This window comes from Rutidosis leptorrhynchoides, chromosome 2, assembly GCF_046630445.1.
Source record: "Rutidosis leptorrhynchoides isolate AG116_Rl617_1_P2 chromosome 2, CSIRO_AGI_Rlap_v1, whole genome shotgun sequence".
Taxonomy (NCBI): Eukaryota; Viridiplantae; Streptophyta; class Magnoliopsida; order Asterales; family Asteraceae; genus Rutidosis; species Rutidosis leptorrhynchoides.
In genome coordinates this window covers 234776588-234920766 of record NC_092334.1, presented here as the reverse complement: position 1 = coordinate 234920766, position 144179 = coordinate 234776588, and positions in this window count along the sequence as shown.

Genomic DNA, 144179 nt, shown 5'->3' with positions numbered 1-144179 from the left:
CATTCAAATTTTCTCCCTTTATGCGTTAATGCAGTCAAGGGTTTTGCTATTTTGGAAAATCTTGGATGAATCTCCTGTAATAACCAGCTAGTCCTAAAAATTGGCGTATGTGTTTCGGAGTTTTTGGGGTTTCCCAATTTTCAACGGTTTCAATCTTTGCTGGATCCACCTGAATATCTTCTTTGTTCACTATATGACCGAGGAATTGAACTTCTTCCAACCAAAATGCACACTTTGAAAACTTAGCGTACAGTTTTTCTTTTCTTAGCAACTCTAGCAAGCACTTTTCTCAAATGTTCTTCGTGCTCTTGATCATTCTTCGAGTAAATAAGTATGTCATCGATGAAAACAATAACAAATTTGTCAAGATATGGCCCACACACTCGGTTCATGAGGTCCATGAACACAGCTGGTGCATTAGTCAATCCAAACGGCATAACCATAAACTCGTAATGATCGTAACGCGTCCTAAAAGCAGTCTTCGGAATGTTATCCTCTTTCACCCGCATTTGATGATATCCAGAACGTAAATCGATCTTCGAATAAACCGACGAGCCTTGTAGTTAATCAAATAAGTCATTGATTCTCGGTAATGGGTAACGGTTCTTGATGGTAAGTTTGTTCAACTCTCGGTAGTCGATACACAACCTGAATGTACCATCTTTCTTTTTGACAAACAGAACAGGAGCTCCCCATGGTGATGTACTTGGTTGAATGAAACCACGCTCTAAAAGTTCCTGTAACTGACTTTGTAAAGTTCCTGTAACTGACTTTGTAACTCTTTCATTTCGCTGGGTGCGAGTCTGTATAGAGCACGAGCTATTGGTGCAGCTCCTAGTACAAGGTCTATTTGAAATTCAACGGATCGATGTGGGGGTAATCCCGGTAATTCTTTCAGAAATACATCGAAAAATTCTTTTGCGACGGGAACATCACTGATGTTCTTTTCTTCAGGTTTAACTTCCTCGATGTGTGCTAGAATGACGTAAAAACCTTTTCTTATTAGTTTTTACGCCTTCAAACTACGAATAAGATTTAACTTCGCGTTGTTCTTTTCTCCGTACACCATTAAAGATTTTCCTTTTTCACGCATAATACGAATCGTATTTTTGTAACAAACGACCTATGCTCTTACCTTCTTCAACCAGTCCATGCCAATTATTACATCAAAACTCCCTAACTCGACTGGTATTAAATCAATCTTAAACGTTTCATCACCCAGTTTAATTTCTCTATCCCGACATATATTATCTGCTGAAATTAATTTACCATTTGCTAATTCGAGTAAAAATTTATTATCCAAAGGCGTCAATGGGCAACTTAATTTAGCACAAAATTCTCTACTCATATAGCTTTTATCCGCACCTGAATCAAATAAAACTTAAGCAGATTTATCGTTAATAAGAAACATACCCGTAACAAGATCCGGGTCTTCCTGTGCTTCCGCCGCATTAATATTGAAAACTCTTCCACTGCCCTGCCCATTAGTATTCCCCTGATTCGGGCAATTTCTAATAATGTGGCATGGTTTTCCACATTTATAACAAACAGCGTTGGTATTACTTGCTCCGACACTATTCATTCTGGCATTACTTGTTCGACACTATTTGTTCCTTTAGTTCTGTTAAACTTTGGTCCATAGACATCACACTTTGTCACGCAATGACCATTTGTTTTACACCTGTTGCAAAATGTCGTGCAAAACCCCTGATGATTTTCTTCACACCTATGACATGGCTGTTTTTGGTTTTTGTTGCCGTTGTTGTTATTGAGGTTGTTGTTGGGATTGTTATTGTTTTTGAAAGAGTTGTTGTAGTTGTTGTTGTTGTTGGGATGTTTGTTGTAGTTATTATTAGGATTGCAGTTATTGTTGCGATTGTTGTTGCGGTTGTTGAGATAGTTGTTGCGATTGTGGTTGTAATTGTTATTGTTGCTGTACTGGTGACTCTTGTCACCGTTTTCCTCCCACTTCCTCTTGAGTTGTTTCGTGTTGGCTTCTTCGGCCACCTGCTCTTTAATTCTTCCCTCAATCTGATTTATGAGTTTATGAGCCATTCGACTTGCCTTTTGTATGGAAGCGGGCTCGTGTGAACTCACATCTTCTTGAATCCTTACTGGTAACCCTTTTACAAACGCGTTGATCTTCTCTTCTTCATCTTCGAATGCTCCCGGACACAATAGGCACAACTCTGTGAATCGTCGTTCATAAGTGGTAATGTCGAACCCTTGTGTTCGTAACTCTCTAAGCTCTACCTTGAGCTTATTGACTTCATTTCTAGGACGGTACTGCTCGTTCATCAATTGCTTGAATGCCGACCACGGTAGTGCGTAAGCAGCATTTTGTCCTACCTGTTCAAGATAGGTGTTCCACCACGTTAACGCAGTACCTATGAAGGTATGCGTAGCGTACTTAACTTTGTCCTCTTCAGTACACTTACTTATGGCAAACACCAATTCGACTTTCTCGGTCCACCGTTTCAATCCAATTGGTCCTTTGGTTCCATCAAATTCCAAAGGTTTACAGGTAGTGAATTCTTTGTAGGAGCATCCTACACGATTTCTTGTGCCGTTAGCTGCATTGCTAGATTTAGAGTTATTGTTGGTATGTAGAGCAGCCTGTACTGCGGCTATGTTTGCAACAAGAAAGGTACGAAATTCCTCTTCGCTCATATTCATGGTGTGTCGAGTAGTCGGTGCCATTTCCTTCAAAATAGCCAACTGAATCGAGTTAATCATACAGAATATTAAGAGTAGTCAGTAGTATTTCGTAGCATAATATGAACTCATTTATAAAAGCTTTTTCTTCATATTAGCGTTTTATAAGTTTAAATTCGGGTACTACCTACCCGTTAAGTTCATACTTAGTAGCTAATATACAATTCAACTACTACAATTCCATATGAAAAACTGATTATAATAATATATCACATATAAATATTCTTCAAACTTACAACATCGCTATATTACATATAACATGAAATATAGTACACTTTGATACAGGACAGTTTTGAAGATAAATCTAGTTAATACGCAAGTTGTTCATCAAAGGAAATAAAGACACGTAATTCATAAGTCCAGAAACAAGTCATGCATTCTGGTTTTACTAAGACGACTTCCCATCCTTGGTCTTGTGGAAAATAACCGTTATGACCATTGGCTAGGCAGCATGTTGTAATGTCATCAAAAGGACGAGGGTTTTGTAATGTCCAACAGCCCCGTAATAATCTAAAAACCTTGTTTCTCACCCCAACTACTGAATCCGTCACTTGTGGGAAGTTTTTATTTAAAAGTTGCAATTCGATGTTCTTTTTCTCACTTTGGTAAGAAGCGAACATCACTAACCCGTAAGAATAACATGCTTCTTTATGTTGCATGTTAGAAGCTCTTTCTAATTCATGAAATCTTATGCTGGGATATGTTGAGTCAAAATAGGTTCTTAACCCGTGGCGTAAAATTGCATTTGGGTTCCCCGCATTTAACGCTTTAAAGAAAACACGGCGTAACTTACGGTCTCCTCAATGTGATATACCCCACCTATCAAAGGAAAGGTTTTTATAAAATAAGGCATTTCTGGAAAGTCTTTCAAATGTTTGACAAGTTAATTTTGCCATAATTAATTGTGCTGATGAATTCTGACCGACACTAGACAAGATTTCCTTAATCATATTCTCTGGTAGATCTTCTAAAATATTCGGTTGTCTAACCTTAACGTCCATTTTGTTTTTATACTGTAAAATAGACAATGATTAGATTCGTAAAAGATAATTAACAAACAATACAAGCAACTTTTACATAGAACATAAAAGTACAAGCATACTACAATACATATAATACACAATATGATTACAACCCTCTAATCTGAATCACTGGTTTCGTCTTCTTCGGACTTGGTTCGTTTTCCTAATTTTCTAGGAATATATGTTGTTCCTCTAATACGATCCGTCATTTTCCACAATGGTTTAGAAAAACTTGGTGGTTTAGAGGTACCCGGGTCATTGTTACATTTTAGGAAATACGGATGTTGCCGATACATTAAAGTTCATCGGGGTTGGAATCGGGTTTCTCTATTTTTATACCTTTTCTCTTATTATTTTCTTTCGCTTTATTAAATTGGGTCGAGGTAATTTCTATAACATCATCGGAATCCTCATCGGGATCTGATTCATCGGAAAATTGGTAATCTTCCCAATATTTTGCTTCCTCAGCGGAAACACCATTGACCATTATTAACTTTGGTCCGTTGGTTGAGGATTTTCTTTTATTTAATCGATTTACTATAGGTATCAATATTTCTTCCTCCGGAACCTCTTCTTCTTCCGGTTCCTCCTCTTCCGGTTCCTCTTCTTCCGGTTCCTCCTCTTCCGGTTCCTCTTCGGGAATTTGTGAATCTTCCCAAAATATATTCGACTCTTCATTATTATTAGGTGAATCGATGGGATTTGTACTAGTGGTAGACATCTATCACACAATATCAAACACATTAAGAGGTTAATATATCACATAATATTTACATGTTAATAATATATAGTTTCCAACAAAAGTGTTAAGCAATCGTTTTTAAAGAAAATACGGTCGAAGTCCAGACTCACTAATGTATCCTAACAAACTCGATAAGACACACTAATGCAAATTTCTGGTTCTCTAAGACCAACGCTCGTATACCAACTAAAATACAGTGGGGACAACCACCGTCCCACCCAGTTCCTTCCCAGCTAACCGCCTGGTGACCACTGAGTGTACCTCAGATACTGATTTTAGGGCCTGCCTCTCGGCTACTGCCAACCCTCATAAGGGATCACAAGGATTAAGAGCCAATGCTTCATCACAGGTAACACTGTGAGAACCTCCTTTACGACTAACCCGCCACACATGGACGGCGTTATACCAGCTCTGATGCCAACTGAAATGTCCCGTTCATATTGACTATAAACGTTTCATATTAATTGATTTCATCGCGAGGTTTTGACCTCTATATGAGACGTTTTTCAAATACTGCATTCATTTTTAAAACAACCATAACCTTTATTTTATCTATAAAGGTTTAAAAAAACATTAGGTAGATTATCAAATAATGATAATCTAAAATATACCATTTACACACGACCATTACATAATGGTTTACAATAAGAATATATTACATCAAAAATAAGTTTCTCGAATGCAGTTTTTACATAATATCATACAAGCATGGACTCCAAATCTTGTCCTTATTTTAGTATGCAACAGCGGAAGATCTTAATAATCACCTGAGAATAAACATGCTTAAAACGTCAACAAAAATGTTGGTGAGTTATAGGTTTAACCTATATATTATCAAATCATAATAATAGACCACAAGATTTCATATTTCAATATACATCCCATACATAGAGATAAAAATCATTCATATGGTGAACACCTGGTAACCGACATTAACAAGATGCATATAAGAATATCCCCTATCATTCCGGGAAATCCTTCGGAAATGATAAAAATGAATTCGAAGTACTAAAGCATCCGGTACTTTGGATGGGGTTCGTTAAGCCCAATAGATCTATCTTTAGGATTCGCGTCAATTAGTAGATCGGTTTACTAATTCTTAGGCTACCAAGCAAAATGGGCATATTCGGCTTCGATCATTCACCCATATAATGTAGTTTCATTTACTTCTGTCTATTTCGTAAAACATTTAAAAAACTACATGTATTCTCATCCCAAAATATTAGATTTTAAAAGTGGGACTATAACTCACTATCACAGATTTTTTACTTTGTCGGGAGTAAGACTTGGCCACTGGTCGATTCACGAACCTTAGGTTTTGTGGATAAACCTACTAGAAATGAGAAAAATAGATCCAGCTTCAAAGGATCCTTGGATGACTTGAAAGTTCTTGTATTAGAAAGATATCTTACTGTAAATAAGAAAGACTTCTTGAGGTTGGATGATCACTTTATAAGATTGGAAGTAAGCTAGAAAACTTGGAAGTATTCTTGATTTTATGAAACTAGAACTTATAGAATTTATGAAGAACACTTAGAACTTGAAGATAGAACTTGAGAGAGGTCAATTAGATGAACAAAATTGAAGAATGAAAGTGTTTGTATGTGTTTTTTGTAGTGACCCGAACTTTTCCATGTTTATATATATTAATTGAGATTGATATTTACATGATTAAATGTTTCCAACATGTTAAGCAATCAAACTTGTTAAGACTTGATTAATTGAAATATGTTTCATATAGACAATTGACCACACAAGTTGACCGGTGATTCACGAACGTTAAAACTTGTAAAAACTCTATGATGACATATATATGGATATATATATAGTTAACATGATACTATGATAAGTAAACATATCATTAAGTATATTAACAATGAACTACATATGTAAAAACAAGACTACTAACTTAATGATTTTTAAACAAGACATATATGTAACGATTATCGTTGTAAAGATATTTAATATATATATATATATATCATATTAAGAGATATTCATACATGATAATATCATGATAATATAATAATTTAAAATCTCATTTGATATTATAAACATTGGGTTAACAACATTTAACAAGATCGTTAACCTAAAGGTTTCAAAACAACACTTACATGTAACGACTAACGATGACTTAACGACTCAGTTAAAATGTATATACATGTAGTGTTTTAATATGTATTTATACAATTTTGAAAGACTTCAATACACTTATCAAAATACTTCTACTTAACAAAAATGCTTACAATTACATCCTCGTTCAGTTTTATCAACAATTCTACTCGTATGCACCCGTATTCGTACTCGTACAATACACAGATTTTAGATGTATGTACTATTGGTATATACACTCCAATGATCAGCTCTTAGCAGTCCATGTGAGTCACCTAACACATGTGGGAACCATCATTTGGCAACTAGCATGAAATATCTCATAAAATAACAAAAATATGAGTAATCATTCATGACTTATTTACATGAAAACAAAATTACATATCCTTTATATCTAATCCATACACCAACGACCAAAAACACCTACAAACACTTTCATTCTTCAATTTTATTCATCTAATTGATCTCTCTCAAGTTCTATCTTCAAGTTCTAAGTGTTCTTCATAAATTCTACAAGTTCTAGTTACATAAAATCAAGAATACTTTCAAGTTTGCTAGCTCACTTCCAATCTTGTAAGGTGATCATCCAACCTCAAGAAATCTTTGTTTCTTACAGTAGGTTATCATTCTAATATAAGGTAATAATCATATTTAAACTTTGATTCAATTTCTATAACTATAGCAATCTTATTTCAAGTGATGATCTTACTTGAACTTGTTTTCGTGTCATGATTCTGCTTCAAGAACTTCGAGCCATCCAAGGATCCGTTGAAGCTAGATCCATTTTTTTTCTTTTCCAGTAGGTTTATCCAAGGAACTTAAGGTAGTAATGATGTTCGTAACATCATTCGATTCATACATATAAAGCTATCTTATTCGAAGGTTTAAACTTGTAATCACTAGAACATAGTTTAGTTAATTCTAAACTTGTTCGCAAACAAAAGTTAATCCTTCTAACTTGACTTTTAAAATTAACTAAATACATGTTCTATATCTATATGATATGATAACTTAATGATTTAAAACCTGGAAACACGAAAAACACCGTAAAACCGGATTTACACCGTCGTAGTAACACCGCGGGCTGTTTTGGGTTAGTTAATTAAAAACTATGATAAACTTTGATTTAAAAGTTGTTATTCTGAGAAAATTATTGTTATTATGAACATGAAACTATATCCAAAAATTATAGTTAAACTCAAAGTGGAAGTATGTTTTCTAAAATGGTCATCTAGACGTCGTTCTTTCGACTGAAATGACTACCTTTACAAAAACGACTTGTATCTTATTTTTCCGACTATAAACCTATACTTTTTCTGTTTAGATTCATAAAATAGAGTTCAATATAAAACCATAGCAATTTGATTCACTCAAAACGGATTTAAAATTAAGAAATTATGGGTAAAACAAGATTGGATAATTTTTCTCATTTTAGCTACGTGAAAATTGGTAACAAATCTATTCCAACCATAACTTAATCAACTTGTATTGTATATTATGTAATCTTGAGATACCATAGACACGTATAAAATGTTTCGACCTATCATGTCGACACATCTATATATATTTCGGAACAACCATAGACACTCTATATGTGAATGTTGGAGTTAGCTATACAGGGTTGAGGTTGATTCCAAAATATATATAGTTTGAGTTGTGATCAATACTGAGATACGTATACACTGGGTCGTGGATTGATTCAAGATAATATTTATCGATTTATTTCTGTACATCTAACTGTGGACAACTAGTTGTAGGTTACTAACGAGACAGCTGACTTAATAAACTTAAAACATCAAAATATATTAAAAGTGTTGTAAATATATTTTGAACATACTTTGATATATATGTAGATATTGTTATAGGTTCGTGAATCAACCAGTGGCCAAGTCTTACTTCCCGACGAAGTAAAAATCCGTGAAAGTGAGTTATAGTCCCACTTTTAAAATCTAATATTTTTGGGATGAGAATACATGCAGGTTTTATAAATGATTTACAAAATAGACACAAGTACGTGAAACTACATTCTATGGTTGAATTATCAAAATCGAATATGCCCCTTTTTATTAAGTCTGGTAATCTAAGAATTAGGGAACAGACATCCTAATTGACGTGAATCCTAAAGATAGATCTATTGGGCATAACAAACCCCATCCAAAGTACCGGATGCTTTAGTACTTCGAAATTTATATCATATCCGAAGGGTGTCCCGGAATGATGGGGATGCATCTTGTTAATGTCGGTTACCAGGTGTTCACCATATGAATGATTTTTATCTCTATTTATGGGATGTGTATTGAAATATGAAATCTTGTGGTCTATTATTATGATTTGATATATATAGGTTAAACCTATAACTCACCAACATTTTTGTTGACGTTTTAAGCATGTTTATTCTCAGGTGATTATTAAGAGCTTCCGCTGTCGCATACTTAAATAAGGACGAGATTTGGAGTCCATGCTTGTATGATATTGTGTAAAAACTGCATTCAAGAAACTTATTTTGTTGTAACATATTTGTATTGTAAACCATTATGTAATGGTCGTGTGTAAACAGGATATTTTAGATTATCATTATTTGATACTCTACGTAAAGCTTTTTAAACCTTTATTGATGAAATAAAGGTTATGGTTTGTTTTAAAATGAATGCAGTCTTTGAAAAACGTCTCATATAGAGGTCAAAAGCTCGCAACGAAATCAATTAATATGGAACGTTTTTAATCAATAAGAACGGGACATTTCAGTTGGTATTAGAGCATTGGTCTTAGAGAACTAGAAAATTTGCATTAGTGTGTCTTATCGAGTTTGTTAGGATGCATTAGTGAGTCTGGACTTCGACCGTGTTTTCTTTAAAAATGATTGCTTAACATTTTTGTTGGAAACTATATATTATTAACATGTATATATTATGTGATATATTAATCTCTTAACATGTTTGATATTGTGTGATAGATGTCTACCTCTCGCACAAATCCCATTGACTCACCTAATAATAACGAAGAGTCAAATATATATTGGACTGATTCACAAGTTCCCGAAGAAGAACCGGAAGAAGAATCAGAACCGGAAGAGGAGGAACCGGAGGAGGAAATAGAACCGGTGGGGGAAATAATAAAACAGTTAAGTAAAAGAAAATCCTCAACCAACCGACCAAGGTTAATTATGGTCAATGGTGTTTCCGCCAAGGAAGCAAAATATTGGGAGGATTACCAATTCTCCGATGAATCAGATTCCGACGAGAATTCCGATGATGTTATAGAAATTACCCCAACTGAATTTAAAAAGGCAAAAGAAAATAATAAGGGAAAGGGCATAAAAAATAGAGAAATCTAATTCCAACCCCGATGAACTTTATATGTATCGTCAACCCCCGAAGCCCTTAAGTTGTAACAATGACCCGGGAACCTCTAAACCACCAGGTTTTTCTAAACCATTGTGGAAAACGACAGCTCGTATTAGGGAACATCATATATCCCTAGAAACTTGGCAAAACGAACCAAAACCGAAGAAGAAGAAACGAGCGAGTCGGAATAAGATAGTTGTATTCGTGTGGTGTAATATATGTAATATAATGTGCTTATGCTTTATGATATATGTAAAAATCGCTTGTATTAATAAGTATTTTTTTTATGAATCTAACTATTGTCTATTTTACAGTATAAAAACACAAAATGGATAGACAACCCAATATTTTAAGAGACCTACCCGGAGACATGATTGATGAAATCTTGTCTAGAGTCGGTCATAATTCTTCGGCACAACTATTTACGGCGAAATCAGTTTGTAAGACATTCGAAGAACGTTCCAAGAATGTCTTGGTTTATAAGAGACTTTCGTTTGAAAGATGGGGGATATCACATTAGGAAACCCATAAGTTACGATGTGTTTACTTTGACGCATATATTGCGGGGAACCCAAATGCTATTTTACGCAACGGGTTAAGAAATTATTTTGACTCAATGTATCCGAATATAGGACTTCATGATTTGGAAAAAGCGGCTAACATGCAACATAAAGAAGCATGCTATGCTTACGGGTTAGTAATGTTCGCTTCTCACCAAAGTGAGAAAAAGAACATCGGGCTACAGCTATTAAACAAAACGTTCCCACAAGTGACGGAGTCGGTAATTGGGGTAAGAACTGAGGTTTTTAGGTTATTACGAGACTGTTGGTCATTACGTAACCCTCGTCCCTTTGACGATGTTACAACACGCTGTCTTATCAACGGCCATAACGGTTATGTTCCACAAGACCAAGGATGGGAAGTAATCCTAGTAAAACCAGAATGCATGACTTGTTTCTGGACGTATGAATTACGTGTCTTTATTGCCTTTGCTGAACGACTTGTGTACTAGCTAGAATTATCTTCACAACCATCTTGTATCAAATTTATTGTGTGCTATATTTCATGCTATATGTAAAATAAGCGGTATTGTAAGTTTGTAAAATATTGTGTAAAAGTTTGAACGCGAAATATTATTATAATCAGTTTTTCATATAGAATTATAGTAGTTGAATTGTATATTAGCTACTAAGTATGAACTTAACGGGTAGGTACTACCCGAATTTAAACTTATAAAACGCTAATATGAAGAAAAAGCTTTTATAAATGAGTTCATATTATGCTACGAAATACTATTAACTACTCTTAATATTCTGTATGATTAACTTGTTCCATTTGACTATTTTGAAGGAAATGGCACCGACTACTCGACACACCGTGAATATGAATGAAGAGGAATTCTGTACTTTTCTAGCTTCAAACATAGCCGCAGTACAGGCTGCGCTACATACCAACAATAACCTTGGATCTAGCAGTACAGGAAATCGTGTAGGATGCACCTACAAAGAATTCACTGCCTGCAAACCTTTGGAATTTGATGGAACCGAAGGACCGATCGGATTGAAACGGTGGACCGAGAAGGTCGAATCGGTGTTTGCCATAAGTAAGTGTACTGAAGAGGACAAAGTGAAGTACGCTACGCATACCTTCACAGGTTATGCGTTAACATGGTGGAATACCTATTTAGAGCAAGTGGGACAAGATGATGCGTACGCACTACCGTGGTCAGCATTCAAGCACTTGATGAACGAGAAGTACCGTCCCAGAACCGAGGTCAATAAGCTCAAGACAGAACTTAGAGGGTTACGAACCCAAGGATTTGATATTACCACGTACGAAAGACGATTCACAGAATTGTGCCTATTGTGTCCGGGAGCATTCGGAGATGAGGAAGAGAAGATCGACGCGTTTGTGAAAGGATTATCGGAAAGAATCCAAGAAGATATAAGTTCACACGAGCCTGCCTCCATACAACAGGCATGTAGAATGGCTCACAAACTAGTGAACCAGATTGAAGAAAGAATTAAAGAACAGACTGCTGAAGAGGTCAATGTGAAGCAAGTCAAAATAAAGTGGGAGGAAAACGGTGATAAGAATCACCAATACAACAACAACAGCAATTACAACAATAATCGCAACAATTATCCCAACAATCGCAACATCAATCGCAACTACAACAAACGGCCCAACAACAACAACAACAACAACAACAACAACAACAACAACAACAACAACAGCAACTGCAACAATCATCCCAACAACAATAATAACCGCAACAATAACAACAATCAGAAGCAGCTATGCCAAAGGTGTGAAAAGTATCACTCGGGGTTCTGCACCAAATTTTGCAACAAGTGTAAAAGAAATGGTCATAGCGCGGTGAAGTGTGAGGTCTACGGACCAGGGGTTAATAGAACGAAAGGAACAAATGGTTTCGGAACGAGTAATGGCGGAGCAAGTAGTGTCGGAGCAAGTTATGCCAATGTAGTTTGTTATAAATGTGGAAAACCGGGCCACATTATTAGAAATTGCCCGAACCAGGAGAACACGAATGGACAAGGCCGCGGAAGAGTTTTCAATATTAATGCGACAGAGGCACAAGAAGACCCGGAGCTTGTTACGGGTACGTTTCTTATTGACAATAAATCTGCTTACGTTTTATTTGATTCGGGTGCGGATAGAAGCTATATGAGTAGAGATTTTTGTGCTAAATTAAGTTGTCCATTGATGCCTTTGGATAGTAAATTTTTACTCGAATTAGCAAATGGTAAATTAATTTCAGCAGATAATATATGTCGGAATCCAGAAATTAAACTGGTTAGCGAAACATTTAAGATTGATTTGATACCAGTCGAGTTAGGGAGTTTTGATGTGATAATCGGTATGGACTGGTTGAAAGAAGTGAAAGCAGAGATCGTTTGTTACAAAAATGCAATTCGCATTATACGAGAAAAAGGAAAACCCTTAATGGTGTACGGAGAAAAGGGCAACACGAAGCTACATCTTATTAGTAATTTGAGGGCACAAAAACTAATAAGAAAAGGTTGCTATGCTGTTCTAGCACACGTCGAGAAAGTACAAACTGAAGAAAAGAGCATCAATGATGTTCCCATTGCAAAAGAATTTCCCGATGTATTTCTGAAAGAATTACTGGGATTACCCCCACATCGATCCGTTGAATTTCAAATAGATCTTGTACCAGGAGCTGCACCAATAGCTCGTGCTCCTTACAGACTCGTACCCAGCGAGATGAAAGAACTGCAAAGCCAATTACAAGAACTTTTAGAGCGTGGTTTCATTCGACCATGCACATCACCGTGGGGAGCTCCTGTTTTGTTTGTCAAGAAGAAAGATGGTACATTCAGGTTGTGTATCGACTACCGAGAGTTGAACAAACTTACCATCAAGAACCGCTACCCACTACCGAGAATCGACGACTTATTTGATCAACTACAAGGCTCGTCTGTTTATTCAAAGATTGACTTACGTTCCGGGTATCATCAAATGCGGGTGAAAGAAGATGATATTCCAAAGACTGCTTTCAGAACACATTACGGTCATTACGAGTTTATGGTCATGCCGTTTGGTTTAACTAATGCACCAGCTGTGTTTATGGACCTTATGAACCGAGTGTGTGGACCATACCTTGACAAGTTTGTCATTGTTTTCATTGATAACATACTTATTTACTCAAAGAATGACCAAGAACACGGTGAACATTTGAGAAAGGTGTTAGAAGTATTGAGGAAGGAAGAATTGTACGCTAAGTTTTCAAAGTGTGCATTTTGGTTGGAAGAAGTTCAATTCCTCGGTCACATAGTGAATAAAGAAGGTATTAAGGTGGATCCGGCAAAGATAGAAACTGTTGAAAAGTGGGAAACCCCGAAAACTCCGAAACACATACACCAGTTTTTAGGACTAGCTGGTTACTACAGAAGGTTCATCCAAGACTTTTCCAGAATAGCAAAACCCTTGACTGCATTAACGCATAAAGTGAAGAAATTTAAATGGAATGATGAACAAGAGAAAGCGTTTCAGTTATTGAAGAAAAAGCTAACTACGGCACCTATATTGTTATTGCCTGAAGGGAATGATGATTTTGTGATTTATTGTGACGCATCAAAGCAAGGTCTCGGTTGTGTATTAATGCAATGAACGAAGGTGATTGCTTATGCGTCTAGACAATTGAAGATTCACGAACAAAATTATACGACGCATGATTTGGAATTAGGCGCGGTTGTTTTTGCATTAAAGACTTGGAGGCACTACTTATATGGGGTCAAAAGTATTATACATACCGACCACAAAAGTCTTCAACACATATTTAATCAGAAACAACTGAATATGAGGCAGCGTAGGTGGATTGAATTGTTGAATGATTATGACTTTGAGATTCGTTACCACCCGGGGAAGGCAAATGTGGTAGCCGATGCCTTGAGCAGGAAGGATAGAGAACACATTCGAGTAAAATCTATGAATATAATGATTCATAATAACCTTACTACTCAAATAAAGGAGGCGCAACAAGGAGTTTTAAAAGAGGGAAATTTAAAGGATGAAATACCCAAAGGATCGGAGAAGCATCTTAATATTCGGGAAGACGGAACCCGGTATAGGGCTGAAAGGATTTGGGTACCAAAATTTGGAGATATGAGAGAAATGGTACTTAGAGAAGCTCATAAAACCAGATACTCAATACATCCTGGAACGGGGAAGATGTACAAGGATCTCAAGAAACATTTTTGGTGGCCGGGTATGAAAGCCGATGTTGCTAAATATGTAGGAGAATGTTTGACGTGTTCTAAGGTCAAAGCTGAGCATCAGAAACCATCAGGTCTACTTCAACAACCCGAAATCCCGGAATGGAAATGGGAAAACATTACCATGGATTTCATCACTAAATTGCCAAGGACTGCAAGTGGTTTTGATAATATTTGGGTAATAGTTGATCGTCTCACCAAATCAGCACACTTCCTGCCAATAAGAGAAGATGACAAGATGGAGAAGTTAGCACGACTGTATTTGAAGGAAGTTGTCTCCAGACATGGAATACCAATCTCTATTATCTCTGATAGGGATGGCAGATTTATTTCAAGATTCTGGCAGACATTACAGCAAGCATTAGGAACTCGTATAGACATGAGTACTGCCTATCATCCACAAACTGATAGGCAGAGCGAAAGGACGATACAAACGCTTGAAGACATGCTACGAGCATGTGTTATTGATTTCGGAAACAGTTGGGATCGACATCTACCGTTAGCAGAATTTTCCTACAACAACAGCTACCATTCAAGCATTGAGATGGCGCCGTTTGAAGCACTTTATGGTAGAAAGTGCAGGTCTCCGATTTGTTGGAGTGAAGTGGGGGATAGACAGATTACGGGTCCAGAGATTATACAAGAAACTACCGAGAAGATCATCCAAATTCAACAACGGTTGAAAACCGCCCAAAGTCGACAAAAGAACTACGCTGACATTAAAAGAAAAGATATATAATTTGAAATTGGAGAGATGGTCATGCTTAAAGTTGCACCTTGGAAAGGCGTTGTTCGATTTGGTAAACGAGGGAAATTAAATCCAAGGTATATTGGACCATTCAAGATTATAGATCGTGTCGGACCAGTAGCTTACCAACTGGAGCTACCTCAACAACTCGCGGCTGTACATAACACTTTCCACGTCTCAAATTTGAAGAAATGTTTTGCTAAAGAAGATCTCACTATTCCGTTGGACGAAATCCAAATCAATGAAAAACTTCAATTCATTGAAGAACCCGTCGAAATAATGGATCGTGAGGTTAAGAGACTTAAACAAAACAAGATACCGATTGTTAAGGTTCGATGGAATGCTTGTAGAGGACCCGAGTTCACCTGGGAACGTGAAGATCAGATGAAGAATAAATACCCGCATCTATTTCCAGAAGATTCGTCAACACCTTCAACAGCTTAAAATTTCGGGACGAAATTTATTTAACGGGTAGGTACTGTAGTGACCCGAACTTTTCCATGTTTATATATATTAATTGAGATTGATATTTACATGATTAAATGTTTCCAACATGTTAAGCAATCAAACTTGTTAAGACTTGATTAATTGAAATATGTTTCATATAGACAATTGACCACCCAAGTTGACCGGTGATTCACGAACGTTAAAACTTGTAAAAACTATATGATGACATATATATGGATATATATATATATAGTTAACATGATACTATGATAAGTAAACATATCATTAAGTATATTAACAATGAACTACATATATAAAAACAAGACTACTAACTTAATGATTTTTAAACGAGACATATATGTAACGATTATCGTTGTAAAGACATTTAATGTATATATATCATATTAAGAGATATTCATACATGATAATATCATGATAATATAATAATTTAAAATCTTATTTGATATTATAAACATTGGGTTAACAACATTTAACAAGATCGTTAACCTAAAGGTTTCAAAACAACACTTACATGTAACGACTAACGATGACTTAACGACTCAGTTAAAATGTATATACATGTAGTGTTTTAATATGTATTTATACACTTTTGAAAGACTTAAATACAATTATCAAAATACTTCTACTTAACAAAAATGCTTACAATTACATCCTCGTTCAGTTTTATCAACAATTCTACTCGTATGCACCCGTATTCGTACTCGTACAATACACAGCTTTTAGATGTATGTACTATTGGTATATACACTCCAATGATAAGCTCTTAGCAGCCCATTTGAGTCACCTAACACATGTGGGAACCATCATTTGGCAACTAGCATGAAATATCTCATAAAATAACAAAAATATGAGTAATCATTCATGACTTATTTACATGAAAACAAAATTACATATCCTTTATATCTAATCCATACACCAACGACCAAAAACACCTACAAACACTTTCATTCTTCAATTTTCTTCATCTAATTGATCTCTCTCAAGTTCTATCTTCAAGTTCTAAGTGTTCTTCATAAATTCTATAAGTTTTAGTTACATAAAATCAAGAATACTTTCAAGTTTGCTAGCTCACTTCCAATCTTGTAAGGTGATCATCCAACCTCAAGAAATCTTTGTTTCTTACAGTAGGTTATCATTCTAATACAAGGTAATAATCATATTCAAACTTTGATTCAATTTCTATAACTATAACAATCTTATTTCAAGTGATGATCTTACTTGAACTTGTTTTCGTGTCATGATTCTGCTTCAAGAACTTCGAGCCATCCAAGGATCCGTTGAAGCTAGATCCATTTTTTTTCTTTTCCATAAGGTTTATCCAAGGAACTTAAGGTAGTAATGATGTTCATAACATCATTCAATTCATACATATAAAGCTATCTTATTCGAAGGTTTAAACTTGTAATCACTAGAACATAGTTTAGTTAATTCTAAACTTGTTCGCAAATAAAAGTTAATTCTTCTAACTTGACTTTTAAAATCAACTAAACACATTTTATATATCTATATGATATGCTAACTTAATGATTTAAAACCTGGAAACACAAAAAATACCGTAAAACCGGATTTACGCCGTCGTAGTAACATTGCGGGCTGTTTTGGGTTAGTTAATTAAAAACTATGATAAACTTTGATTTAAAAGTTGTTATTCTGAGAAAATGATTGTTATTATGAACATGAAACTATATCCAAAAATTATGGTTAAACTCAAAGTGGAAGTATGTTTTCTAAAATGGTCATCTAGACGTCGTTCTTTCGACTGAAATGACTACCTTTACAAAAACAACTTGTAACTTATTTTTCCGACTATAAACCTATACTTTTTCTGTTTAGATTCATAAAATAGAGTTCAATATGAAACCATAGCAATTTTATTCACTCAAAACGGTTTTAAAATGAAAAAATTATGGGTAAAACAAGATTGGATAATTTTTCTCATTGTAGCTACGTGAAAATTGGTAACAAATCTATTCCAACATTAACTTAATCAACTTGTATTGTATATTATGTAATTTTGAGATACCATAGACACGTATACAATGTTTCGACCTATCATGTCGACACATCTATATATATTTCGGAACAACCATAGACACTCTATATGTGAATGTTGGAGTTAGCTATACAGGGTTGAGGTTGATTCCAAAATATATATAGTTTGAGTTGTGATCAATACTGAGATACGTATACACTGGGTCGTGGATTGATTCAAGATAATATTTATCGATTTATTTCTGTACATCTAACTGTGGACAACTAGTTGTAGGTTACTAACGAGGACAGCTGACTTAATAAACTTAAAACATCAAAATATATTAAAAGTGTTGTAAATATATTTTGAACATACTTTGATATATATGTATATATTGTTATAGGTTCATGAATCAACCAGTGGCCAAGTCTTACTTCCCGACGAAGTAAAAATCTGTGAAAGTGAGTTATAGTCTCACTTTTAAAATCTAATATTTTTGGGATGAGAATACATGCAGGTTTTATAAATGATTTACAAAATAGACACAAGTACGTGAAACTACATTCTATGGTTGAATTATCAAAATTGAATATGCCCCTTTTTATTAAGTCTGGTAATCTAAGAATTAGGGAACAGACACCCTAATTGATGCGAATCCTAAAGATAGATCTATTGGGCCTAACAAACCCCATCCAAAGTACCGGATGCTTTAGTACTTCGAAATTTATATCATATCCGAAGGGTGTCCCGGAATAATGGGGATATTCTTATATATGCATCTTGTTAATGTCGGTTACCAGGTGTTCACCATATGAATGATTTTTATCTCTATGTATGGGATGTGTATTGAAATATGAAATCTTGTGGTCTATTATTATGATTTGATATATATATAGGTTAAACTTATAACTCACCAACATTTTTATTGACGTTTTAAGCATGTTTATTCTCAGGTGATTATTAAGAGCTTCCGCTGTCGCATACTTAAATAAGGACGAGGTTTGGAGTCCATGCTTGTATGATATTGTGTAAAAACTGCATTCAAGAAACTTATTTTGTTGTAACATATTTGTATTGTAAACCATTAAGTAATGGTCGTGTGTAAACAGGATATTTTAGATTATCATTATTTGATAATCTACGTAAAGCTTTTTAAACCTTTATTGATGAAATAAAGGTTATGGTTTGTTTTAAAATGAATGCAGTCTTTGAAAAACGTCTCATATAGAGGTCAAAACCTCGCAACGAAATCAATTAATATGGAACGTTTTTAATCAATAAGAACGGAACATTTCATTTTTGGTCATTGGTATATGGATTAGATGTAAAGGATGTGTAATTTTGTTTACATGTAAATAAGTCATGAATGATTACTAATATTTTTGTAATTTTATGAGATATTTCATGCTAGTTGCCAAATGATGGTTACCACATGTGTTAGGTGACTCACATGGGCTACTAAGAGCTGATCATTGGAGTGTATATACCAATAGTACATATATCTAAAAGCTGTGTATTGTACGAGTACGAATACGGGTGCATACGAGTAGAATTGTTGATGAAACTGAACGAGGATGTAATTGTAAGATTTTTTGTTAAGTAGAAGTATTTTGATAAGTGTCTTGAAGTATTTCAAAAGTGTATGAATACATATTAAAACACTACATGTATATACATTTTAACTGAGTCGTTAAGTCATCGTTAGTCGTTACATGTACATGTTGTTTTGAAACCTTTAGGTTAAAGATCTTGTTAAATGTTGTTAACCCATTGTTTATTATATCTAAAGAGATGTTAAATTATTACATTATAATGATATTATGATATATTAATATATCTTAGTATGATATATATACAGTTAAATGTTGTTACAACAATAATCGTTACATATATGTCTCGTTTCGAAATCATTAAGTTAGTAGTCTTGTTTTTACATATGTAGTTCATTGTTAATACAATTAATGACATGTTTACTTATCATTTATCATGATTAAAAATAGTGTATCAATATCTTAATATGATTCATATGTATTTAGTAAGACGTTGTTATAACGATAATCGTTATATATATATCGTTTCGAGTTTCTTAATTTAATAAACTTAATTTTATGTATATAACTCATTGCTAAAATACCTAATGAGATACTTATCATAATATCATGTTAACTATATATATAATCATATATATGTCATCAGATAGTTTTTACAAGTTTTAACGTTCGTGAATCACCGGTCAACTTGGGTGGTCAATTGTCTATATGAAACCTATTTCAATTAATCAAGTCTTAACAAGTTTGATTGCTTAACATGTTGGAAACACTTAATCATGTAAATAACAATTTCATTTAATATATATAAACATGGAAAAGTTCGGGTCACTACACTGTACTCATATCTAAACGAGTTCCCATTGCCTCTTGCAATGCTTGCCAGAATCTAGACGTAAATCTGCTGTCTCTGTCAGAAATAATGGATATCGGCACTCCATGTCGAGAAACCACTTCTTTTAGGTAAACCTGTGCCAACTTCTCCATCTTATCCGTTTCCCTAATCAATAGGAAATGAGCAGACTTTGTGAGACGATCAATGATAACCCAAATTGTATCATAACCTCCCACAGTCTTGGGTAACTTAGTGATGAAATCCATAGTAATATTTTCCCACTTCCATTGGGGAATCTCTGGCTGTGTCAGCAATCCTGACGGTTTCTGATGCTCCGCCTTAACTTTAGCACAAGTCAAGCACTTACCAACATAGGTAGTGATATCAGCTTTCATGTTAGGCCACCAGTACAGTGCCTTAAGATCTTGATACATCTTATCGGATCTAGGGTGAATAGAATACATCATCTTGTGTGCTTCATCTAGCACTAGTTCCCTTAATCCGCCAAACTTCGGTACCCAATTTCTATCTATGAAGTATCGGGTTCCATCTTCTCGACTGACAAACTCCTTGTCTATCCTTCCAAGGGACTTAGTAGCAACGTTCTCCTCCTTCAATGCCTCTAGTTGTGTATCGCGTATCTGTGATGTAAGGATCATTCGGACAGTCAAGTTCAATGCTCGAACTCGGATAGGTTTAATCTTTTCCTTCCTACTTAAGGTATCTTCAACCACATTAGCCTTGCCAAGATGATAGCAAATGTCACAGTCGTAGTCATTCAATAGCTCTATCCAACGTCTCTGTCTCATATTAAGCTGTTTCTGGTCGAAAATATGTTACAAACTCTTGTGATCCGTGAAAAAACTGAACTTTGTACCATACAAAAAGTATCTCCACATCTTCAGTGCAAAGACCATGACACCAAGTTCTAAATCGTGCTTCGTATAATTCTGTTCATGTATCTTCAATTGTCGTGATCCATAGGCAATCACTTTCTTTCGTTGCATCAACACACAACCAAAACTCTGTCGTGAAGCATTACAGGAAATCACGAAGTCTTCATTTCCTTTGGGCAAAGACAAAATCGGGGCAGTAGTTAACTTCTCTTTTATCAACTAGAATGCATACTCATGTAGCTCAGTCCACACATACTTCTTTCCCTTGTAGGTCAATGCTATTAACGGTCGGGAAATAGTAGAAAATTCCTCAATGAATCTCTTATAATAACCAGCGAGACCTAAGAATTGTTGAACATGCATTGGCGACTTAGGAGTCTCCCACTTCTTGACCGTTTCTATCTTCACAGTATCAACGTGAATACTATTGACACCTACGCTATGACCCAAAAATTGAAATCCTTGTAACTAAAAGTCACACTTTGAAAATTTCGCATACATCTGCTCCTTCCTGAGCATCTCTAGTATTAAACGGAGATGTTGTTCATGTTATCCCTCGTTCTTAGAATATACCAGAATATCATCAATAAATATAATAACAAACTTGTCCAGATATGACTTACACACACGGTTCATGAAATCCATGAACACAGCCGGTGCGTTCGTCAATCCAAACAGTATTACTGTAAATTCATGATGTCTGTAGTGTGTTCTAAATGCTATCTTTGGTATATCTGTCTCTTTTACTCTCATCTGATGGTATCCTGACCTCAGATCATCTTAGAGTGACATCCAGATCCTTGCAAATGATCTAACAGATCATTGATTCTCGGTAGCGGGTATCATTTTTTGATACAAGGTTTCATAGATCCATCCTTCTTCCTAACAAAGAGCACAGGTGCTCTCCATGGTGAAGAACTCGATCGAATGAATCCTTTGTCTAAAAGCTTCTCGTAACTGACTAGACATCTCTTTCAATTTTGAAGGTTCAAACCTATTCGGTACACGTGCTACAGGCGCCACTCCCGGCATTAAGTCAATCTTAAATTCTACGTCTCTATGCGGTGGAAGACATGGTAATTCTCTCGGAAAGACCTTAAGGAAAATTTCTAACGGTTGATACATCTTCAGGTCTCTTAACTGCTGATTCAACTTTGCTCATATATGCCAGAATTGCGAGACATCCTTATCTCATGTACTTCTGGATGTTCGAGCAATTAATGTAATGCAACGGTGTACTGATCTTCTTTCCGTACACCATCATTGATTCATCTTTGTTAAAAGGAATTTGAATGGCCTTCTGGTTGCAACAGCCTTGTTTGTGTTGTCAGATAACCAGTCCATTCAAACCACAAGGTCAAATAAAGTGATAGGGTAGTCCAAATAAAATAATTTAACTCCAAACATCACTCAAGTAGATTTCTATTGTAATGGCTCGCCAATTGTTAGAAAAAGTAATGTTCGATACGGCAGGTTGTTATGAGCCATACGGTATGGGTCTTAGCTTATAATTTGCAAAGGATTAGGAGCAATCGTTGATTAAAGTTTGGCGTGAGTTTCGGGTGAGAGACGTTTATGATGGAAGTGTACGATCAAACTTCTTAAAGCAGGACCTCCTTAAACTAAAATGACATCAATCATGATGTGTTTCATTCCTAGTTGATAGTTCCATAGGGTTCACGCTGTTTAAGGAAGATATTGGATTCCAAATGTTGTGATAGAATGCTCTAGCGATAAAGTTTCTATTAGCATCGGTGTCAGTAGGATATAAACATTATGATTGTTGAGTAAGAATAAACTCGTGATGAATTTCATTGAAGTTGATGTTGATAGCAGGGTGAGTTATCAGACTTGTCCTACGTCGGTGGGGGCGAAGAATGAAATACCCTTCATGAGGGAAGGTGTGAATACCTCTTCCGGTAAACTAGTATTGGAAAGCAAATTCGTGAAACTGCGGGTGGCGAAATGATAGGTAAGTCGGAAGTCAAGTAGAAAATATCTATTACGGTTTGTGTGGGCTATTACATGGACTTCATCCTTTAAGGATATATCAGAAATGAGCTGTGATTCATAGTGGCTAGTAGTAAATCGTAGAGGTGCTGGTAGTGATGAGTGCTACTCAACAGTCTTAAGTAGCAACGAGTAGCATTAAGTGTAGTGACCTGAAACTTTTCCATGATTATATATTAAATGAAAACTATATTTGCATGGTTAAATGTTTCCAACATGTTAAGCAATGAAACTTGTTAAGACTTGATTATTTGAAATGAGTTTCATGTAGACAATTGACCACCCAAGTTGACCGGCGATTCACGAACGTTAAAACTTGTAAAAATTATATGATGATATATATATATATATATATATATATATATATATATATATATATATATATATATATATATATATATATATATATATATATATATATATATATATATATATATATATATATATATATATATATATATATATATATATGATTATATATATAGTTAACATGATATTATGATAAGAAAGTATCTCACTAGGTATATTAACAATGAGTTATATACATAAAATGAGACTATTGAATTAAGAAAACTCGAAACGATAAATATAATGATTATCGTTATAACAACGTCTTACTAAATACATATGTATCATATTAAGATATTAATACACCATGTTAACATGTTAACATAACAATTTAACATCTCAATTAAGTGTAATAACAATGGATCAATTACATTTAACAAGATCGTTAACTTAAAGGTTCCGAAACAACACTTACATATAACGACTAACGATGACTTAACAACTCAGTTAAATGTATATACATATAGTGTATTAAGATGTGTTAATACACTTTTGGAAGACTTCATGACATATATCAAAGTACTTCTACTTAACAAAAATGCTTACAATTACATCCTCATTCATTTTCATCAACAATTCTACTCGTATGCACCCGTATTCGTACTCGTACAATACACAACTTCTAAGATGTATATTCTATTGGTATATACACTCAATCATCAGCTCCTTAGCAGCCCATGTGAGTCATTAAACATGTGGGAACCATCATTTGGCAACTAGCATGAAATATCTCACAAAATTACAAAAAAATATTATAAATTATTCATGAATTATTAACATGAAAACAAACTTACACATCCTTTATATCTAATCCATATACCAACGATCAAAAAATACCTACAAACACTTTCATTCTTCAATTTTCTTCATCTAATTGATCTCTCTCAAGTTCTATCTTCAAGTTCTAAGTGTTCTTCATAAATTCTATAAGTTTTAGTTTCATAAAATCAAGAATACTATCAAGTTTGCAAGATTACTTCCAAGCTTTCTAATCTAATCCAAGTAATCATCTAAGCTCAAGAAATCTTTCTTATTTACAGTAAGATATCTTTCTAATACAAGGTAATACTCATATTCAAACTTTGATTCAATTTCTATAACTATAACTATCTTATTTCGAGTGGAAATCTTACTTGAACTTGTTTTCGTGTCACGATTCTACTTCAAGAACTTTCAAGCCATCCAAGAATCCTTTGAAGCTAGATCAAATTTTGTTACTTCCAGTGGGTTTACCTACTAAACTTGAGGTATTAATGATGTTCATAACATCATTCGATTCATATATATATAACTATCTTATTCGAAGATTTAAACTTGTAATCACTAGAACATAGTTTAGTTAATTCTAAACTTGTTCGCAAATAAAGTTAATCCTTCTAACTTGACTTTTAAAATCAATTAAACACATGTTCTATATCTATATTATATGCTAACTTAATGATTTAAAACCTGGAAACACGAAAAATACCGTAAAACTGGACATACGCCGTTGTAGTAACACCGCGAGCTGTTTTGGGTTTGATAATTAAAAACCATGATAAACATTTATTTAAAAGTTGTTCTTCTGGGAAAATGATTTTTCTTATGAACATGAAACTATATCCAAAAATCATGGTTAAACTCAAAGTGGAAGTATGTTTTTCAAAATGGTCATCAAGATGTCGTTCTTTCGACGGAAATGACTACCTCTTTAAAAAATGACTTGTAACATGTATTTACGACTATAAACTTATACTTTTTCTGTTTAGACTCATAAACTTAAGTTCAATATGAAACCATAGCAACTTGAATCACTCAAAATGGATTTGAAACGAAGAAATGACGGGTAAAACAAAGTTGGATAAATTTGCTAGTTTTAGCTACGAAAATTTTGTAACAAATCTAGACTAAACATATCCTAACTAATTTATATTGTATTATACATATTATGTAATCTTGGGATACCATAGAAATGTATACAATGTTTTGACATATCATATCGACCCATCTATATATATATTTCGGAACAACCATAGACACTCTATATGTATTAATGTTTGAGTTAGCTATACAGGGTTGAGGTTGATTCCAAAATAATATATATACTTTGAGTTTTGATCGAGTCTGAGACTTGCAGACACTGGGTCGTGGATTGATTCGAGATAATATATATTGGTTTATTTCTGTACATCTAACTGTGGACAACTAGTTGTAGGTTACTAACGAGGACTGCTGACTTAACAAACTCAAATCATTAAAACATAATAAAAATGTTGTAAATATATTTTGAACATACTTTGATATATATGTACATATTTGTTATAGGTTCATGAATCGACTAGTGGCCAAGTCTTACTTCCTGACGAAGTAAACATCTGTGAAAGTGAGTTATAGTCCCACTTTTAAAATCTGATATTTTTGAGATGAGAATACATGCAGATTTATAAATGTTTTACAAAATAGACACAAGTAATCAAAACTACATTCTATGGCTGGATTATTAAACCGAATATCCCCCTTTTTAGCTTGGTAGCCTAAGAATTAGGGAACTGGCCCCTAATTGACGCGAATCCTAAAGGTAGATCTACGAGAACTAACAACCCCCATTCTGGAATTTGGAATGCTTTAGTACTTCGAATTTATCATGTCCGATGGGTGTCCCTGAATGATGGGGATATTTTATATGCATCTTGTTAATGTCGGTTACCAGGTGTTCACCATATGAATGATTTTTATCTCTATGCAGTTTGCGAAATGCCCTATATGAGACGTGTTATAAAAATGAAATCTTGTGGTCTATTATATTAATTTGATAATATATAGGTTAAACCTATAACTCACCAACATTTTTGTTGACGTTTTAAGCATGTTTATTCTCAGGTGATTTATTAAGAGCTTCCGCTATTGCATACTAAAATAAGGACAAGATTTGGAGTCCATGATTGTATGATATTGTGTAAAAACTGCATTCAAGAAACTTATTTTGATGTAATATATTTTAAACCATTATGTAATGGTCGTGTGTAAACGGTATCTTTTAGATTATCTTTATTTGATCATCTACGTAATGTTTTTTTTAAACCTTTATCGATAAAATAAAGGTTATGGTTGTTTTAAAAATGAATGCAGTCTTTGATTAACGTCTCATATAGAGGTCAAAACCTCGCGACGAAATCAATCAATATGGAACGTTAATAATCAATATGAACGGGACATTTCAGTTGGTATCCGAGCATTGATCTTAGAGAACCAGAAATTGCATTAGTGTGTGTCTAACCGAGTTTGTTAGGATGCATTAGTGAGTCTGGACTTCGACCGTGTTTTCTTTAAAAACGATTGCTTAACACATTTTGTTGGAAACTATATATATTATTAACATGTAAATATTATGTGATATATTAATCTCTTAACATGTTTGATATTGTGTGATAGATTTCTACCTCTAGTACAAATCCCATCGACTCACCTAATAATAATGAAGAGTTGAATATATTTTGGGAAGATTCACAAATTCCCGAAGAGGAACCGGAAGAGGAGGAACCGGAAGAAGAGGAACTAGAAGAGGAGGAACCAGAAGAGGAGGAACCGGAAGAAGAAGAGGTTCCGGAGGAAGAAATATTAATACCTACAGTAAATCGATTAAATAAAAGAAAATCCTCAACCAACGGACCAAAGTTAATAATGGTCAATGGTGTTTCTGCCAAGGAAGCAAAATATTGGGAAGATTACCAATTTTCCGATGAATCGGATCCCGATGAGGATTCCGATGATGTTATAGAAATTACCTCGACCCAATTTGAAAAAGCAAAAGAAAATAATAAGGGAAAGGGCATCAAAATTGAGAAACCTGATTCCAACCCCGATGAACTTTAAATATATCGGCAACATCCGTATTTCCTAAATTTTAACAATAACCCGGGAACCTCTAAACCATCAGGTTTTTCTAAACCATTGTGGAAAAAGACGGCTCGTATTAGAGGAACACCATATATCCCTAGAAAATTAGGAAAATGAACTAAGTCCGAAGAAGAAGAAACCAGTGATTCAGATTAGAAGGTTGTAATCATGTTGTGTAATATATGTATTATAGTGTGCTTGTACTTTTATGTTCTATGTAAAAATTGCTTGTATTGTCTGTTAATTATCTTTTACGAATCTAATCCTTGTCTATTTTACAGTATAAAAACACAAAATGGACGTTAAGGGTAGACAACCGAATATTTTAGAAGACCTACCAGAGGATATGATTGATGAAATCTTGTCTTGAGTCGGTCAGAATTCATCAGCACAATTAGTTATGGCGAAATTAACTTGTCAAACATTTGAAAGACTTTCCAGAAATGCCTTAGTTTATAAAAGGCTTTCCTTTGATAGGTAGGGTATATCACATTGGGGAGACTTTAAGTTACGCTGTGTTTTATTTAAGGCATTGAATGCGGGGAACCCATATGTAATTTTACGTTACGGGTTGAGAACCTATTTTGACTCAACATATCCCAACATAGGACTCGTTCTTTAGAAAGAGCTTCTAACATGCAACATAAAGAAGCATGTTATGCCTACGGGTTAGTAATGTTCGCTTCTCATCAAAGTGAGAAAAACAACATCGGATTACGACTATTAAATAAAACATTCCCACAAGTGACGGATTCAGTAGTTGGGGTGAGAAACAAGGTTTTTAGATTATTACGGGGCTGTTGGGCATTATGAAACCCTCGTCCTTTTGACGAAGTTACAACATACTGCCTAGCCAACGGTCATAAAGATTATTTTCCACAAGACCAAGGATGGGAAGTAGTCTTAGTAAAACCAGAATGCATGACTTGTTTCTGGACTTATGAATTACGTGTTTTTATTGCCTTTGCTGAAAAACTTACGTAGTAACTAGGAATGTTGTCACAACTATTTTGTATCAAAGTGATTGTGTGCTAGATTTCATGCTTTATGTATAATAGCGGTATTGTAAGTTTGTAAATTTTTGTATAAAAGTTTGAACGCGAAATATTATTATAATCAGTTTTTCATATAGAATTGTAGTAGTTGAATGGTATATTAGCTACTAAGTATGAACTTAACGGGTAGGTACTACCCAAATTAAAACTATAAAACGCTAATACGAAGAAAAAGCTTTTATAAATAAGTTCATATTGTGCTACGAAATACTATTGACTACTCTTAATATTCTATATGATTAACTTAATTCTTTTGGGCTATTTTTGAAGGAAATGGCACCGACGACTTGTCAGAATTTGAACATGAGCGAAGAAGACTTCCGTGTTTTCCTTGCAGCAAACATAGCCGCAGTACAGGCTGCAATGCAAAACAACAACAATAACTCTGAATCTAGCAATGCAAATAACGCCACAAGAAATCGTGTAGGATGCTCCTACAAAGAATTCATTGCCTGTAAACCTAAGGAATTCGATGGAACCGAGGGTCCAATCAGATTGAAACGGTGGACCGAAAAGGTTGAATCGGTGATTTCCATAAGTAAGTGTACTGAAGAAGATAAAGTAAAGTACGCTACGCATACCTTCACAGGTACTGCGTTAACATGGTGGAATACCTATCTAGAACAAGTGGGACAAGATACTGCGTACGCACTACCGTGGTCAGCAATCAAACATCTGATGACTGAGCAGTATCGTCCCAGAAGCGAGGTCAACAAGCTAAAAGTAAAGCTTAAGGGATTACGAACACATGGATTCAATATTACCAGATACGAACGACGATTCACGGAGTTGTGCTTATTGTGCCCGAGAGCGTTCGAAGATGAAGAGGAGAAAATTAACGCATATGTAAAAGGGTTACCAGAAAGGATCCAAGAAGATATAAGTTCACACGAGCCCGATTCCATAAAAAAGGCGAGTCGAATGGCTCATAAACTCATAAATCATATTGAGGAAAGAGTTAAAGAGCAGACGGTCGAAGAAGCCAACATGAAACAAATCAAAAGAAAGTGGGAAGAAACCAGTGACAAGGGTCACAATTTTAACAATCAACACAACAATCACAACTTCAATCGCACCAATTATCGCAACAACAAATGCAACAACAATCGTTCCAACAACAACTACAACAACCATCCTAACAACAATAACCACCACAACAATTGTCCCAACATCAATAACAACTGCAATAACAACAATTCCTATAACAATAATAATCAGAAATAGCCATGCCAAAGGTGTGAAGAGTACCACCCGAATGAGTTCTGCATGACATTTTGCACCAAGTATAAAAGAACTGGTCATGGTGCGAGAAAGTGTGAGGTCTACGGCCCAATGAATAACAAATATAAAAGAACATTAGGAGTAATTGCCCGAACCCAGAGAAAAATAATGGGAAAAGTCGTGAAAGAGTTTTCAATATTAATACGGCAGAAGTGCAGGAAGACCCGGAGCTTGTTACGGGTACGTTTCTCATTGATGATAAATCTGCTTATGTTTTATTTGATTCGGGTGCGGATAGGAGCTATATGAGTAGAGATTTTTGTGCCAAATTAAGTTGTCCATTGACGCCTTTGGATAATAAATTTTTACTCGAATTAGCAAACGGTAAATTAATTTTAGCAGATAATATATGTCAGAATCGAGAAATTAAACTGGTTAGCGAAACATTTAAGATTGATTTGATACCAGTAGAGTTAGGGAGTTTGATGTGATAATCGGCATGGACTGGTTGAAAGAGGTGAGAGCAGAGATTGTATGTTACAAAAATGCAATTCGCATCATACGAGAAAAAGGAAAACCCTTAATGGTGTACGGAGAAAAGAGCAACGCGAAGCTAAATCTTATTAGTAATTTGAAGGCGCAAAAACTAATAAGAAAAGGTTGCTATGCTATTCTAGCACATGTCGAGAAAGTACAGACCGAAGAAAAGAACATCAATGATGTTCCCGTCGCAAAAGAATTTCCCGATGTATTTTCGAAAGCATTACCGGGACTACCTCCACACCGATCCGTTGAATTTCAAATAGATCTGGTACCGGGAGCTGCACCATTAGTTTGTGCTCCATACAGACTTGCACCCAGCGAAATGAAGGAACTCCAGAGTCAATTACAAGAACTTTTAGAGTGTGGTTTCATACGACCAAGCACCTCACCATGGGGAGCTCCTGTTTTGTTTGTCAAAAAGAAGGATGGTACATTTAGGTTGTGTATCGACTACAGTGAGTTGAACAAACTTACCATCAAGAACCGTTACCCACTACCGAGAATCGACGACTTATTTGATCAACTACAAGGTTCGTCAGTTTATTCAAAGATTGATTTACGTTCCGGATATCATCAAATGCGGGTGAAGGAGGATGATATTCCAAAGACTGCTTTTAGGATGCGTTACGGTCATTACGAGTTTATGGTTATGCCGTTTGGTTTAACTAACACACCAGCTGTGTTCATGGACCTCATGAACCAAGTGTGTGGGCCATATCTTGACAAGTTTGTCATTGTCTTCATAGATGACATACTTATCTACTCAAAGAATGATCAAGAGCACTAAGAACATTTGAGAAAAGTGCTAGAGTTGTTAAGGAAAGAAAAATTGTACGCTAAGTTTTCAAAGTGTGCATTTTGGTTGGAAGAAGTTCAATTTCTCGGTCACATTGTGAACAAAGAAGGTATTCAGGTGGATCCGGCAAAGATTGAAACCGTTGAAAAATAGGAAACCCCGAAAACTCCGAAGCATATACGCCAATTTTTAGGACTAGCTGGTTACTACAGAAGATTCATCCAAGATTTTTCTAAAATAGTAAAACCCTTGACTGCATTAACGCATAAAGGGAAGAAATTTGAATGGAAGGATGAGCAGGAGAAAGCGTTTCAATTGTTGAAGAAAAAGTTAACTACGGCACCTATATTATTATTACCTGAAGGGAATAATGATTTTGTGATATATTGTGACGCCTCAAAGCAAGGCCTCGGTTGTGTATTAATGCAATGAATGAAGGTAATTACTTATGCGTCTAGATAATTGAAGATTCACGAGTAGAATTATACGACACATGATTTGGAATTAGGCGCGGTTGTTTTTGCATTAAATACGTGGAGACACTACTTATATGGGGTCAAAAGTATCATATATACCGACCACAAAAGTCTTCAGCATATATTTAATCAGAAACAACTGAACATGAGGCAGTGTAGATGGATTGAATTGTTAAATGATTACGATTTTGAGATTCATTACCACCCAAGAAAGGCTAATGTGGTATCCGACGCTTTGAGTAGAAAGGACAGAGAACCTATGCGGGTAAAAGCTATGAATATAATTATTCGTACTAACCTTACTACTCAAATAAAGGAGGCGCAGCAGGGAGTTGTAAAAGAAGGAAAGTTGAAGAATGAAATACCTAAAGGATCGGAGAAACATCTTAATATTCGGGAAGACGGAACCCGGTATAGGGCTGAAAGAATTTGGGTACCAAAGTTTGGAGATATGAGAGAAAAGGAACTTAAGGAAGCACATAAAACCAGATATTCAATACATCCCGGAGCGTGGAAGATGTACAAAGATCTCAAGAAACACTTTTGGTGGCCGGGTATGAAAGCCGATATTGTTACATACGTAGGAGAATGTTTGACGTGTTCTAAAGTCAAAGCTGAACATTAGAAACCATCGGGTCTACTTCAACAACCTGAAATCCCAGAATGGAAATGGGAAAACATTACCATGGATTTCATTACTAAATTGCCAAGGACTGCAAGTGGTTATGATACTATTTGGGTAATAGTCGATCGTCTTACCAAATCAGCACACTTTCTGCCAATGAGAGAAGATGATAAAATGGAGAAGTTGGCACAATTATTTTTAAAGGAAGTTGTCTCCAGACATGGAATACCAATCTCTATTATCTCTGATAGGGATGGCAGATTTGTTTCAAGGTTTTGGCAGACACTGCAACAAGCATTGGGGACTCGTCTAGACATGAGTACTGCTTATCATCCACAAAGTGATGGGCAAAGTGAAAGGATGATACAGACCCTTAAAGACATGCTACGAGCATGTGTTATCGATTTCGGAAACAGTTGGGATCGACACCTACCATTAGCAGAATTTTCCTACTACAACAGTTACCATTCGAGTATTGAAATGGTGCCGTTTGAAGCACTTTATGGTAGAAAGTGCAGGTCTCCGATTTTTTTGAGTGAAGTGGGGGATAGACAGATTACGGGTCCGGAGATAATACAAGAAACTACCGAGAAAATCATCCAAATTCAACAACGATTGAAATTGCCCAGAGTCGACAAAAGAGCTACACGGACAGTGAAAGAAAATATATAGAATTTGAGATTGGAGAAATGGTTATGCTTAAGGTTTCACCTTGGAAAGGCATTGTTCGATTTGGTAAACGGGGGAAACTAAATCCAAGGTACATTGGACCATTCAAGATTATAGATCGTGTCGGACCAGTAGCTTACCAACTTGAGTTACCTCAACAACTCGCTGCTGTACATAACACTTTCCACGTCTCGAATTTGAAGAAATTTTTTGCTAAAGAAGATCTCACTATTCCATTAGACGAAATCCAAATCAACGAAAAACTTCAATTCATTGAAAAACCAGTCGAAATAATGGATCGTGAGGTTAAAAGACTTACGAAAAACAAGATACCAATTGTTAAGGTTCGATGGAATGCTCGTAGAGGACCTGAGTTCATCTGGGAGCATGAAGATTAGATGAAGAAGAAATACCCACACCTATTTCCAGAAGATTCGTCAACACCTTCTACAGCTTAAAATTTCGGGACGAAATTTATTTAACGGGTAGGTATTGTAGTGACCCGAACTTTTCCATGATTATATATTAAATGAAAACTATATTTGCATGATTAAATGTTTCCAACATGTTAAACAATCAAACTTGTTAAGACTTGATTATTTGAATTGAGTTTCATGTAGACAGTTGACCACCCAAGTTGACCAGCGATTCACGAACGTTAAAACTTGTAAAAATTATATGATATATATATATATATATATATATATATATATATATATATATATATATATATATATATATATATATATATATATATATATATATATAGATAGATATATATATATATATATATATAGTTAACATGATATTATGATAAGAAAGTATCTCACTAGGTATATTAACAATGAGTTATATACATAAAATGAGACTATTGAATTAAGAAAACTCGAAACGATAAATATAATGATTATCGTTATAACAACGTCTTACTAAATACATATGTATCATATTAAGATATTAATACACCATGTTAACATGTTAACATAACAATTTAACATCTCAATTAAGTGTAATAACAATGGATCAATTACATTTAACAAGATCGTTAACTTAAAGGTTCCGAAACAACACTTACATATAACGACTAACGATGACTTAACAACTCAGTTAAATGTATATACATATAGTGTATTAAGATGTATTAATACACTTTTGGAAGACTTCATGACATATATCAAAGTACTTCTACTTAACAAAAATGCTTACAATTACATCCTCATTCATTTTCATCAACAATTCTACTCATATGCACCCGTATTTGAAATGTCCCGTTCATATTGATTATAAACGTTCCATATTAATTGATTTCGTCGCGAGGTTTTGACCTCTATATGAGACATTTTTCAAAGACTGCATTCATTTTTAAAATAACCATAACCTTTATTTTATCTATAAAGGTTTAAAAAGCATTTCGTAGATTATCAAATAATGATAATCTAAAATATACCGTTTACACACGACCATTACATAATGGTTACAATAAGAATATATTACATCAAAAATAAGTTTATTGAATGCAGTTTTTACATAATATCATACAAGCATGGACTCCAAATCTTGTCCTTATTTTAGTATACAACAGCGGAAGCTCTTAATAATCACCTGAGAATAAACATGCTTAAACGTAAACAAAAATGTTGGTGAGTTATAGGTTTAACCTATATATTATCAAATCATAATAATAGACCACAAGATTTCATATTTCAATATACATCCCATACATAGAGATAAAAATCATTCATATGGTGAACACCTGGTAACCGACATTAACAAGATGCGTATAAGAATATCCCCTATCATTCCGGGAAATCCTTCGGACATGATAAAAATGAATTCAAAGTACTAAAACATCCGGTACTTTGGATGGGGTTCGTTAGGCCCAATAGATCTATCTTTAGGATTCGCGTCAATTAGTATATCGGTTTACTAATTCTTAGGTTAGCAAAAGGGGCATATTCGGCTTCGATCATTCACCCATATAATATAGTTTCATTTACTTGTGTCTATTTCGTAAAACATTTATAAAACTGCATGTATTCTCATCTCAAAATATTAGATTTTAAAAGTGGGACTATAACTCACTTTCACAGATTTTTACTTCGTCGAAAAGTAAGACTTGGCCGCTGGTCGATTCACGAACCTATAACAAATATGCACATATATATCAAAGTATGTTCAAAATATATTTACAACACTTTTAATAAATTTTGATGTTTTAAGTTTATTAAGTCAGCTGTCCTCGTTAGTAACCTACAACTAGTTGTCCATAGTTAAATGTACAGAAATAAATTGATATATATTATCTTGAATCAATCCACGACCCAGTGTATACACGTCTCAGGCTAGATCACAACTCAAACTATATATATTTTTGAAATCAACCTCAACCATGTATAGCTAACTCCAACATTACTGCATATAGAGTGTCTATGGTTGTTCAAAATAATATATATAGATGGGTCGATATGACATGTCAAAACATTTGCATATGTATCTATGGTATCCCAAGATTACATAATATATTAGAATACATGTATAATACAATGTAAGTTAGCTAGGATATGATTTGTATAGAATTGTTACAATATTTCCCGTAGCTACAACAATCAAAAAATATCCAATCTTGTTTTACCCATAACTTCTTCGTTTTAAATCCGTTTTGAGTGAATCAAATTGCAATGGTTTCATATTGAACTCTTTTTATGAATCTAAACAAAAAAAGTATAGGTTTATAGTCGGAAATATAAGTTACAAGTCATTTTTGTAAGAGGTAGTCATTTCAGTCGAAAGAACGACGTCTTGATGACCATTTTGAAAAACATACTTCCACTTTGAGTTTAACCATGATTTTTGGATATAGTTTCATGTTCACAAAAAAAATCATTTTTCCAGAAGAACAATTTTTAAATCAAAGTTTATCATAATTTTTAATTATCAAACCCAAAACAGCCCGCGGTGTTACTACGACGGCGTATGTCCGGTTTTACGGTGTTTTTCATGTTTCCAGGTTTTAAATCATTAAGTTAGCATATCATATAGATATAGAACATGTTTTTAGTTGATTTTAAAAGTCAAGTTAGAAGAATTAACTTTTGTTTGCGAACAAGTTTAGAATTGACTAAACTATGTTCTAGTGATTTCAAGTTTAAACCTTCGAATAAGGTAGTTTTATATATATGAATCGAATGATGTTATGAACATCATTACTACCTCAGGTTTTGTGGATAAAACTACTGGAAATGAGAAAAATATATATAGCTTCAAAGGATCCTTGGATGGCTTGAAAGTTCTTGAATCAGAATCATAACACGAAAACAAGTTCAAGTAAGATTTCCACTCAAAATAAGATTGTTATTGTTATAGGAATTGAATCAAAGTTTGAATATGAGTATTACCTTGTATTAGAAAGATATCTTACTGTAAATAAGAAAGATTTCTTGAAGTTGGATGATCACTTTACAAGATTGGAAGTAAGCTAGCAAACTTGGAAGTATTCTTGATTTTATGAAACTAGAACTTATAGAATTTATGAAGAACACTTAGAACTTGAAGATAGAACTTGAGAGAGATCAATTAGATGAAGAAAATTGAAGAATGAAAGTGTTTTTAGGTGTTTTTGGTCATTGCTATATGGATTAGATATAAAGGATGTGTAATTTTGTTTACATGTAAATAAGTCATGAATGATTACTAATATTTTTGTAATTTTATGAGATATTTCATGCTAGTTGCCAAATGATGGTTCCTAAATATGTTAGGTGACTCATATGGGCTGCTAAGAGCTGATCATTGGAGTGTATATACCAATAGTACATACATCTAAAAGCTGTGTATTGTACGAGTACGAATACGGTGCATACGAGTAGAATTGTTGATGAAACTGAACGAGGATGTAATTGTAAGCATTTTTGTTAAGTAGAAGTATTTTGATAAGTGTCTTTAAGTCTTTCAAAAGTGTATGAATACATATTAAAATACTACATGTATATACATTTTAACTGAGTCGTTAAGTCATCGTTAGTCGTTACATGTAAATGTTGATTTGAAACCTTTAAGTTAAGGATCATGTTAAATGTTGTCAACCCAATGTTTATTATATCTAAATAGATGTTAAATTATTATATTATCATGATATATTAATATATCTTAGTATGATATATATACAGTTAAATGTTGTTACAACGATTATCGTTACATATATGTCTCGTTTCGAAATCATTAAGTTAGTAGTCTTGTTTTTACATATGTAGTTCATTGTTAATACACTTAATGACATGTTTAATTATCATTTATCATGATTAAAAATAGTGTATCAATATCTTAATATGATTCATATGTATTTAGTAAGACGTTGTTATAACGATAATCGTTATATATACCGTTTCAAGTTTCTTAATTCAATAAACTCAATTTTATGTATATAACTCATTGTTAAAATACCTAATGAGATACTTACTTATCATAATATCATGTTAACTATATATATAATCATATATATGTCATCATATAGTTTTTACAAGTTTTAACGTTCATGAATCACCGGTCAACTTGGGTGGTCAATTGTCAATATGAAACCTATTTCAATTAATCAAGTCTTAACAAGTTTGATTGCTTAACATGTTGGAAACACTTAATCATGTAAATAACAATTTCATCTAATATATATAAACATGGAAAAGTTCGGGTCACTACAGTACCCACCCGTTAAATAAATTTATTCCCGAAATTTTAAGCAGTTGGAGGTGTTGACGTATCTTCTGGAAATAAGTGCGGGTATTTCTTCTTCATCTGATCTTCTTGTTCCCAGGTGAACTCGGGTCCTCTACGAGCATTCCATCAAACTTTAACAATTGGTATCTTGTTTTGCTTAAGTCTTTTAACCTCACGATCAATTATTTCGACGGGTTCTTCGACGAATTGAAGTTTTTCGTTGATTTGGATTTCGTCTAATGGAATAGTGAGATCTTCTTTTGTATAATATTTCTTCAAATTTGAGACGTGGAAAGTGTTATGTACAGCCACGAGTTGTTGTGGTAATTCAAGTCGATAAGCTACTGGTCCAACACGATCAATAATCTTGAATAGTCCTATATACCTTGGATTTAATTTCCCTCATTTACCAAATCGAACAACGCCTTTCCAAGGTGCAACCTTAAGCATGACCATCTCTCTAATTTTAAATTCTATATCTTTTCTTTTAATGTCGGCGTAGCTCTTTTATCGACTCTGGCGGTTTTCAACCGTTGTTGAATTTGGATGATCTTCTCGGTAGTTTCTTGTATTATCTCCGGACCCGTAATCTGTCTATTCCCCACTTTACTCCAATAAATCAGAGACCTGCACTTTCTACCATAAAGTGCTTCAAATGGCGCCATCTCAATGCTTGAATGGTAGCTGTTGTTGTAGGAAACTTCTGCTAACGGTAGATGTTGATCCCAACTGTTTCCGAAATCAATAACACATGCTCGTAGCATGTCTTCAAGTGTTTGTATCATCCTTTCGCTCTACCCATCATTTTGTGGATGATAGGCAGTACTCATGTCTAGACGAGTTCCTAATGCTTGCTATAATGTCTGCCAGAATCTTGAAATAAATCTGCCATCCCTATCAGAGATAATAGAGATTGGTATTCCATGTCTGGAGACGACTTCCTTCAAATACAGTCGTGCTAGCTTCTCCATCTTGTCATCTTCTCTTATTGGTAGGAAGTGTGCTGATTTGGTGAGACGATCAACTATTACCCAAATAGTATCAAAACCACTTGCAGTCCTTGGCAATTTAGTGATGAAATCCATAGTAATGTTTTCCCATTTCCCTTCTGGGATTTCGGGTTGTTGAAGTAGACCTGATGGTTTCTGATGCTCCGCTTTGACCTTAGAACATGTCAAACATTCCCCTACGTATTTAGCAACATCGGCTTTCATACCTGGCCACCAAAAATGTTTCTTGAGATCCTTGTACATCTTTCCCGCTCCAGGATGTATTGAATATCTGGTTTTATGAGCTTCTCCAAGTACCATTTCTCTCATATCTCCAAATTTTGGTACCCAAATTCTTTCAGCCCTATACCGGGTTCCGTCTTCCCGAATATTAAGATGCTTCTCCGATCCTTTGGGTATTTCATCCTTTAAGTTTCCCTCTTTTAAAACTCCTTGTTGCGCCTCCTTTATTTGAGTAGTAAGGTAAGTGTGAATCATTATATTCATAGATTTTACACGAATGGGTTCTCTGTCCTTTCTGCTCAAGGCGTCGGCTACCACATTTGCCTTCCCTGGGTGGTAACGAATCTCAAAGTCGTAATCATTCAATAATTCAATCCATCTGCGCTGCCTCATGTTCAGTTGTTTCTGATTAAATATGTGATGAAGACTTTTGTGGTCGGTATATATAATACTTTTGACCCCATATAAGTAGTGCCTCCAAGTCTTTAATGCAAAAACAACCGCGCCTAATTCCAAATCATGCGTCGTATAATTCTGCTCGTGAATCTTCAATTGTCTATACGCATAAGCAATTACTTTCGTTCGTTGCATTAATACACAACCAAGACCTTGCTTTAAGGCGTCACAATATATCACAAAATCATCATTCCCTTCAGGTAATGACAATATAGGTGCCGTAGTTAACTTTTTCTTCAACAATTGAAACGCTTTTTCTTGTTCATCCTTCCATTCAAATTTCCTCCCTTTATGCGTTAATGCAGTCAAGGGTTTTGCTATTTTAGAAAAATCTTGGATGAATCTCTTGTAATAACCAACTAGCCCTAAAAATTGGCGTATGTGTTTCGGAGTTTTCAGGGTTTCCCACTTTTCAACGGTTTCAATCTTTGCTGGATCCACCGGAATACCTTCTTTGTTCACTATATGACCGAGGAATTGAACTTCTTCCAACCAAAATGCACACTTTGAAAACTTAGCGCACAGTTTTTCTTTTCTCAGCAACTCTAGCACTTTTCTCAAATGTTCTTCGTGCTCTTGATCATTCTTTGAGTAAATAAGTATGTCATCGATGAAAACAATGACAAACTTATCAAGATATGGCCCACACACTCGGTTCATGAGGTCCATAAACACAGCTGGTGCGTTAGTCAATCCAAACAGCATACCCATAAACTCGTAATGACCGTAACGCGTCCTAAAAGTAGTCTTTGGAATATCATCCTCCTTCACCCGCATTTGATGATATCCAGAATGTAAATCGATCTTCAAATAAACAGATGAGCCTTGTAGTTGATCAAATAAGTCGTCGATTCTCGGTAGTGGGTAGCGGTTCTTGATGGTAAGTTTGTTCAACTCTCGGTAGTCGATACACAACCTGAATGTACCATCTTTCTTCTTGACAAACAAAACAGGAGCTCCACAGGGTGATGTGCTTGGTCGAATGAAACCACGCTCTAAAAGTTCCTGTAACTGACTTTGAAATTCTTTCATTTCACTGGGTGTGAGTCTGTATGGAGCACGAACTATTGGTGTAGCTCCTGGTACAAGGTCGATTTGAAATTCAACGGATCGATGTGGGGGTAATCCCGGTAATTCTTTCGGAAATACATCGGAAAATTCTTTTGCGACGGGAACATCACTGATGTTCTTTTCTTCAGATTTAACTTCCTCGATGTGTGCTAGAATGACGTAACAACCTTTTCTTATTAGTTTTTGCTCCTTCAAACTACTAATAATATTTAATATCGCGTTGTTCTTTTCTCCGTACACCATTAAAGGTTTTCATTTTTCACGCATAATGCGAATCGCATTTTTGTAACAAACGACCTCTGCTCTTACCTTATTCAACCAGTCCATGCCAATTATTACATCAAAACTCCCTAACTCGACTGGTATTAAATCAATCTTAAACGTTTCATCACCCAGTTTAATTTCTCTATCTCGACATATATTATCTACTGAAATTAATTTACCATTTGCTAATTCGAGTAAAAATTTATTATCCAAAGGTGTCAATGGGTAACTTAATTTAGCACAAAATTCTCTACTCATATAGCTTATATCCGCACCCGAATCAAATAAAACATAAGCAGATTTATCGTCAATAAGAAACGTACCCGTAACAAGCTCCGGGTCTTCCTGTGCTTCTGCCGCACTAATATTGAAAACTCTTCCACGGCCCTGCCCATTAGTATTCCCCTGATTTGGGAAATTTCTAATAATGTGGCCCGGTTTTCCACATTTATAACAAATAGGGTTGGTATTACTTGCTCTGACACTATTCGTTTCGGCATTACCTGTTCCGACATTATTTGTTCGTTTAGTTCTGTTAAACTTTAGTCCGTAGACCTCACACTTTGTCGCGCTATGACCATTTCTTTTACACCTGTTGCAAAATGTCGTGCAAAACCCCTGATGATTTTCTTCACCCCTATGACATGGCTGTTTTTGGTTTTTGTTGCCGTTGTTGTTATTGAGGTTGTTGTTGGGGTTGTTATTGTTGTTGTAACGGTTGATGTAGTTGTTGTTGTTGTTGTTGTTGGGATGTTTGTTGTAGTTATTGTTAGGATTGCGGTTATTGTTGCGATTGTTGTTGCGGTTGTTGGGATTGTTGTTGCGATTGTGGTTGTAATTGTTGTTGTTGTTGTACTGGTGACTCTTGTCACCGTTTTCCTCCCACTTCCTCTTAAGTTATTTCGTGTTGGCTTCTTCGGCCTCCTGCTCTTTAATTCTTCTCTCAATCTGATTTATGAGTTTATGAGCCATTCGATTTGCCTTCTGTATAGAAGCGGGCTCGTGTGAACTCACATCTTCTTGAATCCTTACTGGTAACCTTTTTACAAATGCGTCGATCTTCTCTTCTTCATCTTCAAATGCTCCCAGACACAATAGGCACAACTCTGTGAATCGTCGTTCATATGTGGTAACGTCGAACCCTTGTGTTCGTAACTCTCTAAGTTCTGCCTTGAGTTTATTGACTTCGTTTCTAGGATGGTACTGCTCGTTTATCAATTTCTTGAATGCCGACCACGGTAGTACGTAAGCAGCATTTTTTCCTACCTGTTCAAGATAGGTGTTCCACCATGTTAACGCAGTACCTGTGAAGGTATGCGTAGCGTACTTAACTTTGTCCTCTTCAGTACACTTACTTATGGCAAACACCGATTCAACTTTCTCGGTCCACCGTTTCAATCCAATTGGTCCTTCGGTTCCATCAAATTCCAAAGGTTTGCAGGCAGTGAATTCTTTGTAGGAGCATCCTACACGATTTCTTGCGCCGTTAGCTGCATTGCTAGATTCAGAGTTATTGTTGGTATGTAGCGCAGCCTGTACTGCGGCTATGTTTGCAGCAAGAATGGTACGAAATTCCTCTTCGCTCATATTCATGGTGTGTCGAGTAGTCGGTGCCATTTCCTTCAAAATAGCCAACTGAATCGAGTTAATCATATAGAATATTAAGAGTAGTCAATAGTATTTCGTAGCATAATATGAACTCATTTATAAAAGCTTTTTCTTCATATTAGCGTTTTATAAGTTTAAATTCGGGTACTACCTACCCGTTAAGTTCATACTTAGTAGCTAATATACAATTCAACTACTACAATTCCATATGAAAAACTGATTATAATAATATATCACATACAAATATTCTTCAAACTTACAACTTCGCTATATTACATATAACATGAAATATAGTACACTTTGATACAGGACAGTTTTTGAAGATAAACCTAGTTAATACGCAAGTTGTTCAGCAAAGGAAATAAAGACACGTAGTTCATAAGTCCAGAAACAAGTCATGCATTCTGGTTTTACTAAGACGACTTCCCATCCTTGGTCTTGTGAAAAATAACCGTTATGACCATTGGCTAGGCAGCATGTTGTAATGTCGTCAAAAGGACGAGGGTTTCGTAATGTCCAACAGCCCCGTAATAATCTAAAAACCTTTTTTCTCACCCCAACTACTGAATCCGTCACTTGTGGGAAGGTTTTATTTAAAAGTTGCAATCCGATGTTCTTTTTCTCACTTTGGTAAGAAGCGAACATCACTAACCCGTAAGCATAACATGCTTATTTATGTTGCATGTTAGAAGCTCTTTCTAATTCACGAAATCCTATGTTGGGATATGTTGAGTCAAAATAGGTTCTTAACCCGTAGCGTAAAATTGCGTTTGGGTTCCCCGCATTTAACGCTTTAAAGAAAACACGGCGTAACTTACGGTCTCCCCAATGTGATATACCCCACCTATCAAAGGAAAGCCTTTTATAAACTAAGGCATTTCTAGAAAGTCTTTCAAATGTTTGACAAGTTAATTTTGCCATAATTAATTGTGCTGATGAATTCTGACCGACTCTAGACAGGATTTTCTCAATCATATCCTCTGGTAGATCTTCTAAAATATTCGGTTGTCTACCCTTAACGTCCATTTTGTTTTTATACTGTAAAATAGACAAGGATTAGATTCGTAAAAGATAATTAACAAACAATACAAGAAATTTTTACATAGAACATAAATGTACAAGTACACTACAATACATATAATATACAACATGATTACAACCCTCTAATCTGAATCACTGGTTTCTTCTTCTTCGGACTTGGTTCGTTTTCCTAATTTTCTAGGAATATATGGTGTTCCTCTAATACGAGCCGTCATTTTCCACAATGGTTTAGAAAAACCTGGTGGTTTAGAGGTTCCCGGGTCATTGTTACTTTTTAGGAATTATGGATGTTGCCGATACATATAAAGGTCATCGGGGTTGGAATCGGGTTTCTCTGTTTTTATACCTTTTCCCTTATTATTTTCTTTCGCTTTATTAAATTGGGTCGAGGTAATTTCTATAACATCATCGGAATCCTCATCGGGATCCGATTCATCGGAAAATTGGTAATCTTCCCAATATTTTGCTTCCTCGGCGGAAAAACCATTGACCATTATTAACTTTGGTCCGTTGGTTGAGGATTTTCTTTTATTTAATCGATTTACTATAGGTATCAATATTTCTTCCTCCGGAACCTCTTCTTCTTCCGGTTCCTCCTCTTCCGGTTCCTCCTCTTCTGGTTCCTCCTCTTCCGGTTCCTCTTCTTCCGGTTCCTCTTCGGGAATTTGTGAATCTTCCCAAAGTATATTCGACTCTTCATTATTATTAGGTGAGTCGATGGAATTTGTACTAGTGGTAGACATCTATCACACAATATCAAACACATTAAGAGGTTAATATATCACATAATATTTACATGTTAATAACATATAGTTTCCAACAAAAGTGTTAAGCAATCGTTTTTAAAGAAAACATGGTTGAAGTCCAGACTCACTAATGTATCCTAACAAACTCGATAAGACACACTAATGCAAATTTCTCGTTCTCTAAGACCAACGCTCGGATACCAACTGAAATGTCCCGTTCATATTGATTATAAACGTTCCATATTAATTGATTTCGTCGCGAGGTTTTGACCTCTATATGAGACGTTTTTCAAAGACTGCATTCATTTTTAAAACAACCATAACCTTTATTTTATCTATAAAGGTTTAAAAAGCATTACGTAGACTATCAAATAATCTAAAATATACCGTTTACACACGACCATTACATAATGGTTTACAATAAGAATATATTACATCAAAAATAAGTTTCTTGAATGCAGTTTTTACATAATATCATACAAGAATGGACTCCAAATCTTGTCCTTATTTTAGTATGCAACAGCGGAAGCTCTTAATAATCACCTGAGAAAAAACATGCTTAAAACGTCAACAAAAATGTTGGTGAGTTATAGGTTTAACCTATATATTATCAAATCATAATAATAGACCAGAAGATTTCATATTTCAATATACATCCCATACATAGAGATAAAAATCATTCATATAGTGAACACCTGGTAACCGACATTAACAAGATGCATATAAGAATATCCGCTATCATTCTAGGAAATCCTTCGGACATGATAAAAACGAATTCGAAGTACTAAAGCATCCGGTACTTTGGATGGGGTTCGTTAGGCCCAATAGATCTATCTTTAGGATTCGCGTCAATTAGTAGATCGGTTTACTAATTCTTAGGTTACCAAGCAAAAGAGGCATATTCGAATTCGATCATTCACCCATATAATGTAGTTTAATTTACTTGTGTCTATTTCGTAAAACATTTATAAAACTGCATGTATTCTCATCCCAAAATATTAGATTTTAAAAATGGGACTATAACTCACTTTCACAGAGTTTTACATCGTCGGGAAGTAAGACTTGGCCAGTGGTCAATTCACAAACCTATAACAAATATGTACATATATATCAAAGTATGTTCAAAATATATTTACAACACTTTTAATACATTTTGATGTTTTAAGTTTATCAAGTCAATTGTCCTCGTTAGTAACCTACAACTAGTTGTCCATAGTTAAATGTACAGAAATAAATTGATATATATTATCTTGAATTAATCCACGACCTAGTGTATACACGTATCAGGCTAGATCACAACTCAAAGTATATATATTTTTGGAATCAACCTCAACCCTGTATACCTAACTCCAACATTACTGCATATAGAGTGTCTATGGTTGTTCCAAATAATATATATAGAAGGGTCGATATGATATGTCAAAACATTTGCATACGTGTCTATGGTATCCCAAGATTACATAATATATTAGAATACATATATAATACAATATAAGTTAGCTGGGATACGATTTGTATAGAATTCTTACAATATTTCCCGTAGCTACAACAATCAAAAAATATCCAATCTTGTTTTACCCATAACTTCTTCGTTTTAAATCCGTTTTGAGTGAATCAAATTGATATGGTTTCATATTGAACTCTATTTTATGAATCTAAATAGAAAAAGTATAGGTTAATAGTAAAAAATATAAGTTATAAGTCGTTTTTGTAAGAGGTAGTCATTTCAGTCGAAAGAACGACGTCTTGATGACCATTTTGAAAAACATACTTCCATTTTGAGTTTAACCATGATTTTTGGATATAGTTTCATGTTCATAAGAAAAATCATTTTTCAAGAAGAATAACTTTTAAATCAAAGTTTATCATAATTTTTAATTATCAAACCCAAAACAGCCCGCAGTGTTACTACGACGGCGTATGTCCGATTTTACGGTGTTTTTCGTGTTTCCAGGTTTTAAATCATTAAGTTAGGATATCATATAGATATAGAACATGTGTTTAGTTGATTTTAAAAGTCTAGTTCGGAGGATTAACTTTTGTTTGCGAATAAGTTTAGAATTAACTAAACTATGTTCTAGTGATTTCAAGTTTATATATATGAATCGAATGATGTTATGAACATCATTACTACCTCAGGTTTTTTGGATAAATCTATTGGAAATGAAAAAAATAGATCTAGCTTCAAAGGATCCTTGGATGGCTTGAAAGTTCTTGAAGCAGAATCATGACACGAAAACAAGTTCAAGTAAGATTTCTACTCGAAATAAGATTGTTATAGTTATAGGAATTGAATCAAAGTTTGAATATGAGTATTACCTTGTATTAGAAAGATATATTACTATAAATAAGAAAAATTTCTTGAGGTTGGATGATCACTTTACAAAATTGGAAGTAAGCTAGCAAACTTGGAAGTATTCTTGATTTTATGAAACTAGAACTTATAGAATTTATGAAGAACACTTAGAACTTGAAGATAGAACTTGAGAGAGATAAATTAGATGAAGAAAATTAAATAATGAAAGTGTTTATAGGTGTTTTTGGTCGTTGGTATATGGATTAGATATAAAGGATGTGTAATTTTGTTTACATGTAAATAAGTCATGAATGATTACTAATATTTTTGTAATTTTATGAGATATTTCATGCTAGTTGCCAAATGACGGTTCCCACATGCGTTAGGTGACTCATATGGGCTGCTAAGAGCTGATCATTGGAGTGTATATACCAATAGTACAAACATCTAAAAGCTATGTATTGTATGAGTACGAATACGGGTGCATAAGAGTAGAATTGTTGATGAAACTGAACGAGGATGTAATTGTAAGCATTTTTGTTAATTAGAATTATTTTGATAAGTGTTTTGAAGTCTTTCAAAAGTGTATGAATACATATTAAAACACTACATGTATATACATTTTAACTGAGTCGTTAAGGCATCGTTAGTCGTTACATGTAAATGTTGATTTGAAACCTTTAAGTTAACGATCATGTTAAATGTTGTTAACCCAATGTTTATTATCTCTAATGAGATGTTAAATTATTACATTATCATGATATTATGATATATTAATATATCTCAGTATGATATATATACAGTTAAATGATGTTACAACGATAATCGTTACATATATGTCTCGTTTCGAAATCATTAAGTTAGTAGTCTTGTTTTTACATATGTAGTTCATTGTTAATACACTTAATGACATGTTTAATTATCATTTATCATGATTAAACCTAGTGTATCAATATCTTAATATGATTCATATGTATTTAGTAAGACGTTGTTATAACGATAATCGTTATATATACCGTTTCGAGTTTCTTAATTTAATAAACTCAATTTTATGTATATAACTCATTGTTAAAATACCTAATGAGATACTTACTTATCATAATATCATGTTAACTATATATATAATCATATATATGTCATCATATAGTTTTTACAAGTTTTAACTTTCGTGAATCACCGGTCAACTTGGGTGGTCAATTGTCTATATGAAACCTATTTCAATTAATCAAGTCTTAACAAGTTTGATTTCTTAACATGTTAGAAACACTTAATCATGTAAATAACAATTTCATTTAATATATATAAACATGGAAAAGTTCGGGTCACTACAGTATTCGTACTCGTACAATACACAGCTTCTAAGATGTATATACTATTGGTATATACACTCAATCATCAGCTCCTTAGCAGCCTATGTGAGTCATTAAACATGTGGGAACCATCATTTGGCAACTAGCATGAAATATCTCACAAAATTACAAAAAATATTATAAATTATTCATGAATTATTTACATGAAAACAAACTTACACATCCTTTATATCTAATCCATATACCAACGACCAAAAACACCTACAAACACTTTCATTCTTCAATTTCTTCATCTAATTGATCTCTCTCAAGTTCTATCTTCAAGTTCTAAGTGTTCTTCATAAATTCTATAAGTTCTAGTTTCATAAAATCAAGAATACTATCAAGTTTGCAAGATTACTTCCAAGCTTTCTAATCCAATCCAAGTAATCATCTAAGCTCAAGAAATCTTTCTTATTTACAGTAAGATATCTTTCTAATACAAGGTAATACTCATATTCAAACTTTGATTCAATTTCTATAACTATAACTATCTTATTTCAAGTGGAAATCTTACTTGAACTTGTTTTCGTGTCACGATTCTACTTCAAGAACTTTTAAGCCATCCAAGAATCCTTTGAAGCTAGATTAATTTTTGTTACTTCCAGTAGGTTTACCTACTAAACTTGAAGTAGTAATGATATTCATAACATCATTCGATTCATATATATATAACTATCTTATTCGAAGATTTAAACTTGTAATCACTAGAACATAGTTTAGTTAATTCTAAACTTGTTCACAAATAAAGTTAATCCTTCTAACTTGACTTTTAAAATCAACTAAACACATATTCTATATCTATATGATATGCTAACTTAATGATTTAAAACCTGGAAACACGAAACACTGTAAAACCGAACATACGCCGTTGTAGTAACACTGCAGGCTGTTTTGGGTTTGATAATTAAAAACTATGATAAACTTTGATTTAAAGTTGTTCTTCTGGAAAAATGATTTTTCTTTTGAACATGAAACTATATCCAAAAATCATGGTTAAACTCAAAGTGGAAGTATGTTTTTCAAAATGGTCATCAAGATGTCGTTCTTTCGACGGAAATGACTACCTCTTTAAAAAATGACTTGTAACCTGTATTTTCGACTATAAACTTATACTTTTTCTATTTAGACTCATAAACTTAAGTTCAATATAAAACCATAGCAACTTGAATCACTCAAAACGGATTTGAAACGAAGAAATGATGGGTAAAACAAAATTGGATAAATTTGCTAGTTTTAGCTACGAAAATTTTGTAACAAATCTAGACTAAACATATCCTAACTAATTTATATTGTATTATACATATTATTTAATCTTGGGATACCATAGACACGTATACAATGTTTTGACATATCATATCGACCCATCTATATATATATTTCGGAACAACCATAGACACTTTATATGCAGTAATGTTTGAGTTAGCTATACAGGGTTGAGGTTGATTCCAAAATAATATATATACTTTGAGTTGTGATCGAGTCTGAGACTTGTAGACACTGGGTCGTGGATTGATTCGAGATAATATTTATTACTTTATTTCTGTACATCTAACTGTGGACAACTAGTTGTAGGTTACTAACGAGGACTGCTGACTTAACAAACTCAAATCATTAAAACATAATAAAAATGTTGTAAATATATTTTGAACATACTTTGATATATATGTACATATTTGTTATAGGTTCGTGAATCGACCAGTGGCTAAGTCTTACTTCCCGACGAAGTAAAAATCTGTGAAAGTGAGTTATAGTCCCACTTTTAAAATCTGATATTTTTTGGATGAGAATACAGGCAGATTTATAAATGTTTTATGAAATAGACACAAGTAATTGAAACTATATTCTATGGTTGGATTATTAAACCGAATATGCCCCTTTTTAGCTTGGTAGCCTAAGAATTAGGGAACTGGCCCCTAATTGACGCGAATTCTAAAGGTAGATCTACGGGAACTAACAACCCCCATTCTGGAATTTGGAATGCTTTAGTACTTCGAGTTTATCATGTCCGATGGGTGTCCCGAAATGATGGGGATATTCTATATGCATCTTGTTAATGTCGGTTACCATGTGTTCACCATATGAATGATTTTTATCTCTATGCAGTTTGCGAAATGCCTGATATGAGACGTGTTATAAAAATGAAATCTTGTGGTCTATTATATTAATTTTATAATATATAGGTTAAACCTATAACTCACCAACATTTTTGTTGACGTTTTAAGCATGTTTATTCTCATGTGATTTATTAAGAGCTTCCGCTGTTGCATACTAAAATAAGGACAAGATTTGGAGTCCATGATTGTATGATATTGTAACATCCCGCCTTTTTCCGCTTACTTTTCTGTTTAACTATTTAAATTCCTTTATATGTTTATAACGTCTACTGTTGTTATACGTTTTAAAAATATCTCGTTTAGGTAATTCACGCACCCGCAACCGAACTCGAGGGACTAGTTTCGCCAAAGAGCCAAAGAGGTGACTAGCATTTGACTAGTCAACCCCACCCCTTTCTTTTTCATTTTCATTTTCCTTTTCTTTCACTACTTCTCCATTTTCTTTCAATTATCCATTTCAAAGAATCATCATCTTAATCTAAGCTAGCGGGTGTCTTGCAAAACAAATTACATATTTGGAATCCTTGCAACTTCCTCTTCGATTTCATACCGATTTCATTACGTTTGGGTAACTTTCTAAAATCACTAGATTTTGTGTTCTTGATGTTTTTAACTTATAAAGTTGTTAATTAGTGTCTAAGGCTCAAGTCTAACATGAATATATGATTTATATGTTCGATTTTGTTATTTGAAGTAACAAGCTTGAACATAAACTTTGGTGTGTTTGATTTGGTGATTTGCTTGTGTGGATGATGTTAAATGTTATAAATGCATGTATTAAATGTGTTCCTAACATCACTAGCTTCAATTTGATGTGTAGGTTGTTTTAGAAAACTTCATAAACATGATTAGTGATTTTGATGTTGTTGGTTAGGGTTTGATAGAATTGAATGTGAACATTTAATGTATTGAATGCCATGAATTGTGGTTGGTAAGTGGTTAGTTAGATTGTATGCTTGATTACCTACAAAATGGCGTGTCATATGTATGCATTTAATTCCCGAATCCTATTTTGTGCATCTATGAACTTGAGCATTAATTGAGCATTAAATGTTGGAAATTCGGTTATTGCAAATGATGTTTTTGGTTGATGAAATGTGTTTAGTTGTGTTCTTTGTTAAATTAGCTTTCCAACGATATAAAATGCGTGTCATAAGTGTTTACGGTTTGTGATTTGTGTTTGATCGAAGTTCGGAAAAAGACTTGAACAATTGAAACTAACCAGGCACCAGCACACGTTATGTGCCGCGGCGCGACATAAGGCGTGTCCAGGTTCTGACCTCCTTGGTCAAAATAAGAAAAATGTTTGGCACGCTATGGACCTTCGATTCACATGAGACTTGTTCTAACATGCTTATATATGAATAAAAACCTCAGAAAAATAGTTCGGGACCCGACCCGAACGTGTTGACTTTTTCGTTGACTTTGACCGACCAAAGTTTGACTTTTTGTCAAACTTAACCAAATGATTATGCAATCTTTCTAATTTGTTTCTATACTTGTATCTTGCATGAAACTTGACAATTTGATTCACATGCTACATAATCGAGTCGTAACGAGCCATAGGACTAATTGAACATCTTTGACCTATCGAGTTTACCGTTATTGATACAACCTATTTGTTTAGGTCAAGACTAGCATTGTTCTTTGCACACGTTACTTTGTGAAGTAATTTTCATACGTGCACTCAAGGTGAGATCATAGTCCCACTTTTACTCTTTTGAACTTACATTTGGGATGAGAAAACATAAACGTTTCTTTTTACTAAGTGAACACAAGTACACGAAAACAAACATTCTACATACGAGTTTGAATAAAAATCCTCAATTCGATTATCATTAGTTACACTTGCCGGGTGTAAGTGAGAACTTATGTTATATGGCCATATGGGTTTGACAAACCCTCATTCAAACGGTTCGCTACCGTTTACGAATGAAATATATATTTTTGAGAAACAGTGTATGTTCTAACACTATTGTGATGGGGTTCTATGGAAGGAATGTTAAGCATTGATAATTGGGTGCTCATGAAACAAACTTTTGGAATGTATTACTATTATATCAATGTTACAAATCTTGTGGTTCACTTATACTTTCTTACTTAAACCTATGATTTCACCAACGTTTTCGTTGATAGATTTCTATGTTTTTCTCAGGTCCTTGAAAGTTTTGTGATACATGCTTCCGCTCATTACTTTTGATACTTTCTTGGATGTCGAGTATATACATGCATACATGGAGCATCTTTTGGCTACTTTTAAATCGTGTCGCATAGATTTCAATTGTACTTATAACTTTGTAACGTAACTTTTGGATGAACGATTCTTGTAAACTTGGGAACAAATCTTAACTTTTGAAATGAATGCGACATATTTTCGGTCAAACATCATTTTAAAGACTTATGACCACGTAATGGGACCTAAGTAGCCGGCGCCGTCAATGGCGATTTTGTTGGGTCGCTACAGATATTGTGTAAAAACTGCATTCAAGAAACTTATTTCGATGTAATATATTGTAAACCATTATGTAATGGTCATGTGTAAACGGTATCTTTTAGATTATCATTATTTGATAATCTATGTAATGTTTTTTTTTTAAAACCTTTATCGATAAAATAAAGGTTATGGTTGTTTTAAAAATGAATGCAGTCTTTGAAAAACGTCTCATATAGAGGTCAAAACCTCGTGACGAAATCAATTAATATGGAATGTTTATAATCAATATGAATGGGACATTTCATTAAGTAGTAACTAGTAATGACAAGCAGTGAGAAGTAGGTGATCGGTCGAGACTAGCAGCGAGAGGCGGCGTTGTGTAGTAGTAAACAACGATAAGTAGTGGTATGGGATGATGAGTATGTTCTAGCAGTGTCTTAGTAGTTCCAAGTAGTGATCGGTGGTGGCGGACAGTGTCGAGTAGTGATGAGTTATGACGTGATTATAGGCTTCTTAGTGGTTTATTAGCAATTAATGCGCACAGTGTAAATTTCCACTCATATTTGAGATTATACGGTTCATGTTCTAAACGGTGCTTATCCAAGTAACCTACTTGACTCGCTCCCCATTCCTTATTTTGCAATGTCGAAACTTCTATATGAGTCACCGTAATGTAATCTCGGTCATTACATTACGCTATCTCACATATCCATTCGACATTACTCCATAAGTTCAAGATAGCGTAGTCAACTTAATGCTCTTAAGTGTCGCGTCGTGTGTATGTATGTGATTCGTGATATCATATATCTATTCCAAGTCCATATCATTATGGATATAGATGCGTTTATGTATGTGATATAAAATATGTAGCCCTAAGTGTAGCATAGTCGAGCAAACAGTGCAAGCATGGTGTATAACAGTCATTCTAAGTACACGGCTATAGACTAGACCCACTAATGCGCCCTACGGTTAGCACACTAATGTATCCTAGTTCCCTATAGCCAAAGCTCTGATACCAAATGTAATACCCCGTCAGAATCTACTAACGGCGTATTAACACTGGTCCCAATGCTTGGCTTGACTTCTACATAACAGCAATGTTCTACAGCGGAAGCTACTAATACCTGAGATAAAACATGCAAAACGGATCAACATAAAGTTGAGTGAATCTACAGGTTTGAGTAAATAGTTCTCGTATGTTTCATAAAATAGTTTCCATAAATCGTTTATCAAAAATCATTTCTCAAAATCGTTTATTTGAATAAACCGCTAAGGTTTAATCTCAAAAGTTTGCATATAGCAAATGCTAAGTAATAAACTGTTTGTAAGATGTTAAGTTTCAACTGTGAGTGACATCAAAAAGTTCTTTTTGTTTCATCTGCTTGTAGACATTATCATGTCTAGTTCAAGTTTGTAAACATCATGTTTAAGTAACATTCTTCGTGAGTTAGGTCACGAGATTTCTGAAAAGCTTCGTAATAATATACACTTATCATGAGCACTTGATTATAAAGCTTTAACATTTGTGTGAGCAGAGCACACATCTTTAGTTTACCCTATACTGGCGATACACCGATCAAGTGTATGAGTAACAACTATATAAGCACCTGTTTAACGTTGCGGTGAGATTTGTCAAACCTAACGGTACCATCCCTATAAGTCGAGCTTACAAAATAATTAATATAATCAAGCTAAGGGATTTTTGATCTGAACTCATATGTATATTCTTAGTAAGTTACTTATGCCAAACACGTAAAACATATGTAAAAATCATGCATCTTATCCCTGTAAAAACATAGTAGAGACTGTAGACTCACCTTAGCAAAAGCACTTGAATATCTTAGCAAACCGTACTGTAGTCGAACAATCTCGACCGAACAACACAACCTAATCATGTAAGTCATCTTAAGTATACACATATAGGTCATACTATGTCAACCCATAGTGTACGCAAAGTCCTAGTGCTCAGACTGACTCAACAAATAAGTAAAAGTCAACTAATCCAAGTAAGTCAACAAAAGTCAACCAAAGTCAACCCTAAAGTCAATTCAATCGAAGTGGTCAACCAAAGTTAAACATCTCAGTAGGTCATGCAAACATGGTCAACAAGTCAAACCTAGGTCATACAACATATTATAGCTCGTAGTTTAGCAAATCGCATTTTTCGCTTCTTAGCGCATACCTTAGAAATTCGTACGTCGTAAAGAGATACATCTATAGCACATAGCACATAATTCATAAAATTATGATCAACTTCAGATCATAACTATACTTAAAATCGATTCCAAAAAGTCCGGCCAAAGCCTCATACGATAATTAAAAGTCAGAAGTCAGAAGGGGTCTAATTACGGTTTACTAAATCAGTTTTAGCACGCGCATCAGTTTTGAAATATTTCTCAGAAAATATAGAAAATAGATATTGACTAACGTCCAATTGGAGTCATCTCAAAACATTCCAAAATATTAGTGGTAAAATAATCAAAGACATCTCTTTAGCCAATTCGTACAGTTTAATCAATCTTTACAGACCTTCCAGTTTTGTCCATCAAACAGACATATCACATAGATGAGCATATATCTCATGGCAATTCACGTTCTTGCAAGTTCGCATACAAATGAAATATGTCAAGGAACACTTAAAATAACATATTCCAGAATATCAAAGTCTCAAACAATTCCTAGTTCACTCTAGAAATTTTTATGTAACTTTAAAATCAGTTTCAGCTCACTTAACAATACGAATCTTCGTTTTAACATATCGGAAGCATTACGAAAGTATTAAATTAGGACACTTTATATAAACTAAAACACAAAGCATGCAGCTCAGAAAATTCGGATATCATGCAAACCCTAACGAAAACTTCGATTAAGCATATCTTGAGCATACGATAACGAAATCAAGCAAAATCAAAGTCCAAATTCAATAGTTTTTCGATCTCTATCCATCTAGATAATCATACAAGATCATTTCATAATTAAATTCAATAAGATCATAACAATCAAATTCGGTTTTCATAACAAAGACAACAATCGAGCAAATTAACGACGAACAACGACTCTAACCGCAATCAATTGAGCACTAGAATCTTGTACACCATGCAATTGATTGAAATCAGATCTAAATAGATTAGGGTTTTCAATTATACCTTAGAATCACAAATTGTAAGTACAACGTTCGTGCACGGGGTTTCTTCTAATTTTAACTTTTGAAGGTGGTATGGTGGTGGTGATGGCCGATGGCCTCAAAGAGGGTAGGAGAGAGCAAATTTTCATTCAAGAAAGAAAAAGAATGAGGGTTGTGGTCTAATTTCATGCCTTATATAGTTCGGGTTAGGGCCTAATTAGCTAAATGGACGCAATTGCCAAGTAATGGACAAAAACAAGTCCAACAAAGGGATGGGGAGGGGGATTCAGCTGAATGGCCCACTAGGGTGGTCTCGGGCTCAGTTTTTGTTAAATACTCATGTGTGCGTGGTCCGTTTCGAGTGCCGTTAACCGTACCGGATCTCCGGAACGTTAACTAGTCATTGAAACGAAATCACCGGATTTAATTCATTAAATAAATAATAAATTAAATTTGTTTTTCTTAAAGTCAATAATTATTAAAAATAATTATTTTCTCGTTTCTCTAGGTTCCGTAAACTGAAAAGCTTTCTAGGTGATTAACTTAATCGTAACGTTTTCTAGTTATTTCGCTATCCGAAATAAGTTCATAAATTAATATAACATATTAATTCAAGTAATCCACTAGGATCAAGTATGCATTTAAATCAATCAAACACATAAAGTTCTAAGTAATCACCGTTAAATATTTAACGGACAAGTAACGATAGTAACGGAAAAAGTCAGGTTGTTACACCTAATATTCTAATTATGACAAAAGTTTAATGTATACCAAGTACGTAGCTCATTTTAAACAATAAGTGACACTAACGGTCATGAATGCATTCAAGGATCATGTTAAGTAACTAACTGCTTTAAAAAAAACACGTTGTAAGGCATTAATGAAAGTAATTAACATAATTAATGTGTAGAGACCCGTCCTAATCCATCCAGATGAAGTCCACATCAATTATAAACGTTTCATAATAGTTGATTACATCGCGAGGTACTTGACCTCTATATGATACATTTTACAAACATTGCATTCGTTTTTAAAAGACAAACTTTCATTTCATCGAAAGTTGATGGCATGCATACCATTTCATAATATATCTAACTATAATTGACTTAATAATAATCTTGATGAACTCGACGACCCGAAAGGAACGCCTTTTGAAATATGTCATGTATGACTCCAAGTAATGTCTCTAAAATGAGCAAATGCACAGCGAAAGATTTCTTTCGTACCTGAGTATAAACATGCTTTAAAGTGTCAACCAAAAGGTTGGTGAGTTCATTAGTTTATCATAAATAATCATTTCATAATTTTAATAGACCACAAGATTTTCATTTCTCATAAACATACGTCCCATGCATAGAGACAAAAATCATTCATATGGATTGAACACCTGGTAACCGACGTTAACTTAATGCATAGAATATCCCCAAAACAGAATCTCTCGTCTGTATAATAATCTCGAAGTACTAAAGCATTCGTACCCCGAATGGGACTTGTCAAGGTCCATAGATCTATCTTTAGGATTCGCGTCAATCAGGGGCCATTTCCCTAAATTCTTAGGTTACCAGACTTGAAGGGCGATATTCGGTTAATAATCCAACCATAGAATGTAAATTTAAGTACTTGTGTCTATTTCGTAAAACATTTATAAAAGCAGTGCATGTATTCTCAGTCCCAAAAATATATATTGTAAAAGCATTTAAAAAGGGAGCAAATGAAACTCACCTAATGTATTTTGTAGTAAAAATACATAAGACTATATTGAACAATGCAGGGTTGGCCTCGGATTCACGAACCTCAAAGGAGTAGCCCTTAAAAAAAATGCCCAAGTCCGGGTTTGAACCCGCAACATCCCGCTAACCCAAAAACACACTCAAACCGTTACTCCATCATCGTCTAACCTAATCATCGTTATTTTCATGATCTCATGATCATGATACTTGTATCCATCTATCATCATTATCAAGTCTATCATCTTTCTTATATCATATCATATCATATCATCAAACTATATCATAACCGTATCAACATAATAAACATCATCAACGTCATGATTATAATCATCAAGCGTATTATTATTATTATTATTATTAATTAACATCTTTATTATTATTAACTTTAAGAAAGTATTTACATCATGTTATTATGATTGACACATTATTATCAAATCTTTATCATGTATACCACCGATATCATCCTCCTCATCACTAATTAACCATCGTCTTTATCATGATCATCTTGTTTATCATCTAAAATTTATCGTTTTCACTTATTCAACATCTCAACATGATCACTGTGACTATTGGGCTCCCTGCCAATAAATAAAACCATACGACCCAAAAATAAAGTGAATGAACACGGCCCAAGTTGAAAAAAAATAATCGGCCGAATGAAAATAATCTTCATACTATTCTTTAATCCGCAAGTGGGGAAAAGGAATAATATTATTCGACTGAAATAGGAACAGGAATATAGTCGAATGAAGCAGCTTCCTTTCGATGGAACTTGGGTCATTTTTACTGTTGCAACAAATTGTTTCAATTACAACAGTTGCAGCAACAATTTAATCATTATCGTTACCATTATTGTTACTACCATCTTAATTCCATATCATAATCACATGCCTTAAACAATTATCAACAAAGTTACTTTAACAATAATGGAAGGTGACTCCTTTGTCTGACATGCTTGATGTTTTGTTCCACTTGTATTATTTTATTAAATCAACTCACAATGTTTTCTTATTCAATCCATGTTTCACAATTAAGTGGGAGACAAAAAGTGGTGTATTTGGTTAATAGGCGTCGGTTTATGAATATTAACCAAAAGAAACTCACACAGGAACAAAATGTAGTAGTTGTAATTGTCCAAAAGCCATCGTGCATCTGTCTGGTTCGAACATTGTTCATATAGCAGCAACAAAACAAGCAGGTGCAGCGGTAGCATCGACATGGGTTCGATGTTTTTGTCTTGGGTTCGATTGAAATAGAAAAGTAGAAGTGGCTTTTACTTTATTCGTTGGTGGTGTAAAAGAAGGAGTAGTTATCGAGTATGATGTCCTACATCACATTCATCAATGATAAAGTAAAGAAAACATTTCTTTGTATACTTCATGAGTTAAGTTGCATGAGCCCACATTTGAAAAAGATAATTAATCAATGCCTTCACTAATAATATTGACAATAGTGGTTGGGTTTCGGTTCATCTATGAAACAACTAAAACCAAATAATCGAAGTAGAAATAGTGGTGGTGTTAGTGATGGTTTTAAGTGGCTTTTGGGGCGGTTTGGACCTGCAATAGGTAACAGTAACGAGTAATAGCATGTGACAATTTAAGCTTGGATAAGGACAATATAACGTACAAGTTGCAGGCGCGTTGTGATGTTAGTTTGAGCTTGAACTCGACACAGAACCCAATTAGTTGTAGAAATGATTTGATGGTTGTTGTTGTCGTTGATTAAAACAGAAATAGTTTTGCCAGGTGATCTAAGAAGTTGGTTTAAATGGGTTTGTGTTGGTTTGGTTTTTGAGTTAATTGAGTAGAAAGAAATAGATATATATTGAATTCCCACTAAAGCACTAGGTTGAAATTGAAAACCAGTTGGGTTTCCAATGTAACTTACACTGCATCATCTAATTATAGTATTGTACAGTTGTTTATATAGGTAATGAAAATATAATGATATCCGTGGTTGATAAGGTGGTGGTGTTTGCAACCGTAACAATTTCCTGAGGTGGTTTTTAAAGTCGAATAGGAAACAGGAATTATGAAGCACAGTCGTTAGCAACAAGGAAAATGAAAGAGAGATAGAGAGAGGAAATGGTGGTGATTTCATGGTGTGGGTTCACGATGATGGGTTAACCGGTGATGGTGGAAGTTTGAAGTGACCGGAGATGGTTACAATGGTTAATGAAGAAGAAGTAGTTTGGTTGAGTGGTTAATGATGATGTTATATGTATGCTCTGCATATATGAATACATATATTATTTACATGGAACCAAGATGATACAATAATGATAATTGTATGATTGATATAGCATTATATTAAATTGATTAGAGTTGTTTTGTAGCTAAGATCGTGGAAGACAAAGAATCAAGAGTAGGAGAAGAAACGATAAAGGGAGAAGTAAAGCATAAAGCGGATAGATCAAGTAGATAGGGATATATAACTAATTACGCGTAATTATGTATATTTTTATATATTATATTTATTTAATATTGATAACTAATAAATATAAATACAATTAAATCAATAATAATAATACTATTAATATTAACAATTAATATTAATAATAATATTAATAATAAAAATAAAATGTTGTATTCTAATAATAACAATATTTATAAAAATTTTAATAATTTTAGTAATAACTATAATACTATAATATTAATAATTATATTAGAAATAATATTAATGATAATAATAATTATTAATAATAATACTTATTAATGATATTAATGATAATAACAATAATAATAATAATAATATAACAATTTAATATTAATATCTAATTATTTTACATTTTTAATTTAATAATTACCTTGCATAATATTTTATCAATGTATTATTATATCTAATTATTTATATCTAATTATTTATATATACATATCTATTGTTCGTGAATCGTCGGAAAATGGTCGAAGGTCAAATTCATTCATGAAAAATAGTTCAAACATTTGAGACTCGGTTTAATAGACATTGCTTATCATGTCGAAACTATATAAAGATTAAGTTTAAATTTGGTCGGAATTTTTTGGGTCGTCACAGTACCTACCCGTTAAATAAATTTCGTCCCGAAATTTGAGTGTGGTCATCATGGCTAGCAATAAAAATGTTTTCATGACGAATATGAATTGATAAATGGAGTTTTATCATCGCTAAGTGTTTGATTAGAATAATTAATTTACTCGGAGCGTATAAGAGAAGCTATCGCAAAAGATTTGAATAGAGATTCGCTTTCGCTTTTGACGTAAACAGGGTTGAATTTAGAAAATAAGATGCGCCTTAACTTTTGACGTTGTCTTGGTTAAATTCCGGAATTCAAGGGATTTAAAGAAAATCTTCGAAATCTAAAAGATTTGATTTTTTTTTTTGGGATTTATGGAAATTAAGATCTCTATAATTAAATGGGATTATCTGTCTTGATTGCTTTGTCTAGTATTTTCACTATAAATGAACTTCTCCCATTCCATTATTTCCCATCACCCATATACTTTCCTTCTCAGTTCATACTTCAGAAAGATTTTGAAAGTGCTAAATCCAGTTCTGATCCTTGTCCTTATCCTTACTATCACAACAATCATTCTCCTTTTCCAACTTCTACCTGAGGAATCTGCTTTCTTCTACTTCGCCCTTGGGATTATAGTGTTTTTAATTCTCCCGTGTCTTTATGTTGCGATAAACATTGATATACACGGTTTGTAATTTTTGATTTGTTATCGGGCTTTATATTCTCCCTTATAATTCGAAGCTCTATGCTTTTGTTTTCTCTTTCCGACTTCAAGTCAAGCGAATAATGGTTCAGAATTTGTAGATATAGAGTTTCGAATGATTATAATGTTCTAAGCAGGAATGGACGTGATAGCACGATTTGATTTTCAATTTTATCAACATCACGGAAGATAGAACCATCAAGAATATATTTTCTTAATATGTTCAGAAGTTATGTAGAATGAAAGAGTTATGTAACATGGCACATGATGAAGTTATGATCTGTGAATCATCATGTTTCACTAGAACTTCAGCATGACTTACTGTAATATAATCACGTTGGCCAAGCGTCATTATATTATACTAACCCATGCTTCATTTCCAACACTTCACCACAATTCATTCATAATTTATACTTAGATTTTACAGAAGTTTCCAATATAATGGAATACAGAAAACACGAAGAGGTAGATAATTTCGGACAAGAATATTTATGAAAATATCCTCAGAAATATCGAAGATATTTATGATGATATTTTAGAGTTTCTAAGTTCGAAGGTTGATGAAGAAAAATTTTTCGCAAGATTTTACCATGACTTCAGAGCAAGATATTCTCTAATGATTTCATCGGATCCAGAATTACCTGGATTCTTTGAATATAGGGTTTGATCCTTGTATTTGTCCTTGGTCTCCTTCATGGTTAGCTCAATCTGTTTGTCAGTACTAAATTTTCTATCGAGCGTTCCCAACATTCCATTCTTTTTCCTTAAACTTTTGGCCGTTTAGACCATCTACCATTTTTCTGTTTCCTCTGCATTTAATGCTACGATATCTGAATCATCGGTTATCAATCCGAGGTGGTTTCAAAATAATTGTGTTTTTAGATGATTAAACGTTGATGGTAGTATGGTGGAATATAAAAGGTTCTTCGATAACAATAAAAGAGCACGCATATATATCAAGGTTATAATAAGGTTATTCCAACTGAAAAGTCGAAGTTGACTTGTTGGAGCTGTGACAAAATTTGCTAATTTGAAGAGAGATTGTAAAGTTACTTTTTGGTAATAACAACGCCAAGGAGTTAGCACAGATACGTGTTAAACGTTTACTCAGGTTCCGAGTGTTTTCAGGTGCATAACTATATGCATCAATATTTCTTCTTCCGTAGATGGAGTGCGGTTGGTTCATCCTATCGATTGGAGTGTTTTCAAGAATTATGAAAGGTTTGAATCGTAGATTGTAATCGTCAAGATACAAATGAGGTTTAAGATGAAATCAAGTGGCAAACTTGAAGAATTGTTTAGTTTCATATATTATAATCAATATTTTAATTCATTTTAATTGTCCAATCTTATTAGTCCACAGTTGACAGTTCAATAATTCATATAAAGTTTAATATATAATATTCGAATTAATTAATACGTATTGTGACCCGTGTATATGTCTCAGACTCGATCACAACTCAAAGTATATATATTATTTAAGAATCAACCTCAACCCTGTATAGCGAACTCGATCAATACAGCATATAGAGTGTCTATGGTTATTCCAATATATATATATATATATATATATATATATATATATATATATATATATATATATATATATATATATATATATATATATATATGCGTCGATATGATATGTCAAAACCTTGTATACGTGTCCCAATATTTAAAGTGCGTAAAATAAATAACAGGAATTAAATGACGATAAATAAAGTTGCGAGAATGTAAATTGCGAGAATGTAAATTGCGAGAATGTAAATTGCGAGAATGTATATTGCGATAGTTAAATTGCGATAAATAAAATGTAACCAGTTAGCTAGGAACAGTTAGCTAGGAACAGTTAGCTTGGATTCTTAACAAAATTCTTCTCATAGTTAAATTGTTTGTTTCTAACAAATTTTATTTGTCCAATGTTTTCTTCTTTATGCCACTTGTTGGATTCTGAGAAGTCAAAATCCAAATATGAAATTTAAATGAAAATGGTTATTCTGTGGTGAACGGATACGTATATCGGTGAATGTAAGTAGGATAGTAAACGACTGTTGAATAAACTTCGAAGAATGTACAGTGTAACTTATTAATGTGAAATCTGAATATTCCTCGGGTATTACCTACCCGTTAAAATATTTTTACCATTAACAGTTTGTACAAAAGAATTTTTAATTACAATCTTTATGAAAAAAAATATATACCTATATATTTTCTTTAGATGTAATCATGGATTTAATGAGTCAATATGATATTAAACTCATTTGATTTACCGTTAGAACAAGAATATATAATCTCTAAAACATTAGAGATTACATAATCGCTATGTCGAACGAAGATAAATGATGTAGAACGTCATGTAGAACGATGATTATACTCGAGGTATAGAATGAGATGTCGAAGCTGTGTGACGCGGATGTTGTTGTTGGTGGTACTAATACTGTTGGTGCTGAGGCTGGTGATGTTACTGGTGTTGGTGATACTACTGGTGCTTGTAAATTGTGTACCGTGCTCTCTAAAGTTAACGCTCGAGCTCGGAGTTCTTTAACTTCTTCTACTAACCCTGCTTGGTTATCAGTGTAAGGTAGAGGTCGGATATCTTCTCTAGTTCCAGTAATGGTAGCCTCAAGATGAAAAATTCTTGCAAAAAGGGTATAAACGGTGTTGCGAACAGGTTCGCCGATGAGCGGGTCGAGTACTCCAAGGTTAGGTGGTAGATTTGGTTCATGATATGGAGTACCTTCTTCCTTTCTCCATAGGGTGAGAATGTCGTGAACCCACCCCCATTTTATCCAGTAATCACGGTAGTTGATTGGTTGGTGTGCTCCTGTCACGCTGTCTTCGGAGTCAGAGGAACATCTTAAGCGATCACAGAAAAGATTTTTGGTATGAAGAGTTTAGTGACAACAATTGATAGTTGGATGTATTCTCAATGCATAATATGCATAGATATATATAGTACCAGATTCCCTTAAATTACGGAAAAATTTACGAGAGATATCAGGCAAGGTCTACAGTAACAGATACGCTAAGATATGAATTGTCAGATACGCTAAGATATGAATTTTGTCTATACACTATTCATGCAGTCAATGCAGTAAAACGTGTCTAGACTAAGAATAATGAGCAGGTAATTTCCTAAGGATGATAAGCAGATGATTTCCGACAAAAACGATAAGCAAATCTTTTGACATGCAGACACGGTCGAAGTCCAGACTCACTAATGCATCCTAACGACTATCAGTTAGACACACTAATGCAAGACTTGGTTCGCTAAGACCAACGCTCTGATACCAACTGTAGAGACAGTGGGGACAACCACCGTCCTACCCAGTGCCTTCCCAGCTAACCGCCTGGTGACCACTGAATGTACCTCAGATACTGATTTTAGGGCCTGCCTCTCGGCTACTGCCAACCCTCATAAGGGATCGCAAGGAGTAAGAGCCAATACTTCATCACAGGTAACACTGTGAGAACCTCCTTCACGACTAACCCGCCACACATGGATGGCATTATACCAGCTCTGATACCAACTGTAGAGACCCGTCCTAATCCATCCGGATGAAGTCCACATCGATTATAAACATTTCACAATAGTTGATTACATCGTGAGGTACTTGACCTCTATATGATACATTTTACAAACATTGCATTCGTTTTTAAAAGACAAACTTTCATTTCATCGAAAGTTGACGGCATGCATACCATTTCATAATATATCTAACTATAATTGACTTAATAATAATCTTGATGAACTCGACGACTCGAATGCAACGTCTTTTGAAATATGTAATGTATGACTTCAAGTAATGTCTCTAAAATGAGCAAATGTACAGCGGAAGATTTCTTTCGTACCTGAGAATAAACATGCTTTAATGTGTCAACTAAAAGGTTGGTGAGTTCATTAGTTTATCATAAATAATCATTTCATAATTTTAATAGACCACAAGATTTTCATTTTCATTTGCATAGAGACAAAAATCATTCATATGGATTGAACACCTGGTAACCGACGTTAACTTAATGCATAGAATATCCCCAAAACAGAACCTCTCGTCTGTATAATAATCTCGAAGTACTAAAGCATTCGTACCCCGAATGGGACTTGTCAAGGTCCATAGATCTATCTTTAGGATTCGCGTCAATCAGGGGCCATTTCCCTAAATTCTTAGGTTACCAGACTTGAAGGGCGATATTCGGTTAATAATCCAACCATAGAATGTAAATTTAAGTACTTGTGTCTATTTCGTAAAACATTTATAAAAGCAGCGCATGTATTCTCAGTCCCAAAAATATATATTGCAAAAGCATTTAAAAAGGGAGCAAATGAAACTCACCTAATGTATTTTGTAGTAAAAATACATATGACTATATTTAACAATGCAGGGTTGGCCTCGGATTCACGAACCTCAAAGGAGTAGCCCTTAAAAAAAATGCCCAAGTCCGGGTTTGAACCCGCAACATCCCGCTAACCCGAAAACACACTCCAACCATTACTCCATCATCGTCTAACCTAATCATCGTTATTTTCATGATCTCATTATCATGATACTTGTATCCATCTATCATCATCATTATCAAGTCTATCATCTTTCTTATATCATATCATATCATATCATCAAACTATATCATAACCGTATCAACATAATAAACATCATCAACGTCATGATCATAATCATCAAGCGTATTATTATTATTATTATTATTATTATTATTAATTAACATCTTTATTATTATTAACTTTAAGAAAGTATTTACATCATGTTATTATGATTGAAACATTATTATCAACATCTTTATCATGTATACCACCGATATCATCCTCCTCATCACTAAGTAACCATCGTCTTTATCATGATCATCTTGTTTATCATCTAAAATTTATCGTTTTCATTTATTCAACATCTCAACATGATCACTGTGACTATTGGGCTCCCAGCCAATAAATAAAACCATACGACCCAAAAATAAAGTGAATGAACACGGCCCAAGTTGAAAAAAAATAATCGGCCGAATGAAAATAATCTTCATACTATTCTTTAATCGGCAAGTGGGGAAAAGGAATAATATTATTTGACTGAAACAGGAACAGGAATATAGTCGAATGAAGCAGCTTCCTTTCGATGGAACTTGGGTCGTTTTTACTGTTGCAACAACTTGTTTCGATTACAACAGTTGCAGCAACAATTTAATCATTATCGTTACCATTATTGTTACTACCATCTTAATTCCGTATCATAATCACATGCCTTAAACAATTATCAACAAAGTTACTTTAACAATAATGGAACGTGACTCCTTTGTCCGACATGCTTGCTGTTTTGTTCCACTTGTATTATTTTATTAAATCAACTCACAACGTTTTCTTATTCAATCCATGTTTCACAATTAAGTGGGAGACAAAAAGTGGTGTATTTGGTTAATAGGTGTCGGTTTATGAATATTAACCAAAAGAAACTCACATAGGAACAAAATGTAGTAGTTGTAATTGTCCAAAAGCCATCGTGCATCTGTCTGGTTCGAACATTGTTCATATAGCAGCAACAAAACAAGCAGGTGCAGCAGTAGCATCAACATGGGTTCGATGTTTTTGTCTTGGGTTCGATTGAAATATAAAAGCAGAAGTGGCTTTTACTTTATTCGTTGGTGGTATAAAAGAAGGACTAGTTATCGAGTATGATGTCCCACATCACATTCATCAATGATAAAGTAAAGAAAACATTTCATTGTCTACTTCATGAGTTAAGTTGCATGAGCCCACATTTGAAAAAGATAATTAATCAATGCCTCCACTAATAATATCGACAGTAGTGGTTGGGTTTCGGTTCATCTATGAAACAACTAAAACCGAATAATCGAAGTAGAAACAGTGGTGGTGTTAGTGATGGTTTTAAGTAGCTTTTGGGGTGGTTTGGACCTGCAACAGGTAACAGTAACGAGTAAAAGCAGGTGACAATTTAAGCTTGGATAAGAACAATATAACGTACAAGTTGCAGGCGCGTTGTGATGTTAGTTTGAGCTTGAACTCGACACAGAACCCAATTAGTTGTAGAAATGATTTGATGGTTGTTGTTGTCATTGATTAAAACAGAAATAGTTTGGCCAGGTGATCTAAGAAGTTGGTTTAAATGGGTTTGTGTTGGTTTGGTTTTTGAGTTAATTGAGTAGAAAGAAATAGATAGATATTGAATTCCCACTAAAGTACTAGGCTGAAATTGAAAACCAATTGGGTTTCCAATGTAACTTACACTACATCATCTAATTATAGTATTGTACAGTTGTTTATATACGTAATGAAAATATAATGATATCCGTGGTTGATAAGGTGGTGGTGTTTGCAACCGTAACAATTTTCCTGTGGTGGTTTTTAAAGTCGGATAAGAAACAGGAATTATGAAGCACAGTCGTTAGCAACAAGGAAAATGAAAGAGAGATAGAGAGAGGAAATGGTGGTGATTTCATGGTGTGGGTTCACGATGATGGGTTAACCGGTGGTGGTGGAAGTTTGAAGTGACCGGAGATGGTTACAATGGTTAATGAAGAAGAAGTAGTTTGGTTGAGTGGTTAATGATGATGTTATATGTATGCTCTGCATATATGAATACATATATTATTTACAAGGAACCAAGATGATACAATAATGATAATTGTATGATTGATATAGCATTATATTAAATTGATTAGAGTTGTTTTGTAGCTAAGATCGTGGAAGACAAAGAATCAAGAGTAGGAGAAGAAACGATAAAGGGAGAAGTAAAGCATAAAGCGGATAGATAAAGTAGATAGGGATATATAACCAATTACGCGTAATTATGTATATTTTTAAATATTATATTTATTTAATATTGATAACTAATAAATATAAATACAATTAAATTAATAATAATAATACTATTAATATTAATAATTAATATTAATAATAATATTAATAATAAAAATAAAATGTTTTATTCTAATAATAACAATATTTATAAAAAATTTAATAATTTTAGTAATAACAATAATACTATAATATTAATAATTATATTAGAAATAATATTAATGATAATAATAATTATTAATAATAATACTTATTAATGATATTAATGATAATAACAATAATAATAATAATAATAATATAACAATTTAATATTAATATCTAATTATTTTACATTTTTAATTTAATAATTAACTTGCATAATATTTTATCAATGTATTATTGTATATAATTATTTATATCTAATTATTTATATATACATATCTATTGTTCGTGAATCGTCAGAAAATGGTCGAAGGTCAAATTCATTCATGAAAAATAGTTCAAACATTTGAGACTCGGTTTAATAGACTTTGCTTATCGTGTCGAAACTATATAAAGATTAAGTTTAAATTTGGTTGGAAATTTCCGGGTCGTCACATAATGATCCCAGAATAAAATCTAAATTAGTACGCACAAATACGCAGTTTCGTGAAAGTAATAAATATAATTAAAAGTCTAAAAAGTCGGGTCGTTATAGGTAGTATCATGACAATTGCTTATGGTGCGATCCACATAGCCGGTAGCACCATGATGCGTGTATGGTTAACCATATGGTGTGTGTGTGTGTGTAGAATTCGTGAGCATTATTTATATTACATGCTTTTGGATATGCTAGCTTGCGGTATTGGAGATTATTAGCTTTATACTTTGCGATGGTATTCTAATTAGATTGCTAGCATGTATGCAGTTTTTGTGTAAGTGTTTGCAAGTAAGTAGATTATATATGTGTATGTATAATTATTGCATTCACTAAGCTTTTGCTTACTCCCTCGTTGTTTACCTTTTTGTATAGGTACCGTTTGATGTATTGGAGGATTCTAGTAGCTTGGCTAGGTTACTAGAAGTTGGCTTATGATGGAGAAGCATTGGCTTTGGATGTGGTTGGGGATTTGGTAAAATCCTCGGGATCATGCTCATGGTATTGGGTTGGGATGTCGAGTCTTAATCCTTGATTTAGTGCAATTGGGACAAAATTGTCACCTTAATTGTAACGAGCCTCTTGTGGCAACTAATGATTGGTCATGGTTATGTAAGACTAAAATGTGTAAACGGTGGTATTTGTGTCATAATGAACTTGTGTTTAGGTTCTTGGAGTGTAAACTTATGTTTGGATAATTGGGTTGGGATGACACTTAGTCAAATTTTGAATCCACAATATTCAGGTGCAGGAGCGCCACTTTTAGGGGAAAAAGCGCCACTCCTGGTCAGACTCTGGTAGTCTTTTTGATCAGTCGTCAGAAGCGCCGCTTTTGGCAACAAAAGCGCCGCTCCTTAGTCACAAAAGCGCCGCACCTGTAGTAGTGCTGATGTGTCAAAAGTGTGTGCAATAGTGCTTAATCTTTTATTTCAACTTTTAAATTTATAAAACCTTTATTAATACACTTTAACACCCTAACGAGCAATAAAACCCGATTAGATGTATTATTTTAGGTTATCGTCCCAAGAGAGCGTAGATGCGGATAAGAGTTATTTTATTTAAATAGTTTAATTCTTATTAAAGAATTAAAGTTAGATTTTTTATGTCTTTTATGGGATAGATTCTTATCTCTTAGGAAAGAGATGCTTTAAAGATTAACAAAGTAATAAAATAAAACAAGGAATTGAAGATTCAAAATAAACAGATAAAAGTAAAAGCAATTACATGAACAACTAACTCATACGGGAATCATATTAGGCAAGTTTCATAACTTATATTAACACAAAGCAGAATAATAATTATAGACCAACTATTATCCCTTAATAGGTTAAACTAAGTGTTGCATATCATTCAACAAGTAGGACTTAAAGCATATGCTAGATATGTGATGTGCATAACTAACATCTTAATTCTTCATATTTAATTCAATTACATGATACACATTAATCTTGTGATGAGGATCAACATGCAAATAGACTGACAAATCATATAAGCTATTAAACACCAAGTAGATCAACTCAAGTTACTAGCTGAAAGTCAATTACTACAAATTTCTCATGCAATCATTAATTAAACAAATCCAAATGAAGGTTCTTTGATTAAGCTTAACAATATCAAACTCTATTATATAAGCGTAATTACAATTAAACAAGTTTATCACTATTAAGCTTTTTAACCTAGTTGCATGCAATTCAATTTGACAAGTTTGATAGACTAGATCTAAACAAGTAGCATGAATCGAATAATAGATCATCGGATCAAGCACTAATCAATCCTAACATCATGTTATTTAATCATTAAGCATGGCAAAAAAGTATATTTAAGCAAAACAGATTCAAAACAGTTCAAATATCATTACAGAAACTCGACCATACAGATCTGGAAAAGAACCAGAAAGAAACTGTACGGATAAAGCACATGAAGTCGGCGGCTTTGTTCCAGCCAAGCTGGCGGCTTGGTTTGGTGTGGCCGGCGGCTTCATCTGATTCCCAGATAAGTTCAGTTTTTGTCCACGTAACCACTATGAACGTTTAGTTCATAGCAGAAGACGAACATGAACAATTACAGCAAATAAAATAAATTAAACAATAAAATAAAGATAGAATCATACCTTAAAAAGGTAGATGTAAGAAACTTGAATTAAACTTGAATGATTCTTGAGTACAATGAATAAATCTAATCTAAGGGTTTAGAGAAAGCCCTAAAAGAAAAATTAACTAAACAGAATTATTGAATTACTGAACTGCTGAATTTTACATACTAAAACTGAGACCAGAGACCTCTATTTATATTATTCAGAAACGGTAGCCAAGCCGGCGGCTTCATTGGGAAGCCGGCAGCTTGCCTTAGGTCGGTAACTCCTTCTGCAAGTTTAACTTAATCCGCATGCACAAAATCTCTAACTGTCATAATTAAGCCGGCGGCTTGGTGGAAGGCCGGCGACTTCAGTGATCCGGCAAATCTTTCTGATTTTGTTTCCATTTTTTACTTGATCTTTGTCGATAAGTTGAGAAACCGTGTTCATTAGGCCGATGGCTTCAGGATGAAGCCGGCGGCTTCCTTTGCTTTTTACTTGGTCAACAAGTTCTTTCAATTTTACAAAGATTCTGGAATATTCTGGCGTATTCAACCCCAAAGACGGCGGCTTCCTGGACTAAAGGCCAGCGGCTTCATAGCTTTTTCTGCAATTTTCTCTGTTTTTGATCCTGTTTAATACATAACTTTGATAAAATCGTTAGAAATACCTTTTTTCCCATTTTACCCATTTTAGTGTGTTTTAGGATTAAAATGTCTTTAAAATACTATGATAACTCCTCAAAATGTTATCAAAAAACTGTATAATTTAGGAGTTATCAGGTGCGCCGCTCCTGTTTTTTTATAAATAAAATTTAGTCGATTTTTAATTAAACGGCTTGGAGTTGTTTCACTCTTAGAATTATAGTGTTCTTAAGAGAAAAATAAATTAGCATAATACTGGAAAATGAACCACGCCCTAATTCTTATTGTTATGACAGTTATGACAATAACTGTCAATTATCATTTAGGGGTAATAATTGTCATTTAAGCAAACATGTCAAATGGTAATAGTCCATTTAATATGGTCATATCTAACATTCTCCCACTTAGACGAATTATCATTTGTAGATAAAAAAAATTAGGTTGGCCAAGTTTATCTTAATTACCATAATTCCATATAACACCGTAGTAAAAAGATACAGCCTTACGTGTCGCGTTTGACACGAGACCCCTATCAATTATACTAATGGTACTAATATAAAATGTATGATTACTTAAGTCAAAATGACAAGAGCATAATGTGGTACACAACATTAGTTTGTCTATAATGAGAGTTAAGTGTACACATTTGAAGTAAATATAGACAAACAAGACATTATAGTGAAGGATATTGTCATAAAGCGATTTCATTAAGAATTAAATGTTATCATGAAACAGTACACTAACTACAACATCATGTAAGGTCTCGACGAAAACCCATCTTAGTCACGTGACTTGTAAATGGGGTGGTAGACCTTTAGTTAGCGGATCCGCAAGCATTTCATGAGTTCTAATGTGCCCGATACATATATGTTGTTCCTCCACTCTTTCATGTACGAATAAGTACTTTGTATTGAGGTATAAACCAGCTCCAGTCGAACTGTTACTGTTCGAGAAGCTCACGGCTGCGCTATTATCGCAGTAAATCTTTAATGGTCTTGAGATGGAATTAACAATTTTGAGTCCAGTGATCAAGTTTCTCAATAGCTTTGCATGACATGTCACATTATAAACCGCGACATACTCAGCCATCATGGTTGAGGTCGTCGTCAACACTTGCTTCTGATTCTTCCAAATAAAATCAAGAATGTACTTCTTTTGACAAATCAATATTCCTTGTTGGGATCGTAAGACCTCAATCCCGTAAAAATATTTAAGTCTACCTATATCTTTTATTTCAAACTCATTAAACAAATTGGTTTTTAATTTTGAAATTTTCTCTTTATCATTTGCGGTAATTATCATGTCATCAACGTAAATAATTAAGCATGTGATAAGGTTATCTCTTTTTTAAGAAATAGGGTATGATTGGAATTGCTTTGTTTAAAACCATATTTTTACATAGCGAATGTGAATCTCCAAAACCAATCCCATGAAGATTGTTTTAACCCATACTATTTTAATCATTAAACCGAGTTGAATTTAATAAAACTTTAAAAGACAATCATTAATAATGTATGTAGTGATGTTATTGGAAAATGTTATTAGTTAAATTACATTCAATAGGAATGAAATGTCATTAGAAATATATTTCACTATTTGAACTCAGTTGACTTTTTTGGTTTTACTTTTCTTAACTTTTGCGTGTCGGTATTGAGCACTAGAATTGTGTTATATTATGACCCGACCTTTTATGTTAGACATAAATTGATTCACTTATAATTATTTAGGTGGTTACTTTTGTTTGTCATGATTAGTTGAACACACGTTATTGTTGAACTGTTGTTATGCTTCAAGGTGAGTTATAGTCCCGTTTTAACTATACATTTTTGGGATGAGAATACTTATATTTTTCTTTTTACGCAATAGACACAAGTAAATACTTACTTTATTCTGCATTGAGTTGAATTCAAAATTGTTTAGCTTTGGTAACTAGTAACTATTGGTTTATGAACTAGTGGGCATGAATCTATATATATATATATATATATATATATATATATATATATATATATATATATATATATATATATATATATATATATATATGGGTCCATAGGGATTGACATCCCCGTTTGGCTAGTCGCGCTAGCATTTAACGGGTGTATATTATTTGAGTTTTGGTACACCATGGTTACGTGTATTTTACTATGAAGGGTCTTTGTATTTCCACGTTAAATTTAGTTACCGGGTGCTCAAAACTGTAGAATCTTTTGATAAACTTCTGATGAACTTACTAAGGATGTTACCTAGCATGAAAATCTTGTGGCCTATATTTTACTATTGTTACAATATTAAACCTATAACTCACCAACCTTTGTGTTGACTTTTAAGTATGTTTATTCTCAAGTACGTAAGGTGCTTCCACTGTTTGGTTGTATGTTTTGCTTGCTAGTTGACAAGGTGTTCCATGATATCTGCCATGTCATGTTTCAAAACTATTTTTGCATTCACTTGAATATTTATTTGTGTTGGTTTACTTTTTAGTCGACTTACTAATTTTGGAAACTTTTGATTTTTATAACCTTTACTTTTCAGAAACCATCTATTTTTAGCAAACATACTGTTTATGGGAATTAACTATACTGAGTGATTGCCCACTTGTGAAAAACTTACTTTTAACATGAATGCAAATCTTTATTAAACGTTTTATAGGGGGCCTAACCTCGCTGTGGACCGTTAGTTCACGTTTCACGTCAATAGCAATTTTGGCCAGTCGTGACACGATGCCAAAATATAATTCAAGATGAGAATCTATCTATCAAAGAGCGTTATGTAAAAGATTTGTTAAAACAAGTGAAAGATCATCCGCCCAAGTTAATGTCTACTAGGTTACAGTCTTGGAATCAGCAATTGAAATCATTTTCTTCAAGTTGGTTAAACCTGGATCGAAAATGTTCATGAGGATACCTAACTGAGTTAATTTGCCCAAAGACAATATAATCTCCTGCATTTCGAATAACAAAATCACAAATATAATTCCATAATCTACTTATTTTGACTTAAGGCTGTGGCGCATAGATGTTGATGAGAAAGATGGAAAAACAACTTCCAATAAGAGATCCCTCAATAGTAAGCAAATTATCAAAAGATATGACACACCTACTATCAAAAAGATGTGGGTCCCAAACAGTGACAATTCATCCTGATCTACCAGTAGCCGATAAAGAGGCTACTTTGAAATTAAAAGTTTCCCAACATTGCTTTAATCGCAAAGTAACATCAAGTTGTTAGTTTTATCTCTTGAATTCCCAGAATATTAATTTTATGCTCTTGACAAAGTCGACTTACCCATCGTTGTTTCATTTTGATTTGTATCCCTCCACCAATATTTATAGATATCAGATTCATGAGACCGTGTTAAAACCTCTCATACTTACTACCACTTTGATGAAATCGAGAGCTGAATTTTCCAAGTTGTAACCTAGTGTATTTCCCATCTTTAGAATTTTGTTTCTGAACGGATTGTTTTACCCTCTGATGACTTTTTGGTACTAACAATTGGCGAGTGAAACTTACTCCATTTTGTCCTGGTGGTTTTGAGATCGAAGACGAGCTAACTTCATGATTTTACTCATTATTTTCTTTTCGAATAATATTTGGAGTATGGAAACTATCAGCAAAAAAATACCAGAGTGTGAGCTATTTCAATAGGTACCGCTACCTTTTCAACTTCTACATCTTAGATGTTTGCGTTTACATCATGCGCTACCGTATGATCATTCACACCTTTATTTTCCTGGACCACATTCAAATTAGTAGGAATAATGATCGGTACCTTATCTGACTTAACTGATTCAACATTAGAAAGCAAGTCGTCATCATCAGATGACACATATTCTTTTAAGTCTGGAACATTTTAAATCCGGTTTGTTGTTACACACACCAATACTTATATAATTATTTTTGATCATCATGACCAAAACCATGTCATGTATATAATCCATTCGTGTTGTGATGATACATAGTTTGCCACGGCCATTGTCACCATTTGTGGTAGCCATAAAATTTCATATCCTTTTATATGTTGCATCAATCCGGGCACACACTGGCAATCCAGATATGTCAATCCAAAGCGCTCTTTCTTTCACTACAAAATTTGCATCGAATCCTTTGTACTCCTCAATATAAGAAAGGACAGTCTCATTGCATTTGAATTTCTCTAGTGCACTAACATTTAGGGATGTGATATCAATCCAAGATCCACCAACATGGTAAATCTCAAGTTCTTGAAACCCCTCTACATGTCGGATTCGCTTGATATGTGGAATAAGCATCGTGTTTTTAATCTTAACAAATAACAAGAGTGTGCTCCATTTTAATGATGATAAGGACAAATGTATTATTTGTAGCCTATGCATAGGACTTATTTAAATCATGAAACTCTTGAAAATTAGGAGCCCTAGTAGGGTGAATAGGGAACGCGGAACCATTGAGATTACCTATTCGTTTTTGCAATTCACCATGATCAACGCGCTTTCGCAGCATGTGGTAATTTCTGACCTATTCATTCGATAGTCGCTTCTCTAAGGAAGTGATTGAATCACCGTTGAGAAATTGATCAAAGGCAAACTCGGAGCCTTGTTTAGATAACTTACGGTCGATATACACATCTAGCAGCGTATTATGTTGTTTGCAGATGTCACGTAAATCATTGATACCAAAAGTCGGAGGAAAATTAGTAATAAAAATCTATGTAGAGATCTTTGCAGTATTGAGGTGATCATTTCTTGTAGCCATGAAGAGTAGGAAATCGTTTGATCATGCTGATAATCAGTCAGAAGAGATGATCGCAGCAATCAGTCGGAAGAGAATCAAGGTAAACTCAAAAGGGCCTTTTAACATATACCCGGTGGGCACAATTTGTACTCAAAGAAGCTTACCTCTTGAAAACATTGGCTCCATATATTATAACTTATCTCATCTTGATGAATATTAGCTTTTTTTTTGCCTAAAACAACTTATAAACATTTTGTGGAGTACAAATATCATATACGGAGTTGTTCACTTTAGGGAGTGTAAACCCCCGATCGTTATATCTAAATAGTGTATGAATTAAAATGTGGTGTCAACTTGTTCGCCTATATACGTTTGAAAATCAAACCCACAAGTCTGATGATACGCATACTGAATCCCTATCAAAAAGTTATATTTTCAATAAGACTTACCATTTGTCAAAACTCCATCCGGAATTAAGCCGACATAATGGTCCAGGAGAAAATACCTTCTCCCGATCCCACCTAAACAAACCAGACAGAAGACTATCCGAATATGCATCCGGGAAGATATATCCCGGATAGAAGCCGGCCATAACTTTATATAAAGCCATCTGATCCGAACAAGTGTGCCGTGTAACGACCCGACAAAATCGTCATTGGCGGCGCCATTAACTTAGGTCCCGTTGCGTGGTCATAGTCAATATATGAGACACGTTTGACCAAAATTATGTCGCATTCATTTGAAACGTGTGACTTGCAAAGTTTTGAGTTTCCAAGCAGTTCGACAACGAGTTAAGTTTACAAAAGTTGATAAGTATAAATGAAATAATTTGCGACATAATATAAGTTGTAAATCTCGAATGCTATCAATAGCGTATGTATGTATGTATGCTTAACCCCAAGCAAGTAAATCAAGTGTATGCATGTATGCTTGACTCCAAGCAAGTATAAGTGTACGCGGAAGCATGTATCAAGTAGTCAAGTATGAACCTGAGAAACATATAGAAAACTGTCAACGAAAAACGTTGGTGAAATCATAGGTGTATTTGTAAAGTATGTTTTTGAACCACAAGATTTAGTATAAACTGATTATCAGGCGTATACATCTCAAAAGATGTGTTTGTATCACGAGCATCCAATTATCAAAGCTTAACTGAATCTTACCTCTGCATATAGTGTTAGAACCTACACTATTTCCCGAAAATACATTTCATTCATCCGAATGAGGGTTCGACAAACCCGTATGGCCACACAACATAAGTTCACGCTTACACCCTACAAGTGTAACTGATGATAATTGGACTTGAGGATTTTTGTTCTAACTTGTACGTATCTTTGCTTTCGTATTTGTGTTCAAAGTATAAGAGTATAAACCGTATAAAATGTATACAAAGTATATGTTTCTCAGCCCACGATTTAAAAGTATAAAAGTTATTGAAAAGGTGGGACTATGATCTCACCTCGAGTGCACGAGTATAAAGATACTTCACAAAGTAAACGTATGCATGAAAGTTGTTTAGCCTTGACCTAAACAAGTAAGTTGTATCAATTACCGGTTACGACACAAGGTCGGGTGAAATGTGTTCAATTAGTCCTATGGCTCGTTACGACTCGATTATATAGCATGTAAATCACGTTGTCAAGTCTCATGCAAGATATAACTATAAAAAATGGTTTGAACGATTGTATAAACATTTGGTTAAGTTTGACTAAAAGTCAAACTTTGGTCAAAGTCAACGAAAAAGTCAATGTGTTCGGGTCGGGTCTCAGACAATTTTTCTAAGCTTAGAAGTCATATATAAGCATGTTGGCCAAGTTTCATGTCAATCGGAGTTGCGTAGCATAGTTAAAATTAAACAAAAATTGGAAATTTTGGACAGCCCACTTTCCACGCTTTAAGCCGCGCTGTGGCTAGAGGAGCCGCGCCGCGGCTTAACACACACAAAAAATGCTGGTCTGTTTCATGTATATGCTCGAACCAAACTTCAAACAAACATAACTTATGAACCGTAAACATTCAAAACACGTATCGTATATCGTTGGAAAGATAATTTAACAAGGAATACAACTAAACACATTTCATTAAACAAAAACATCATTTACAATACCCGAAATCTCACCGAAAGATCATTATTTAACGTTCCAAGCTCAAAAATGCAAATGGTGATTCGGGAATTCAATTTACACATATGATACGCCGTTTTGAAGTTAATGAAACATACAATACAACTAAACACTCACTAACAACATTTCATAGCATTCAATGCGTCAAAAGTTCTTTTTAAGTCTATCAAACCCTAACCAAGAGTCATGAAATCAATAATCATGTTAATGTGAGATTTTCATGTCATCCAACATACCAATTTGAAGCATATGAAGTAACTAACTCTTTAAACACATAAACAATAACATCTAAACACATATCATCATCCAAAATCAAAGATTTAACAAACTCATTTCAAGTGTTCATGCTAGTTATTCAAAACAAACAAATCGAGCAAACTAATCACATATTCATGTTAGACTCGAGCCATAGACACTAACTAACACCATTTCAAGTCAAAAACACTAAGAACACGAAATCTAGAGTTTTAAAAATGTTACCCAAACGAGATGAAATTGGTACAAAATGTAGAGGATGAAGAGAGGATCACGAATATGTAATTTGTTTTGTTGTTTGCTTGCTTGAATTGAAATGGATGATGAATGAATGATGTTGTGAATTAGAGAGAAAAGATGGAAGTATGAAAAATGGGTGGGAGGTAAGAAATGAATGAGTGGTGGTGGTGGTGGGTGACTAATGTCATGACCCGAAAATTTCCGACCAAATTTAAACTTAATCTTTATATGGGTTCGAGACGATAAGCAAAGTCTGTAATATTGAGTCTCAAAATTTTTTGAACTGTTTCATATATTCAATTGACCTTCGACTGTTCTCGACGATTCACGAACAATTAATTGTAAATAGATATGGGTGTATGTATATATAAATTAATAATTCGAAATATGATTTGAAGTATTATATGTTGTTGTTATTAGAAATTAATAAAATAAAAATATGATATTATAATATTTATTATTTAAAATATATCTCTATATATAAATAAAGTATATTAAAAATAAATATTAAATGATTGTAATACTCGTTTGATGATTCGATTGATAATAAACAAGTTATAAATAAACTTATATGAATTTAAAATAAAAGGTGATCCGGAAATGAGTTCTATAAATTTTGGGCTTACTAAAAATGTATTTAGAATCTAGTTATTTAATTTTAGCACTTTTTATATTTTACCCTAAATTGAGAGGGACAGTTGATGTAATTTTTATTTAACAAATTAATGATCGAATTTTATACCATAATGACTGAAATAAATAAAGGAATTTAATATAAAAATTGGGAATTTTTCTGAATAAGTTTATCCGCCACAAGTTATCAACGGAGTACAAAACCCCGTCCGTAGGAAGTGTCGGTAGAAATAGACAAAGTTTAAGGCTGTATTCTATGCAAATAACGCAATTACTATTGGATTTTTGTTGTTTACTTCGTTGTGTACCAGTTCCATATATCTATCTTATTCATATTTTCAATATATAGATACACATATACTCTTATAAATATGAAGCTAAAACACAAACCATCTTCCTTGTATCTTCACACGCCACCACTATCTTCACCACTTTCCTTAAACCGTTATGATCACCACCACCGTATCCCCTACCATCGAGCCACCACAGTCCACCACCAAGGATCACCTTAATCTTTTATCTTCTTTCTCCCTCCCATTTCTTAATCGTAAACAAACCTCCACTCACTCTCACTATCTCTCTCTCCCCCTCACACCTCTATTATCCGTTCATAACCACCAAAACCACCATTATCGCCACACTAAACCACTATCAAACCACAACTATCAACCATCGTGAGCCACCCTACGGTTTCTGTTTCAGTCCGAGAGCACTCCACCGCCACCCGACACCATAACTCACTAATACCACTGCTACAGCTTATCTTCTGTTTTAAAACGCAAAACCAAACAACCTTCCATCATCGTTTACTAGATATTGTCTTATTAAATCATATTCGAAACCCACAAAAACTTCTGCAAATCCTTACTATTCGCTGCTGGTTAATCCTTCCTGTTTGCAGCCACCAACACGATTAACTACTACCATTTTATTTCGGCTGAATAGTCACGAAGCAAATGAATACAGTGACGATGAAGTGGTTCGACGTTAAAGATGATGAATAGTTGATTTTTTTTTAAACCTCCACAAACCTTGTAGCTACTTTTCAATCTGATGTTATTTCCATTTTTAAACGCATATAAGATGATTGTGAAGTCGATGGTGAGGACAAAGGGATGAATGTAATGATGAGTGATAATGATAACAATGATGATGAAAACGAATATGATTATGATATGTGATTTTATGTGTGTTGATAATAGTCGATGATGATGGTCTGATTGTGGTTATGATGATAAATCGATAATATTATGATATAGATGATGAAGAAATTAAAGGGGTCTTGGTGAAGAAGAAGAAAAAGGAAAAACAGAAAAGTCGGGTTTAAAAAGATTAAATCATGAATTAATACAGAAAAATAGGAACGGAGGGATAGTATGGAGTGTTGGTGTTTAAGCAAGGGATCACGGGTTCGAGGTCGAGCATTGACAATTTGTTTTTAAAAATTGATTTAAAGGTAGTCCTCTCATTTATTAGTATTATTATTATTGTTGTTGTTATGATTAATTATCATTACTATAATTATAAGTACTATGAAAATGATTAAAATTAAAATTTATTTATGATTTAAATAAATTATTATTATTATTATTATTATTATTATTATTATTATTATTATTATTATTATTATTATTATTATTATTATTATTATTATTATTATTATTAGAGTTAGAAATTATCATTATAAATATTATAAAAGTATTAATATTAAAACTACCATTATTATTAAAATTATCATTATTAAAAGTATCATTTTTATTATTACTATTATTATTATTATTGTTATTACTAGTACTTACTAGTATTATTGTATTAATAATTATTATCATTATATTATTAAGGTAAAGTATCATTATAAATAAAAATTATCAAAGTTATTATTATTATTACTATCATTAGTATAATCATTCTTATCATTTTAGTATTATTACAAATAGATAGTTTTATATGAAAATACATTACATATCACTATATTTTTAGTATTAAAATGATATTAACTAAGCTATATATAAAATATATCAATTAATATATAAATATATATTTATCATATATAAACCTTAATATAAATTAGCATTATTAACAAGTATGATTATTAATAATAATATATATAAACTTATTCGAATACGATTATATGTTTTAATATATATACATGATATAGGTTCATAAATTCGAGGCCAACCCTATACTTGTTCAATGTCGTCATATGTATTTTTACTATAATATACAGTATGGTGAGTTTCATTTGCTCCCTTTTTAATTGCTTTTGCAATATATATTTTTGGGCTGAGAATACATGCGCTGCTTTTATAAATGCTTTATGAAATAGAGACAAGTGATTAAAAATGATATTCTGTGGATTGATTTGCTAGGTAATTTAGTTACATGTTATAAGAATATGTAAGCGCGAATCCTAAAGATAGATCTATCGGGCTTAACACCCCCATCCTGTAGGCTGCACTATACATAAGAGCTAGTGGGCGGATGTTTAGTACTTCGAGGATTATTTTATACAATTGCGAGTGTACGTATCCATCTTTGCGAAGATGACTTATTATATTATTGTTAAGGTTGGTTACTGAGGCCTCAACATAAGCAGAGCGGTTTTATACACTTGCGAGTGTACATATATTTATAAACGGAAATCTTGTGGTCTATTAATATATTGAAATGATTGTTATGATAAACCTATGAACTCACCAACCTTTTGGTTGACACTTTTAAGCATGTTTATTCTCAGGTATGAAAGAAATCTTCCGCTGTGCATTTAGTCATCTTAAAGATATTATATGGAGTCGTACATGGCATATTTAGGTCAGTACCTCGCGATGGGACCAAATGTTGATGACTTCGTCCAGGTGGATTAGGACGGGTCGTTACAGGTGGTATCAGAGCGGTGGTCTTAGCGAACCAGGTCTTGCATTAGTGTGTCTAACTGATAGTCGTTAGGATGCTTTAGCAATTCTGGACTTCGACCTTAGCTGCATATTATAAGTTTTGTTTATCATTCCTAATGAAAAAATTTCCTACTTATCATTCCTAAGTCTAGTCACGTCTACCTGCACTTATTGCGTAGATAGTGTATAGATAAATTCGTATCTTAGCATATCTGTTACTATAAACTTTGTCTGACAGCTTCCGAAGATTCCTCCGTAACTTATGGGATTTTGGTATTATATATACATACGTAAATTATGTATTGAAGAATACCAATCTAAGTCCTATAATCTTTCTCATATCGAAAAATCATTTCCCTACTCTGTACGAGATAGATCCTGCAACCAGTTCAAGTACCTCGGATTCCGACACCTATTTCGATACGGATTTTCACTCGAGCTCCGAAAGCAGTGTAACCGGAATGAATCAACTAATTAGCGATCATCAATTCTGGATGAATTAGGGATGGGTTCGTAGTCGACTTAACCAATAGATACGAGAAGAAGGCGATCCTTTCCACCAACCGAATTCACCTCTTGGCAATGAACCTGAAGCACTTACCGGCGAACATGTTTGAGACACCATTTTTTCTCTCATTTCCCGAACAGCTCATCACGATTATATAATATCTCAAATTCTAAACCTTATTCATTCGCTCGTTCCTACCGACAATCATTCCGGAATAATAAGTCAACGAGCTTCGCGCCCGAGTTGTAGCCTTGTAAAATATGGTGCAAAATGTACCAGCTTTAGCCACATCACCGGCACCAACAGTACCACCAACAACAACATCTGCATCATCCGCCTCAACATCGCAATCTATACCTCGAGCATAATCTTCATCGGTTATCTTCGTTCTACGTATTGTTCTACATCAATTATCTTCGTTCTTCACGGCGATTATGTAATCTCTAAAGTTTTAGGGATTATTCATTCTAGTTCTAACGGTAAATCAAATGAGATTAATATCATATTAACTCATTAAATTCATGATTACATCTGAAGAAAATATATATGTATATATGTTTTCATAAAGATTATAATTAAAAATTCTTTTGTACAAACTGTTAATGGTGAAAATATTTTAACGGGTAGGTAATACCAGAAGAATATTTAAATTTCACATTAATAAGTTACACTGTACATTCTTCGAATCTGATTCAACAGTCATTTACTATCCTACTTACATCCACAGATATACGTATTCGTTCACCACAGAATAACCATTTCCTTTCAATTTCATATTTGGATTTTGACCTATCAAAATCCAACAAGTGGCATAATGAAGAAAACATTTGACAAAATAAAATTTTGTTAGAAATAAACAAATTAAATATGAGAAATTTTGTTAAGAATCTACGATAACAAAATCCTAGCTAACTGTTCCAAGCTAACTGTTAATTCCCTATTACATTATCGCAATTTTAATTATTGCAATTTATTTATCGCAATTTATTTATCGCAATTTATTATCGCAATTTTTATTCTCGCAATTTTATTTATCGTCATTTAATTTCTATTATTTATTTTACGCACTTTAATCGGGACACGTATACAAGGTTTTGACATATCATATCGACGCATCTATATATATTATTTGGAATAACCATAGACACTCTATATGCAGTAATGTTGGAGTTAGCTATATAGGGTTGAGGTTGATTCTACTATAATATATATAGTTTGAGTTGTGATCGAGTCTGAGACATGTACACGGGTCACGATACGTATTAATTAATTCGAATATTATATATTAAACTACATATGAATTATTGAAGTACTAACTGTGGACTATCAACAGTGGACTACCAACGTTGGACAATTAAAATGAATTAAAATATTGATTATAACATATGAAACTAAACATTTCTTCAAGTTTGCCACTTGATTTCATCTTAAACCTCATTTGTATCTTGACGATTCCAATTTGCGTTCAAACCTTTCATAATTCCTGAAAACACCTCGGATCGATAGCCAATGATTCAGATTCGTTAACCTTGAGAATGCTGATGAAGCAGCAAAAACTGTAGATGATCTTAATGGCCAAAAGTTTGATGATAGAGAATGGAGTGTTGGAAACGCTCAATAGAAAATTTAGTACTGAAAAATGGATTGAGCTAACCATGAAGGAGACTAAGGACAAATACAAGTACCAAACCCTATATTCAAAGAATCCAGGAAATTCTGGATCCAATGAAATCTTTAGAGAATATCTTGCTCCGAAGACATGTTAAAATCTTGCGGAAAATTTCTCTTCATCAACTTTCGAACTTAGAAATTCCAAAATATCATCATAAATATCTTCGATATTTCTGAAGATACCTTCATAAATATCTTTGTTCGAAAGTATCTATCTCCTCGTGCTATCTATGTTACATCATAAAAGAAACTGTTTTTGTTTCTATCCTTCTTTAAAATTAGAGTTTATATTATGAATGATTTATGGAGAAGTGTGGGGAATTGGAGCATGAGTTAGTATAATATAATGACGTCAGGCCAACGTGATTATATTAAAGTAAGTCATGCTGAATATCTAATGGAACATAATGATGGTTCACAAATCATACCATCATCATGTGCCATGTTACATAACTCTTTCATTCTACTTAATCTCTAAGCATATCACGAAAATATTTTCCTTGATATTTCTGTTCTTCCGTAACTCCGACAGTCTGCTAATAAATCGTGCGATTTCATTTTCTTTCTCATTAGAAGATTTCTTTAAATTCCTTGAAATTCAGAAACCAACCATGAATACGTCAAAAGTTAAGACGAATCTCTATTTCTTTATTTCAATTTTTTGTGATAGCTTCACTCATACTATTCGAGTAACCGAATTATCTTATCCCAATTACTCAATAGTGATAAAACTCTATTTATCAACTCATATTCGTCATGAAAAACATTCTTATTGTTAGCCATGACGACCTCGATCAAATTTCGGGACGAAATTTCTTTAACGGGTAGGTACTGTCATGACCCGGAAATTTCCGACCAAATTTAAACTTAATCTTTATAGGGGTTCGAGACGATAAGCAAAGTCTGTAATATTGAGTCTCAAAATTTTTTGAACTGTTTCATATATTCAATTGACCTTCGATTGTTCTCGATGATTCACGAACAATTAATTGTAAATAGATATGGGTGTATGTATATATAAATTAATAATTCGAAATATAATTTGAAGTATTATATGTTGTTGTTATTAGAAATTAATAAAATAAAAATATGATATTATAATATTTATTATTTAAAATATATCTCTATATATAAATAAAGTATATTAAAAATAAATATTAAATAATTGTAATACTCGTTTGATGATTCGATTGATAATAAACAAGTTATAAATAAACTTATATGAATTTAAAATAAAAGGTGATCTGGAAATGAGTTCTATAAATTTTGGGCTTACTAAAAATGTATTTAGGATCTAGTTATTTAATTTTAGCACTTTTTATATTTTACTCTAAATTGAGAGGGACAGTTGATGTAATTTTTATTTAACAAATTAATGATCGAATTTTATACCATAATGTCTAAAATAAATAAAGCAATTTAATATAAAAATTGGAAATTTTTCTGAATAAGTTTATCCGCCACAGATTATCAACGAAGTACAAAACCCCGTCCGTGGGAAGTGTCGGTAGAAATAGACAAAGTTTAAGGCTGCTATTCTGTGCAAATAACTCAATTACTATTGGATTTTTGTTGTTTACTTCATTGTGTACCAATTTCATATATCTATCTTATTCATATCTTCAATATATAGATACACATATACTCTTATAAATATGAAATTAAAACACAAACCATCTTCCTTGTATCTTCACACGCCACCACTATCTTCACCACTTTCCTTAAACCGTTATGATCACCACCACCGTATCCCCTACCATCGAGCCACCACAGTCCACCACCAAGGATCACCTTAATCTTTTACCTTCTCTCTCCCTCCCATTTCTTAATCGTAAACAAACCTCCACTCACTCTCACTATCTCTCTCTCTCCCTCACACCTCTATTATCCGTTCATAAGCACCGAAACCACCATTATCGCCACACTAAACCACTATCAAACCACAACTATCAACCATCGTGAGCCACCCTACAGTTTCTGTTTCAGTCCGAGAGCACTCCACCGCCACCCGACACCATAACTCACTAATACCGCTGCTACAGCTTATCTTCTGTTTTAAAACGCAAAACCAAACAACCTTCCATCATCGTTTACTCGATATTATCTGTTTAAATCATATTCGAAACCCACAAAAACTTCTGTAAATCCTTGCTATTCGCTGCTGGTAAATCCTTCCTGTTTGCAGCCACCAACACGATTAACTACTACCATTTTCTTTCGGCTGAACAGTCACGAAGCAAATGAATACAGTGATGATGAAGTGGTCCAACGTTAAAGATGATGAATAGTTGATTTTTTTTTTAAACCTCCACAAACCTTGCAGCTACTTTTCAATCTGATGTTATTTCCATTTTTAAATGCATATAAGATGATTGTGAAGTCGATGGTGAGGACAAAGGGATGAATGTAATGATGAGTGATGATGATAACGATGATAATGAAAATGAATATGATTATGATATGTGATTTTATGTGTGTTGATAATAGTCGATGATGATGGTCTGATTGTGGTTATGATGATAAATCGAGAATATTATGATATAGATGATGAAGAGATTAAAGGGGTCTTGGTGAAGAAGAAGAAAAAGGAAAAACAGAAAAGTCGGGTTTAAAAAGATTAAATCATGAATTAATACAGAAAAATAGGAACGGAGGGATGGTATGGAGTGTTGGTGCTTAAGCAAGGGATCACGGGTTCGAGTTCGAGCATTGACAATTTTTTTTTAAAAATTGATTTAAAGGTAGTCCTCTCATTTATTAGTATTATTATTATTGTTGTTATGATTAATTATCAATACTATAATTATAAGTACTATGAAAATGATTAAAATTAAAATTTATTTATGATTTAAATGAATTATTATTATTATTATTATTATTATTATTATTATTATTATTATTATTATTATTAGAGTTAGAAATTATCGTTATAAATATTATTAAAGTATTAATATTAAAACTACCATTATTATTAAAATGATCATTATTAAAAGTATCATTTTTATTATTACTATTATTATTATTATTGTTATTACTAGTACTTACTAGTATTATTGTATTAATAATTATAATTATTATCATTATATTATTAAGGTAAAGTATCTTTATAACTAAAAATTATCAAAGTTATTATTATTATTACTATCATTAGTATAATCATTCTTATCATTTTAGTATTATTACAAATAGATAGTTTTATATGAAAATACATTACATATCACTATATTTTTATTATTAAAATGATATTAACTAAGCTATATATAAAATATATCAATTAATACATAAATATATATTTATCATATATAAACCTTAATATAAATTAGTATTATTAACAAGTATGATTATTAATAATAATATATATAAACTTATTCGAATACGGTTATATGTTTTAATATATATACATGATATAGGTTCATAAATCCGAGGCCAACCCTATACTTGTTCAATGTCGTCATATGTATTTTTACTACAAAATACAGTATGGTGAGTTTCATTTGCTCCCTTTTTAATTGCTTTTGCAATATATATTTTTGAGCTGAGAATACATGCGCTGCTTTTATAAATGCTTTACAAAATAGAGACAAGTGATTAAAAATGATATTCTGCGGATTGATGTGCTAGGTAATTTAGTTACATGTTATAAGAATATGTAAGCACAAATCCTAAAGGTAGATCTATCGGGCTTAACACCCCCATCCTGTAGGCTGCACTAGACATAAGAGCTAGTGGGCGGATGTTTAGTACTTCGAGGATTATTTTATACACTTGCGAGTGTACGTATCCATCTTTGCGAAGATGAATTATTATATAATTGTTAAGGTTGGTTACTGAGGCCTCAACATAAGCAGAACGGTTTTATACACTTGCGAGTGTACATATATTTATAAACGGAAATCTTGTGGTCAATTAATATATTGAAATGATTGTTATGATAAACCTATGAACTCACCAACCTTTTAGTTGACACTTTTAAGCATGTTTATTCTCAGGTATGAAAGAAATCTTCCGCTGTGCATTTGCTCATCTTAAAGATATTATATGGAGTCGTACATGGCATATTTAGGTCCGTACCTCGTGATGGGACCAAATGTTGATGACTTCGTCCAGGTAGATTAGGACGGGTCGTTACAACTAGTCACCAAAATTTGGCCAAGTGCCAAGATTAGTCCCTCAAGTTTAAAGCGGGTGCGAGAATTTACCAAACGAATTAATTTTAAATACGCGAGAATAAACGGAAGATATTATAATCGAATAACGAAAATATCAAGAACGCTAGTTAATGGAAGATACGAATTTAGATAACGAAAGATATTATCTAAAAAAAGACGGTGTTAAAAATAAATTTAACGGAAAAACACGGGATGTTACATTACCTACACCTTAAAAGAAATTTCGTCCCGAAATTTAGTTGGAAGTAGTAGTCTCGTTGTTTCTTCTTCGAAACGAATAAGTGAAGGTAATTCCTTGGGCATTTCAACGAACTTCGACGGTCGGGATTTTACGTTGCTTTAAAGTTTGGTTTCACGATTCAATAATTCAACCGGTTCTCCCAGGAAGGGAAGTTTATCATCGATAGTAAGCTCGTCGAAGAGGATATCAAGTTCTTATTTCGCAAGACACTTCTTCAAGTTTGATACACGGAATGTAGGATGAACGGAGCTCAATTGAGTCGGAAGATCGAAACGGTAAGCAACGGGTACAATACGCCCCAAAATTTTAAAAGGATCAAAATATCGCGGATTTAGCTTTCTACGTTTCCCGAAAGGGATTACACCTTTCTAAGGTGCGACTTCTAACGTTATGCGGTCACCCGCTTGGAATTTGAGAGGTTTACGTCTAACATCGGCGTAGCTCTTTTGGTGACTACGAGCTGTCTTGAGTCTTTCTTGGATTTGAACGATCTCTCAGTTGTTTCATGAATGAGTTCGGGTCCGGTGGTTTGATTATCATTTACTTTGGTTCAACAATTTAGAAAACGACAATTGCTGCTATATGAGTTTTCGAAAGGTGTGGCATTAATACTCGAATGAAAACTATTGTAGTACTAGAATTCGACTAAAGGCAAATACTTTTCTCAAGTAAAGTTGAAGTTGATAACACAAATTTGCATTATGGTTTCCGAGGTTTGAATAGTACATTTGCTTTGTTCGTCCGTTTGTGGGTGGTACGCGGTACCCATGTCTAAACGTGGTCCCAAGGCTTTTTGTAAGGCACTCCAAAAATGTAGAAGTGAAATGAGAATCTCGATCCTTGACGAGGTACATTTCTTTAAGATATATTTGAACAATTTGTTAGGACTTTAAAACGTTTGTTAGAACAAATTTCTTATCGGGTTCTGAAAACGTTCGTTAGGACTATTCACCCTCGATGCGAATACTAGTATAATGTGAAGAGTCTCTCTCTCCATTGAAAATTTAGATAAAAGGTTTCCGTATACAGAAGTACGAGTGTAATGCGAGAGAAATTTCCGCCTCGATGTGAGCATAACAAGCATTTTATAGTTCGTCAATAAAACTGTGCGAAAACGAGATAGTATACACGTGTAACATATGTTTTGAAGATGAAAGAATTGGTCGTTCATTCGGAAGCGTAAATATGTGATAAGGCTAAAAAGGAACATATATTTCATAGCAAAATCCCCCAAGAAAGACAAGATTTTAGTTGCAATTGTTCCATTTTCAAGTAATATTCGTTTATTTTAAATAAGTGCGAAGACAAAAGGCGAAAACGACGAATTGAAGACACAAAGGTCCAAAAAGCTCAAAAGTACAAGATACAATCAAAAAGGTTCAAATTATTGATGAAGAACGTCTAAAAATGACAAGAGTACAAGTTACAAAACGCAAAGTACACGATATAAAATTGTACGAAAGGACGTTCGAAAATCCGGAACCAGGACATGAACCAACTCTCAACGCTCGACGCAACGGTGTAAAAATTACGAGTCAACTATGCACAAGAATAAAATATAATATTTAAATAAATCATAATAAGAATAATATTAAATAATAAAAAGTTGTTAATTGAGCATAGTTCAGGGGTCGTAAATGAAAATTCAATTTACAATTTAGCCTATAAATGGAACGATTGTAACGATGAGAAGGAAGATATTTTTTTCGATCTTTTTTTCTTTCTATCTTTTTTCTTATTTTTCTATATCAAATATCAATATCTATATTTATAATTCTCTATCATAATGTTAATGTAATCAGATATAACAATAATCTTAATTTTAATTTTAAATTATGATAATAATAAGATTTATGATAGAGATCGTTTGAGTGTGTAAGTCGAAATTCTGTCCGTGTAACGCTACGCTATTTTTAATCATTGTAAGTTATGTTCAACCTTTTTACATTAATGTCTCGTAGCTAAGTCGTTATTATGCTTATTTAAAATGAAGTAATCATGATGTTGGGCTAATTACTAAAATTGGGTAATTGGGCTTTGTACCATAATTGGGGTTTGAACAAAAGAACGACACTTGTGGAAATTGAACTATGGGCTATTAATAGATGGGGGGTATTGTCTAATTGAGTGACAACTCATTGGAGTCTGTCGAACCTATCTTCAAATTAATTAACCTAATAATTAATAATGATTATGGTTGTCCTATTTAGTGATGTTCATATGGAATCTGTTATAATCATTTAATTAATCAATTGGGTTGGGTAATTGATTATTCATTCTGATCAAGTGGATGAATTAATATTCATAAACTAATTAAAACAGGGGTGAATTACATACAGTGATAACTGGTGTAATTGTTGACAGAAGTGATAACTGCGTCACAGTTTAAATCCTTAATCAGTTGGAATATTTGACTTCGGGTATAAGGGTAATTTGACGAGGATACTCGCACTTTATATTTATGACCGATGGACTATTATGGACAAAAACCAGATAAACGTATCAAATAAACCAGGACAAAGGACAATTAACCCATGGTAATAAATTAAAATTAACACGTCAAACATCATGATTACGGAAGTTTAAATAAGCATAATTCTTTTATTATATTTCTCATCGTATCTTTATTTACTGTCATTTTATTACTCGCAATTTTATTTTCTGTCATTTTATTTATCGCAATTTATTTTACGCACTTTAATTTTTGTCATTTATTTTTACGCTTAAAATCGACAAACCGGTCATTAAACGGTAAAACCCCCATTTTATAATAATACTACTACTTATTTATATATATATTTTTACAAATAAACTTAATAATATAGCGTTAACTTCACCAGCTCCCTGTGGAACGAACCGGACTTACTAAAAACTACACTACTCTACGATTAGGTACACTGCCTATAGTGTTGTAGCAAGGTTTAGGTATATCCCATCCGTAAATTAATAAAACTTGTGTCATATTTTGTAGTATTTTGTATTAAAAATAATACTATTTCGTACCCTCACGCTACATCATCAAGTTTTTGGCGCCGCTGCCGGGGAACGCTAAAACGCTATATTTTTAATTATAATAATATTGAAATAAAATATAATAATATAATAATATTGAAATAGAATATAATAATATAATAATATTGAAATAGAATATAATAATATAAAAATATTTAAGAATCAAAAGTTTACGTAAATTTTAAAAACAAAAGTCGTATTTATTAAATACTTCAGGGGTATATTATGTAACTTATAATTAATAATTGCTATCATGTCGCTTTCATGTGAATAGTAAATTAATTAATTTATTTTCATTTACTATTCATGAATAGTAAATGAATTAAAAAAAAAAAAAAAAAAGTTTTAAAAAAAATTATAATTATAAAAAAATTATTAATTTGTAAAAAAAAAATCGTTTTAAAAAAAAAAAAAAAAAAATCGTTTTTTTTTAAAAAAAAAAAAAAAAAAAAAAAAAATTTTCGTTTTTTAAAAAAAAAAAAAAAAAAAAAAAAAAAAATTTGTGTAAAAAAAAAAAAAAAATCGTTTTTTTTAAAAAAGAAAAAAAAAGCGTTTTAAAAAAAAAAAAAAATTTGTAAAAAAAAAATCGTTTTTTTTTTAAAAATTTAAAAAAAAAAAAAAAAAAAAAAAAAAAAAAAAACGTAAAAAAAAAAAAAAAAAAAAAATTATTAAAAAAAATATATATATATTTTTAAAATTTTGTCTATAAAAAAAAAAATGTTTTTTTAGTTTTAGTACCTTTAGATTTTTAGACTATAGTCGCAACTTTTAGTATTAAGTTTAGTTTTGCCATAGTTATTTTTACTTCTAGAATTTTTAGGCTTTGCCGTAAAATCCCTTAAGTGCTTATTCCTTAGACTAAGTTTTAGGTGCTTTAGAATTTTACGACGCCGTATTTCGCACTACTTTCTTATTTTTATTTTTCGACGCCTATTTTTCGACCTTTTTATTTTTCGACATTTTTCGACGCGCAATCTATTTCTTTCTTATTTCTCGCCATTCTAGTTTTTAGGACTTAGAATTTTTTTCTACTTCTTCTCTAAATTTCTTAAAATTACGAAAATTTATTTTAAGTGGTTAAATTGATAGACATCAAAATTTTCTGGTTCGTAGTAATAGTTGGATTTGTACGTGGACCGGGTTATTGGAGCCAAACAGTCCTCAATTATATTGAGACCAAACGAATCCTGCCCCTCTGCTGCATCTTTTGGCTATTCGAAACGTGGGCAAAATCAGAAAAGTCTATTGGTTGGATAACTTATTATAATTTTTCTTTCCTTTTTAAAACTAATAGGATATTCAGTGAATGCACCGAGCAAGACGTTCACCACCTTTTGTACGTTCACCACCTGTAACTCGATCAAGACATCGTTTAACAAATATAGCTGCCGTTGATTTTTCTTTAGACTCGTCATCAAGTCGACCGAGTACTTCAACTCAAATTTCCGATAATCCAGTTTTTGAAACCAATATCACAATTGAGAATCCGGAGAATACTCAGGGACAATTCCGAGACCCTGATCCACTAATTATTCCTCCGGAACCACCAATCATTCAAACAGAGATTGTTGAGGAAGAAACCATTAAATCAGAAACCTCTAGTGATTCGGATACAACACTTCCTATCATGGAAAATCTAGAACCTCTAAGTATGGAAGATCGAATGAGAGCTACACGCATGGGCCAAGGTCATGCCATTATTAAACCAGAAGTTAATGCTCCAGATTATGAAATCAAAGGACAAATTCTACACATGGTAACTAATCAGTGCCAATATAGTGGTACGCCGAATGAAGACCCAAACGAACATCTTCGTACCTTTAATAGAATTTGTACACTATTCAAAATCCGAGAAGTGGAAGATGAACAGATATATCTCATGTTGTTTCCCTGGACTTTAAAGGGAGAAGCCAAAGATTGGTTAGAATCGTTACCTGAAGGGGCGATTGACACATGGGATGTTTTAGTTGAGAAATTTCTTAAAAGATTCTTTCCGGCATCTAAAGCCGTGAGACTTCAAGGAGAAATTGTTACGTTCGCGCAAAATCCAAATGAAACATTATATGAGGCGTGGACAAGATTCGGAAGGATGTTGAGAGGATGTCCTCAACACGGATTAGATACTTTTCAAATAGTACAAATCTTCTATAAAGGCGTAGACATCGCCACACGAAAAGACATCGACATAACCGCTGGTGGATCCATTATGAAGAAAACCGCAACTGAAGCTTACAAAATTATTGATAACACAGCCTCCCACTCGCATGAGTGGCACCAAGAAAAAGATATCTTTCGATCATCTAAAGCGGCTAGAGCCGATTCTAGCCCTGACTTTGATTCCGTTTCAGCAAAAATAGATGCTTTCGAAAGACGAATGGAAAAGATGAATAAAGATATTCACGCAATACGAATCAGTTGTGAGCAATGCGGTGGACCACATTTATTGAAAGATTGTCACATTGAACCAACATTGGAACAACGAGAGAATGTTTCCTATATGAACCAAAGGCCTGGAAATAATTATCAAAATAATTATCAACCGCCAAAGCTAAACTTCAATCGAAATCAAAACATTCTTTACAATCCAAAAGGACCCGAAAATAACTGGTATAACCAACAAGGTCCGAATAACCAACCAACTCAAAACAACACTTTCAATCAACAAAGACCTAGCTTGTATAAACCACCACAACAACCCGAAGAGAAAAAGCCAAATCTAGAAGAAATGATGGCAAAGCTGATTGAATCTCAAACACAATTCATTACATCTCAAACCCAAACGAACGAGAGGTTTGATCAGTCATTAAGAACTCAACAAGCTTCCATTTTGAATCTAGAAAAACACGTAGGTACTCTTGCTAGCATGATGAGTGAGAGGGAACAAGGAAAGCTACCGAGTAATACTGAAGTAAATCCTCGGAATGAGAATGTTAATATGGTGTCAACGAATTCTGAAAAACCAGCATCAGAAGATGGGAAGGTTTTAGATGAGAGTAACAATGAAGAAGTTACACCACCACCACCCGAGTATGTAAAGCCAGTGGTGGCACCATACAAACCACCCATCCCGTTTCCAAGAAAAGGAGTTGAGTATGAGCAAGTGATAGGTAATAAAGATTGTGATACCTCTGGAAAGAAGAAGAAGAAAAAGAATAAGAAAGTGCAAGAAACAAAAGCCGTAAATATAAACCCGGTGAAGACAGTTCCACTAAAACCTCCACCTAGGGTAGGTGATCCGGGTGAATTTATTGTTCCTTGTCTACTTAGTGATTGTGTCATGTATGATGCACTAGCAGATTTAGGTGCGAGTGTAAGTGTTATGCCTCTTTCCTTATATAAGAGATTAGGTGTAGGTAAGTTAAGTCCAACGGATATGAGTGTTCGACTCTTTGATCAAACCATTAAGCACCCAGTTGGAATTGCTGACAACCTACCCGTTCAAGTAGGCAATTTAACCTTTCTAGTCGAATTTATTGTCATTGACATAGAAGAGGACCCAAACATTCCTCTAATTTTAGGTCGGCCATTCTTAGCGTCCACCGGGGCGTTATTTGATGTAGGAAATGGAAGAATGACACTTAAAAGTGGTGACAAATCGATCACCTTTATGATTCGAAAATCTAAACCTCCACCAACCAAAACCGTTGAACCAATAAAAACGATTGGTAATAACCATGTTGTTTTACCAACTCCAACGGTAGTGCTTAATAATAATAAAACGCCTAAGTGTGGGGAAAATGAAGTAACACCTAATGATGACCTGATAACAAAGAACCCCGTTGTTGATACGAAATTAAATGACCCCGTTATTAACAGTTCAATGAAGAAACTTTATAAACGGGCTATTGATGCTAGAAGTAAGGGGAACTTTAAGTTATGTAACCGGTTAGTATCCAATCTGTCGCCTAAAGAAAAGGCGAAGCTAGTTGAATTATGGGATATTACGGAAGAAGCCGGGCACTGGCTTAAAGAAAAAGTCACAGATAGGCAAGTTGATTATGGACCAAAAGAAATTGACGATGAAGTTAATCACAATTTCGACACCACAGCTACCTAAGTGTGGGGAGATTCAAATGTTCTAAGAAAATGTTATCTAGAGTTAGTTGTTCTGTTCTCGTGTAGTTCCGAGAATGGAATCCGATTGGTCTTTTCCGCTAGCAGACACTAAAGAACTAGTTTTCTCCCCCCATTCTGAATTTTTGTTTTTTTTAGGTTTTATATGAAATTAATATGCTTTTAAGTTTTGTGTGATATTTAAAAACAAAATTTACTTTATTTCATTAAGTTGAAAAAAAAAAAAAATGATTTATAAAATTCGTCGTAAGTTGAAGACTAGGTCATAGAGCCGAAATTACTTTACCCGAGGGCGGGGCGACAAATTTTGTTATCATTATTTTTAATTTTATTGATTTAAAGTACGCCAAAAAAATATTATATTTTATAAATTTTTGAACGTGGGGTTATATACCAAACTTCAAAAATATGTATATATATGTTTGTATTTTATGTTATATACAAAACAGGGTAAAACAACGCACTTTCAAAGACTGTCATTAAGTTCAACAAAAAGCTACTAATTTTGATGACAAGGCGCAAAATATCAAATGTGATGTAAAATAATATGCTTACAAACTGGGTATTTTTAATCACTTTTCTACACTAATCACCCTCATGAATTTATAATTATAGTCTGATTTCATGCAAATGAGGGCATTGCATGATCTCAAGTGTGGGGAAGGGTTATAAATTCTCTCGGGTTTACACTTAGTTTATTTGCCAAATTTTGTGAAAATTTGAAAAATTTTCAATTAAATGAACTCAAAATCATGTTTATACATATTTATGAACGATGAAAACTAGGTGATAATACCGAAATTATCGTTACCTCGAAAAGGACATAAATTGAGAAACACCCTAAAACGCTTGAATTCATTTAAAATGAAATAGAAAAAAATAAAAAGGCAAAGAAAGAAACTAAGTGTGGGAAGAATGTACCAAGTTATTCAATTTAAAACATATATCACATATTTTTGTACAAGATTATTGCAGGTACTTTTGCTTTGGACGATACTAATCAGTTTTACCCGGTTTACTGTAATACATTTGAAACAAAGATGGATCTACACGATGAATCAATTCCATCATTAAAAGGAAGTAAAGTCTTCCGAAAAAGACACGCGCTTCTTGATTTAGGTCATGAAGTTGTCGTCCAGACCAGCTGTAGGTTGACGAAAAATCTAGAAAAGTCATCTCTAAAATCAGCAGGAAATCCACGGACCTCAGCATCAAACAGGGTCGCCAAGTGGTCAGATTTATCCTAACCATGAGAAGGATTTATCTCGTACAATGGGGAGGCACCGTGCAAATTAGCTTGATAAGACTAATGAATCAGATCCCCAGAAAAGGATAATCTCCTTAAAGATTAAAAATCAGCTTTTAAGACTGATAATACTCAATCCTAGAGATTGACCTTAAAGATTGAGAATTCAAACTCATGGAATTCGATGATATCTAAACTCGAGCATGAACGAGAAAATATTTTGATCAAAAATACAAACCGATTTGTTTTCTGAAAAACCATTTTCAATGCGTTCATTACCATTGAACGTAAAATCCTAAGAAATTCACCTGGAATTCATTAGGTCACCTGAACAAAATCGGGTGTCAACCGTAAGAACGGTGGTTGCATAGCATGGTCGGAGACAGGACCTTGTGCCAGAGCAAAAAATCATAGGATGATCTTTACTATCGCTCCTACCAAGGATAGTTCTAGCATCCAACACGTTAAAAGACCATAATCATCTGCATGTCACGGGACATTGCCTTAACAGTTTCTTGTTCATCGCTTTCCTTTACAACCGGACGGTAGTTTGCCGAAAGGTAATATACGGAACAAGTAAACTGGATGTGTGTTTTCCGATACCGGGATAGCAGTGGATTACACGAACCTAAATGTTTTTAGCCAAAATATTGATCCACAAATATATTTTGCAACACCAATGGTGGATCAAATCAGAAAACTTATCTAGGGTAAAAGCTAGATTGAATTTTCAAAAGATCAAATGTTTTCATAAAGATCCTATTTCCTAAAGGATCTAAATTTTTATAGTCATGTGGGACTGTAAACCGCCTTTCAAATGTGCACTTTGCTTTGGAAACCGAAAGTAAATCGGCTATTTGATTGCAAGTGTCGTTGACCTAAACCCAAGGTAACTGTGGATGACACACCCACCTTTAACCATGGTTCTATTGTTAATATCATTGTTTATACCGCTCTATCAAAATCACTGATGTACAAAGTGTGAAGAATAAAGAAGTGATTCGTGTGATGTATTATATTATTTCAAGACTGTATTGCTTGAGGACAAGCAACGCTCAAGTGTGGGGATATTGATAAGGCTAAAAAGGAACATATATTTCATAGCAAAATCCCCCAAGAAAGACAAGATTTTAGTTGCAATTGTTCCATTTTCAAGTAATATTCGTTTATTTTAAATAAGTGCGAAGACAAAAGGCGAAAACGACGAATTGAAGACACAAAGGTCCAAAAAGCTCAAAAGTACAAGATACAATCAAAAAGGTTCAAATTATTGATGAAGAACGTCTAAAAATGACAAGAGTACAAGTTACAAAACGCAAAGTACACGATATAAAATTGTACGAAAGGACGTTCGAAAATCCGGAACCAGGACATGAACCAACTCTCAACGCTCGACGCAACGGTGTAAAAATTACGAGTCAACTATGCACAAGAATAAAATATAATATTTAAATAAATCATAATAAGAATAATATTAAATAATAAAAAGTTGTTAATTGAGCATAGTTCAGGGGTCGTAAATGAAAATTCAATTTACAATTTAGCCTATAAATGGAACGATTGTAACGATGAGAAGGAAGATATTTTTTTCGATCTTTTTTTCTTTCTATCTTTTTTCTTATTTTTCTATATCAAATATCAATATCTATATTTATAATTCTCTATCATAATGTTAATGTAATCAGATATAACAATAATCTTAATTTTAATTTTAAATTATGATAATAATAAGATTTATGATAGAGATCGTTTGAGTGTGTAAGTCGAAATTCTGTCCGTGTAACGCTACGCTATTTTTAATCATTGTAAGTTATGTTCAACCTTTTTACATTAATGTCTCGTAGCTAAGTCGTTATTATGCTTATTTAAAATGAAGTAATCATGATGTTGGGCTAATTACTAAAATTGGGTAATTGGGCTTTGTACCATAATTGGGGTTTGAACAAAAGAACGACACTTGTGGAAATTGAACTATGGGCTATTAATAGATGGGGGGTATTGTCTAATTGAGTGACAACTCATTGGAGTCTGTCGAACCTATCTTCAAATTAATTAACCTAATAATTAATAATGATTATGGTTGTCCTATTTAGTGATGTTCATATGGAATCTGTTATAATCATTTAATTAATCAATTGGGTTGGGTAATTGATTATTCATTCTGATCAAGTGGATGAATTAATATTCATAAACTAATTAAAACAGGGGTGAATTACATACAGTGATAACTGGTGTAATTGTTGACAGAAGTGATAACTGCGTCACAGTTTAAATCCTTAATCAGTTGGAATATTTGACTTCGGGTATAAGGGTAATTTGACGAGGATACTCGCACTTTATATTTATGACCGATGGACTATTATGGACAAAAACCAGATAAACGTATCAAATAAACCAGGACAAAGGACAATTAACCCATGGTAATAAATTAAAATTAACACGTCAAACATCATGATTACGGAAGTTTAAATAAGCATAATTCTTTTATTATATTTCTCATCGTATCTTTATTTACTGTCATTTTATTACTCGCAATTTTATTTTCTGTCATTTTATTTATCGCAATTTATTTTACGCACTTTAATTTTTGTCATTTATTTTTACGCTTAAAATCGACAAACCGGTCATTAAACGGTAAAACCCCCATTTTATAATAATACTACTACTTATTTATATATATATTTTTACAAATAAACTTAATAATATAGCGTTAACTTCACCAGCTCCCTGTGGAACGAACCGGACTTACTAAAAACTACACTACTCTACGATTAGGTACACTGCCTATAGTGTTGTAGCAAGGTTTAGGTATATCCCATCCGTAAATTAATAAAACTTGTGTCATATTTTGTAGTATTTTGTATTAAAAATAATACTATTTCGTACCCTCACGCTACATCATCAATATGATTCGGCAATAATCGAAGGTGTGTCCTTGGTATGGTCGTTATCAATATTCTTGGAGTTTTTGGATGTCCAACAAGAAAAATGAAGTCATGTACATGGCACATGGTGGTGATTAGGTTGATCGAGTCCAACCACCATCACGTGTCATTAGAACTTTGGTATGACTTACCGTAATATAACCACGTTGATCGAGTGTCGTTATATTACGCTAACTCATACCTCCATTCCCACATCACTCCATAGATTCTAGTTCGTGTAATCATGAAGATTTAAAATGAACAAAGTATAGCGACATCACTAACGTGACTCGTATTGAATCGAAAGAATTAGTGCAACTCTAAAGAAGCGTTCCCCGAGGGAAGGGTATAATGATTGTTCACGTTAAATGCGGTTCAAGTCAAACAATAATGTATTCCGGTACGAGAAGTTTAACGAATCATGATAACGAGTAGTACGTAACCGTAATGATAAGTAGTGATGACGATACTCACCTAGAGTAGTGATGGTAGTAACAAGAAGTGGTAGATAGTAAGGAACACCGGTGTGACACCGACAGTAAGTTGAGATGGTGGGGAATAACAATCTGGGAGACCGAGTTCCCGAACTAGTGTGACTAATGAAGTCGTTATCATCCTTACATGTATGAATCTTGAAATTAACGTGGGTTACCAGAAAGTGGCAGAATACCGATTCGTATGATGAAAGTTTGGTACCATTAAAAAGTTTGCCTAAGAATGATTCAAGTATAATGCACAAGTAGTCAAGTAAGTGCTATCTATAGCAAATGTATGTTAGAATGCAATGATTAACTATCCGGTTGTAGTCTAGATTCACTAATGCGTCCTAACGACTCTGTCAGACACACTAATGCATATCCTAGTTCCCTACAACCAATGCTTTGATACCATCTGTAATAACCCGACAAAATCGTCATTGGCGATGCCATTAACTTAGGTCCCGTTGCGTGGACATAGTCCCTATATGAGACACGTTTGACCAAAATTATGTAGCATTCATTTGAAACGTGTAACTTGCAAAGTTTTGAGTTTCCAAACAGTTCGACAACGAGTTAAGTTTACAAAAGTTGATAAGTATAAATGAAATAATTTGCGACATAATATAAGTTGTAAATCTCGAATGCTATCAATAGCGTATGTATGTATGTATGCTTGACCCCAAGCAAGTAAATCAAGTGTATGCATGTATGCTTGACTCCAAGCAAGTATAAGTGTACGCGGAAGCATGTATCAAGTAGCCATGTATGAACATCAGAAACATATAGAAAACTGTCAACGAAAAACGTTGGTGAAATCATAGGTGTATTTGTAAAGTATGTTTTTGAACCACAAGATTTAGTATAAACCGATTATCAAGCGTATACATCTCAAAAGATGTGTTTGCATCATGAGCATCCAATTATCAAAGCTTAACTGAATCTTACCTCTGCATATAGTGTTAGAACCTACACTATTTCCCGAAAATACGTTTCATTCATCCGAATGAGAGTTCGTAAAACCCGTATGGCCACACAACATAGGTTCACGCTTACACCCTACAAGTGTAACTGATGATAATTGGACTTGAGGATTTTTGTTCTAACTCGTACGTATCTTTGCTTTCGTATTTGTGTTCAAAGTATAAGAGTATAAACCGTATAAAATGTATACAAAGTATATGTTTCTCAGCCCACGATTTAAAAGTATAAAAGTTATTGAAAAGGTGGGACTATGATCTCACCTCGAGTGCACGAGCATAAAGGTACTTCACAAAGTAAACATGTTCATGAAAGCTGTTTAGCCTTGACCTAAACAAGTAAGTTGTATCAAATACCGGTTACGACACAAAGTCGGGCGAAATGTGTTCAATTAGTCATATGGCTCGTTTCGACTCGATTATATAGCATGTGAATCACGTTGTCAAGTCTCATGCAAGATATAAGTATAAAAGACGGTTTGAACGATTGCATAAGCATTTAGTTAAGTTTGACTAAAAGTCAAACTTTAGTCAAAGTCAATGAAAAAGTCAATGTGTTCGGGTCGGGTCTCGGACAATTTTTCTAAGCTTAGAAGTCATATATAAGCATGTTGGCCAAGTTTCATGTCAATCGGAGTTGCGTAGCATAGTTAGAATTAAACGAAAATTGGAAATTTTGGACAGCCCACTTTCCACGCTTTAAGCCGCGCCGTGGCTAGAGGAGCCGCGCCGCGGCTTAACACACCAAAAAAAATGCTGCTTTGTTTCATGTATATGCTCGAACCAAACTTCAAACAAACATAACTTATGAACCGTAAACATTCAAAACACGTATCTTATATCGTTGGAAAGGTAATTTAACAAGGAATACAACTAAACACATTTCATTAAACAAAAACATCATTTACAATAACTGAAATCTCGTCGAAAGATCATTATTTAACGTTCCAAGCTCAAAAATGCAAATGGTGATTCGGGAATTCAATTTACACATACGATACGTCATTTTGAAGGTAATGAAATATACAATACAACTAAACACTCACTAACAACATTTCATAGCATTCAATGCGTCAAAAGTTCGTTTTAAGTCTATCAAACCCTAACCAAGAATCATGAAATCAATAATCATGTTAATGTGAGATTTTCATGTCATCCAACATACCAATTTGAAGCATATGAAGTAACTAACTCTTTAAACACATAAACAATAACATCTAAACACATATCATCATCCAAAATCAAAGATTTAACAAACCTATTTCAAGTGTTCATTCTAGTTACTCAAAACAAACAAATCGAGCAAACTAATCACATATTCATGTTAGACTCGAGCCATAGACACTAACTAACACCATTTCAAGTCAAAAATACTAAGAACATGAAATCTAGAGTTTTAGAAATGTTACCCAAACGAGATGAAATTGGTACCAAAATGTAGAGGATGAAGAGAGGATCACGAATATGTAATTTGTTTTGTTGTTTGCTTGCTTGAATTAAAATAGATGATGAATGAATGATGTTGTGAATTAGAGAGAAAAGATGGAAGTATGAAAAATGGGTGGGAGGTGAGAAATGAATGAGTGGTGGTGGTGGTGGTGGGTGGCTAGTCACCAAAATTTGGCCAAGTGCCAAGATTAGTCCCTCAAGTTTAAAGCGGGTGCGAGAATTTACCAAACGAATTAATTTTAAATACGCGAGAATAAATGGAAGATATTATAATCGAATAACGGAAATATCAAGAACGTTAGTTAATGGAAGATACGAATTTAGATAACGAAAGATATTATCTAAAAAAAAGACGGTGTTAAAAATAAATTTAACGGAAAAACGCGGGATGTTACATGCCGGATATCCAGCGTCACTCACCTGGAAATCTTGTATATAGGACACCGTCCGGGAATACATCCGGATGTAAAGCACCGAGAGGTTACGGATCATATTTTCACATAAAGGTCTCCTGTTCAACCAAATACGCTGGCCATCCGGTAACCTCTACAAGAATATTATGAACGGACATATAAACCGGTTGTAACCTTACCCGGTCGGGAGAGTACCGCGAAGAAGCACTTGGATACTGTTAGGAAATGCTCATATAAAAGTCCTCCAACCTAACCGAAGATGTGCCGCCCATCCGTCACATCATAGACGGATCCGGCACACCATTCCAGAATAATCAACCATTCCGGAATAATCACACCATTCCGAAATAATCATACCATTCCGGAACAATCACATGGTCCGGAACAAAACATGGTCTCGGAACAAGCACTTGGTCCCGGAACAAACACATGATCCCGGAACAAACATCTATTTCGAAAGGGATATACGCTATTTCGAAAGGGATATACGCCACGTCATCATTCCCTCTAACCATCTATTTCGAAACATCTATAAATATACCCCATGGGTCATTCATTACAACACACTGAATACACACTGTTACTCTGCCAAAATCATACCGTAACATTATTCGGTCAAAAATACAACTCCGATTAAGATTCCGGTCGATATCGGAGTTCATCAACATTCAAGATATTAACTCATTCGATCCAATCGAGGGAGGTTAAACTAATCGTTTGTTTTACGCCCTTGGATTCCAGATTTCAAATGGGGTTTGCAAAGTTTTTGGAGTTAAAACAATCGATCAACATATTTTTCTCAAATTAAGCACTCAAGTCTAATCCTAAAATCATCAATTTAGTTTTAGGCGTGATCAAAGTCAATAGCCTGAGTGGTATAAGCCATTGCCTGAGTGATATAAGCTCTGGGTTGTATCTGAGTCCTAGTTGGCGCAGGTTCGAATACAGGGGGAGGTTTTCTCTAGGAGTCTGTTGTGGTGAATAAAGGTGTATGCCCTAAGCCACCCGATTTAATCCAAAGCACACCGGGTACCCAATGAGGAGATGGTGTGTGAAGAGTTTCCTCCTAACGCGTATGTGGGTGATAAATGAGAGCATTCGATGTCAAAATAGCCGTTTAATAAAAAAGGTCTATAGCTCCATTGACTAAGAACTTTGGGATCAATTAGGCAAGTGCTTAAATTTGACATCAAACATAATTGAGGAACTTATATGCTATAAATCGGGGAACGACATACAAAAATTGCATCAGTAGTTTTTAGTGTTTTCTCGGGTTTGGTCCGGTACTGACCGAAACTGAAAATCTTCAGGCCCGGATATTGGGCTATGCAGCCCGTTCCACTGCACATGGCCCATATCCAATTGAGGCCCAAAAAGTAAGTCCGGCATGTATATACCCATTATCCATCATGCGTATACCCATTTATTAAGGTAATACGAGTAAAATTTAAAATTGAATACACGATTTGTGTGTCCGCCTCAATTTCTCATAATTTTTCGCATCGAAAACTAGGTCCACCACTCCATCTATTAATTACAGTGAAAGGTATTATACGGAGTATTACTTGTATTAAATAATTATATTTATTATCGTATATTTATATTTATTTATTTATTTATTTATTTATTGAATATTGTTTTTGTATATATTTATCTTATCCGATTCATAAAAAAGTAAAAGTCAATAAAGTAATACCAATACGTTGACATCTTTTTATATTATTATTATTAAAATGACTATTTTTATAATTTTTTAGTATTATTCAACTTATTTTTTTTATATTATGGAAATAATTTTTTTAGTATTATTGAACTTATTTTATTATACATGAAAAACGGGCTATCCACGAAATATTTGAGTTACGACCCCTGCTTTTGAAAAGCTCCGTCTTAAATGAGGGTCCATTTTTACGTGTCGAACAGGCCTTAAAAAATGATGAGACGGCCCTGAAAATCTTACAAATTGTAGACCATGGATCGGACTGAAAATTGTGAGGTACATTTGGGATCGATTCGATTCTCTATAATGATAATATAATTGAATAACGTAAATAATGTAATTATTAACAGAGTTTTTTTAAGTAACAACAAAATACGAATAAAAAGCAAAATAGTGACATCGTTTTCTTGTTTGGCACGTATATATTAAATGTATATGCACCTATCAAACTCTATAAATTACCTCCCCACTCTTTGCCCACTTCTCCTCCCTTCTTCTCCCATATCTCACCCACAATTTTGTAGGGTTCAGTTCTTTCTTAATTCATTCATTATCATCTATTTATTTTAATCAATTAATTCACAAATTAAACCTCTATCAATCTCCTAATCACCTTCATTAATCAGGTACAAATCCATATCCCCTCAAATTCCGTTAATTATAATCAATTACGATGCACATTTCTAATTGCTGTTGATTATTCATTATCGTATTAATATGAAGCTATTTCTTGAGATTATATGATTACATTCTTTCAACAGCTAGCCATTATTATTATTATTATGTGTGTGATTTTGACTGCATAATTTTAAGCTCAATTATCACTGTTTTATAAAAAGTACTCTTTTGTCCGTTGATTCATTTTGCATACATGCAGCCTGCAGTGCACGGTACACTTTTTCATCTTCATGTGTATCAATGTTTGTCTGATACTCTGATTAATTGAGTCACAGTTTAAAAAGGCAGAAAGTTTTCCTGTTCGGGAGAGTAAACCGACTTCATACTCTACACAGTCCAGCATCCTTGCAGTGGCGGAACTTGAATCCGACCGTAGATGGGGCGGGTATAAAAATTAAAAATTTATTAATTTTTTCATTGACAGGCGAGAAAAACACGAAAAAAACCTTATTTTTTAGTAATTTTTTTTTTCAAGTGTAAATTTTTTCTTATAAAAATCCAGCTGGAGTGGGTGCCCCACCTAGTCTCCATAAAGGTCCGCCCCTGCATCCCTGGTTGTTTCCAACCTATCCTCTGCCACCACTAAATATTCGTCCTAGACAACATTCAAACCTGAGACCTCTTGCAAGGAACTCAGGCCCAACCACTTGGGCTATCTAATGATCGTTTAATTGAGTCACGGTTTATTTTTTGAAAAATTTCTATTTTTTATGCCGAGTTAGTTACACTACAACAAAAATGAGCTTTAATGACGAAAGCTATTGGTCACTAATAACACTAAATTGGTCACTAAATCAAGTTAGTGACCAAAATAGGTTGGTCACTTCTCGTCACTATAGATCCGTCACAAAATATTTTTAGAGACCAAAATACCAAAATTGGTCACTATATTGAACATTTGTTTGGTCACTAATATCGTATGGTGAACAAAATTTAGTGACCACTTTTTTAATGGTAACTAAATAACATTATTAGTGACCAAATATAGAGTCGTCACTAAAAGATCGTCACAAATGAGCATTTTTCTTGCAGTGTTAAACTACAGCTGTCAATGTATTTGTTTATTGTTTATATTATATAAGAATGTTCTTCACGATGCTCTAATTAAGTTGTGCTTTTGCTAATAAAATATTTACCCTGCTACAGTATATTATAAAGTATTTAGGTAAGACATCTGATCCCTTAATTTTATATTAATTTGTAATTACATACATATACTTTTAGTAACTACAGACACATTTTACAAATTTATATATATTCATATATTGAACATGGAGAGATTCTAATCTTAACTAAACAACATCTACATATTAAAGCTAAGCAACTTTCTTGTTTCATGAAAATAAAGCCGAATTATCATTTGATGCTTTTTGCTGATACCCTTTAAGTGTTTCCCATTTTGTGCTGGTACCCTTTAACTTTAAGGGCATATTTAGTTAGGTCTATATATCATTATTTTCATAATTTATTCTCCATGTGCTTGATTATTAGTAAAATTTGCATTTGCATTATGATAAATATATGGTAGTGATTAACAAGATATGTATATGTATATGAGATATCTTCCTTTACAAATGAAGGTGTTTATTGTTGCTGTTGTGGAGTCACATCAACAATAGGAACATCGTGTTCATGAGTTTTTTTTTTTTTTTTTTTTTTTTTTTTTTTTTTGTTTCTTAAATATTTTGCCTTTTAGAGGCTGTTTGAATAATTATTGATTATTTTATATTATATACATTACATAGGTGATGCCAAATCAATATGCAACTCTTCTGGATCTACTCAATCAGACGAGTTAGAGTGTGAATCAAATATTAAATTCAAATAAGATCGTTGTATCTATTATAATTTAAATTCTGTTTTTTGCTAGAAAAAAATATGATGCTACAAAGTATATGAATCCGAGTATTTAAGCAAGTGCTTGTGGAAAAAATGGCTTGATCTCTTCCATTAACTATCATAATAAAACTTTGGATCTGATTAGAGAAATTAATAGGTCATTTACTAGTTATTATTAATTATTACTTTGTAGGGGGCACATCCATCCATATTAATAGTTCATTTACTAGTTATAACTACGTATTACTTTGTAGGGGGCACATCCATGTGACTAGTGTGAAAAAACCGTATAAAATGCTGAATGGTCCAGTAAAGATAAAATAAAACATGCTAGTTTATAAATATTAACAGCTAACATCTGATAAATTGTTTGATTAATTCAACTTTCATTAAGTTTACTTTTAAACAGAATTTTGCAGGCTATATGGTAAACATTGACAACTGAATTGTAATTTCAAAGTTAAAACATATATGATTCATGTTTCTTGGAATCCTTTACTAGGGTAGTATAAGCCTCATGCTCAATATATCATCTTAAGAACAAATTTCATTGTATGTAGTCGAAACTTTAGATTGTCTAATTAAAGAGTTTCTAATTAATTTTGGTCTCTCTGGACAAAAAACAGTTATAAAGTATCGAGTTTCGAGAAGTTTTCGCAAACCAGTATGGGGTTTGATCAGCACTCTCCTTAAATGCATACATTTGAAAATGAGGTACGCCGTGTCCAGTAATCAATTATACCTATTAGAGATAAAATAAGTTAGAAGTTATATTTTTATAAACTTGGTGTATTTTTATGTAAATTCTTGTATTCTAGAATGATGTATTGTTTAGTATAAATACAATGTTTTATATCTCCATTCTTTAAGGAGATTTAATCTTAAAAATATCCACACATGGTATCAGCCTAAATTAAGATCCTAAATACCCTAATTTTTTTTTTCTTCCTTCAGCCGCATTCTTCTTCTCTTTTTTTTTTCTGGTTCGACTGCCTGCCATCTTCATGGCTTCAAATTCTTCTTCTAATCTTGATGGATCCCTATCTCTAAACACGATCCTTCACCTATTAACCATCAAGTTATCATCCTCAAATTATCTCCTTTGGCGTCATCAGCTTATTCCTCTTCTTACTTATCAAAAATTAAATGGATACATTGATGGTACCTCTGTACCACCGCCGGCCACCATCACTACCGATGGATCTGTTTCTCCTAATCCGGCTTATTCCACTTGGCAAGAAGGCGACCAACGGGCTCTTATTATCATTCAATCTTCTCTTTCGGAAGAAGCTATGTCTGTTGTTCTTGGCATGACTTCTTCCCGACAGGTTTGGCAAGCTTTGGAAGATCAATATAGTGATGACTCTACTGAGCGGATGCACACGCTTCGTGACACCCTTCGTCAATTACAAAAAGGTACATCTTCTGTTTCTGAATTTGGAGCAAAGTTTAAGGGCATATGTGATCAACTCTCTGCGATTGGGCATGTTGTCAATGAAGATGATAAATTTCATTGGTTTCTTTGTGGACTTGGCAGCACCTTTGAAACTTTTTCTACCACTTATCGGGCTATAAAACCTCGACCTTTTCGTCAGTTGATTTCTCATGCTGAGGGGCATGAATTATTTTTGAATTCTGTTCATGGTTCTGTAACTACGACCACTCCTGCAGCTTTCGTTGCCCAGCAGCCCACACCACGTGGCGGTTTTAACCGCTCTCGTGGTCGTGGAAGGTTTAATGGTCGCGGATCTTTTTCAGGTGGACGAGGTCGTGGTCGTACAAACAGCAACTATACTCCTCGTCCCCCGCATTGTCAGCTTTGTCGGACTAATGGGCACTATGCAAATCAATGCCCTGATTTAGCTTCTTATGCTCAGCAGGGACCCGCTATTGATGCACATCTTGCGCAAGCTTTTCAAGCAGGGTGTCATGTCACCAATCAGTCCCCAGATTGGTATGTCGACTCTGGGGCTTCGACTCAGATTGCATCCTCTCCTTCTCATTTGGACTCGGCATCATCTTATTCAGGTACTACTCGTGTAACTATTGGTGATGGGTCTTCTTTGCCCGTTACCCATATTGGCTCGACTCATATTAATAAGGACATTCCACTTTTAGATGTTCTTGTGGTTCCATATATGACTAAAAATTTGCTTTCTATCAGTAAACTAACCGCTGATAATCCTATTGATGTTTTGATTTCTGATAAGGTGTTTACAATTCAGAACCGTCACACAAAAGCGGTTCTAGCAACAGGCCGAAGACATAATGATTTATATTTGCTTGAGCGTGGTCAAAAGGCTTTTCTTGCTGCGCTACATACACACAAGTCTCATGGTTCTTATGAGTTATGGCACTCTCGCTTGGGACATACTTCTTTTTCTGTTATTTCTTTATTGAATAAACAAGGGTGGTTGTCAGTAACTTATTTGTTACCAAAACCAACCTTATGTTCTTCTTGTCAATTGTCTAAAAGCAAACATTTATCTTTTAATGTTAATGAAAAACGTGCTTTACATGTTCTTGATCTTGTTCATTGTGATTTATGGGGCCCTGCGCCTGTTGTTTCTACTAATGATTATAAATATTATGTGGTATTTATTGATGATTATTCCAGGTTTACGTGGTTCTATCCACTCAAATTGAAATCTGATTTTCCTGCCATATTCACGGCTTTTGTTCATATGGTTCAAACGCAATTCTAGTGCAACCTAAAAGTTTTTCAATCGGATAATGGCACTGAATTTACTAATCAACGTGTACGTGATTTTTTAACCACTAATGGCACACTTCATCGTATGTCATGTCCCTACACGCCTCAACAAAATGGGCGAGCTGAAAGAAAACATCGTCATTTAACAGAAACGGGTCTTGCTATGTTGTTTAATGCACAGGCTCCTGCAAGTCTTTGGGTTGATGCATTTAGTTCGGCTGCTCATATCATTAATCGGTTGCCTACTGTGGTACTTAATAACCGGTCCCCTTTTGAGATGCTTTTCCATACGCGTCCTAACTATTATAATTTTCGGGTTTTTGTATGTCGTGTTTATCCCTATCTTCGCGATTATGCTTTACATAAGCTATCTCCACGAAGTATAGCTTGTATCTTTATTGGTTATTGCACTCAACACAAAGGTTTTAAGTGTCTTGATCCCTCCAATGGACGTGTTTACATTACTCGGCATGCGCAGTTTGATTAACTTATTTTTCCTTTTACCGGACAAGTACGACCTCCTGATCTTGCCACGTTGTTATTTTCTACTTATGATGATCACCTTGCTTCTTCACCTAGTACAAATGCAAGTCCACAATCTGATTATATTCAGTCACATGTGCCGACTAATCCTCGCAAATGTTCATTGTGCGTTGATCCGTCACCACCATCAACTCCTATCCCAGATGATCCACCATCACCGGCTGCCCCGCTTTCTCCTACTACGCTTCCGTCACCACCACCTACTGTTTCACCACCAGCTGTGCAGCCCGTTGCCACTCATCCTATGATCACCCATGGAAAAGCAGGTATTTTTAAGCCTCGCTATATTGTGGATCTTGCGCATGTTTCTCCAACTCGCCTACATGCTGCTCTCCTAGTCAGTACCGAACCCAAGACTTATAAAACTGCTTTGAAAAATCCATCTTGGGCTGCTGCAATGCAAGAAGAAATGGATGCCCTTTCTACAAATCATACTTGGGATCTTGTTCCACGTCCCACTCGTTCGAATGTAGTTGGTTCCAAGTGGGTTTTTCGCACCAAATATCATTCGGATGGCAAGGTTGATCGTCTAAAAGCTCGTCTTGTGGCTCAAGGATTAACGCAAGTACCCGGTCTTGATTATTCTGTTACTTTCAGTCCTGTGGTTAAAGCGGCTACTGTTCGTGTTGTCTTATCTCTTGCCACTATGTATAAATGGCCCTTACATCAGCTTGATGTTAACAACACTTTCCTAAATGGATGTCTCACTGAAACTGTCTATATGGAGCAACCTCCTGGCTTTATACATCCTCGTTATCCGAATCATGTTTGTAAATTAAGGAAAGCGTTATACGGTCTCAAACAAGCACCTCGTGCTTGGTTTCAGCGCTTAAGTACGTTTCTTGTAGATTTTGGTTTTCATTGTAGCAGGGCCGATCCAACTTTGTTTGTCCTCCGACGAGCCTCGAGTACACTTTATCTTCTCGTTTATGTTGATGATATCATTCTTACGGGTAATGATCCCTCGACTATTAGTAGCTTTATCTCTCGTTTACATGATGAGTTTGCCATCAAGGATCTTGGTCTTTTAAACTATTTTCTAGGCCTTGAGGTTACATACACTTCCACTGGCTTATTTTTAAGTCAAACTAAGTATGCCCATGATGTTCTCTTGCGTGCTGATTTGTTGGATGCCAAACCTGTTGCTACTCCACTTTCTACTACGGAACATTTTACCACGAAGGGTACTCCCTTCTCTGATCCTACATTGTATCGTTCTATGGTTGGTGCTCTGCAATACTTGACTATTACACGCCCTGATCTTTCGTATGCTATTAATCAAGTTAGTCAGTTTCTACAAGCTCCCACTATTGACCATTATCAGGCTGTCAAACGTATTCTGCGGTATGTTAAAGGTACTCTCACATATGGATTATCTTTTCATCACTCTCCTTCCGCTTCTCTGCTTGGCTATTCGGATGCTGACTGGGCTCGGTGTATTGAAACTCGTCGTTCTACTTATGGCTACTCTATTTTTCTTGGTGGTAACTTAGTTTCGTAGAATGCTAAAAAGCAGCCCACTGTTGCACGTTCCAGTTGTGAATCTGAGTATCGTGCTCTCGCCAACACTGCTGCTGAGATTGTATGGATTACGCATTTGCTTCGGGAGCTTTATGTTCTATCTCCCTCTCGTCCCACAATCTTATGTGACAATAAAAGTGCATTATTTTTAAGTCAGAATCCGGTCTCTAACAAACGTTCCAAACATATTGATATTGATTTTCATTTTATTCGTGAACTTATTGTGAAGACCCGTCCTAATCCATCCAGACAAGTCCATATCGATTACAAACGATTCACAACAGTTGATTACATCGCGAGGTACTTGACCTCTATATGATACATTTTACAAACATTGCATTCGTTTTTGAAAAGACAATCTTTCATTACATCGAAAGTTGACGACAGGCATACCATTTCATAATATATCTAACTATAATTGACTTAATAATAATCTTGATGAACTCGACGACTCGAAAACAACGTCTTTTGAAATATATCATGAATGACTCCAAGTAATATCTTTAAAATGAGCAATTGTACAGCGGAAGACTTCTTTCCTACCTGAGAATAAACATGCTTTAAAGTGTCAACCAAAAGGTTGGTGAGTTCATTAGTTTAACATAAATAATCATTTCATAATTTTAATAGACCACAAGATTTCATATTTGCATTTCTCATAAACATACGTCCCATGCATAGAGACAAAAATATCATTCATATGGATTGAACACCTGGTAACCGACATTCACAATATACATATAAGAATATCCCCATCATTCCAGGATCCTCCTTCGAACATGATATAAATTTCGAAGTGCTAAAGCATCCGGTACTTTGGATGGGGCTTGTTGGGCCCGATAGATCTATCTTTAGAGTTCGCGTCAATTAGGGTGTCTGTTCTCTAATTCTTAGATTACCAGACTTAATAAAAGGGGCATATTCGATTTCGATCATTCAACCATATAATGTAGTTTTAATTACTTGTGTCTATTTCGTAAAACATTTATAAAAACAGTTCATGTATTCTCAGTCCCAAAAATATATATTACAAAAGCATTTAAAAAGGGAGTAATGAAACTCACACATATAAATATTGTAAAACAGTTAATAAAGCATTTGCATCTATTCTCAGCCCAAAAATGTAAATAGTAAAAAAGGGCAAATGAAACTCACACATATAAATATTGTAAAACAGTTAATAAAGCATTTGCATGTATTCTCAGCCCAAAAATGTAAAGAGTAAAAAGGGCAAACAAAACTCACACATATAAATATTGTAAAACAGTTAATAAAGCATTTGCATGTATTCTCAGCCCAAAAATGTAAAGAGTAAAAAGGGCAAATGAAACTCACACATATAAATATTGTAAAACAGTTAATAAAGCATTTTCATGTATTCTCAGCCCAAAAATGTAAAGAGTAAAAAGGGTAAATGAAACTCACACATATAAATATTGTAAAACATTTAATAAAGCATTTGCATGTATTCTCAGCCCAAAAATGTAAAGAGTAAAAAGGGCAAATGAAACTCACCCAATGTATTTTGTAGTAAAAATACATATAACGATTTTGAACAATGCAGGGTTGGCCTCGGATTCACAAACCTATATCATTCGTATATATATATATATATATATATATATATATATATATATATATATATATATATATATATATATATATATATATATATATATATTAAAACATATAATCATAACTGAACTAATTTATTTATTATATCCTTAATTTATATCTTATGTATATTTAATTTGTGTATATAATCAAAATGGTTAATATTTATGTAGTTATATTAATATTTCCATATTTATATACATAATTGTTTAAACGTTATATTTAAAAATTGGTAGTTTATTATTTGTATGTATTTATATAGATAATGTTAATAGGTTTGATATATATATAGTTATGTGGAATTTTAATATAATTATAGTATATGTAACAAATATATTGTAGATACAAAGAATATTTATCTGTTTAAAAGATAGTTTTGATAATAACAAATGGTAACTAATACATACATTAGTAATAGTAACAGCAATAACCAATGATCGTAGTACTTAATAATAATTAATCATTCTGATACTCAATGATAATATCCTAATCGTAATAATACTTTTATCAATATTACTAATACTAATAATAATGACACTAATAATATTTAATTAAGTTACTTGGTAACAAAATGTTAATAATATTAATATTATTTATAAGTTGTAATTTTATTCATAATAATAATTAACACTTATTCTAGCATTACTAATAATAATAATTTTAATACTTGTAATAATAATAATTTTGATAATGATATTAATACAAATCCTAAATGATAATAATAATACTTTTAAAAATGCTAATGTTTAATAATAATATCAATCATCAATAATAACAATAATAACAATGACAATAACAATCTATAATAATAATAATAATAATAATAATAATAATAATAATAATAATAATAATAATAATAATAATAATAATAATAATAATAATAATAATAATAATAATAATAATAATAATTTTTAATAAAGGAACTACCTCAAAAATCAGTTTACAAAAAAAAAAAAATGCCATCCGTCGGGCTCGAACCCGAGACCTCCCGGTAACACGTACATACCTCCAACCAATGGACCGAGCTTGCTTTCCTAATTAAACTCTCTAATCCGATTACTTTAACCCGTTTTTCTTTTAACCCTTTCCTCTTCAACTTCTCAAATCATACGACAGGAAATTCTCAATCAAACGTATGATTACAAAATTTAAATGGTTTTAGAATTCATAAATAACCAGAACTATTAGAATTCCATTTGAATTAGTTTAAACAGGAACAAAAATAAAAAATAAAAAATCGCGGAACAGAAAGAAAAAAAAAATATTCTTGAACTCATAATTACTTTTCGAATTTGAGAGTGTTTTAGACCAAACTTGTAACATGAAAAAGGTTCCAAGTAGATATTAGAAACTATCTGGATTATCAATTTTACTTACATCAAAACAGAAAACTCGAATTTTGCTATTGAACAATCTTTGACTTTTAAATACACAAACTTTGACTTCAAAATTCTCATTCGATATGAGGAATTGGTAACTGAAAATTTGCAGAAAGATAACTTTAGACATTCCTAACTACATGGAATTTACAATTTTTAAAATTGCTTACAAAATCGATTGGTTTGAAAATAATGAAGCAAGAACAGGGCAACGTCTGTGTTCATCCTGATTTTGATTTAAATTCGATTGATTGAAGCTGCAAAAGTGTAGTTGTAGTTGTTGATTGATAATATGAGTTCATTGTTTATGCCAATCACTGAATTACCTCAATTATAAAACTCAAGTTGCTCGACAATTTCATTATCAGTGACAGAGAAAATAATAAAAAAAATATAAAGGAAGATAAGATCGCTTCACAGAATTTGGAATTACTCTCTAGTGATATATCACAGATTTGTACGACTAAATAAACATAAAAACAAATGCCTACAGTTTAAGGATGGTGGATAACAGATTGCAAGACTTTCTGTGATTATATATATTTTTATCTTTATTTAAAATACGTGTAAATATTTATATATATACTTATATCTGTGATTAATATATGTATATGTATTTAATTATGAACCTTACATACAACATTCATATATTTGTATTTATATCCCTAATTGTATATCTTTTATTTATATGTATAAATTATCATTATTCTTATTAATAAGTGTAAATATAATAATATTACTCTTTAATATTATAGATAATAGTAATACAATTATAATTGTACTAGTAATAATATTATTACTAATGATAATAGTAATTATAATTTTTATGAATTTTGTAACAATAATATTATTATTAATAATCATACCAATATTATTAATGGTATTTATAATATTATCAACTTATATTTAACACACCTCATACCTATATATAATATATTGAGAATTATTAATTATTAATATAGATTTTAATATTAATGGAAGTAGTCATAGTATTATTAGTATAACAACTATATCTTTAACTTGTAATTAATAATACATATTGTAACAACCCTGCTTTTTCCGTCACTTCCGTTAACTTTCTGTTAATTAATTTAACGACGATTACTTGAATTTTATGCGTTTATGTGTAATAAATACATACTTGATCCTTGGAGGGTTACAATAATTAATATGGGTTGATATTAATGCGAATAAACATTTCAGATAAAGAAATACGATAAAAACGATACGGTTTTGATAACTGCTTTTCGAGCAACGCAACGCTCGGGTTTATTTTAATAATTAATTTATTAATTATTAACTTTTTTTTTATATTTAATTTATTGGGTTTTTAATAAATTAAACGTTTGGTTGCGTTTTAACGATCGGTTTAGCGTTCCGGGCCTTCGGTACGACTAAACGGCACTTGAAACGGACCACGAGTACAAGCTTTTACGCAAAACGAGCCGAGACCCGAGCCCGAGGCCACATGGCCATGACCTCATACATCATCATCATTGATCTCATGAGTAGCCCATGCATGTTGACTATTAGTTTTAGGCCCATGCATGTTGACTATTAGTTTTAAGCTCATGTTTGTTGACTTTTAGTTTTAAGCACTAAATGACTAACTAGATAATTGTCTAGACAATTATTATACTCTCATTCTATCATACATCCACAAGAGTGCAGCTCATTCCTCCTCCCTCTCTTCTTCTTCACTTCAAACACACACACACAAATCAACCATCAAACTTGCTTGTTTGCTCTTACTCGTTGATCAATCTTGCTCCGATCGTCGTTCTCTACGCGCTAGTATACACAAATTGTGTTTTGAGGTATAATTACACTGATCCCAATTCAATTAAATCTAATTTTATTCAATTACATAGTGTAGTCAAGTCTAGTGCTCAATTGATTGTGTTATTACTCGTTGTTAGTCGTTAATTTGATCAATTGATATTGTTTACATGAAAAACGAATTGTATTTCAAGGATCTGATGAGAGTTGACTTTTGATCTGATCATTTAACATGTTTAGATGTTTAGCTTTCGAAAAACTATTAACTTTAGGCTTTGATTTCACTTGATTTCATTACCGTATGCTTAAGATATGCTAAATCGAAGTTTTGACTAGTTTATAATTGAAATCCGAATTCTCTGAGATATGTGTTTATTGAATTAGCTAATGAAAAGTGTACTAGTGTAATTCTTGTGAAAAATCATGCATGTTAGACTTAAGAATTGCATCAAAAGCTTTTGTAATGCTCCCGATATGTTTAAACGAAGATTCATACGTTAAAGTGTACCGAAACTGTTTTAATGCTAGAAATAATTACCTAGAGTGGACTAGAAATTGATTGAGGCTTTGATCTTCTGGATTATGTTATTTAATATGTTCCTTGACATATTTCATTTGCATGTTAACATCTGAAAACGTTAATTTCCATGAGTTATAAGTTTGATAAGTTGACATGTATAGTTCTGTCCAAAACTGATAGATCAGTAAAGATCGGTTAGTCGGTACAAATTGGCTAAAAAAAAATTGCTCGATTCTTGATATGTGTTAGTTTAACTTGTTCTTGAACCATGGCCACTGGTCTTGTATCAATTGCATGTCCCTAGCTCCAGTTATAGCCAAAACGAAATCAGTGCGCTGTCAGAAACTGACTTGGCAAACCATAAATATATCCCTTCTGATTCCTGACTTTTAATTATCGTATGAGACCCTGGCTAGACTTTTTGGAATCGATTTTGAGTATACTTATGATCTGGAGTTTGCCATGTTTGCATGAATTTTGTACTATGAGATAATATGCTAAGTTTGCTACATGTACATGAACTTTGTGCACAACGATAAACTGAAATTGTGAAATTGACCATGTATGACCTAAAATGTGTTGTTTGACTTAGGTTTGACATGTTGACCAACATTTGACATGAACCTACTGATGTTGACCTTAGTTGACTACTTTGACCAAGTTTGACTTTTGGATTGACTTTGGTTGACTTTGTTTGACTTGCATGATCTAGTTGACTATATGTTGACTTTTACTTTGAAAAGCGTCGAGTCGAGCAATAAGACAACTTACACTATGAAACCACATTTGCTTAAGACATATATGTTGACCAACCTGAATACGTATACTTAGGTTGCATTACTCGGCACTAAACCATACAAGTTATTTGTCCACTTTTCAATCCGAGCTTTATTCAAGGTGAGTCTACAGTCCTGCTTTTTACATGTTTTCAGGGATGAGAATACACGATGTTATACTTATATTATCAAATGCTTTTTGTATTGACACGAGTACTATATCTGCATATTGAGTTTGTACACAAAGCCTCTAGCTTGAATACTTTAAATACCATCGGTGTAGGCACAATTTAGATGGACGGATCCGTTAGGTTGACAACCTCACCCGCTATAAAAACTGTGGTGCATTTACTTTGAACATTAAGACACTCGAACAAGTGTATAACATTTTATGAGGTAAAGGCGGGTATAGTGGATTCTATACTCGGGTCATTGCTAGTATTCAGGTGCTCATAGATTATGCAAACGTTTCGCAACTTGGAGTTGTACTTGTAGAATCTCGTGGTCAAGGATCTTAAACTATTTTTCTGATAACTGTTTTTCAGATACTGTTACATTACTTTAAACCTGTAGATTCACCAACATTATTTGTTGACCTATTTTTGCGTGTTTCATTCTCAGGTCCTTAAAAGGTAGACTTCCGCTGTGTTTGCTGCATGGTCTGGCCGTGGAGTCAGCATATTATTTAAAGAACATTAATTACTTTCGCATTTAAAACTTTTGTAACTGTTTAAATATTGTTGGCTTGTGGTTACGATCACAACAGTGTTTCTATTTTGGAGTTTATCGACTTATGTTTTGAAGTCAATTTTTAATAAAATTAAATGCGATTGCTTTAAACGTCTCATATAGAGGGCGTAACTGTTAACTGTGGGACCTTGATTAACGCGCCGTCAGAAGGTAATTTGGCGGGGTGTTAAAGATGGTATCAGAGCTAACGGTTTGTAGGGAAACTAGGACTTGCATTAGTGTGTCTGATTTGGTCATTAGGACACTTTAGTGAGTCTAGACTACGACCGGGACTTGGTCATTACATGAGTACTTTATGACTAACGTTATTTGTTTGGCTAATCTGCTTTATATGTGTTCTTGTCTTGTGAGATAGATGTCACAGAATTCCGGAAATAGCAGCAATTCAAGTGTGGCTGATACCAATGCACCTGCTCATGCACCAGCACCTGCTCCACACCAGATGCCTAACTATCCCGTTAATCTTTATGAGTTGGATCTGATTCATACTAATCGAAACAGGAATGTAATTGATCGTGTTAATGCTTTGAGTGATGTTGCGAGGACATACCCCCATCCTGATGATCTCGACAGGTTGGACTCAAGGGTTACGTCCATACACACTTATATGTACGAGACCGAAGCAAGGTTCTTCGACATGGAGCGATTGATAACAGCCTTGACTGCCAGGATTGCTGCGTTGGAGGCAGAACGTGATAGGCCGAGGAATGATGGACCTGCCTCCCGTACCCGTCAGAAGAGAAAGTGAAGGGTCATTCGACCATGAGCTTTCTTTTCTTTTTCATCCACCATCCTTTCTTTATTTGATTATATAAGACTTACCGGGTGCTTTAAACCGGGCTACTAGCACATTATGATTATTGTTTGGTTTTATTACTTTTGGGATTTGGTTTATTACTTTTTGGATTGTAATAATAATAATGGTGGATTATGCTATTAACGATTATTATCTTTTATTGCTTACGGTAATATTCTGTATTTAGTAACATTGTATGATTATAATACTTGTGTTTTGTGATACTGCCATGATTTCATTGTTACTACTTAGTGCTACTACCATTGCTATCACTACATAACACTTGTGCCACTACTATTACCACTAGTGTAACTACTATCACTACTATCACTACTACCACTACTAATACTATTTACACTACTTACGAATCTTTTCGTACTATTATTAGTTACTAGTCTTCAACACCCGTTGCTAGTATATTTTCATATAGCGTTGTTTTGACACTGACCTAGTATGTTTTCTGTGTTGAAGATGCCTCCGAAGGAATCAACCGCTGCTCAGATCAGGAGATTGGTCGCTGAAGGTATTGCGGCTGAGAGAGCTGAACTACTGAGAGAATTCAACAATGGCCGCAACAGCAATGATCGCGGTGGTTCGAGCAACACCAATGGGAACGGCACTCAAGGCCGTAATGGATGTTCTTACAAGACATTCACTAGTTGCAACCCGCATCCTTTTAACGGAACTGAGGGACCAGTTGGTCTCACTCGTTGGTTTGAAAAGCTTGAGTCGGTTTTCCGCATCAGCGGGTGTAATGATAATGACCGGGTAGGTTTTGCTACGGGCATGCTGTCGGATAGTGCGCTCACCTGGTGGAACAACTATGCTCAATCCCTGGGTCATGATCAAGCTTATGCCCTAGCTTGGGAAACTTTGAAGCAAAGAATGATAGAGGAGTATTGTTCACGGAACGAGATTAAGAAAATGGAACGCGAGTTCCGAGAATTGAAGTTAGTAGGCAATAATCTCACCGTCTATAATAAGAGGTTCTTTGAGCTGGCACTGATGTGTCCTGAAATGGTTACTCCTGAGAAGCGAAAGGTTGAACTATACATAGAAGGTCTAAGTGAGAATATTCAAGGCGGGGTCACTACTTCTAAACCCGCAAATGTGCAAGAAGCTATTGACATGGCTAGTTTGTTATTGGACCAGATTGCCCAGAGAGGGAAGGGTACTACAGTGAATGAGAATAAGTCCAATGATGGTAAGAGGAAGTGGAATGGTGGTCAAGATAAGAATTTTAACCAACAGCCATTCAAGAAGCAAGATACTTACCGCAACGACACTGGGGTCGCCGGAACTAACTCCGGTTATAAGGGCAAAAATCCACAATGTCAAAAGTGTGGCAAGCATCACACCGGAAACTGTGCTATTCTAATTTGTGACCGGTGCAAGAAGTTTGGCCATTTGGCGAAAGATTGTAAGGTTAAGCTCAACGGCAACACTAACAACAACAACGCTACAAACAATGCGAACAATGCTGGTAATGGTAAGAACTGTTTTGGTTGCGGACAACCAGGTCATTTCAAGAAAGACTGTCCTAAGAACAACAACAATGGGAATACTCGAGGCAGGGCATTCAACATCAATTCTGCGGAAGCTCGTGATGATCCGAAACTAGTCACGGGTACGTTTTCACTCAATGATCAACCTGTTTATGTTTTGTTTGACTCTGGTGCTGATAGAAGTTTTATATCTAAGGATGTCTGTCACAATGTTAAAAATCCCGTTTCTCCCCTAGATAACGTGTATTCCATAGAACTAGGGAATGGTAGCTTGATGAGAGCCGATAAGATTTATCGCGGTTGTACTTTGACATTAGAGGGTAAGCCTTTTAGCATTGATGTAATACCTATTAAACTGGGAAGTTTTGACCTTGTGGTTGGAATGGACTGGTTAGCTGATAACAAAGCCGAGGTGGTCTGTGACCTAAAGGCTATTCGTATTCCTATTGCTAACGGTGAACCTATGATGATTTATGGAGAAAAGAATGGCTCACAATTGCATCTCATTAACTGCTTGAAAGTTCAGAGATATGTGAGAAAGGGATGTATCGCGTTTATGGCTAATGTAAACCAAATTGTACCTGATGAAAGGAGACCCGAAGACGTTCCTATAGTTAAGGAATTTCTTGAAGTTTTTCCGGAGGAATTACCTGGTCTCCCACCGCATCGAGAAGTTGAGTTTCAAATAGATTTAGTGCCAGGAGCGGCACCGGTGGCTCGCGCACCGTACAGACTTGCACCCCCAGAGCTTCAAGAGTTATCTAGTCAATTGCAAGAGTTGTTAGACAAGGGATTCATCCGACCGAGTTCTTCACCTTGGGGAGCTCCGGTTTTGTTTGTTAAAAAGAAAGATGGGTCGATGAGGTTGTGTATCGACTACAGAGAATTGAACAAGTTGACAATCAAGAATCGGTATCCGCTACCGAGGATTGATGACTTATTTGATCAACTACAAGGATCGAGTTGTTATTCGAAGATTGATTTAAGATCCGGGTATCACCAAATGAGAGTCAAAGAAGCTGATGTCCCGAAGACGGCGTTTAGAACACGCTATGGACATTATGAGTTTACAGTGATGCCGTTTGGTTTGACGAACGCACCAGCAGTGTTCATGGACCTCATGAACCGTGTGTGTAAGCCATACCTAGATAAATTCGTCATTGTGTTTATTGATGATATATTGGTGTACTCCAAGAACAAGGAAGAGCATGAACAGCATCTACGATCGATATTAACCATGCTTAGAAAAGAGCAGTTGTATGCAAAGTTCTCTAAGTGTGACTTTTGGTTACCAGAGGTACAATTTCTTGGCCATTTTGTAGGGGTCAATGGAATACAGGTCGATCCAGCAAATATTGAGTCGGTTAAGAATTGGGAAACTCCAAAGACGCCAACTCAGATCCGACAATTTTTGGGTTTAGCTGGTTACTACAGGAGATTCATCGAGGGATTCTCTAAGATTGCCCGACCATTAACCGCGTTGACTCATAAGGGCAAGAAGTATGAGTGGTCAGAACCCCAAGAAACTGCATTTCAGTTGTTGAAGGAGAAGTTAACAACTGCACCGATATTGTCTCTACCCGAGGGAAGTGAAGATTTTGTTGTTTATTGTGATGCTTCACGTCAAGGAATGGGTTGCGTACTCATGCAACAAAATAAGGTTATTGCTTATGGATCGCGACAGTTAAAGATTCATGAGCAGAACTACACTACGCACGACCTTGAATTAGGAGCCGTTGTCTTTGCACTTAAAATGTGGAGACACTACCTGTATGGAACCAAATTTACTATCTTCACTGACCATAAGAGTTTACAGCACATATTCGATCAGAAACAGCTTAACATGAGACAACGACGTTGGATATAACTACTTAACGATTATAACTGTGAACTTCAATACCATCCGGGCAAAGCGAATGTTGTGGCGGATGCTTTAAGCAGAAAGGAGCGAGAGAAACCCCTCAGGGTTAAAGCTCTTAATATAGTTGTCCGTACAAATCTCACATCACAGATCCGGGAAGCACAACGAGAAGCCATGAAGCAAGAAAATATCGATGTTGAATTTCTAAGAGGAATGGATAAGAAATTTGACATCAAGGAGGACGGAACACGGTACTTTGCTAATCGAATCTGGGTACCAAAGTTTGGTGGATTGAGAGAACTAGTGTTGGAAGAAGCACACAAGTCAAGGTACTCAATTCATCCGGGATCAGATAAAATGTACCAAGATTTGAAGACGTTTTATTGGTGGCCAAATTTGAAAGCTGATATTGCTACCTATGTCGGAAAGTGCTTGACTTGCGCTAAAGTCAAGGCTGAACATCAGAAGCCATCAGGGTTATTAACTCAACCAGAGATTCCCCAGTGGAAGTGGGAAGGTATTACCATAGACTTCATCACGAAACTGCCTAGAACGGCGGGAGGATACGATACTATTTGGGTTATCGTGGATCGTCTCACTAAGTCTGCACACTTCTTACCAATAAGAGAAACTGATAAAATGGAGAAGTTGGCTCAGGTTTACATTAAGGAAGTCGTCTCTAGGCATGGAGTTCCTATATCTATTATATCTGATCGCGACAGCAGATTCACTTCAAGGTTTTGGCAGTCATTACAGAAAGCAATGGGGACCCGTTTAGATATGAGTACAGCATATCACCCTCAGACAGATGGCCAAAGCGAACGAACTATTCAAACTTTTGAGGATATGTTGCGAGCATGTGTCATCGATTTTGGAAATGGATGGGATAAGTACTTACCACTAGCTGAGTTCTCATACAATAACAGCTACCATGCGAGCATAAAAGCTGCACCTTTTGAAGCGTTGTACGGAAGGAAATGTAGATCTCCCGTTTGTTGGAGTGAATTGGGGGATAGTCAGTTGACAGGTCCTGAGATTATTCAGGAGACAACTGAGAAAGTTCTACAGATTCAGGAACGATTGAGAACGGCTCGGAGTCGTCAAAAGAGTTACGTCGATGTTAGACGGAATGACATAGAATTCCAAGTTGGTGACAAAGTTATGCTTAAAGTATCACCTTGGAAGGGTGTCGTACGGTTTGGAAAACGAGGTAAATTAAGTCCTAGATATGTTGGACCATTCGAGATAACCGAAAGAGTTGGACCGGTAGCTTACAGGTTGGAACTGCCACAAGCACTAAGTGGTATACACGACGTTTTTCACGTATCCAACTTGAAGAAGTGTTTAGCTGACGAGAATTTGATTATTCCATTAGAGGAACTGCGTATCGACGACAAACTTCATTTCATTGAAGAGCCTGTCGAAATCTTGGGCCGTGAGGTCAAACAGTTGAAGCAAAGCAGAATTCCTATCGTTAAAGTTCGGTGGAACGCGAGAAGAGGACCAGAGTTCACGTGGGAGCGTGAAGATCAGATGAGACTAAAATACCCGCAACTGTTTCCCGAGGAAACTACTTCAGTGGACGATCACTAAAATTTCGGGACGAAATTTTCAATAACAGGTGGGTAATGTAACAACCCTGCTTTTTCCGTCACTTTCGTTAACTTTCTGTTAATTAATTTAACGACGATTACTTGAATTTTATGCGTTTATGTGTAATAAATACATACTTGATCCTTGGAGGGTTACAATAATTAATATGGGTTGATATTAATGCGAATAAACATTTCAGATAAAGAAATACGATAAAAACGATACGGTTTTGATAACTGCTTTTCGAGCAACGCAACGCTCGGGTTTATTTTAATAATTAATTTATTAATTATTAACTTTTTTTTTATATTTAATTTATTGGGTTTTTAATAAATTAAACGTTTGGTTGCGTTTTAACGATCGGTTTAGCGTTCCGGGCCTTCGGTACGACTAAACGACACTTGAAACGGACCACGAGTACAAGCTTTTACGCAAAACGAGCCGAGACCCGAGCCCGAGGCCACATGGCCATGACCTCATACATCATCATCATTGATCTCATGAGTAGCCCATGCATGTTGACTATTAGTTTTAGGCCCATGCATGTTGACTATTAGTTTTAAGCTCATGTTTGTTGACTTTTAGTTTTAAGCACTAAATAACTAACTAGATAATTGTCTAGACAATTATTATACTCTCATTCTATCATACATCCACAAGAGTGCAGCTCATTCCTCCTCCCTCTCTTCTTCTTCACTTCAAACACACACACACAAATCAACCATCAAACTTGCTTGTTTGCTCTTACTCGTTGATCAATCTTGCTCCGATCGTCGTTCTCTACGCGCTAGTATACACAAATTGTGTTTTGAGGTATAATTACACTGATCCCAATTCAATTAAATCTAATTTTATTCAATTACATAGTGTAGTCAAGTCTAGTGCTCAATTGATTGTGTTATTACTCGTTGTTAGTCGTTAATTTGATCAATTGATATTGTTTACATGAAAAACGAATTGTATTTCAAGGATCTGATGAGAGTTGACTTTTGATCTGATCATTTAACATGTTTAGATGTTTAGCTTTCGAAAAACTATTAACTTTAGGCTTTGATTTCACTTGATTTCATTACCGTATGCTTAAGATATGCTAAATCGAAGTTTTGACTAGTTTATAATTGAAATCCGAATTCTCTGAGATATGTGTTTATTGAATTAGCTAATGAAAAGTGTACTAGTGTAATTCTTGTGAAAAATCATGCATGTTAGACTTAAGAATTGCATCAAAAGCTTTTGTAATGCTCCCGATATGTTTAAACGAAGATTCATACGTTAAAGTGTACCGAAACTGTTTTAATGCTAGAAATAATTACCTAGAGTGGACTAGAAATTGATTGAGGCTTTGATCTTCTGGATTATGTTATTTAATATGTTCCTTGACATATTTCATTTGCATGTTAACATCTGAAAACGTTAATTGCCATGAGTTATAAGTTTGATAAGTTGACATGTATAGTTCTGTCCAAAACTGATAGATCAGTAAAGATCGGTTAGTCGGTACAAATTGGCTAAACAAAAATTGTTCGATTTTTGATATGTGTTTGTTTAACTTGTTCTTGAACCATGGCCACTGGTCTTGTATCAATTGCATGTCCCTAGCTCCAGTTATAGCCAAAACGATATCAGTGCGCTGTCAGAAACTGACTTGGCAAACCATAAATATATCCCTTCTGATTCCTGACTTTTAATTATCGTATGAGACCCTGGCTAGAATTTTTGGAATTGATTTTGAGTATACTTATGATCTGGAGTTTGCCATGTTTGCATGAATTTTGTACTATGAGATAATATGCTAAGTTTGCTACATGTACATGAACTTTGTGCACAACGATAAACTGAAATTGTGAAATTGACCATGTATGACCTAAAATGTGTTGTTTGACTTAGGTTTGACATGTTGACCAACATTTGACATGAACCTACTGATGTTGACCTTAGTTGACTACTTTGACCAAGTTTGACTTTTGGATTGACTTTGGTTGACTTTGTTTGACTTGCATGATCTAGTTGACTATATGTTGACTTTTACTTTGAAAAGCGTCGAGTCGAGCAATAAGACAACTTACACTATGAAACCACATTTGCTTAAGACATATATGTTGACCAACCTGAATACGTATACTTAGGTTGCATTACTCGGCACTAAACCATACAAGTTATTTGTCCACTTTTCAATCCGAGCTTTATTCAAGGTGAGTCTACAGTCCCGCTTTTTACATGTTTTCAGGGATGAGAATACACGATGTTATACTTATATTATCAAATGCTTTTTGTATTGACACGAGTACTATATCTGCATATTGAGTTTGTACACAAAGCCTCTAGCTTGAATACTTTAAATACCATCGGTGTAGGCACAATTTAGATGGACGGATCCGTTAGGTTGACAACCTCACCCGCTATAAAAACTGTGGTGCATTTACTTTGAACATTAAGACACTCGAACAAGTGTATAACATTTTATGAGGTAAAGGCGGGTATAGTGGATTCTATACTCGGGTCATTGCTAGTATTCAGGTGCTCATAGATTATGCAAACGTTTCGCAACTTGGAGTTGTACTTGTAGAATCTCGTGGTCAAGGATCTTAAACTATTTTTCTGATAACTGTTTTTCAGATACTGTTACATTACTTTAAACCTGTAGATTCACCAACATTATTTGTTGACCTATTTTTGCGTGTTTTATTCTCAGGTCCTTAAAAGGTAGACTTCCGCTGTGTTTGCTGCATGGTCTGGCCGTGGAGTCAGCATATTATTTAAAGAACATTAATTACTTTCGCATTTAAAACTTTTGTAACTGTTTAAATATTGTTGGCTTGTGGTTACGATCACAACAGTGTTTCTATTTTGGAGTTTATCGACTTATGTTTTGAAGTCAATTTTTAATAAAATTAAATGCGATTGCTTTAAACGTCTCATATAGAGGGCGTAACTGTTAACTGTGGGACCTTGATTAACGCGCCGTCAGAAGGTAATTTGGCGGGGTGTTAAACATATTATTAGTTATGTAATATTTAATAATTATATAATTTTTATATATATTTTATCATATGTTTCAAATTTAATATTTATACACTTTATATATTTTGCAATATAATAATAATTATATATGGCAATCATACCTATAGGTATCTATTCATTTTAATAGTAATGTAACAGTTTATACATATCATATTATATACAACTTTATATTTTACATTAGAATTTATAATATTGATGATACAAATATTTATTTTAATAACAATATTAATAATAATAGCGAATATAACAATCATAACATTAATATAACATTTATATATTAACCTATAATTACATATAATATATTAACCTTAAATATGTATTACATATGTTATACAAAAATGATATTTAAATATTTATTATATATATATTTTATATATACTACAATACAATTATTATTAATAACCATCATATATATATAATCTTCTATTTATATTTACATTTTTATTTACAGATAAAAGTTCGTGAATCGTCGAGAGTAGTCGAAGGTCAATTGAATATATGAGACAGTTTAAACTTTTTGAGACTCAACATTATCGACTTTGCTTATCGTGTCAGAATCATATAAAGATTAAGTTTAAATTTGGTCGGAAATTCCCGGGTCGTCACAGTACCTACCCGTTAAAGAAATTTTGTCCCGAAATTTGAGTGAGGTCGTCATGACTAACGGTAAAAATGTTTTCATGACGAATATGAGCTGATAAATAGAGATTTATTATTGTTGAGTAATATGGATAAGATAATTCGATTACTCAAAGAGTACGAGTGAAGCTATTACAAAAGAGTGAAATGAATAAATGCAGATTCGTCCTAACCGGTGACATAGTCACTGTTGTTTTTTGGAAAAATAAGATGCATATTAGCTTTTGACGTTGTCTTGATTGAATTCCGAAATTCAAGGGATATAAAGAAAAATATTGAAGATCTATAAGATCTGATTCTTCGGGATTTATGGAAATTAAGATCTCTTTAATTAAATACGGTGATCTGCCCCGATTACTACGTCTGATATCTCCTTTATAAATTTACCTTTTTCGTTTCATTTATTTTCACCACTTCTATACTCAATTCCCAAATTCAAAAGATTTATGAAAATGCTTAACCCTGTTCTGATCCTTGTTCTTATTCTAACTATCGCAATGATCGTTCTTCTTTTCCAATTCCCACCTGAAGAATCTGTTTATTTCTATTATGCTCTAGGGATTATTGTATTTATAATCCTTGTAACATCCCGCCTTTTTCCGTTAAATTTATTTTTAACACCGTCTTTTTCTTTTAAATAATACCTTTCGTTATTTAAATTCGTAGTTTCCGTTGACTAACGTTCACAATAATTCCGTCATTTAATTATAACATCTCTCGTTAACTTGCGTTTTAAAAATATTCGTTTGGTTAATTCCCGCACCCGCTCTGAAACTTGAGGGACTAGTTCCGCCACTTGACCAAAGAGGTGGCTAGTAGTTGACTAGTCAACCACTCACCACCTCCACCCCTCATTCATCCATTTCTTTTTCCTTCTTTCTTTCTTTTTTTCTCTCAAGAACACAAACATAAATCATCATCTAAATCCGGATCGGGAAGCAAACTTCAAAACAAATTACATATTTGGAATCCTCTCTTCATCCTCTACAATTTGATACCAACTTCATCTCGTTTGGGTAACTTTCTAAAAACTCTAGATTTCTATAAATTCGTGTTTTTGACTTGAAATGGTGTTAGTTAGTGTCTATGGCTCGTGTATAACATGAATATATGTTTTGTTTGCTCGATTCGTTGTTTTGAGTAACTAGTTTGAACATTTGAAATGGGTTTGCTTAATCCTTGATTTTGGATGAGTTAATGTTGTTAGATTGTTAAAGTGCATGTTTTAATTGTGTTACTAGTATCACTAGCTTCGTTTGGATGTGTAGGTTGATTAAGAAAACTTCAAAAACCCGATTAATGATTTTGTGATGTTTGACTAGGGTTTGATAGTTCTTGACATGAACATTTGGATGTTTAAATGCCATGGAATGTTAATTGTTAGTGTTTAGTAGTAATGTATGCTTCATTACCTTCAAAACGGCATATCATATGTGTGAATTGGATTCCCGAAACTTAAAATGCAATTGATGAACTTGAAACTTTGAAAATGGACTTTTAAATGATCACTTGACGAGAAATCGGTTATGGAAAATGTTGTTTTTGTTTGATGAAACATGTTTAGTTGTGTTCCTTGTCAAAAGAGCTTTCCAACGGTATAAGACACGCTTTCTAATTGTTTACGGTTTGAGTTTTGCGTTTGTTTGAAATTTTACCAAGCCTTGAACAAGTGAAACAGGCCAGGGACCAGGCCACGGCCATTGTCGCGCCGCGGAGCAATTTGTCGCGCCGTGGCCCAAAGGGTGATTTTAGAACATGTTTTTCAAGCTTTCTGACCTTCAACATAGGCATTTGTCGCGCCGCGGAGCAATTTGTCGCGCCGTGACAATTGCCTGTTTCATCCGAACTTCAGCAAACTTGTTTTGGCCATAACTTTTTGACCGTAACTCCGTTTTCGATGAATCAAATATCGTTGGAAACGTAATAAGATTTCCTTTCTAATGGTAAGGTTTTGAAATGTCAACTCAAACTTTATTACAATCGTTATAACATGCTTTTATACTTGATTCTTGCATGAAACTTGACAACGTGATTCACATGCTATACTATTCGAGTCGTAACGAGCCATAGGACTAATTGAACACATTTCACCCGACCTTGTGTCGTAACCGGTTAATTGATACAACTTATTTGTTTAGGTCAAGGCTAAGCAACTTTCATGCACACGTTTACTTGTTGAAGTACCTTTATACTCGTGCACTCGAGGTGAGATCATAGTCCCACTTTTTACTCTTTTGAACTTACTTTTGGGATGAGAAAACATAAACGATTCTTTTGAACTAAGTGAACACAAGAACGGGAAAACAAACATTCTACATACGAGTTTAGAACGAAAATCCTCAATCCGATTATCATTAGTTACATCAGATGGTGTAAGCGAGAACTTATGTTATATGGCCATATGGGTTTGACAAACCCTCATTCAAACGGTTCGCTACCGTTTACGAATGAAATATATTTTCGGGAACAGTGTTGTTCTAGCACTAATTGATGGGGTATTCAACGGACGGAACGTTAAGCTTTGATAATTGGGTGCTCGTGAATATTAACTTTTAGAATGTACTACTATTATTTCAACTTTGCAAATCTTGTGGTTCGACTTACTTTACTTTTACTCACTTACTCAAACCTATGATTTCACCAACGTTTTTGCGTTGACAGATTCTTCTATGTTTTCTCAGGTTTTCACATGGCTATTTGTTACACGCTTCCGCACTCTTTGGTTATTTGATTGGAGTCTACCATGCATGCATACGCTAGGGATAGCATTTTTGGATTCAAACTTTTGTCTACTTACGCTATTTATAGCAACTGTGGTTTCAAACTAATTATGTCGCAAGTTATTTCATTCATACTTATAACTTTGTAAACTTAAACTTATTGTCGATCCGTTTGTTAAACTAAACTTTGTACCTTTCAAATGAACGCGACATAATTTTGGTCAAACGAGTCTCATATAGGGACTACGACCACGCAACGGGACCTAAGTTAACGACGCCGTCAATAACGGTTTTGGTCGGGTCGCTACAGATGGTATCAGAGCGTTGGTTGTAGGGAACTAGGACGTGTATTAGTGTGTCTAACAGAGTCGTTAGGACGCATTAGTGAGTCTAGACTACAACCGGATAGTTAGCAATTGCATTCTGACATACATTTGCTATAGATAGCACTTACTTGACTACTTGTGCATTATACTTGAATCATTCTTAGGCAAACTTTTTAATGGTACCCAACCTTCATCATACGAACTTGTATTCCGCCACTTTTTGGTAACACACGTAAATTCATGATTCATACACGTATGGATGACGACGACTTCATTAGTCACACTTGTTCGGGAACTCTGTCTCCCGGATTGTTATTTGCCACCGTTTCAACTTACTATCGGTTTCCCACTGGTGTTTCTTACTATCTACTTTTGGTGTTACTACCATCACTACTCTAGGTGAGTATCGTCATCAACATTTACCACTACGGTTGCGTGCTACTCGTTATCATGACTCGTTACTCTTTTCATACCTGAATACCTTATTGTCTGAATCGAAACACATTGACGTGAACAATCATTTATACACTTCCCTCGGGGAACGCTTCTTTATAGTTGCACTAATTCTTTCGATTTAATACGAGTCACGTTTGAGACGTCGTTACATTTTGTTCATTTTAGACTTTCGCGATGACACGAACTTGAATCTATGGAGTGATGTGGGAATGGAGGCATGAGTTAGCGTAATATAACTACACTCGATCAACGTAGTTATATTACAGTAAGACATACCAAAGTTCTAGTGACGCGTGATGGTGGTTAGACTCGATCAACCTAAACACCACCATGTGCCATGTACATGACTTCATCTTTTCATGTTTGGACATCCGAAAACTCCGAGAATATTTATAACAACCATACCGGGGACACACCTTCAATTATTGTCGAATTATATTTATGCTTCCGAATGAATTACCGATTTCATTCGACTTCAACCGTATGTCGCACGGGTATACTAGCTCGTCCTCGCGCAGTCTTATTGACTAACTACAATTTACTCGTTATGCTCACATCGGGGCGGAAACTTCTCTTGCATCACCCTCGTACTTCCGGTTCAGGAGGTCCTTATTCTAAATTCTCAATGGAGAGCGACTCTTCACGTCATACAAGTATTCGCCGCGAGGTTGGATAGTCCTAACAATCATTTTCAAAACCCGATAAGAACTTGCCCCGACGAACGTTTTTGGAAACCGATAAATCTCCCGCGACGTGAATTTCTTGAGAAACTTGTTCCAGCTAACGTTTTCAATTCATAGCAAACTTGTTCAATATGCCTTAGGGAAATGTACCCCGTTTCGGATCGAGACTCGTTTCACTTCTAGATTTTGGAGTACCTTACAAAAAGCCTCGGGACCGCGTTTAGACATGAGTACCGCGTACCATCCACAACCCGACGGACCGAACAAACATGCGATTTAAACCTTGGAAACCATAATACAAGTTTGTATTACCAACTTCAAATTTACTTGAGAAAAGTATTTTCCTTTAACCGAATCCTCGTACTACAATGATTTTCATTCGAGTTTTAACGTCACTCCTTTTGAAACCACATGTGACCGGAAACGTCATTCTCCTTTGTCGAACCAAGTAAACGATGATCAATTCACCGGGGCCGAGGTTATTCATGAGCAACCGAGAAAATTTATTCATATTCAGGCAAAACCCTACGCGACTCGTAATCACCAAGAGCTACGCCGATGTTAGACGTAAACATTTCAAATTCCACGTGAGAAACCGCGTCACGTTAAGAGTCGCACCTTGGAAAGGTGCAATCCGTTTCGGGAAACGTAGGAAGCTAAATCCGCGATATTTTGATCCTTTAAATTCTTGGGGTGTTTTGGACCCGTCGCTAGCCGTTTAGATTTTTCCGACTCATTTTGGGTCTCCGTTTATCCTACATTCGATGTATCAACTCAAAGACGTGTTTTGCGAAACGAGAACTTGTTATCTCCTTTGATGAACTCACTATCGACGATAACCCTCACTTCCTAGGAGGACCGGTTGAAACCATAAATCGTGAAGCCAAACCTTAAAACAACACATGATCCCGACCGTCAAAATTCGTTGAAATACCTTAGAACGTACTTCTCCCTCATTCGTAGAATTGGCAACACAAGATCTCGAGGAAGATTCAACGACTACTACTTCCAACTAAATTTCGGGACGAAATTTCTTTTGAGGTGTGGATAATGTAACATCCCGCCTTTTTCCGTTAAATTTATTTTTAACACCGTCTTTTTCTTTTAAATAATACCTTTCGTTATTTAAATTCGTAGTTTCCGTTGACTAACGTTCACAATAATTCCGTCATTTAATTATAACATCTCTCGTTAACTTGCGTTTTAAAAATATTCGTTTGGTTAATTCCCGCACCCGCTCTGAAACTTGAGGGACTAGTTCCGCCACTTGACCAAAGAGGTGGCTAGTAGTTGACTAGTCAACCACTCACCACCTCCACCCCTCATTCATCCATTTCTTTTTCCTTCTTTCTTTCTTTTTTTCTCTCAAGAACACAAACATAAATCATCATCTAAATCCGGATCGGGAAGCAAACTTCAAAACAAATTACATATTTGGAATCCTCTCTTCATCCTCTACAATTTGATACCAACTTCATCTCGTTTGGGTAACTTTCTAAAAACTCTAGATTTCTATAAATTCGTGTTTTTGACTTGAAATGGTGTTAGTTAGTGTCTATGGCTCGTGTATAACATGAATATATGTTTTGTTTGCTCGATTTGTTGTTTTGAGTAACTAGTTTGAACATTTGAAATGGGTTTGCTTAATCCTTGATTTTGGATGAGTTAATGTTGTTAGATTGTTAAAGTGCATGTTTTAATTGTGTTACTAGTATCACTAGCTTCGTTTGGATGTGTAGGTTGATTAAGAAAACTTCAAAAACCCGATTAATGATTTTGTGATGTTTGACTAGGGTTTGATAGTTCTTGACATGAACATTTGAATGTTTAAATGCCATGGAATGTTAATTGTTAGTGTTTAGTAGTAATGTATGCTTCATTACCTTCAAAACGGCATATCATATGTGTGAATTGGATTCCCGAAACTTAAAATGCAATTGATGAACTTGAAACTTTGAAAATGGACTTTTAAATGATCACTTGACGAGAAATCGGTTATGGAAAATGTTGTTTTTGTTTGATGAAACATGTTTAGTTGTGTTCCTTGTCAAAAGAGCTTTCCAACGGTATAAGATACGCTTTCTAATTGTTTACGGTTTGAGTTTTGCGTTTGTTTGAAATTTTACCAAGCCTTGAACAAGTGAAACAGGCCAGGGACCAGGCCACGGCCATTGTCGCGCCGCGGAGCAATTTGTCGCGCCGTGGCCCAAAGGGTGATTTTAGAACATGTTTTTCAAGCTTTCTGACCTTCAACATAGGCATTTGTCGCGCCGCGGAGCAATTTGTCGCGCCGTGACAATTGCCTGTTTCATCCGAACTTCAGCAAACTTGTTTTGGCCATAACTTTTTGACCGTAACTCCGTTTTCGATGAATCAAATATCGTTGGAAACGTAATAAGATTTCCTTTCTAATGGTAAGGTTTTGAAATGTCAACTCAAACTTTATTACAATCGTTATAACATGCTTTTATACTTGATTCTTGCATGAAACTTGACAACGTGATTCACATGCTATACTATTCGAGTCGTAACGAGCCATAGGACTAATTGAACACATTTCACCCGACCTTGTGTCGTAACCGGTTAATTGATACAACTTATTTGTTTAGGTCAAGGCTAAGCAACTTTCATGCACACGTTTACTTGTTGAAGTACCTTTATACTCGTGCACTCGAGGTGAGATCATAGTCCCACTTTTTACTCTTTTGAACTTACTTTTGGGATGAGAAAACATAAATGATTCTTTTGAACTAAGTGAACACAAGAACGGGAAAACAAACATTCTACATACGAGTTTAGAACGAAAATCCTCAATCCGATTATCATTAGTTACATCAGATGGTGTAAGCGAGAACTTATGTTATATGGCCATATGGGTTTGACAAACCCTCATTCAAACGGTTCGCTACCATTTACGAATGAAATATATTTTCGGGAACAGTGTTGTTCTAGCACTAATTGATGGGGTATTCAACGGACGGAACGTTAAGCTTTGATAATTGGGTGCTCGTGAATATTAACTTTTAGAATGTACTACTATTATTTCAACTTTGCAAATCTTGTGGTTCGACTTACTTTACTTTTACTCACTTACTCAAACCTATGATTTCACCAACGTTTTTGCGTTGACAGATTCTTCTATGTTTTCTCAGGTTTTCACATGGCTATTTGTTACACGCTTCAGCACTCTTTGGTTATTTGATTGGAGTCTACCATGCATGCATACGCTAGGGATAGCATTTTTGGATTCAAACTTTTGTCTACTTACGCTATTTATAGCAACTGTGGTTTCAAACTAATTATGTCGCAAGTTATTTCATTCATACTTATAACTTTGTAAACTTAAACTTATTGTCGATCCGTTTGTTAAACTAAACTTTGTACCTTTCAAATGAACGCGACATAATTTTGGTCAAACGAGTCTCATATAGGGACTACGACCACGCAACGGGACCTAAGTTAACGACGCCGTCAATAACGGTTTTGGTCGGGTCGCTACAATCCTCCCGTGTCTTTATATTGCTATACGCACTGATATCCATGGTTTGTAATTTCGGTGTTGTTGTTGGGCTTTATATTTTCTCTTATATTTTGGAGCTCTTTGCCTTTTTATTATTTTCCCGACCTCTAGTAAAGCGAGTAATGGTCCAGAATTCGTAAGTATGGAATTTCGAATAAACATCTTGTTCTAAATAAGAACTAATGTATTAGCACGGTTTGATTTATCAAATTACCAGAATCACTGAGAATAGAACTATCAAGAAAATACTTTCTTGATATGTTCAGAAGTTAAGCATAATGAAAGAGTTATGTAACATGGCATGTGATGACGTTAGGATCTGTGAATCACCACGTCCCATTAGAAACTCAGCATGACTTACTGTAATATAATCACGTTGATCAAGTGTCATTATATTATACTAACTCATGCATCAGTTCCCAACATTACTTCAATAACATTCATATTTTAAGCTCGAAAGTTTACAGAATATAGAAACTAACAGTTTCTATACGATGTAATACTGATAGCACCAAAAGATTAATGATTTCAGATAAGAATAGTTATAAAAATATCTCCAGAAATATGGAGGATATTTATAATGAAAGATACGATAATATTTCAGAATATCTAAGATCAGCGGATGATAGAAACTATTGTCTGCAAGGGTTTAGAGTAAGGAGCAAGATATTCACTAAAGAATTTAGCAGACATTGAATCATTTGGATTCTTTGAAGTCAAACTTATTCTTTGTGATTTTTCCACTGCTTTCTTCATAGTTTCGCATAATCTGCTTTTCGGTACTAAATTTTCTATTGAATGTTTCCATTATAATGATACACAGAAAGCACGAAGAGGTATATAATTTCGGACGAGAATATTTATGAAAATATCCTCAGAAATATCGAAGATATTGATGATGATATTTTGGAATTTCTAAGTTCGATGGTTGATGGAGAAAGATTTTTCGCAAGATTTTAACATGATTTCGGAGCAAAATATCCTCTAAAGATTTCATCGGATCCAGAATTATCTGGATTCTTTGAATATAGGGTATGGTCCTTGTATTTGTCCTTGGTCTCCTTCATGGTTAATTCTATCCGTTTTCCAGTTCCAACTTTTCTGAGCTTTTTCAACATATTATTCTTTATCATCAAACTTCCGACGACTAAGGTCGTTTACGGTTGCCTACAGTTTCTGCTGCTTCATTCAGCTTTTTCAACATTCAGAGTATCGATTCGTAATCTGGGTGCCTTTTCAAAATTTCAGAATTGAAGGTCGTAATTATAGGAGATAATTGTTATATGTATACATATAACTATTGATGTAGAAATGCTACGAGATTCGAAATACTGATTGCTGATTCCCGATAATTGGTATGGCAATTATTGTTACAGGGTATAGATGAATACAAGATGGGGTTTCAATGAATATAATGATTTTTTGGAAAGTCCAAATTCATTGAAGTTGCTGGTAATTTTACTGTTAATGTGGTGAAATATAAACGGTTCTCCGGTAATGATGATGACAAGCAAAACTTATATATCGAGGTTATAATAAGGCTAATTCGAATGAAATTTTGAAGTTGATTTGTTGGAGCTGTGACAATATTGGCTAATTTGGAGAGGTGTTGTAAAGTTATTTTCGATAATAACACGCCAAAGAAGTTAGCACAGATACATGTTAAGCGTTTACACAAGTTTCAAATGTTTTCAAGTGCATAATTATACACATCAATCTTTTCTTCCGTAGATGAAGTGCGGTTGATTCATCCTCTCGATTGAGGTGTTTTTAAGAATCATGAATGGGTTGAACGTAACATAGAATTGTCAAGATACAAATGGCGTTTAAGATGAAATCAAGTGGCAAACTTGAAGAATTATTTAGTTTCATATGTCATAATCAGTATTTTAATTCACTTTAATTATCCAATATTATTAGTCCACAGTCGATAGTCCACAGTTTTACAGTCCAATATTTCATATATAGTTCAATATATAATATTCGAATTAATTAATACGTATTGTGACCCGTGTACATGTCTCAGACTCGATCACAACTCAAAGTATATATATTATTTGAGAATCAACCTCAACCCTGTATAGAGAACTCGATCATTACTGCATATAGAGTGTCTATGGTGATTTCAAATAATATATATATAGATGCATCGATATGATATGTCAAAACCTTGTATACGTGTCCCGATATTTAAAATGCGTAAAATAAATAACAGAAATTAAATGACGATAAATAAAGTGCGTAAAGTAAATAACAGAAATTAAATGACGATAAATAAAATTGCAAGAATGTAAATTGCGATATTTTTAAATAAACTGCGATAAATAAATTGCGATAATTAAATGGTAATACGGAATTAACAGTTAGCTAGGAACAGTTAGCTAGGATTTTGTTAGCGTGGATTCTTAATAGAATTTCATATTGTTAATTAATCTGTTTCTAATCAATTTTTATTGTGTCCATTATGTCTTCATTATGCCACTTGTTGGATTCTGATAGGTCAAAATCCAAATATGTAATTGGATGAATATGGTTATTCTGTGGTGAACGGATTTGTATATCGGTGGATGTAAGTAGGATAGTATATGACTGTTGAAACAGGTTCGAAGAACGTACAATGTAACTTATTAATGTGAAATTTAAATAGTCCTCGGGTATTACCTACCCGTTAAAATATTTTCACCATTAACAGTTTGTACAAGAGAATTTTTAATTACAAATCTTATGAAAACATATATACATATATATTTTCTTCAGATGTATTCATGGATTTAATGAGTTAATATGATATTAAACTCATTTGCTTTTCGGTTGGAACTAGAATAAATAATCTCTAAAACATTGAAGATTTCATAATCGTCATGTCGAACGAAGATAAATGATGTAGAACGATTCGCAGATTGATGATTATGCTTGAGGTACATAATTAGATGTTGAGGTGTATGATGCGAACTTGAGTTGTTGGTGGTACTTGGTATTGATGTTGGTGCTGGTGATGTTGCTGAAGCTGGTACGTTTTGCACCATATTCTCCAAATTGATTACTAGAGCGCGAAGTTCATTGACTTCTTGTATTACTCCGGGATGATTGTCGGTCGGAACGAGCGGATGAATAAGGTTTTGAATTGTGGATAGAATATAATTGTGTCAAGTTACTCTGGAAATGAGAGAAAATGGTGTCTCGAACAGGTTCACCGGTAAGTGCTTCTGGTTTTTCGTCAAGAGCTGAATGTGGTGGATGGAAAGGATCGCCTTCTTCGCGTCTTCATTGATTAAGTCGCCTACGAACCCATCAAATGAATTGGGGATGGTTGATTGATTGATTCATTCTGGTGACACCGCTTTCGGAGCTTAGGTGAATATCCATGTCGGAATAGCTGTCGGACTAACTATCGGAATAGCTATCGAAATCTGAGGGACTCGAACTGGTTGAGGGATTCATCTCGTACGATCAGATGAAGGATTTTTGATAAGAAATAGATTATAGGATGTAGATTAGTACCCTGCAATACATAATTTGCATATGCATATATAATACTAAGATCCCATAAGTTACGGAGGAATCTACAGAAAGTGTCAGGCAAAGTTTACAATAACAGATACGCTAAGATATAAATTTTTGTCTATACACTATTCATGCAATCATTGCAGTAAGATGTGTCTAGACTAAAAATAATGAGCAGGTAATTTCTTAAGGATGATAAGCAGATGATTTCCGATAAAAATGATAAGCAAAACTATTGACATGCAGACACGGTCGAAGTCCAGACTCACTAATGTATCCTAACGACTATCAGTTAGACACACTAATGCAAGACCCAGTTCGCTAAGACCACCGCTCTGATACCAACTGTGAAGACCCGTCCTAATCCATCCGGACAAGTCCATATCGATTACAAACGATTCACAGCAGTTGATTACATCGCGAGGTACTTGACCTCTATATGACACATTTTACAAACATTGCATTCGTTTTTGAAAAGACAATCTTTCATTACATCGAAAGTTAACGACATGTATACCATTTCATAATATATCTAACTATAATTGACTTAATAATAATCTTGATGAACTCGACGACTCGAATGCAACATCTTTTGAAATATGTCATGAATGACTCCAAGTAATATCTTTAAAATGAGCAATTGTACAGCGGAAGACTTCTTTCCTACCTGAGAATAAACATGCTTTAAAGTGTCAACCAAAAGGTTGGTGAGTTCATTAGTTTAACATAAATAATAATTTCATAATTTTAATAGACCACAAGATTTCATATTTCCATTTCTCATAAACATACGTCCCATGCATAGAGACAAAAATATCATTCATATGGATTGAACACCTGGTAACCGACATTCACAATATACATATAAGAATATCCCCATCATTCCGGGATCCTCCTTCGGACATGATATAAATTTCGAAGTGCTAAAGCATCCGGTACTTTGGATGGGGCTTGTTGGGCTCGATAGATCTATCTTTAGAGTTCGCGTCAATTAGGGTGTCTGTTCCCTAATTCTTAGATTACCAGACTTAATAAAAGGGGCATATTCGATTTCAATCATTCAACCATATAATGTAGTTTCAATTACTTGTGTCTATTTCGTAAAACAGTTATAAAAACAGTTCATGTATTCTCAGTCCCAAAAATATATATTGCAAAATCATTTAAAAAGGGAGTAATGAAACTCACACATATAAATATTGTAAAACAGTTAATAAAGCATTTGCATGTATTCTCAGCCCAAAAATGTAAATAGTAAAAAGGGCAAATGAAACTCACACATATAAATATTGTAAAACAGTTAATAAAGCATTTGCATGTATTCTCAGCCCAAAAATGTAAAGAGTAAAAAGGGCAAACAAAACTCACACATATAAATATTGTAAAACAGTTAATAAAGCATTAGCATGTATTCTCAGCCCAAAAATGTAAAGAGTAAAAAGGGCAAATGAAACTCACACATATAAATATTGTAAAACAGTTAATAAAGCATTTGCATGTATTCTCAGCCCAAAAATGTAAAGAGTAAAAAGGGCAAATGAAACTCACACATATAAATATTGTAAAACATTTAATAAAGCATTTGCATGTATTCTCAGCCCAAAAATGTAAAGAGTAAAAAGGGCAAATGAAACTCACCCAATGTATTTTGTAGTAAAAATACATATAACGATTTTGAACAATGCAGGGTTGGCCTCGGATTCACAAACCTATATCATTCGTATATATATATTAAAACATATAATCATAACTGAACTAATTTATTTATTATATCCTTAATTTATATCTTATGTATATTTAATTTGTGTATATAATCAAAATGGTTAATATTTATGTAGTTATATTAATATTTCCATATTTATATACATAATTGTTTAAACGTTATATTTAAAAATCGGTAGTTTATTATTTGTATGTATTTATATAGATAATGTTAATAAGGTTGATATATATATAGTTATGTGGAATTTTAATATAATTATAGTATATGTAACAAATATATTGTAGATACAAAGAATATTTATCTGTTTAAAAGATAGTTTTGATAATAACAAATGGTAACTAATACATACATTAGTAATAGTAACAGCAATAACCAATGATCGTAGTACTTAATAATAATTAATCATTCTGATACTCAATGATAATATCCTAATCGTAATAATACTTTTATCAATATTACTAATACTAATAATAATGACACTAATAATATTTAATTAAGTTACTTGGTAACAAAATGTTAATAATATTAATATTATTTATAAGTTGTAATTTTATTCATAATAATAATTAACACTTATTCTAGCATTACTAATAATAATAATTTTAATACTTGTAATAATAATAATTTCGATAATGATATTAATACAAATCCTAAATGATAATAATAATACTTTTAAAAATGCTAATGTTTAATAATAATATCAATCATCAATAATAACAATAATAACAATGACAATAACAATCTATAATAATAATAATAATAATAATAATAATAATAATAATAATAATAATAATAATAATAATAATAATAATAATAATAATAATTTTTAATAAAGGAACTACCTCAAAAATCAGTTTACAAAAAAAAATGCCATCCGCCGGGCTCGAACCCGAGACCTCCCGGTAACACATACACACCTCCAACCAATGGACCGAGCTTGCTTTCCTGATTAAACTCTCTAATCCGATTACTTTAACCCGTTTTTCTTTTAACCCTTTCCTCTTCAACTTCTCAAATCATACGACAGGAAATTCTCAATCAAACGTAAGATTACAAAATTTAAATGGTTTTAGAATTCATAAATAACTAGAACTATTAGAATTCCATTTGAATTAGTTTAAACAGGAACAAAAATAAAAAAACAAAAATCGCTGAACAGAAAGAAAAAAAAAAAATTCTTGAACTCATAATTACTTTTCGAATTTGAGAGTGTTTTAGACCAAACTTGTAACATGAAAAAGGTTCCAAGTAGATATTAGAAACTATCTGGATTATCAATTTTACTTACATCAAAACAGAAAACTCGAATTTTGCTATTGAACAATCTTTGACTTTTAAATACACAAACTTTGACTTCAAAATTCTCATTCGATATGAGGAATTGGTAACTGAAAATTTGCAGAAAGATAAGTTTAGACATTCCTAACTACATGGAATTTACAATTTTTAAAATTGCTTACAAAATCGATTGGTTTGAAAATAATGAAGCAAGAACAGGGCAACGTCTGTGTTCATCCTGATTTTGATTTAAATTCGATTGATTGAAGCTGCAAAAGTGTAGTTGTAGTTGTTGATTGATAATATGAGTTCATTGTTGATGCCAATCACTGAATTACCTCAATTATAAAACTCATGTTGCTCGACAATTTCATTATCAGTGACAGAGAAAATAATAAAAAAAATATAAAGGAAGATAAGATCGCTTCACAGAATTTGGAATTACTCTCTAGTGATATATCACAGATTTGTACGACTAAATAAACATAAAAACAAATGCCTACAGTTTAAGGATGGTGGATAACAGATTGCAAGACTTTCTGTGATTATATATATGTTTATCTTTATTTAAAATACGTGTAAATATTTATATATATACTTATATCTGTAATTAATATATGTATATGTATTTAATTATGAACCTTACATACAACATTCATATATTTGTATTTATATCCCTAATTGTATATCTTTTATTTATATGTATAAATTATCATTATTCTTATTAATAAGTGTAAATATAATAATATTACTCTTTAATATTATAGATAATAGTAATACAATTATAATTGTACTAGTAATAATATTATTACTAATGATAATAGTAATTTTAATTTTTATGAATTTTGTAACAATAATATTATTATTAATAATCATACCAATATTATTAATGGTATTTATAATATTATCAACTTATATTTAACACACCTCATACCTATATATAATATATTGAGAATTATTAATTATTAATATAGATTTTAATATTAATGGAAGTAGTCATAGTATTATTAGTATAACAACTATATCTTTAACTTGTAATTAATAATACATATTATTAGTTATGTAATATTTAATAATTATATAATTTTTATATATATTTTATCATATGTTTCAAATTTAATATTTATACATTTTATATATTTTGCAATATAATAATAATTATATATGGCAATCATACCTATAGGTATCTATTCATTTTAATAGTAATGTAACAGTTTATACATATCATATTATATACAACTTTATATTTTACATTAGAATTTATAATATTGATGATACAAATATTTATTTTAATAACAATATTAATAATAATAGCGAATATAACAATCATAACATTAATATAATATTTATATATTAACCTATAATTACATATAATATATTAACCTTAAATATGTATTACATATGTTATACAAAAATGATATTTAAATATTTATTATATATATATATTTTATATATACTACAATACAATTATTATTAATAACCATCATATATATAATCTTCTATTTATATTTACATTTTTATTTACAGATAAAAGTTCGTGAATCGTCGAGAGTAGTCGAAGGTCAATTGAATATATGAGACAGTTTAAACTTTTTGAGACTCAACATTATCGACTTTGCTTATCGTGTCAGAATCATATAAAGATTAAGTTTAAATTTGGTCGGAAATTCCCGGGTCGTCACACTTATTGCTTCCGGTCGTCTTGCTACCGCCTTTGTGCCTACTTCGTTACAACTTGCAGATATTTTCACCAAGAGCTTACCTCGGCCACTTTTTGAGGCGTTTCGCACCAAGCTTCACGTTGGTCCCCCACCGGTTCGCTTGAGGGGGGTATTAGAGATAAAATAAGTTAGAAGTTATATTTTCATAAACTTGGTGTATTTTTATG